The following is a 121,896-nucleotide window of genomic DNA, read 5'->3' as shown; positions in this document are numbered from 1 at the left end:
CGTGTATTGAGAGGACCAAATGTCAACTAATTATGCAAAACTAAACCCTGTGTATCAATTGAGGAACTGTATATGTGAGTCAGATCCTGTGGAACAGTAGCTTTTTTGATTTCAAATGCTTTCAAATGCGCTATCCACATCCTGTGTGTAATACTGACTCACATCAGTAGCGTAAAGGCCTTTGTTGATTTGAAAAGGAAGTATTTTTCAGACCAACCGCAAACAGCTGACCGGTCTATATGATTGTGACTTTTAAATTTTTTTTTAATACTATTTTCCAATTTTTCCCATATGCAAAAATGTTTTTCCACAGAGTCTCAACGTATACATTGTATAAGACCAGAAAGCTTGTCTTAATAGCAAATGAAGTGCAATGCATGAAAAAAAACAACTTACTGAAAGTGAATATTTTTGCAGTTGTCCACAACCTGCTGCTCACCAGGCATGATGGAAATGATGATGATGATGAGAATAGAGCCTGTCAGTCAGCAAGATGCAGTTTCAGCTCTTTGGAAGAAAAAAAACAGCAGTCCTCTCGGGAACGTACAACAACAACAACTACACTTTTCTGGAATGATGTGTGTGTCTGTGTGTGATTCTCAAGAAAATCACGGGCAAAGGTGGGGCGCTTGTCACGAGCCCTGATTTCGAAGTTGGTGGGGGAAGGAGGGGGGCGGGGTGCTGCTGCGGCGGAGGGGTACAAACTGCACATCCGACGCGCTTGCATTGACAGCTCTGAGGAGAGGAACAAATTAATACATCAACGAAACGGGGAGCTTATGAGAAGTCATCACTTACAATAACCAATTTTTCGTTTTTGGAAAAGCCACGTGTAGTTACATGGCTCGTGGAGGAGCTGGTTTGCACGCCAGTAGTAGTAGTTGAAGCGGACTAGTTTTCTGAGCGGAGGTGCGGCGTTTTCAAATCAGGACTGGCGTAATGGGGGCGGAGGGGCAACTGAATGGGAGCAGTCAGTGGATTCGTGTGATTCCAACGCAGGCTACCCACCGCTGCCCATCGGATCCGACTTTTGGGGACACTAACAGAGCAAGATCCCCTCTAATCCTCCTGCTGCTGTCCCCTTCCCCCTTTTCCTTCCTCGCGGACTCTCCGGAGAGAGAAAAACCCTCCAGACATGGCTCAGATACTGCCGATACGATTTCAGGAACATCTGCAGGTAAGCAGAGACGAAAGAGAGAGACGGGGGGAAAAAGCCCTATGAAAATTAATTTCAGCTCATTTCTTTTTTTTTTTTTGCGCAGCATGTGACGCGCGCGCGCGCGCGGCACATGGCACACACGCACACATACACACACACACACACACGTGTCGCATTTAAAGGGAATCTGAAATAGGGCTGCCGGGGGGTTGGTGCTCAATATAGCTAAGGCCTAGTTTTCCTTTGCCCGGCCAGATGATGACTTGTACAAAATAAATAAAAAAGATCCAGTCAGATCGTATACAGCAGCAGCTCCAATGCGGACCGGGGCGTGCGTGTGTGTGTGTGTGTGCGTTGATACGCCGCAGTCCCCCCCCTCCCCCCCGATTCAAGTGGAAAAACGCCGCTGTCTCGTTCAATCCGCTCCGGTGCAAACTGCGGCGTCTTGACAACTGAGCTCAGCTGTTCTCGGTAACATTGTAACCGTGAACCCGGATGGCACTCGCGCTCCCAGCTTCGGTGGCTACCATGTTGTTGTCATGTCCTGCAGCGACCATGTTCACGACTTTGTAACCTTCAACAACGACAAGAAGTGTGAAGAGGCATATTCATTTATTTACAACAGTTGAATAACTTCCGTAATCTGCATCACTCCGCTGTAATGCCAGCCGATAAAAAAACACCTTATTTGATCAAAGTGTCGATGCCGCAATAACCCAAACCCCATATATGAAATTAAAGTGTCATATTACAGCATCTATATCAGAATCAGCCTTATTGGCCATGTATGCGCACACATGCAAGGACTTTCAATGTACATACACAGAAATAGACGAATAAACAAAAACAAAGTAGAACAGAGGTAAGGTATTGAACTACTATGTACACATATAAATATATATATATAAAGTGTATATTTATGAACATAAAACACAACAATGACAATGAAATGGAGATAAAAGTGCAATGATACAGAGTGCAATGGTGCTTGAGTACATATGGAAAGATTGTCACAGGATACGTTATGTACATAGGATAGGTGGAAAATGTATAGATATATAGAATATAGGCACCGATTGTTGCACATGGATTTGTTTCTGACACTATGACTGATGGGTGACGGCCAGTGGAAAGAAGCTGTTCTGGTGTCTGGTGGTTTTGGCTCACAGCTATTGATTTGGATGTGTCTCCCTGCTCCACTTGTTTTGTATATTTTCATGCCAGAGGAGCATATTGTGCAGCTTCAAAATGATCAGCATCAACATGACAGAGCTGTAAAAAAAAACTGCAGTGACAACAAAATAAATAACCACACACAAAATGCCCCCCCTGTTACAGTCTGTGACAGAAAGGGGGAAACAAACAGCCACTTATTTGGGTCTTCTGTGGAGGAACTATTTCCACTATGCCCCCCCCCCCCCCCTTTTCTTTTTAAACCTCTGGTTTGGTCTTTGATAATCGTCCCACAGCAGCAGCCCCCACAGTGCTCGGTGTCTTGCAGCCAGAGGAGAAAAGTTTTGTGACGCACCCCCCCTCGACCTCTTCTCGTCTGTAGCCTGTTGTTATGGTAACAGCAGGCAGTGAAATGGCCTTTCACGAGAAAAAAAAACAAAAAACAGAGCCCACCCCCCCCCACACACACACACACTCTGTGTGCTTCCCTTCCTCTGGCCGGTAGCCCCACTTTCGCCAGCCAAAGGTCCTTTATCCTCCAAAAAAACGGTGTTGGCCAACAGAGCCTGAAGGCCACGGGGCTGCTCTCCTCTCTGACAGGCCTGTTGTTGATTTGCTGATGGAGGAGGGCAGCTCGGAACCTGGCGATGTCTGGGTTATGAGTTCACGTTGCTCTCAACGGCACATACCTTTCCCTTACACATCTCCTAAGAGACCCCCACCCGACCGCCTCGAGACAGTGATAAGCAGCCTTCTGCTTCTACGTTCTACCTTTACCATGAAATCCCAGGTCGGCCCCCTAGTCGTATCCCTCTGTGAATCAAGGTGGCTCCAGCAGAGTCAAAAAAATGCTTGGAATTTGCGAACCCAGGACTTTGGGCCTCAAGTTGTTTAGCTTTCTTTTTTTTCTGTCTCTCTCTCTTGGCCTGGTATTTACAGCTCAGTGTCTGCAGTCTGGGCCGGTTGCTCAGGAGTGTAACACGGACTCAGGTTTTTCAAGATGAGGCACCGGCATGAGATCAAGAGCGAACCCCCGACGTGTCCGAAACATCTCGGCCTCGATACAGTTCTCTAACACGGAAGATGCGATTGATTTTTCTCCCTCCAGTTCAGTAGCTGTGTCATTAACGCCGTGTGAAGTCTCTCATCCACCGTCACTCTTTGTCTCCCTCCCTCGTTTACGTCGCTGTGATTTATGATCCGGGGTCCAGGCCGTGAGTCAAAGTTCACCATCAGCTGACCAAACGGCCCGGGGCCCTATAGTTGAGTGTGTGCGGAGCAGGAACGTAAGCTACATAATTTCGCCGCGGCCTCCAGATGATTGATTATGTCGGTGGCAAGATGTAAGAATAGTCTGTTTGATCATGAAAGTGCCAAAGGGAGAGTCGTTTGCAGCTTATGTGGCTCCGGCCCTATACGTACCAAAACAATGTCCTGCAGCTCTGAAGAGCCTTGAACATTGTCCCGTCTAGTTGAGTCTAGCAGAGTCCAACCTTGCTGCTCTGCGGCCGTTTTGCTGCCGTATCCGTGATGATGAGATGACGCCGCCACGTCAAGCGGATGTGATGGGCAGATATGGTAAGCGGGCTCTATTAAAGTCCGGCAAATCACATCAGGAGGGAAAGCAGGATGACATGAGCGGCCCTAACAGGACACATCTGCAACCGTGGCGGTGGCTGGCGGGGATGAAGAAGCGTCTGTTTTCAGTCACCAAAAGTGACTCACAAAAACAGCAGTCAGTCACGCGAGACAATACGCACATTGTGTCTCTCTCTGCAATGTGAAATTAGTCTCATGCTGTTAAAGCTGCAATAACTGGACTGTACTGGTGGTTTTGCAGATTATTTTCTAGATGATTCAACTTGTTAAAATACGCATTATAATAAATACCGTAGTACCGACAATATTTGGTTATTGTCATGAACAGTGTCCCAAATATGTTTGCATCCAAAGGACATTGTAGCACCAGCTAGCGAATTAAGAAAAACAAAAAACAGTAAATCTCTTACTGACTCGGGAAAAGATGATGAACTTATTAAATATGTCCAAATCTAAACTGAAAGAGAAAAAAGCTGGATTATTGCTTTTCATGTCTCCACCTCTTTCGCCGTTGTGATATTTTTTTACTTTTTTATTTGGACCCAACAGTCTAAAATCCAAAGATTTTCAGTTTACTGATTTCTGTTTTATTTGGGCCTCTTGAAGGCAGCACAAACGAGTTGTAAACACCACCACTGACATATTATCACTAGGGATGGTGTTTTATCGATACTGCTTATCGGTTTCGGTTCCTCATCGATGCTCTTATGGGTTCTTTTTGATTGTTTTGTGAGCAAAAAAGACAATTAATTAAGAAAAAAATCAACATTGCTTTATTCTTCTTGTATGTAAACAAAGTCTTTTTTTTAAGCAGTTCCAACATCTAAAAAATACATTCGCAGCTAAACGATTACCTAAGTGATTAGCTTCCATGTATTAGCCCATTCTTATCATCAAACTCCGTATGGCGCCACTAACATGACCTGCAGTGGACGAGGACGGACGGCTGCTCGCCGACAGAGCAGGGAACTGTGCCTTTCTGCGGATTCATGTTGTGCTTATTCTCCGAATGTTTCAGTAAACGGTACGCTGGCATTCATTTTTTTTAAATGAGCTGAATGCTGCTTTGAAACGCTGCATAGAGCAGAGTGGGAGCTGCAGAGCTGAGCGATAATTACCTGTGGGTTTGTCACTAGGAGCGACTTTCATATAAATATTCATTCGATCCAATGTTAGCAGAGAATATTGATTAGAGCAGCCGTACGGTTTTCATTATCATCTACAGTATATTATAGGCTACACACACACACACACACACACACACACACAACCCTGTACCTACAGCTCGTGTAAGGAAGTGCCAAGTAGCTGCAGGCCTCCCTATTTAATTGCGCTTGCATAATCTCTTTTCCCCGTGAACCCAAAACTCCTTCAGCTGCTGATGCGACGCGTCAGTCCCTCGGCATCGCATCCACCCGGGCTATGACTCACCAAAATACCGTCAGCGCTGTGTCATCAGCTAAGTCCTGCTGCTCTTGTTTACTGGGATGTGTAATTTTTTGTGAATGTTAATCTCAGCTGTTGAGGGAAGAGGACTTCTAGGAGTGTGTGTGTGTGTTTTCCTAGAGGCACCTTGTGTAGCTGAAGTGTGATTTTTAGTCTGGAATGTTCTACTGAGAAGGAGTACGGGGGAGGGGGGGGTGTTCTTCCGGTGAGTCAGTTGCCCCACCCTGAGCTGAAGATTGCCTAAGGCCTGTGTTACTGGAACCGCGCTGTACAGACATCCCGCCCTCCTTCATATCTCATAAGAGCTACATTCATCACTCCGGCTTCTCTCCTCACACCAAGCCTCCCTTTCGTTTTAGGCAGCGATGCTGGACTGTGTCTCGAGCTCCCCCTTTCACTCCCGTGCTTATCTCCCCCCCCCCCCCCTCCCCACTATATCTATTGTGGTTTCCCTCCCCTCCCCTCCCCTTCCTCGCCCAGAGATAGTTCTGGCAGTCTCCAGGAGATGCAGCATATGGCTCCAGTCCTCCCTCAGGTCTTCTCTGTGGCCTTTTTAAGAAGCCTTAATCTCGTACGTCCCCCAAAACACCCACAAAACCAACTACACATTGAGTTGCAGCTAAGTGGTTGGTTTATGTATAATAATAATAATTTTATTTAGGATGCACTTTCAAAAAACTCAGACACTTTACAAAGGGGATAAAATAGAGAGAAATAATAAAAAAATATATATACACATTACAGAAATAGGCAATTGGTTCGAGGTTAAAAGCAGACTTGAAAGGTGTGTTTTAAGTCAAATCATGTAAAACGACCCAAATGGAACTATTATTCTCATCATTGATTGATCTGCCAAATACTTATGTAAGAATAAGTGAAAAACACCCATCAGTTTCACAGAAAGCAAGACGAAGTCTTTAAATAGTTAATTGTGTTAGTCCAATGGTTCAAAATCCAAATGTATTTAATTTAGATTAGAAGCAGCAATTCTTCACATTTCAGAAGCCGAAAGCTTCTAAGATAGGGTTTTTGCTTGAGGAACAACTTAAGCAATCAACAAAAATTTACATATATTGCTTTAGTTTTCTGTCAATCAACTAATCTTTTTCAGCTTTAAACTGATTTTTGAAGAAACAAATTGTGTTATGCAGTACATGCATACAGCAGAAGTTTGCAGAACAATACAATGATGGTATCATTCCATTGCAGCGTGCTTCAGTTAAACGTTTAGACATGATAATAACAATTAAGTTGCATCGGCGGCTGCTGAACACAGGGTTGGATGAGAGTTTGTGTGGGTCATAAAAACAGAAAACAATGAGTTAAAAGAGGATAAAAAATGCAACCAGTGTAATTTAAAAAAATGTAATTTCTCGGACATGAATAATGTAGAAAAGAGCTTCTTTCATCGCGACCCCTCTGTCGACCCCCTCCGACTGATGATGATGACATCCTTCCTGCTGCATCCTTCCTGTTATGTAGATGCTTTAAATGGCTCAGCGGTCGGGATCCGTCCTGCTCCAACCTGCCAACTGAGAGATAGTACAGTCCTTGTGATGAGCGTAAGGATTCCTTTCCGCTTGCCTCAGACTGCATAATGCAGTCAGTTCAGTCGTTCAGAGTGGGAGAGAGAGGGAGAGAGAGAGAGAGAGCATGTTTTCGGTCTGGTCAGTTTGACACAAATGTGCACAATGATTCCTCTGTTCAGCGTCCGTTTACCATGGTGGAGCCTTTTTTTTACGTCCGTTAGTTCTGCTGAGATTTGACGCAGCAGAAAAACTGACGTCAGCGTCTGAGGCGTTGTTGTTACACCTGGGGACTTCTTCTCTTTAGAAAAGTAAATATGCTGAATAGCATACTGGGATCTGTTGACGGTGCTTTATTTAAAAACGGATTCAAATGTGTCCATTGGTTTTTGGTGGATCTCTATTCCTGATTTTCTTTCATGTAGTTCCAGACTGCTTTCGGCTGAATGATGATCTAGCGTATAATTAAACTTCCTCGCAGCTGGCTGGCTCACATAATGACGAGTAACTGCAGCGTCAGGCTTTGCTGAAATAAAGTGACGCCCCACTTTTGAATTGGGATGTGATGATGGTTACGATAGGAAGAAAAAACAAACATCCGTCATCAGACATAGTTCCCAAAATACTTCAGTAAATTCAGGAGATTATTAGCGGCTATAATAAGAGTGAGAGTTAACGTCCCGTGTGGCCACGCTTGTTCCCACCGCTCCAGCATTTAAGAATCTCCCTGGAAAAGCTGGAGCAGACCTGCTGCTATTTTAAATCCAAACACAGTTTGGCTCCGTGCAGTCTTTTCTTTGACTTTGCAAGGCAAATGTCAGCTGCTGCTATTTATGTTTCCCCACTGCTCTTCTTTTCTTTCTTTTTTGTTGTCGTGATGAAGGCGGGACTCCTTCAGTGGTCTTAAAGCTCTGTTAAGTTGGAATATTCCACTATTAGCTGAGTTTTTACTTTTAGTCCAAATAAAGGGAAACTAATGGCACACTGTAATGGAGAAGTCTTGTATGCTTTTATTCATTTAACATGTTTTGGTTCAAGCACCAATAAAACTATGAGTCAAATACCAGCTCATCCTTTTCTAATGACGATCAGGTAACACTCTCCCTATTTAGAATCGAATGTATAATGTCGCTGTAAGCGGATACATGCATGTATTTGTCAGTCATTAAGGTGCAATTGTCGACAAAAACATGAATAAACTCTCAGAATGTACATTTATCCTGCTGACAACTACATTCTAGTGTGTTACGTCACCCTATCTGGGTAAAGATTCTCATTACTGTTTTTGTTGTTGTACATTTCCAGTTGCAGAACATGGGCGTGAACCCAGCCAACATCGGGTTCAGCTATCTGACCATGGAGTCGGACAAGTTCATCTGCATCAGGGAGAAGGTGGGTGAGCAGAACCAGGTGGTGATCGTGGACATGTCCGACCCCACCAACCCGATCAGGAGACCCATCTCTGCCGACAGTGCCATCATGAACCCGGCCAGCAAGGTCATCGCCCTGAAAGGTGAGCGGGAGATAGACGCGTGGCGGCACAACCGTTTAAAAAAAAAAATAATCAGTTGGCTGGTAATATTAGTGGCTTCGTGCCAAGCGACGAGGTCATTATTGCCGTTCAAAATCCCAGGGTGAAGTCTACGTGGCGTTGGCACTGTCCATCTCTCCCTAGTTCTAACAGATTTACTGGCATTGCTGTGCAACGACTGATGCTCTGTCGATGCTGTAAATATGTAGCGCGCACTCCCTTTTATTGCCCGGATGTACTAAATTTGGCGTGCCAAACCGATTTTCTGCCACAGATTCTTGCCCTTGGAGCACAAACACAAGCGCTGATCAGGATGATTTGCCTATAATGCTTCTCTGACCCCCCCCCCCCCCCCCCCCCCCCCCCCCCCCACACACACTTGCCCTTTCCCCTCTGGACTGTCTCGTTCTTAACTGATTGACACTTTGCTTTTCTCTCCCTTGCTTTCTGTCCTCACTCAGACGGTGAGTTGCTTTTCCGTCTGTCTGCTCTGTCGTGATGATACAGTGGCCATGTGTCTCTCATAACCCCCCCCCCCCCCCCCCCCCCCCCGCATGTGATACCGTCAGTGTGCTCATGGCGTTCACCTCAATCACTTATTTCCTCCCGTTTCTTTTTCGTTCCTCGTGTGTTTGTTAGTCAATGGAGGTCGTGGCTGGTCCTGTGACGGCATTCTAGAGCACAGAATCATTATTACGGCAATCATTATCTCTCCAAGTTTAGTCAGTTTAGCATGAGGACCTTCTTGGAGCTAGTGCAGGGCAATATGAAGGAAATCAAATAACGCAATATATATTTTTTTAGGGCAATTTCTTTTTTTTGTAAGCTTGACTATTGGTGCTTTCACAAAACATTTACACAATTAGATTTTTAATGGATAATAATCAGTAATGTAGATATAATGACTAAGTGGGTAAAAGCAAATGATTAGCACAGCTAGAACAGTTTGGTAAATTCCGAAAATTACCTCATTTTTCTGTAAAGCAGCCTTCAAAACCAGGAAAAACAAATTATTTTACGGTATTACGATATCTCAAACGATATCTAGTCTCGCATAATGTCGATATAACGCCCAGCCCTTCTTGAAGATGCTGTCAACTTCCTGTAGTCAGAGGTCAGTTGCAACCAGGAAGTGTCAGCCATATTTCCTCGGTTATATGGTTATAGTTATAAAACACCCATAACCAGAAAAACAAAAATTTGACTTTCTCTGTTCTCTCGTGGTGTCCAGCTATGCAGAGTTTTTTTTTTTTATCAGCCCAGTTTGTGAGATATTTGTGTATGACAATTCCTATGTATGTAGATAAAACAAACCATCTCAAACCTTCACAAATTCATGTACACGCCTGTTGAAATGTTTATTAAAAGGCTTTCATTTACATTATTTCATTATTCATGCAAACCATTGTTCTAATAAATGAAGATAAAAAAGGTTGAATGCCGTTTTTCCCGCTGCCGGTTGGTCTCATGTCTGCTCTCCGTCTCCTTACCTCCCCTCAGCCGCCAAGACGCTGCAGATCTTCAACATTGAGATGAAGAGCAAGGTGAAGGCGCACACCATGACAGAGGAGGTCATGTTCTGGAAGTGGATCTCGATAAACACCGTCGCCTTGGTGACGGACACGGCCGTCTTTCACTGGAGCATGGAGGGGGATTCCCAGCCCGCCAAAGTATTCGATCGGCACGCCAGTCTGGTGGGGTGTCAGATCATCAACTACAGAACTGACGAGCAACAGAAGTGGCTGCTACTGATAGGGATTTCTGCACAGGTATGAAAACATGTTTACTCATGCCTCACGCTGTAGAGGTGCTCATGACAGAAGCATATCTTTGAAAGGAATTAGCATGATTTATCACTGTCCCTCTGATCCCTTATTTACAGCGTCATAGGACATAAAAAGTCCACTCTAAGATCTATTTCTGTTTTGTCTCTCTGTCCACAATAATCCTGCATTTTTACACCCAAAAACATAGTTCTAAAAAAGACTTTCCAGTGTGGATACATGCAGAAATACCAGCCTGGAGAAAACGGAGCTTTTTGAAAAAAGGGAGAATCAAGTGGGTTGGCGGCGGTGTGATGTTAAGTGTGAGCTAGCCTAGACTGAAAAGCAGAAAGGGACTGAACAAATGTTTAGCAGTGACATTAATGACATGATGGTGTCAAGAGTGATTTTATTGGTTGCACTCTGAAAAAGGAGGAGGAAGAAGAAGACATTCACCCATTGTTTTCATCTGAAAGAAATAGTTTTGGAACTTCTGGATCCAGAAGGTAAAGCCTAGCTTAGCATTAAGAATGGAAATGTGGGATGAATGGCTAGCCTGGCTCAGTTCAAGGCATAGACCGTATATAGAGTGAACCACGTCACCCATTGCTTTGTCGACTGCCGTTTTGAAGCCTTGAGTTCGTCTTTTTGTCCAATCTTGGTTTTTGGCCGTCGCCATCTTGGCTTTTTGCAACCAGAAGTGACACGAGAGGGCGGTGCTAAGTAGAACCGAACATGGACAAAGGCAACCAGAAATGTTACAATAAACTTTCCTGAACTGAAAACGCACTGAAAGGGTTAAAGTTCAAAAACAAAAACATGGACAACTCCAAGACCGGACAACTCGCGGTAGTAACCTGTCAATCACAAGGTAGCCCCGCCCTAAAGCATACTCTGCTGTATGGTCTATCTGACTCTAAATGGACCATCATTTACTAGATGAACATCATGCTGTATTGAAGAAGACTTGAAACTAGAGATTGAGACCATAAACTCATGTTTACAATGTTTACTGAGGGAATAACTCAAGAGAGAAGTAGAGTCATTTTCTCATAGACTTCTATACAATCGCTTTTCTTTTTTCAATCACCTGCTGGTCATTAGGAAGAATGCAAATTTAAGGCACTTCCCCTTTGTCTTCACATTTCAGAACCGGAGGTTGCCGCCTGGGTTCAAGGGTACGAAAAAAGGCCCACAGGCACCTCTAAAGCTGACTAATTGAGTTAGCCAGATTTCAGGCTAGAAAATCGATCTTGTCTAACTCTTGGCAAGCAAGCGAATAAGCGTATTTCCCAAAATATAAAACTTTTCCTCTGTAGTGTTATCAATGCATCAATGATTTCTCCCCCTCTTTGTTTTCGTCTCTTTTTGCGCCTGCAGCAAAACCGCGTGGTCGGGGCCATGCAGCTGTATTCCGTTGACAGGAAAGTGTCCCAGCCCATCGAGGGCCACGCCGCTGCCTTCGGGGAGTTCAAAGTGGAGGGAAATGCCAAACCCTCCACCCTCTTCTGTTTTGCCGTGCGCTCACAGGCCGGGGGAAAGGTGAGGGCCCCTGGATTGAAGACAAAGATCTCATGATGCTATCGCAGTGTATTTAGTCTCTGAACAAAGAGCGTGTGATGTGCAAAATAGTTAAGATCATAGGTAAAACAACCTTTGTGCTACATGCCTCTCGGTCTCCAAAATAGCTCAACAAAGAGTTTATTAGTGTGCATTGTCTACCCTCTTCGTGTTTACATTTGCTTTACTGTGAGTAGGCTGCCCACCTACTGGGGTCAGTTCTTTATGTGGGCTTTCTTCTTCCAGTTGCACATCATTGAAGTTGGTCAGCCAGCTGCAGGAAACCAGCCATTTGCTAAGAAAGCAGTGGATGTGTTCTTCCCCCCAGAGGCCCAGACAGACTTTCCTGTAGCTATGCAGGTGAGGAAGGACTCCCCCCGTGCTACTTCATGGTTTTTGTGGGAAACTAAGGGGTGACAGCTGATAACATCTCTGATCATTCTCCCCAGATTGGCAATAAGCACGGCGTCATATATTTGATCACAAAGTACGGTTACATTCACCTGTACGACCTGGAGTCTGGAGTGTGCATCTACATGAACCGAATCAGTGCAGAGACCATCTTTGTAACCGCCCCACATGAAGCCACCTCGGGAATTATCGGGGTCAACAAGAAGGGACAGGTGAGAAATGGGCCATAAGTAATTATTTTTATTTACATATTTTATACAACATAAGTAATAGCTCTGCTTATGATGTATTTTATGAAAACCGATCCGAGGTATTGATATATATATTCTTTCCAGGTATTGTCGGTGTGTGTTGAGGAGGAAAACATTGTCAACTATGCGACCAACGTCCTGCAGAACCCCGATCTGGCCTTGAGGATGGCTGTGAGGTCCAACCTGGCTGGGGCTGAGGAGATTTTTGCCAGGAAGTTCAACACTCTGTTTTCCCAGGGGAGTTACTCAGAGGCCGCAAAGGTCGCTGCATCGGCACCCAAGGTACGCCCGTGTTTACCGCTGCGTCGTACCGATTACGCATCCAAATATGTACTAGAAGCACTGGCAAAAAGGCATTCTTACAGTTGTACACCAGTTCTTACCCAATGATTCTTAAGCTTTGTTTATACTCGCCGCGGTGGAGCCGGCGCGAGGCGATCATGTCACAATTAGTTCACTTTAGAAACAGGAGGTCTTAAAAATCTATATTTGAGTAAATATTTTGCAGCCAAATCCAATTATTTACTTTTATAATGCATAAGATACTTCACTTGTTTCTTTACAGGGCTTGTATAAAGCGATAAAGTAGTCCATGAATATGAGATATGAGTTTACAGATAATCACAATCCCTCCTCTGCATTGTGGAGAATAATGCAACGGATAGAGCATAAACGCCTCCGTTCATGCTCGGAGCTCGCACGCCGTCTGCGGAGGCGAGTATAAACAAAGCTTTAGTTTTAGGTGATTATACACTCGTGAAAACATAGTTATGAATACTGCATTTCTGCCAATAGATCGTCCATAAATGCTACACACCGGCCCTTTTAATGTGGATCAAGTTGTCGAGTATCTATCCGGTGATGATTTAGAAACTATACCAGTTACGCCCGCTGGGATTCAGTGTTAAATGATCCTGGCCGTCATTCCTCCGCTCAGGGTATCCTGCGGACAGCAGAGACCATCCGTAAATTCCAGAGCGTCCCGGCCCAGCCGGGCCAGGCCTCGCCGCTGTTGCAGTACTTCGGTATTCTGCTGGACCAGGGCCAGCTCAACAAGTTTGAGTCTCTGGAGCTGTGCCGGCCCGTCCTGCAGCAGGGGCGCAAGCAGCTGCTGGAGAAATGGCTGAAGGAGGACAAGGTAGGACCAGGGGGAGAGGGGATTAGAGCAACGTAACCTATAAATGCTGCTCACCAAATGTAATCTCAACTACTAACTATTAGTTACCGTGATTGTGTGTGTGTGTGTGTTGCAGCTGGAGTGCTCGGAGGAGCTGGGGGACCTGGTGAAGGCCTCGGACCCCACCCTGGCTCTTAGCGTGTACCTCAGAGCTAACATCCCCAGCAAGGTCATCCAGTGCTTCGCCGAGACCGGCCAGTTCCAGAAGATAGTGCTGTACGCTAAAAAGGTCAAAGCAGCTCAAAGGCCTTCACTTCTCCACTTCCTCACGCAAGGAAACCATATTTATTCGATGCACGTTTAACTCGTAACACATGTGGAGACACACTAGGATTAAGTGGAAACATATTGTGGTAAAACGTTTACTGTAAAGTTTGTATGTCGAGTGCAGAACATCATACGAGGTTTCTTTGAGTGAATTTGTTGTTCCTGAGTTGCGTTTACATCCGCGTTTACGGTGCTTTTGTAGGTGGACTTTGCCCCAGACTGGGTGTTTCTGCTGAGGAATGTGATGCGCGTCAACCCAGACCAGGGACTGCAGTTCGCCCAGATGCTGGTCCAGGATGAGGAGCCGCTGGCCAACATCAACCAGGTAACGCGCGCACGGACACGAACGCCTCGCTCCCTTCGAGATATGCGATGATGTCTGTGCATTCACTCCCCTCACGCCTGCACGCAAACACACACATAAAGTGCCCAGTGTGGGAGCCTCCGTCTGTGTTATTCCAGATGTGCCAGCAATGCCAGGAATCCACTGAGTCAGTGAATCCCCCCCCCCCCCACCCCCACCCCCAACCTTTTTTTAAAAGCCACATCATTGCTCTGCTCAGTCCACATCTCCAACCGGAGGACTTGATGCTCCTTAAAGTCACCGCCCATTTTTCACACGTCGTCAAATAAGAAAAGCTGAAACATCTGGCCACCGGGGCCTGTGGTCCTTAATGGCGTGCGACTCTAATCTCTCCGTGCGTGCTAACTCTATATCATGGTTCACAGATGGTAGGAATTTAAAAAAATCTTAGCCTTTCCACTTGTTTTTTCCTTACTTTTCATCCCTCTTTTTCCCCCCTCTTGCCCTTTGGTAGATCGTCGATGTGTTCATGGAGGGCAACCTGATCCAGCAGTGCACCTCCTTCCTCTTGGATGCTCTGAAGAACAACCGCCCAGCCGAGGGACACCTGCAGACCCGTCTGCTTGAGATGAACCTCATGCAAGCGCCCCAGGTGAACACTCAGACTTCCCTGTTTAGATTAAAGCAGCTTCACCTTTGGCTCAGACTTAAATGGGTGTTTCTTTTTCTTTTTTCAGGTTGCAGATGCGATCCTGGGCAACCAGATGTTCACCCACTATGACCGCGCCCATGTTGCCCAGCTATGCGAGAAGGCGGGGCTGCTGCAGAGAGCTCTGGAGCACTACACCGACCAGTACGACATCAAGCGGGCCGTGGTGCACACACACCTGCTCAACCCAGAGGTACGCCCTGTGGACGTCGCTCTGTCGGGAGCAGCCACCTTTTGCTCCTTTTTTATTTTTTTTAATTTTTTTGACAATATATGGAAATACCTTTTGAGCCCCTCCTCCCTTCTTACCCCGCTGTCTCACTTTTTTCTTCTTTACTTTTCCTTTTTCTGACTCCTCCTCCTTTTAGTGGCTGGTGAACTTCTTCGGCTCTTTATCGGTGGAGGACTCCCTGGAGTGTCTGAGGGCCATGTTGTCGGCCAACATCAGGCAGAACCTGCAGCTGTGTGTCCAGGTAGCGTCCAAGTATCACGAGCAGCTGGGGACTCAGTCGTTAGTGGAGCTCTTTGAGTCCTTCAAGAGCTACGAGGGTAGGTGTCACCCGTAGGGGTTGTGGGGGATGCAGCTCTGGATCAAAGGAAAGAGAGAGTGTTAAATTTAGGCTTTACCTTAGCATAGATTGAGCTGACTTTTTGTGCTGTTTTTTCCCCCTCCCCTCCCCCCTCCCCCCTCCACCCCCACCATCTCTATTCAAGGCTTGTTTTACTTCCTTGGGTCGATTGTGAATTTCAGCCAGGAGCCCGACGTCCACTTCAAGTACATCCAGGCCGCCTGCAAAACCGGCCAGATCAAGGAAGTGGAGCGGATCTGCAGGGAGAGCAACTGTTACGACCCAGAGAGGGTGAAAAACTTCCTCAAGGTAAAAAAAAATAAGGATCCCCAGTGTGAACTATTTTGATCACTCAGCAGCATTTTTTGTGAGCTGTTAGCCATTCGAGCTGTTAGCCATTTGATACGGTTCAATCTTGCCTTCCTTCCTTCCCTTCGTAGGAGGCCAAGCTAACGGACCAGCTTCCTCTCATCATTGTGTGTGATCGCTTTGACTTCGTCCACGACCTGGTGCTCTACCTCTACCGCAACAACCTACAGAAATACATTGAAATCTACGTACAGAAAGTAGGAATCGAGACTTTATACATATCTGGTTACCGCTTAATAATCCAAGCCTCATATGGGCTGCGTGCTGAAATCTTCATTTTCGATTCGTTGCGCACGCATTCAGGTGAACCCCAGTCGTCTGCCGGTGGTGATAGGCGGTCTGTTGGACGTGGACTGTGCTGAGGACGTCATCAAGAACCTGATCATGGTGGTCCGAGGGCAGTTCTCCACCGACGAGCTGGTGGAGGAGGTGGAGAAGAGGAACAGGTGAGGCCAAGAGATAAACAACTTGCACTGCTATTTCTTTGTCACCTTGCATAGTTGCTCCTGTGTGTCTCATTAGATGCTGGTTGATAATTGTGCGTCACGGTGACATGGTACCTATTGTAAAAGCAGTCTTTACCCAGTGGGTGTTTAATTAAACCTCTTTAAAGAGATGTAGTGGCTATACTGACTGCGTTTACACTGCAAGACACAACAAAGTTTGTGGTGTGTTTTGAAGCGCTCCACGCCGTTCGTTTTTTCCAGAATGCACCAGCTGAAAGAAAACCAGTGAGTCCAAAAAATAAACGTCTCTTTAGCAATAACGCTCGAGGCGATCAACAGAAATAAAGTTAGAAGCAGAACTCTAGATATTTATTACGGCACCTGATGCCCGTAAACGACCGAACGCAGCGTCACGCAGAGCGGAGGACAAACCAAGGGGACTGAAATACGCAGATAAGCAAATCTGGAAAAATATTGTCATTTCTAGCACACGAATGTTGATTCTCTCTCTGGGCTTCTGGGCTTCCCGATTCCTCAATCACGCTCAGCAAATGTGCTCTTCCATATGGAGTGAAGCTGCTGTCACTGAAAAACCCCATTGTTCCAACTCTGTATGAAAGAGAGAGAACGTGAGCATGAGTACTTCCAGCATAGCATGACACTGCCGAACGCGCTACACTGCCACCTAATGTTGTGTGCGTTGCACTACAGTAAGAGTAAGAGTGAGATGACTGTACTCAGCATTCGAGAGCTTTCGTCATCGAACGTTGACGCGCGCGAGTTGAAAGATTCTTCTTAAATGCTGCATTTTCTGTGTGATTTTTAGCTGAGATGATGTTTCTCCATCATCCCCTCAGGTTAAAACTTCTGCTGTCGTGGCTGGAGTCCCGTATCCACGATGGATGCGAGGAGCCGGCCACCCACAACGCCCTAGCCAAGATCTACATCGACAGCAACAACACGCCCGAGCGCTTCCTGAAGGAGAACACGTTCTACGACAGCGCCGTGGTCGGGAAGTACTGCGAGAAGAGGGACCCCCACCTGGCCTGCGTGGCCTACGAGAGAGGACAGTGTGACCTGGATCTCATCAAAGTGCGTATATTGATCGCGTTATGATCATTTGCGTCGTTCGAAACGCGGAGGAGGATCTGATCTCGTTCTTTCTTTCTGTTTTTTCTTCTCAGGTGTGCAACGATAACTCTTTATTCAAGAGCGAGGCTCGCTATCTGGTGCGACGGAAAGATGCAGAGCTCTGGGCGAACGTGTTAGAAGAAAACAACCCCTTCAGAAGACAACTCATCGACCAGGTTAGGTGTCCTGAAGTGATGCACTCATCTCAGAAGTAACATGCTAAAAATGGACTCCTACTGTACCCCGTTTCTGACAGTGCAGGCTGTGAATGAGCGCTATTTTTTCTTTCACAATCTTTACTTTTTGTATTCCATCTCACCTCAGGTGGTGCAGACGGCGCTGTCAGAGACCCAGGATCCAGAGGAGGTGTCCGTCACAGTCAAGGCCTTCATGACCGCGGACCTGCCCAACGAGCTGATCGAACTGCTGGAGAAGATTGTACTCGACAGCTCTGTCTTCAGTGAACACAGGTGCAGCACGACTTGCGGTGCCGCGTTAGGCACCACGGTGATTTAACCACAATTACTCTCCATCTTTTTTTCTTTAAATGATTCCTTCTGTTGCGGGTATTTTTCCACAGAAACCTCCAGAATCTGCTCATTTTGACCGCCATCAAGGCCGACCGCACTCGCGTGATGGAGTACATCAACAGGCTGGACAACTATGACGCTCCGGACATTGCTAACATCGCGATCAGCAACGAGCTCTTTGAGGAAGCCTTTGCCATTTTCAAGAAGTTTGACGTCAACACCTCGGCCATACAGGTGAGATTTAAAAAAACTGTGACCCTGATACAATCATTCAAGTTTCTGCTCAAGCTGAGTACTAATCAGAGTACTTCTTTTATTTGACATTCAATATTATAACATGAATATAAAAAGTTGCATTAATATGTGCATCAGTTATTTTTATGGTGACCCCACTCTAGCACAAGTTGCATTTTGAATTTGTTATCATCTCTTTCTTATTTTAAGGAATCTTTTCACCGATACAGTTTTAGTAAAGGATTTATAATTGTCCTCAAAGTTCAGTGCGTGCCGTATTGATCGATATATCAACTGATTTCCTCCTGCTGCGGAGCCTTGCCAGCTGTGCCTACATGTACCAGGATGCATTGCACGTGATGGATAAACAAAATAAACTCGGGAAATGCAGATGAAGGAAATATTCTTACACCTAAACAGAAAAAAATCCACCATCTGAATTCAAGTTTCTCTTTTACACCGAACTAAGTGAGTTAGGGGCACCGCCATTCGGTGTTTGCGCAGCAGCTCAGGTTCTGGAGGTGAGAAGGACGTTTTTGAGCAGCATTGCGCCCCACAGCTACCAAAGCTGAAGTAGCACTCTGTAGTCCTGCCGTATACCAAGTACATCACCATCACCGTTACTGGTATACGGAAGAACAACACAGAATAGGCACAGAAACTGTCGGCAATTGATGCCGCAGGTTCCATCGGTGCATCTCTCTTCAAAACTTTTGTTAAACTTACTTTTATTTCCTGGTGTTGTGTCTCATTGTGAGGGCCCTATTCTGTCCCGCTCTCTCCATTCCCCAGGTACTGATAGAGCACATAGGGAACTTGGACCGCGCCTACGAGTTCGCGGAGCGCTGCAACGAGCCCGCGGTGTGGAGCCAGCTGGCCCGAGCTCAGCTGCAGAGGGACCTGGTCAAGGAGGCCATCGACTCGTACATCAAAGCCGTCGACCCCTCGGCGTACATGGAGGTGGTCAATGCGGCCAGCAAGAACGGTAAGCCTCTTGCTCCATTTTAGCAATGGCCAGCAAGATGGCTGGTTATCTGTCTTGCGCGGTTGATCCGGGGTGATTTTAAAGGTGTCGCCTTTTTTTTTTTTTCAGATAACTGGGAAGACTTGGTCAAGTTCCTCCAGATGGCTCGAAAGAAAGCGAGAGAGTCGTACGTGGAGACGGAGCTGATCTTTGCTTTGGCTAAAACGAACCGTCTGGCCGAGCTGGAGGAGTTTGTCAACGGGCCCAACAATGCTCACATACAACAGGTAAAGGAAACTGTGTGTGTGTGTGTGTGTGTGTGTGTGTGTGTGTGTGTGTGTGTGTGTGTGTGTGTGTGTGTGTGTGTGTGTGTGTGTGTGTGTGTGTGTGTGTGTGTGTGTGTGTGTGTGTGTGTGTGTGTGTGTGTGTGTGTGTGTGTGCGCGCGCGCGTGCGAGAAGAGGGCTGTGTTGCCGTAGCGGAGGGTGTCATTTCTTTCCTGTCCCTCTCCAGGTGGGCGATAGGTGTTATGACGAGGGGATGCACGAGGCAGCCAAGCTCTTGTACAACAACGTGTCCAACTTTGCGCGCCTCGCGTCAACACTGGTCCACCTCGGGGAGTACCAGGCGGCCGTGGACAGCGCCCGGAAAGCCAACAGCACGCGGACGTGGAAGGAGGTAACGGGCACATAAAACACCTTCTAGTATATTCTAAGATGAATTAGTATGGTACTGTATGGGCTTGTCTAATTTGAGCACCTCACCATTACGAATTACACAATTATTTTGGGGAGCATGACACGAGCCTTGTTTCTGTACTTACTCTGTTACCAGTTTGTGTACGTAATTACTGCCGGGAAAACTGACATATCTGACTTGGCCTTCAATAATACAACAACACCTGGAAAAGTAAACAAACATGTATACCTCATATACAGACTGTATATAAGAAGCCGACGTAGTCGTCGTGACGTCATCCATTGGTTTGTGGACTGACATTTGAAGCCTTGAATTCGACCATTTTGCCGTCACCATCTTGGAATACGGCCGTCTAAATGAACATCATACTGTATTGAAGAAGACTTCAAACTAGAGATTGAGACCATAAACTCATGTTATGAAACTGTTCGGAACAGGGTCTGTATCTCTAAAACTAGGCAACTTGCACTAAAACAATCTAGATTGATAAATAACTCCACAGGTAAGGGAAAACATGATTTTGGGGTGAACTGTCCCTTTAAGGGGATGAAATGCAGTTAGGTGGTATAATGCCATATTGACTACCATAGTATATTTTTCACTCTCAAATGACCAACTCTGCACACATAAAACTGAGTTTTCCTATCAAGTTGTAAACATCCCGCATCATGTGAACAAGCCACAGTAGCTCTGTGGCTCATGGGAGATGCAGTTTTTGAATGCTAGCAAACTAAGCAGCTTTTATATTTGATTGGTGTTTTTTTTTTTTTACAATCTAGCATAATTGTAGTTTGTCATTTATACAAATCTGGACAGAAGATTTCAGGAGTGTCCTCTCTCGCCCCAATCATCAGGTGTGTTTCGCGTGCGTGGACGGCAAGGAGTTTCGGCTGGCACAAATCTGCGGCCTCCACATAGTGATCCACGCCGACGAGCTGGAGGACCTGATCAGCTACTATCAGGACCGCGGGTACTTCGAGGAGCTCATCGCCCTGCTGGAGGCCGCGCTGGGTCTGGAGCGGGCCCACATGGGCATGTTCACCGAGCTCGCCATCCTATACTCAAAGTTCAAACCTCAGAAGATGAGGGAGCACCTGGAGCTCTTCTGGTCCAGAGTCAACATCCCAAAGGTAGAAACTGTCGGTGTATGTGTGTTTCAAAACAATGCCGTCTTTTGTTATTAATCAAATTCGTTTTTTGGCTTGAAGCAGTTCTCAAAAGTGCCTCCCTAGACCATCGGGATTGGTTTAAAGAAGTACAAACAAAGTACAATGTCACGTTTTACCCCAAGAACTAAATCTGAGTCCAGGAACTTAACCAAACAAAACGTGACTGGCGGTCACGAATGAGGGCCTCAGTGTGACATTGTTCTTGGTTCTCTGTGTTCACCAGGTCCTTCGGGCAGCAGAGCAGTCTCATTTATGGGCAGAGCTGGTTTTCCTCTATGATAAATACGAGGAGTTTGACAACGCCGCCATCACAATGATGTCTCACGCGACGGATGCGTGGAAAGAAGGGCCGTTCAAGGACATTATTGCGAAGGTGAACAAGTGTTCGTGACTGATCATTTTTTACACATCTTTTGCGTTTTGTGATCTTTTATATGTATCATTATTTCTCCTCAGGTTGCCAATGTGGAGTTGTACTACAAATCTCTTTCCTTCTACCTGGAATACAAACCCCTGTTACTGAACGACCTGCTGACCATCCTGTCCCCGCGGCTGGACCACAGCCGAGCTGTCACCTTCTTCAGCAAGGTAACGGGCGGCGAGGTCAAACCACTGTCGACCAAACCCTCTGAGTTTCTCTTTACATTCAGTATGCAGTGGCACACGGGGTTGACGCGATCGGCGGTTGTTTTTGCTCAACCAGATGAACCAGCTGAAGGTGGTGAAGCCTTACCTGAGGTCCGTCCAGAATCACAACAACATGTCGGTCAACGAAGCCCTCAACAACCTGCTGACGGAGGAGGAAGACTACCAGGTCTCTCAGCCATGTCACTGATGTTGATAATTATCTTGCCTATTTCCCCCCCCCCCCCCCCCCCCCCCGCGTAGTGTAGATTTGAGGGGCACTTTTGAAATGGTAAATTGATATAGCAATAATTATACCAGGCGGAAACCTCCGGTTCTGCCGAGTGAAGCCAACGGGGAAGTACCTTAAACTAGCATTATATCTACTGACCAGCAGGGGGCGACTCCTAAAAGAAGTCTGATTGTATAGAAGTCTATGAGAAAATGACTCTACTTCTCACTTGATTTATTCCCTCAGTCAACATCAACATTGTAAACATGAGTTTATGGTCTCAATCTCTAGTTTCAAGTCTTCTTCAATACAGCATGATGTTCATTTTGTAGTTTATGGTTCATTTAGGGTCAAATAGACCATAAAGCAACGTATGCTTTAAGGCGGGGCTACCTTGTGATTGACAGGTCCTTTCAATCTTCTAGACTTCTATACAATCTATTCTCACACCAGAGGAGTCGCCCCCCCCCCCCTGCTGGCCATTAGAAAGAATGTATGTTTAAGTCACTTCCGCATTGGCTTCACTCGCCAGAGCCGGAGGTTGCCGCCTGGTGACGTCACAGTGACCACGTCCACTTCTAATACACGTCTATGAAATATACCCAGCTTCTGCCGCCACTAGGTGGCACTGCTGAGGTCCAGTTCCAAGAAACTTAACTGTTTCAGCCATTCCTCTTCTCACCTTTTTTTTGGTCCGTGATGTGACGCTGCGTGTGTTATCCACAGGGCCTGAGAGCATCCATCGATGCCTATGACAACTTCGACACCATCGGCCTGGCGCAGAGGTTGGAGAAACACGAGCTTATTGAGTTCAGACGCATCGCCGCTTACCTTTACAAGGGCAACAACCGCTGGAGACAGAGCGTGGAGCTCTGCAAGAAGGACAAGCTCTACAAGGTAGGACAAGAAAAACCCTCTTAAGTGACAATATTTGAGCCAAGCTCTCACATTTACCTCCATGTTCCTGTAGATGGCGCTGTTTGTTTGTTTGTATACAGTTAATGGAGATCCTCTAGATGCAAGGAGAGAAGCCGCCTCTGCACAGAAATGATTGTTTAGACGGGCTCTAATGATGAATTAAATACGCTTTCCACCTTTTCCCAGGATGCCATGCTCTACGCCGCAGAGTCCAAGGATGCCGAGCTGGCAGAGACTCTGCTTCAGTGGTTCCTGGAGGAAGGCAGGAAGGAGTGCTTCGCCGCCTGCCTGTTCGCCTCCTACGACCTGCTGCACCCCGACGTGGTGCTGGAGCTGGCCTGGAGGCACAACATCATGGACTTCGCCATGCCGTACTTCATCCAGGTCATGAGAGAGTACCTGACGAAGGTGAGCACTCCACTGGAGACCAATGCGAAGACTCAGTTTAGTTTCTGTTTAAACGTTAAAAAGTTGTTTTTAATAATTTGATATTATTTTAGGGGGGGGAAATTGAGAATTTTTACTGTGTTCTGAAGCTGGTTTATTTTTCTTAGATTGTTAAATTTCCTGTAGCGACCTGTCCCGACAGGTGAGAGGTAGACAATAGTCTCCTGGAGGTATTTAAAAAGAACTGGTCATACAGGGAGTTTTAGTTTAGGCTCTCTTAAGTAACGCTAGTTAAGCATTTTCTTTCGCAGTGTACTCCCTCTGGTCTAAATAGTGCTGACCTGCAGACATGTGAGGTCACTTGAGGTCATCTCTTTGGCTTCTCTTCCAGGTTGATGAGTTTGCAGCGAAGGTGACGGTCTCTGGCCCTCTTTTTTTATATGTGTCTCTTAAGTGTCCTGTCTGTGTTGTTTTTCTGTCATTGTAACTCATCCCTGAGGTTTCTGACGCGGGAACCTTAAAGCATGGACCGTAGGGCTGAGAGCGCGGCCCCCGACTCGCTCCGGCCTCGGAGAGCTGCGGTGGTCCGTGCAGGCTTTTGCTCCGCTTCAGCAGCAACACGTGTTTTTTAAACTCATTTTAAAGTTTGTCGGCCCGGAGGAGGTTTTTCTAAACTATCTACCTGGGGAGCCTCGTAGTGTCGTTGGCACAGGCAAAACCTACATTTTCTCATCTTTTGGAGAGAAAAAAAAGCTTTCCAGCAGCGAAACAAACAAATTCATGAAAATACAAAGAAAGTTTGCAAAAATACAGTAAGAGGAAATATCTTATTGTCTTCTTTCGAGCTAATTAGAGATGTGAAGTTCATGACTATTAAAGATTTAAAGCTGCTGGTGCGAGATTAAAATCATTCGACATCTGCACTAGTTTGGTTAAGAAGTGTTTTTTTTTTTCTATAGACTTTCTGGCATCGCATGACTGGTGATTTTCACTGTGTCCAGGAGGTAGTCTCAGCCCGGTCGACCGCTGTTGTTGACGGCTGGAGCCAAAGCCTGCACTCCATACCGGTCCTTCAGGATTAGTCTGTCCTGACCTAACAGATCCCTCTCACCCTCTAACTCCTCTCTCCTGGGGCTGCATCGAGTGTCAAGTGGCATTTTTAAGAATTCTGACTATTTCAGTTTTGGTACAATGTAGTATAATATAAGAATCACAGTGAGCGAGCCACTCTAAAACTTGTTAGATGCATCCCCATGTTTCCATCTCCTGGTTAACACGTTTTAGTTTCAGACATTTTAACTGTTAGATCAGCGCAGGGCTAGAAACACTAAGTGACGGTCACAGAGTCTCCTTTCCTCAGTCTCTGGGTCGGTGCATTAAAATCACATCTATTTCTATTAGATGATGACTGTTTATTTACACATATACAGAAAAAAGTGCTTTACAGGTGCTGTTTAACCATTTCACTCCTCTGTCCAAATTTTTCTTTTCTTCATTTCTCGAAAATAGGACTCAACCGAAATTCTACATTAAAATTTTTTTTTTATTCCACATTGATTTAGCAGAACCATTGTTTTAATTCACCTCCACTTACATCCGAAACCTTTTTTTTAATTTTTTTATTACATCTGCACATTGAAGCACAATGCCCCGATGATTTCTTTGCACTTAGTGTCTTGGGAAAAAAATTGGCACTCCGACCGACTCACTGCGCAAACACTGTGCGCCTGGAGAAGATGAGCTTCACCTGTGAGCTTCTGATGAGAATGAAAAATACGCTCAGCAAAAGTCTGTCAGGAGGGGCCGCTGCTGCTGACGGGATGCATGTGGAAGCGGTGACTGTCATAGTTCTAGATATGAGACTGTTGACTGTGAATGGCTGGAAACGTAGCATCGGCATCTATATAGGCATGAATAACTTCTCCTTCACTTAATACACAATTTAATATTCCTTTAACCTGCAATCCTGCTGTAGTTTTACTCTGAAAGGGTCAGTTCACCACCCCCCCCAGAAAAACCCTAAAAAAAACTAAAACAACCCCCCCACCCCAGTGGTATCTAACCATGATGTAGTTGTAGTTTTTTTTTAGCTCATTGGTGTGAATCAGCTATTAATTCTAATGCTCAAAGCATTTAAAAAGTGAACTTTTAGAAACTCAAAAAGCAGTGATGATCTTGTTATGTTTGATAATCCACAGAGCTTGTTGTCAACAGTTTTCATTGGAACCTATTCTGTCGACAATGAGGTCTGTGAATTATTCGAAGGTGATGTTATTCTCTGTTTCTGACCCAGAGACTACAGATATATATTAGCATAAATAAAATAAATAAAATAGATAAAATAAATTAAATTAAATGGCATCGTATCTGGAAAGAGACATTGCTTTGGGGTTTTTGTTAAATGTAATTTTCCAGCATAAATGAAATTTGATTCTACTTTATTGAATTGGGGTGACAGTAGGAGTAGTAGTCTCAGCATGGTTAGATACCACTAGGGGATGAGGGGCTGCTTAGTTATTCTTTGTGATGGGTGTAAACGGGCCCTTTGATTGTTGACTTAACATTTATTTGTACTGGAAGCTGCATTAGAAATTAGACTCCGCTGCACTGCGGAGTGCTGTGTGTAGTTCTGTCTCTCAGGAGTGGGTATCTATAAATCTACAGAGTTAACCAGTCACATTGTTTGGTAGTCTAATGCTTTGCATCAAATATATTATAATGTAAAAAAAATTGGCAACACCATGATTACTGCATTGTAGGTGTCCAGCAAAAAATATTTTATTTAGAATAAAATATATATATATATATGATTTTTTTGGACAGCTGGCATTGTTTTATATCAAGTTACTAATGGGACTTTAAATTTTTTTTTAATTAATATTTAAAATCTTGGATTTAAATTTTTTTAACCGTCTGCAAAGTCGAGCACATGGGAGTTACGAGCTTTCCGCAGGATGCCTACAATGATTGTGTGCAAGCGACCCCCGTCTGATGCGTTCCCTTGTCTCTGTTGCCCTCAGGTGGACAAACTGGACGAGGCAGACAGCCAAAGGAAAACCGAAGAGGACGAAGTGACGGAGCCTCCGCCGATAGTGTTTGGTAAGTTTTCAGGCAGCACGTCACCCTGAGAGACGGGTGGTTGTGGTTTCGGCCTCCAGCTGTGTTGAGAGCTGTGTGGAAAATGGCTGTTGGTATTTAAATTCAACATTAACTAACAATGTACAGATTGGATGAAGGCAAAGAGCAGCTTCAACTTCAGTGTTGACAGATCAGATTCCAGTTTCCAGCCCACTCACGACTACTAACACCCGCCCAATTTAATAAAAGCCTAAGTCATAACTTTGCCAAAGACCTGTGGAAAACACATAGGTACACAAAGCTTCATATCTGCATCAAATACTACAATAAAATAATTAAGATAATTAGGCTAACACAACCCACAAAGAGTGCAGCCAGATCAAAACATACACTAATTCCCAATGGTGATGACGTCAGGGTTAATGATTGAATACAACTCATGTCAATCAAATATTTCTCAAAATTTAATGAGATAATTATAATGATAATGTGTAAGGGACAATAACTAAGTTATTTTGCATCTGTGTTTTTGATTATTAAATGAAAGCTTGTTTGATTATGTTGTATTTTTATAATATTTTACCAGCCCAACTTGATTGAAAGTAGCGCCAATTGGGGGGGAAACCAGTCCAATCTGGCAACCACTGGTCTACTTGTTGTAGTCGGACTTAAAGAAATTTTGGCCACACTCAGTTAGTATTTGGAAAAAAATAATATTGCTATTCAAAAGCAGAGAGAGAAAATGTGTAATTTACCAAAACAATGTTATGTTCATTTTTTTTGTACGCCCCAAAAAGAAAACACTCAATTTCCCTTTTTGCTTTCATTCATTTTATTTTATTTTTCAAATCTATTTTTACAGTTTACAATATTACTATTTGTGATGAAACCAGCAGCAACTGTGTTATTCAGTAGGGGCGTTTCTACTATGATCATTTCCAAAATCAGGACACACCTCTGCTGCCTGAAAGAGATTGGTTTTACATCACTATTAACGGTATTAACGGTCTCTTTGAGCAGCACGAACAAGAGTTAAGTTTTTGGTGAAAGACTGACATTAATGTAAATGTTCACCATTAGCATGTAACCTTGTGTGTTTGTGTGATCAGGCCAGCAGCTGATGTTGCCCCCCTCTCCTGCTCCGGTGGCTCCCCAGCCGGCGTACCCCGGCTACGGCTACCCCGCCGCCCCTGCCGGCTTCCCGGCTCAGCCCGCTTACGGCTTCAACATGTAAGAGGCCCCGGCCCCCTCCCTGCCTCGCCCACCCCCTCTCTCCCTCCTAGCACAGACACACACACACAACACACCTTGGACCTGAACCACACTGGACCGTGGTGCTCCGGGTCGACGCCTGAAACTCAACCGGGCCGTCATTCCCAATAGGACGCCACTGAAACTGCAATAGAAACCCTTCGCCTCTACTGTCTCCACGCGCACTTCGGAAGGGCTGGAAGGCTGTTGGACCCCCCCCTCCCTTTCCACTTTCCCTCTTTTCCACTTGGATGTTACAGCTGCATTACTGATCTACACAGCATGAAGTCACCGCTCAGCTCCTAGAGAATTTAATAAAAACCCAAGGACAACCTTAGTGACGCCAAACCTCTCTGTCCTGCTGTTCCATGTAGACTTTATTAATCATAGAGCAGCTTTTTGGTATTTTTATTTTTTCCCAGAGATTCAGCACTGATGAGGAAGAGACTTTGTTACCGAGGAGTTGTAAAAGCACTGCTACGGCCTTACACACTTTTGAGGAGGGGGCAAAAAACAACAACAAAAAGGACTCTGTTTAATTCCACAACTGTCTCATGATCTGATTGGAAAGACGGTTACTGTGCAATAGTTTTTGTTTGTCCTCTCACAACAGGTACAAAGTGTTTGCTGTACCAATTAAGAACACTTGTTTATGAGGTTACGGTACTGTCTGTGTATGTGTGTGCATGTGCGTGCGTGTGTAGCCTCTAAAAAGGCTTTGAAAGGACACATCACCAAAACCAAGAGACACTCAATGAAATGTCCGTCCCCTCGCAGCCGCAAAAAAACTCTTTTCCGCTGAGTCGGAGCGGTCGATCTCATCGGTCGACTTATTTGGATCTGGAGTTTCAGGATGCTTGTGACAGAAAGAAAGAAAGTGGTGAAATAATAACTATTATAATAATAAAAAATGCTGTAGTCTGTGCATGTGCTGCCGAACTATACTGCTGCAACCAGGAGCACAATTTTCATGTTACACAAGTATATCAAGTATTACTAACGTTGAAACGCTCATAACAGGAAGCAGCGATGAAGCTCAGACAGACTTGAGGAGATGGAGGGGCATTAGCTCACATCCTGGTGCCAGTTGGTAAAAAAAAAATCATATTGTACTGAAAACTGTATAATTTAAGATATATTGAAACACCTAACTAATCAAAGGAGTCAAATAGTATGGGATGTACTGTCTATAGTGTGTGTATGTGCGCGTGCGTGTGGTAGTCTTAAAAAGCATAATGATTTTGTAAGAAAATGAAAAAACACAAAAAAAAAAAAAAACAGCTGGTTAATAAATGGCAAAGTGTTGAGGCGAGGCTGCTCCAACCGGTGACAGTTAATTTGTTTACTTCCCGTCGATCCGCGCGTGATGCACTGATGATGAGCCCTGTCCCACCGCGTGCGTGGTCGGTGTCCAAGCGGAAAGCGAAAGCGCGGCACTTACTTTTTCTGCACGAGTCAAGAGAGTAACATACAGTTAACACGCAGTGTATTTTTCTACTTCATTCACGTCAGGGGAGATATGTGTGCACGCTCTCTGGGGCCTCTGTTGTGTCTGTGTTTCTGGAGGTAGGTGAGCGTGGTTTCTCCCTGTTGCACCCTTTTTTTCCCCATTTCCTTGTTAAATCCCAGACTGCCACGATTGTAACCGAGCTGCCAAGGCCTGATTGATGGTTTGTGTTTGTGTTAGGAGCCGCTGCCTGTTTGTTTGGAGAGGGCGTGGCTGGCATGTTTGGACCAATTACCGCCAGCTGCTGGGGGTGGGGGTGCGGAAGGTTTTGGTCGTAAAACGATTTAATAACGGGAACAGGACTTTATTCTCCCCCGCTGGGCTGCATTCAGATGGTAATACAGACAGGCTGCAGCCCCGCCCTTCTTCTTCTTCATCTCCGTCTTCTTCTACTGTGGAATAAAAGTAGCCGCTCTACTCTCGCGCAAGCACCCAGAGAGTGTCACCAACCATCGACCCATTGTCGCACAACAGGCTCTGCAGTTTATTAAAACAAATAAATTCCAATCGCTTCCTGGAGAAAAGCCGCCAAGTTCCACGCGGCAGCCAGACGCGGAGACGACTCCTCGTGTGCCGCCCCTCCTCGCTTCCGGTTCGCTCTACTTACGCACTACCGTCGTGATACGGCGTTGCCATGGTTACAACTAACAGCCATTGCCTATAGAACATCCCAACTTCCTCGACGGTCCCAGTGTACGCCCACTGTCAACAGAGAGAGAGCTCCGCTGGAGTCTCAACCCAGGTCACCTGCATCCTCCAGGAGAGCGCACCAGACGGCAGCTGTGCATGTGTCGCGCGCTCCGCTCCACTTCAAGCCACTTACGCTACTTGAATATATAGATAATTAGAGTAGAAGCTTTTTTTGGTGGTATATTTTAGTGTGCATTTCCTGGCAATTATGCAGGATAGAGGCACATTTATCAGCCCTTTCTTCAGACCGCGGTGTCTGGCGGCGGCGGCGCCGGCGGGCAAAACGAAACTAACTCACCCGGGAAAGGCGATTCTGGCAGGTAAGTCCATCTTCACTGGTCACGCGGAAAGTTGTACGAAATGTTACTGGTTTGCAAAGAAGTTACAGTTGAATAAACTGTTTTTTAATTTGATTAAATAGGCTACTTTGTGTGAGCTTGTTTCCGATGCAACCCTAATAAATACTTTAAAAAAACATTAAAAGAGCAAAACCATTAAAACAGCGTGGAGTTAATGGAAACTTGTAGTCACACCTTTAGAGGGAAGAGCGTCAAGTACGGTCAATAACTCAACAGATATTATGTGGAAGGAGGTATTTTAACAGACATTTTGTTAACTAACTTCTGTCACTTGACCTCAAACCTCGTGACCCCACTTGAAGCTGAGAAGTGAACCGGTCCTGAGAGGACACTGTTCTTACCGAACAATGCTGTCTTTTCACGATCGGGTCTCAGCTGCTGCGTCGACGTGAGTCTATAAAGATCGTCTCTCGAGCACTTGACATAATGATGTTAGAGTGGATTGATGCGCGCGGCGGTTGAGGTGACTCGATGCGTGGAGGATGCAACGCCCTTTAATGTTGGTTTTTTTTACTCATGGTTGATCATATCAGTTCAAGTCAGTCATGTTCAAGTTTCTATTTGTCTTTTTCTTCCCCGAGCACTTTAAAGACTGGTCCATCGACCGATGAAGATCATGTGATGTGGTTGAAAGAGTCCCTGAGCAGCGACTAAAGGGACCTTGTGTCAAGGTTGACAGTCTGACAGTGCCGGAAAATATGAATCCATTATATCATCTCAATGCTACATTCTGCAGCTGAAACTAAATAGTATAGCTGTTGATCAATTTGTTGGGTTAAAAATATCTAACAATCTAAATAATAAACATCTCAAATTGAATTTAAAGTCCGTCGTGCATTTAATGCAAATTTTTGTTTGCACTGTGAGCTGCAGAGGTTCGGTAGGGACATATTAATAGATCAATTGGTTGATTTATTGGTTAAGCGCTACTTCAGTCATGCTTGTTGTGGGCCATTCCTGTGATTCATCAGTTTATCCCAGCTGGGGTTCAGAAACCCCACTCTTTCTCTCCTGCTGCTCTTTCTCCCCCCCTTCCTCCCCCCTCCTGTGTTGATGATCAGGGTGCAGCAGCTCCAGCTGATGAAGAGCCTCTCAGAGGTGCCCAAGGCTTCATGCTGCTATTTGGCAGCACTCTGTTGATTTCAGCCTTGTTCTCTGGCATCGGCTCCGTGCTGAATATTTCATCATTCTCAATGAATTCCTTTTGATTGGAGATTGAAAAAGTCACTTTCGGGGCTGCCGCTTAGGAATAAGGACTTATTGTGCTGATTTACATTTTTTGTTTGATCAATCGATGAATCATTTTGGCTATAAAACGTCTTAAAATAGTGAAAATTTCCCATAATGAGTTACCAGAGCCCACGGCAACGACTTCAACCTGCTTGTTTTACTGGGTCAGGGGTTAAAAGAAACCCCTAAATATTTAGTTTACTATCGTATATAACACAAAGATAGGCATCGAAACCTCACATTCGAGAAGTGAAAACCAGCCAATGTTTGAAAAATGATTAACCCTGTTAATCCGAGTGTCAAACGTTACATGTGCGTGCTGTGGTGTTTCTACATTTCTATACATTCACACTGCCCCTTCCAATTCAGATTTAGATTCATTCATTCATTCAATCACATGGTTTGGAAGACACAAACAAACAAACTACCTGTGTGAGGAGATTTTGCTTGTTTCTAACCCTGAAGGCCCAAATGGCTTTAATGTAATTCATGTTTTCTTATGATAGGGTCATTCACTCCTGTTTAAAGTCAGCATAAAGATCCCTCTCTGGCATGCTCTGGAGCTCGTTAGCCGCTTCTTCTCTGACTCAGCACAGCGTATCGGTAACGATTACAGCAGCATCAAAACAACGGTTCAAGTGAATGATTTCTGTGGAGCGAGGAGATAAAGAAACAAAACAAAACAATAAATCTCCTGACTGTGTCGTCTTGTCAGCCAGAGAGAAATGTAAATGCAGCGGCGGTGAGACCTTTCCCCTCCCCCCTCCTCCCCCCTTCATTCCCGTGCAGCCTGATTGACTGGATATGGCCCCGCGCGTCGCTCCCTGTGTCGTTTAGCTCGTCTCGATCCTGTCAGTCCAGTTTCTTTTCTGCAGCGGCTGCAGCACGGTTTCGTCCACCCCGTCTCACAACTCTGTTCGCTCTCTGACTCCTCCCGGCCTCGCCGTCAGCAAGCCGTGTGTGTGTGTGTGTGTGTGTGTGTGTGTGTGTGTGTGTGTGTGTGTGTGTGTGTGTGTGTGTGTGTGTGTGTGTGTGTGTGTGTGTGTGTGTGTGTGTGTGTGTGTGTGTGTGTGTGTGTGTGTGTGTGTGTGTGCGATGTTCAAAACATGACTCAGCGACTGTCTTTTTTTCTAGTCGTCCATCAAAAGCCACAGCCGATAACTCACATCGTCAAGATACGAATTCCTCTCGCCCGGCTGTGGCGGTTTCATAAATCCAGTTGACACCCCTCTCAGTGCTCCGACATGCTGATGCTACTCCAGGGTTCATCTGTTACGGTTTAGCAGCACGTCTTGTGTGGAGAAAGAGAGTGTGAGCCACGCGTACTTGCCCGAAGGCTCAGGGTAGACAAAGCAAGAAGTAGAAGGTCAAAGCGTAATGGGTTACGAGGCCGGCATAGACAGAGAGAGTGGTTAGGGGGGGGGGGGGGCGTTGCACACATTTCCAAAGCTTTTAGAGATCTGTGAGCTCTTTCTGCTCCCATTGGCTGGTTTTCAAGTCCTCTCTTGGCAGCCACTGCGTTGAGACACGGAAGGAGGGTTAGGGTTTTGTCTGCCTGAGGCCTGAGGGAGCGAGAGAGCGGTCTAAATGGAGTCTCTGGTCCTGATTCGTGGGACGCTGTGCAATTCGCGTTCACTTGTAACACTTCTGAGCAGAGCCCGGGAAGCAGAGGGATGGACAGAGAGAGAAAAGTCCATTGCTTTTATTTTTTATCTTGATTTCATGATGGATTGAATTTTCCACTGAGACAGGCTTGTTTTTATGTCACGTTTCCCGCTCCGCCTCTCTCTCTCTGGCCTCGGGGCAGCCGGTTAGGTTTTCTGAGTGGTTGTCTCCTCTCGGGCTCAGAGGGCTCGTCAAACGATGCGCTTACTGGTCCCTCGCGTCACAGGTGACGCAGGCGGGTCAGAGATACCTTTGGAAATTACATTTCTGTATTTGTGATGGAAAGACTTGAACTTAATATTTCTTAACACAAACCTCATTCTGAGCTTCGTGTTAAGATGCAGTTACTCCATGGGGCTTTTATTTTGAAAGGATGGGACTGGGTGGGTGAGAGAGGGGGAGAGGAGACATAATCATAATGTTTGACACATTACATTACAGTCATTTAGCAGACGCTTTTATCCAAAGCGACTTACAATTCAGATTCTATCACAGTTCTACACCGTAGAAACAGCTACGATTTCGGGAATTTTGGGGTTAAGTGTCTTGCTCAAGGACACATCGACATGCGACTAGCAGAGCCGGAGCCGGGGTTCGAACCGCCGACCCTCCTTAGCCACAGTCGCCCCCGACACACATACAGGTTATTAAATGACAGGCTTCATCACAAGCATTCCAGTTAGAAGTCACTCTGTGGGGCTTTTATTTTGAAAGGGTGGGGCTGGGTGGGTGAGAGAGGGGGAGAGGAGACAGAATTATAATGTGACTGAATATTTCCAAGTCATGTGTGTGTGTGTGTGTCTGGGTACATCCCAAGTCTCTTAATTGCATCCCCGTTTCCTTCACTTGCAACCTTTCCTTGCCTCAGTCCCTCCCACCAGGGATGCATGGAGAGATGCAAGGAAACCATGCGAGGGGAGAGGAAACTAGTACATATTCTTTAAGAGAAGTAAGACCTTTTCTCAGTTGCGTCACGTGAAGCGACGTCTGTTTCTGATGACTGCAGCCGCTGATCACAGCTGATCACAGAGTCCAATCAACAACATATTGGTACCATGAGAGAGATAAGACTCTGCCGAACGTGCTGATGTGGTTTTTCTGTTTGTGGTGTTAAAAATATGAGCTACAGAGCAAAATACAAAACTGTTACTGTCTGCTTTCTTTGAGAAATTAGTGGTCAGATTTAACATGGAGTCTAATGGAGCAGTTGGTTGGAGTTCATGTCGCTCTGCGGCTCTTTGAGCCAAATGTGTAAGTCCGTTGGATTCCATAGACGCATGCGTGCGACCAGCACATTTCCAAGCTTTTTGACCAAAACTGGTGTATAAAGAGTAAAAATTGTGGGACTCGAAGCAATTTATTTGGAAAAATCACAGAATACTTTTCATGCTCCGCTCCACTCTGACCGTGATGTCATCACTCTAGCTCTTAACGAGCCGTGCAATACACACCCATTATAAAATCTGAAACAGACCCAAAATTTTCCTGAAACTTAATCTGGGACTTCATGAATACTGTGCTAGCTATCAAAATGCCCATTTGGCTCATTAAAGTCCAGCGTTTTGTCTACGTTTTAAACTTTGAATCATTTTTCTACGTTAATGTATGGCTAGTCAATATGGGCCCAAAGTTAAGTGTTTTTGCTCTCTTCACGCCCGAAACCCCATTCAAGTGAATGCGGTGGCACAACCAAATAGACATTAGTGCAGAAAGGCCCACATGACGGTCGGCTTTCTTCATTGCGTTTGTGAATGTCTTTGAGATTCTTTACAGCACCGCAGGTTTTGCATGTTTTATCCAGGCGGAAACCTCCGGGTCTTAAAAGTGAAGCCAATGCAGAAGTACGTTGAACTTGTATTCTTTCTACTGGCGATCAGGGGGCGACTCCTGTGGTTGCAAAAAGAAGTCTGGTTGTATAGAAGTCTATGAGAAAATGACTCTACTTCTCTTTTGATTTATTACCTCAGTAAACATTGTAAACATGAGTTTATGGTCTCAATCTCTAGTTTCAAGTCTTCTTCAACACAGCATGATGTTCATTTGGTAAATTATGGTCCATTTAGAGTAAATTGACCATAAAGCAGGGTATGCTTTAGGGCGGGGCTACCTTGTGATTGACATGTTGCCACGGCGTTGTCCGGTCTGGGAGTTGTTTGTGTTTTTCGTCTTAGAACTTTCTGTGTTTTCAGATCATGAAAGTTAATTGTAACAATTCCGCCTAAAATGCCTTATCCAGTGTTCGGATGTAGTAAGCTCCACCCTCTGTCACTTCTGATAACAAAAACCAAGATGGCGACATGCCAAAACCAAGATATCGATGGCCAAAAACCACAATGTCCACAGTCAAAGCAAAGATGGCGACCACCAAAAAGCCAAATTCGATGAAAACGGCAGTCCACAAACCAATGGATGACGTCTCTGTGACTACGTCCACTTCTTATTTATCTCACTAGTTACAAATAACCATTTTCTCATAAATTGTTAGATTTTCTGTCTTTCAGTCAGCAGCTGGTTTTAATTCATTAAACAGTGAGGTGGAAACTAACTTTAAACGTGTTTAAGAGCATCGATCAGCGTGAACATGTATTTGTTATGTCACAGCAGGGTAATTCTTTTTCTAGTAATTAACTGTCAGGTTGGAAAAAAACAACATTCTGACGTCTACTTCCAGATGGTCGCCCAACAGCAATCTTTTAAAGGTTTTGAAAAGCAATTTTCCCAATCTGCTTCTTACTATGAGTGATGGGGTTGTTGTGTAGTCCTGAGGGAAATATACTTAGCTGCTACAAGTTAGCTATATTTCACCAGCTAGTTGCTAAACCTTTGCCCGCCTGCTGTTTGGAATTGGGGCTTTTCACTGCCTTTTGCATCTGGAAACCACGCTGAAGAGAGGTAAGACTGAATCAAAACAGTAAAGTTGTAAAAAAGGAAATTTCAAAAGTCAGAGCTTCTTTGAATGCACCAAAATTAAGTTTTCAGATGCTCATAATTGCATCCAAAATCTGATTTATTAGCAGACTGAATATACAGGCTGTTGGGCAAACCTCTAGATGTAATTCATCTAAATGTAAAACATGGAAACCCATTCCACTGCAAAGAGCCCGGCAGCGCTGCCTACAGCTGTACACGCTGTCAAAACAAACCCGTGCACATTTGTGTTTTAACATGCTGCAGTTGAAACTGCGCCCATGCAATATGAATCGGCATCCGTCCCGTAATTAAGCATCAGCGTAGCATTAGGGAGTGTTGCTGGGGACAGAGGAAGCCTACAAGGCCGGACGTCGGATGAATAATTCTTTTCATGTTTTTTTGCGCGAGGCAAACGGGCATATTACAGACCATGTTAATAGGACACCTCATGTTTGAAGTACATCAGTCCTCTGGCTATGTTCTCCTGTTGGACTAGAGACATGGATTTAATAACATCTCTCTTCACCCCCCCCCCCCCCCCCCCCCCGGACTCCAGAGAATTTAAAGTGATAATAATCTAAATAAAGGGACATTTGGATGAATAATAGATAGATTCCGCTGGAAAACTGCTTATTAATTGAGTTTTCCTGCCTCTGAAAGAATCTTAATCTCAATCTTAATTCTCTAGAAAAGGTTTATTTTGAAGGAAATGGGGCTTCACATACGTTTAGGAGCTGCAACATTCAGAGACCGTGCTGGATTGTCGGCTCCTCCAGAGAGAAGGGAAGTTTCTTAGTGGACCAGATGTGTTGGATGCTCATTAGAGTCACTGAAGCAGACAGGACAGGGTTCCAGAGACAGTTCCTCCCTGTCAGCTGCACACCTGGCTCCCTCTGCGCCTGTCTGTGCTGCAAAAAAATTAATTAAAAAAGTGTGTTCAAAAGTATGTGGAGCTGAAATGATCAGTCGATTTTTGGCTTGATTTTGGGTTTGCTTTTTGAGGGTGTTTATAGCAATGACACCATTTTAATATATTATTGGTTTTTTCTTTTAACATGTGTGTATTTCTGTTGGAGGGCCTCCCTTCAACTCATCATCATACAACTGTTGTATGATGTCCTACGAACAGTTTCTCCTCCATTTTTCGTGCGTTTTCTTACAAAAACCTGCAGCACCTGTCACAATTTACACTGGTTACATGCATACGGTCTTTTCAAAATAAACTTCCATCTTCACAGGAAACTCGGTTAGGTTTCTGCCTGCATGATAAACCTTAATGAGTTTGTTGATGGGAGGCTGTTATAGCAGCACATTAATGCCTCTGGGATGATACGTCCAACAATCACACATCGGTGTGATTTTTCACATGTCTGAAGCATCGATTGATTGTCCGAACACAGTGTTTTACCTTTTAAAACCGAACACAAAGTCATGCAGTCTGTGTCTGATTTATTCAACTGCTGCTCAGCTCGTCGAAGTTTCACGAGAAGCAGATTTGTTTCTGTTTTCCACCGCCTCTGGGTTGTGAATATCACTCCCCGACGCTGTTTCCATTTTCTTCTCGTGTAATAGCAAGTGTCAAGGATCTATGTGGATGGATTGATTTTATGACACGGTGTGGAGAAGTGCTGCTGGGGGGGGGACGAGGAGGAGAGGGGGAGGGGGGTGGGGGGGGGGGGGGGGTGGACGCTGGGAGAAGAACGGGAGAGGGGAGCGAGCTCGCGGAGATAAAGATTAATGGTCGTTTTGCTCGCGTCGCCCACGTCTGGCAGCTGCGCGGGAGTCGTTTAGGGTGTCATCTGTAAGTTTGCGGGTGTGAAATATGTGTGCGTGTGTTTTTTTGCGGGCTGCGAAATGGACGGATAGACAAACAAAGCGCTTCTCCTCCTGATGAGGATTGATCGTGTGCACGTGAGTTGCCGAGAGACTGCTGGTTGGTTTTTCATGTTCAGGCCGTCGTCTCGGCTGGAAACAGATGAATGAGGTTTATTGTTTTCTTCTTCTACAAGACAACACTGACCCACTGGTCCCGGATCAGCGGTGTGACTCCTGTTACGGCTCGGCCAACATTTACTTACAGCTCACTGGCTGGGTGGTTAAAGTGTGTGCGTGTGTGTGAGAAATCACATGATTCAGCTTCGTGGCGCTCAGTTTTTATGAATTGGTCTGAATCCAGCTATAATCAGTGATAAGCAAGTTTATTATTGTGCCATTAATCAGCGTTCTCCCAATACTGAAATAGTCAAAATCACATGTGGCAAAATCACTTTCATGACACTGAATAAAATAAATGTGTAATGTTTGGGTATAGATCAAAATATATACACTATCATTTTCAGAAAATAGCTATACTCAGGTATTTCAAATCTCATGGCGTGACACATTTAGATGTAAACGCTAACGTGTCATTCATCTACATGTCGAAAATGTGAATCACATGATTTTAATATTTCAATTTTGCCATAATACAATCATATGGAGATAAATGACCGCATTAGATGATTGTTCACCCTTAAGTAAACGTCATTTTCCCTTATTGATTTCCCTTATTAAATAGACCACTCTCAGGAGAGAAGACGCAGATAAAGAGAAGCCGATGAGTCAGAGGCTTTTTTAAGGCTTCAGGACGATGTAGCAATGATTATAATCTCACATCAGGAAGAAATTCCCGATATTATGTATCTTATGTCCAGGGTTAAATATATGCTTTTATCCTAAAGTGGAGGCTCTGCTTCATGGGTGTCCCATGAAAGGTCGTGTTGGCAGCATGTGAGGAGTGCAAAACTGCAGAGCTAAATGACACGTGCACGTTAAGTGAAACATTGCTTCGCTGCGGCAGCATGTGAAGCCAGAATACACAAAAAGTAAAATAAATGAAAATAAAAGACGCCAGCACGAACACATTCTGCCTTCAAGACTCATTTTTTTGCCATGTGAATAGTTTGAAGGATGCTTTAATCTCATACATATTCTACATAAAGGAAAATAAAAGCTTCTGAGCAACTGCAAGTTTTTCTTTAAAAAAGCAAACATGTGATTCCCAGAAACACGACCACTTCCTGTTGAAAGCACTTCTCTGAGAGACAGATTTAGACTTTTTTTATATGCAACGTTTCGGACTTCCCATTCATCGGGTTCGGTGTGTTCTCGTGTCGAGTCACTTTCCTGACTTGGAGCAAATACGCATAATATAATAATTCCTCATGATCAACATGGAAGAATATAGTTTCAGATCATACATTTATTTTCGTCCGTCTGCGTGTTTCTGTGTAACCTCACGATGTGCTTATCTCACCATGCGCAGCTCCACTCGTGTGTGTGTGACTCAGTGTCATTGAGTTAATGGAGGGTCTTGGTCTGGGTAATGGAGCCCCTCCCTGCAGGCTGAGCGGATAATTTAATTAATGTCAGCCCTGTTCCCCCCCCCCCCCCCCCCCCTGTGACTCGTCTGTGCTCTGCGTCGGCCTGGCTTGAGGACACTTGTCCTCATCTATTCGACTCATCGACGCGGCGCGTCTCAGGCTTGAACTCTCCAGCGGTCTCACTCACACCTTCGTTTATTTGCTCCATTCTTTCTTTTGTTTCTGCATACGTTTTACAATCGCACGCCTAAAAACAGTACAGGATATATGAAAAGCGGTAACGTTTTCTCACACAACGCCTCTCTTCTTCTCTCAAACAGCACAGTCGCCCATGTAGTTTAGCCGCGGTTGAGTTATCTCCGCTCAGCTCGTTACTCTTCCTCCCTCGGCCGCGGTGCTTTTAATGTTTATGGAGGGAGAGGCCATTTGTGGAGTTGCTGTAATGATCCGTGACGTGATGGCACCTCCGTGCAAATTCATGAGGGCGACGGGGCTCTGGATCAGGCTCGGTTTGAGGCCGCAGCCGGTGCGTTAAGTTTAGGCAATATGTCAGCGAAGCCACCTTCTTCTTCCTCAGCTCCAGGTTAATTTACACCTTTTCTTTATATCCGTTAACATCTGCTCTGACTGTCTGTGTTTTCCAGGTGGCATTGCAGGTGGCATAGAGATCTGCATCACGTTCCCCACAGAGTACGTCAAGACCCAGCTACAACTGGATGAGAAGGCCAATCCACCCAAATACAGAGGAGTAGGTGAGCGGGATGTGAATGAGCCAATACACAGAGAGCTGAATGTGGGATTGATTTTATTACATTCATTAAGCAAAATCTTCCACATAAGTTGTTTCAACAGACATGGATATAAGCAGCAATAATGGAAACAAAAACATCTTTGCAGCTAGACTGCATTAAAAACAAAATAAAATCCCAATAAAACAACAGGACAATTGAAGATTTGAAAGGAGCAGTTTAACATTGTGGGAAATACACTTCCAGCACAAAGACTGGAAACAAGCAAGGAAGTAAGGTATGTAGGTAGGTAACCTACATACCTTACTTACTTCCCACCTACATACCAACCTTCCTACTGTCCTTAACACCTACCTACCTACCTACATTCCTTTCTACCAACCTTCCATCCTATATATACTTACCTACCTCCCTATCTACCCAACCTACCACGCTACCTACCTACCTACCCACCTATCTACCTACCTTCAAACCTATTTACCTACCTACCTACCCAACCGCCCACGCTAGTAGCTACCCACCCACCTACCTACCGTCCTTCTACCAGCCTTCCTACCTACCTTCCAACCTATTTACCTACCTAGCTGCCTTTCCACCTACCTACCTTCCTAAAGTATATTCTGTTCTTCATCCTCTCTCTGTGCCTCCCTCAGGAGCTCATTATCTAATTACCCATCATCTCTAGGTACATAAGGGATTCTGGCAGGCTGTCACTGTGCTTGTTTATATGACTTAGAACAGACCAATGCACACTCACAATCCATGCGTACCAGGGTAAACATACACACACACAGAGACACACTCTCTCAGCCAGGATGTGTGACTGTAATGTTGGCTGGAGTTCTGAGGACCACAGACCCTGCTAATGAGCGCTCAAGACAGCTGTTGCTTTTTCTGCTCAGTTGTGCATTTGGCTCGATAGCAGAACCTCGACTGATGACTCTAGACCGATATCTCCAGATGCAAGTTCAAAGAAAAGCAGCACGTTTTGGGGAAAACAGCCTGTTGATGAACCACAGTTGGAGGACAGATGTTGGTGTAATCTTTATCAGAGTCATTCCATACTGATGGCACAGAGCGAAGAGATTAATGAATGAAGACCACTGTAGCACTGCATTGATCATGCTATAGGGAAAACTTACCAATTGCTGTGGTGGCTGGGATCAGTGCACTACATTCATAAAAAAACACATTTCTTTAAAAAGTATGTTTAACATTGAATGTCATTTTGAGCATTTTGTAATATGTGTCTGTGTGTGTGTGTGTGTCTTCCTCCAGGTGACTGTGTGAGACAGACGGTTCAGGGTCACGGTGTTAAAGGACTGTACAGAGGACTCAGCTCACTAGTGTATGGATCCATACCCAAATCTGCAGTCAGGTGAGTCAAATTACTAAAAAGGATTAATCGACAAAGACATGCACTCGAGATCAGGTCAAATTTATGACGTATTATCCTACCTAATGCAAGATAAAATAAAAAAAGAAGTAGTAAATCTCAAATGTACTTAGAGACAAATTGGTTGAATAATGAATAGCTTCCGGGTAGCTCTCCAGTATTTCTCTGTAACGGATGAAGTCTTATATCTATCCACGTCTACTTTATTGACTTTTGTCACTTAATATTTTGTGATATTTTTTATATCTAATATTGTTTTTTGTTAAAATATTTCTTTGGGTTATTTTTGCCTTTATTCGATAGAAACAGGGAGAAAGAGAGAGAGGTATGACAACCCGGGACGTTGTGGTTATATGACACTCGCTGTAAGGCGCTCCATATTTATATTCTAATGATCTCAAAAGGTAGAGTGTATATGTGTGCAGTAAAGTTCTGTCTGAGCCGTTGTGATCTTCTACCTGAAACCACGAACTCACGCGTTCCAATTATTCTAGTCCATTACCCACAATTCAAGGCATAAATGCCACACTAGCCCTCGGTATAATTACATTATTCTTTCACAGCGGTGACATTTATCTCCAAGACAAGTGTGCACAATTGCAGTGCACGTGTGCAACACGCACGCGAGCACGCACGTGTTGCACAAAGAAAAATGAAACTGTCACAGTTTTTTGTTCTCCGTTTCTTTCAGTCACTTCTTTACCTTTCTTTCTTTCTCTGTGTGCGTTTGTTTGTTTGTGTGTGTGTGTGTGTGTGTGTGTGTGTGTGCGTGTGTGTGTGTGTGTGTGTGTGTGTGTGTGTGTGTGTGTGTGTGTGTGTGCGCGAGTGTGTGCGTACGCGTGTGTGTGTGACGCGGGAGGGCAGAGCCTGTCTGTTTGATGGAGAGACAGGTCCAGCCAGGCGGAGCAAAGATGCCACTCAAACTCAGGCGTTGGTCTCAATAGGAGTACAGAGAGGAAGAAGTGTGTGTGTGTGTGTGTGTGTGTGTGTGTGTGTGTGTGTGTGTGTGTGTGTGTGTGTGTGTGTGTGTGTGTGTGTGTGTGTGTGTGTGTGTGTGTGTGTGTGTGTGTGTGTGTGTGTGTGTGTGTGTGTGTGTGTGTGTGTGTGTGCGTGCGAGAAGAGGGCTGTGTTGCCGTAGCGGAGGGTGTCATTTCTTTCCTGTCCCTCTCCAGGTGGGCGATAGGTGTTATGACGAGGGGATGCACGACACACATATGAGTGTGTCAGTCAGCCTTTTCCTGAGGGAGTCTGACTGGTTTTGTTTTCTGCTCTCTGTTGCCGCGTATAAACATTGAACCTGCTGTGTGTAAGTTATGTACATTTATTTTGTCTTCCCTCAGCTTGGGAACAAGTGATTAAGGAAACAAAGCAAAGCATTTAAAAAATAAAGATAAATAAAAGAAATGAAACATGACGGAGAGACTGAAAGTCGTTAGATTTGATTTACAGAGAATATTTTCTGCTGACCGCCGCCTCCCCCTCCTGAGTCGTTTGTTCGATCCATTCTCTTCTTACTCCCCCTCCCCTCCCTATCGCTCCTCTGCCTCCTCATCCCATTAGCTGATTGCCTGTGCACCATCATGTGCCAAACAGCCTGCTGGAGGCATGAGAGGGACGGACGAGAGCTTTTGACCTCTCGGTCCTCTTGACCCTTAATCCGTGTCTACATCCCTCTCTCACGTCGGCCCAGCCTCCTTTCTTTCTCTTCTTCTTAAGTATCCAGCTGACTCTTTTCTCTCTCCATACTTCACCTCCTCTTCTCATCGGCTCGACTGACCTTGTAGAAAGACCCACTAATGAAGATTGGGAATGACTCATCTCCGAACTGCGGATGTCGGCCAAAACATGTCACATCCGAGCGGAGAAGTTCAGTCCACTTGTCAAATGGGTTTGGGAGAGAGAATTCGGAGAGGGAGCGAGAGAGTAAATTGGCACAGGAGCAGGCCTGACAGCGGCACTTTTCTCTCCAGCGGCTTTTAACGAATAGCCGTTGTTTCACAGGGTTAGTTATTAAGTGCACCGCCGTCTAAGTCTAAAGAAAGCTGCAGGGAGGAACGCTTTTTAAAAAAAGAATTCTCTCCAAAGCAGTTTTATGGTCGGTGAGTGGCGTGCATCAAGAGAGAGAACGGAAAAAGGGATTTATTTTGATGTGTTTGTTAACCGCTCGACAGCGGGAGCCAGGTAAATGTGCGGAGAATTTCAAACCTAAACCTGAGCGAGGAGCGAGGAAGAGACTTAATGAGCGGAGGAAGAAACGATACGATAGTGATTTTAAAAAAAACATCAACTAAATAAACAGGAGCCGAGCGGAAGAGACCAAGCCCGTTAGAGCCGTGAGGACGGCGGGTAGATGGTTGGGGCAGACTGAAGAAGAGACGGGGAGGAAAACAAGGCATTCATCAAGACCCGAGTGTCTGTCCTCCCCCGCCCCTGTTTGCTAAATGTACCGGGCAGCGTCCTCCCTTCAGCGCAATTCAATTCCATCTATAAATAACCTTTCTTGTAAAGGACTCACTGGCACAACATTTTCTGATTGAAGAGATACATAAACCACACCTCTCTCTCTCCCTCTCTCTGTCTCTCTCTCTTTGTCTCACTCTCTGTCTCTCTGGGCTGGCTTCCATGGCAGCTGTTGCTGGTCACTTGTTTGTTGCTGAGACACTACGGTTTATTGGTGCATCCTTAATGAGGACGCAGGAAGGAAGGATAATAAAGTAAAAGCACTGCCAGCAGTCTGAAAATCCTTGTTTTTTACGAGGGAGAATCTCATCATATTAGACTGCAATATTTTCACTTTGTTGTTATTTCATGTGTTTTACTGTAGCCTTTCACTTGATCGTCTTTACGGTAACTGTGAGATGATCTTGGCCGATTTAAAGCCACGTCGATCAGATTGCAGAATGGTTTAATATGTTGGCCTCAAAGGAGTGAAGAGCTCTGACAAACTGAGACTTGCTGTCACCCGACTGGCAGTGCGGGGAAACGTTGGCCCGGTCCTGATCTCCACGGGTTTAGTGCTGTCCCGCTGTCGGATTGTCGAGAGCTCTCTCGCAGACATGTTTGAGTCCTTCATGCACACTCGCAGTAAGTCTGGATTTCTTCACACTTTGCCCGAGTGGATTCGCCCACAATTCATAGCTCTGTGACGTCGAAACGTGGGGTCAAAGGGGAAGACCGGTGGCAGTAAACAAAGAGCACATTGGTGTTCAGCCTAGCATATTAATTCTACACGGAAACATTAACAGTAGGGATTTAAGATGGTACATAACAAACACACATATATTAATATTAATCACCCGGGGGAATTGACAATTTGACATTATTACCTCTTGTCTACTCTGTAAAGTAAGAGCCTGGAAAACGTTGAAATCAGGCAGCAGTAAGTTTTTTTTCGTCGTCAAGGTAACGTGATATGTCGCAGCAAAGTGCCGTCCCATTCAGATTTATACCATTTCAAGCCCTTGCTGCCTCACACACACATTTACCAGGTGACGTCAGCCTAGTCCCCGAGGGTTTGGGGCTTCGGGGGGGGGGGGGGGCGGCAGCAGGAGTTCAGTGATTCATTTTCAAAAGCTTTCAGTGATAAAGAGTCAGGCAGGCAGAATGTCAGAGATGTACTGTGTAATTACAAAGGCCATCCACTTTTAACTGACACAAGAATCTACAATAATGTCTTTTCTCTGTTCCTCAGGTTCGGGGTGTTTGAGTTCCTCAGCAACCATGCAAGGGACGAGTCCGGTCGCCTGGACAGCACCAGAGGCCTGCTGTGTGGGCTCGGAGCCGGGATCCTGGAGGCCGTTTTGGTGGTCTGTCCCATGGAAACTGTCAAGGTATGTTACCAACTGATCTGTGGTCAGATTTCTGATTTAATTTATTTTTTATAGTGTCACTAAATGCCCAGCGAAGACGAATGTACCTGAAACACCTGTCATTTTTTTTTGTATAGTAAGCATACTGCTGCATTTCAAGGACTCAAAACAAATCTCCTTTGTTCATGAACTCATGAACAAAGGAGATTAGCAGCAGAAACATTCTTGACATATATTCCCAGAGGAATTGTTTGACAACGTGTCCCCTGCACACTGTGTCACTGTTTCATTTGAAAGAAGGCCAGACTAAACTTTTGTGCAGTTTTCAGTATTCAGTGAGTCTCCCTTCTTTGTAATCGCAAAGCAAACATTTCCCGTTTTAAGTGATCACCCTGTTCCTTTTTTAATCTCCCAAGGTTAAATTCATTCATGACCAGACTTCAGCCAACCCCAAATACAAAGGCTTCTACCACGGAGTCCGAGAGATCGTCAAGGCACAAGGTAAGGACGGGCTGCAGTGCATGTCCTTCACCTGACATCTACTGGTCAGACAGGGTAATGCAGCTGGAAACACAGTGTTAGTAACAAAAGTGTAACGCCCAGACATGATGTTGTCTCCTAAATGTATTCTTATGTCCTTCCTATCGTGTCTTACCAGGAATAAGAGGGACATATCAGGGTCTCACCGCCACGGTCCTCAAACAAGGCTCCAACCAAGCTATTCGTTTCTATGTGATGACCTCTCTCAAGAACTGGTACAAAGGTCGGTGTGCATGAGGCTGCATGCATGTGTTTTAGATGAAACCCCTGTAGTATAGAACGGTTCTCGGTAGAACCCCATGGGTGGGTTCTAGTTGATAACCCTTGGAATATAAAAGTGTCCTGGGTAGAACCCCCCCCCCCTGGATGGGTTCTTGTTAGCACCCTTAGAAGGTGGAAAGGTTCTAGATAGAACCTCCGGAGAGGGTTCTTCGTAGGACCTTGTGAAGGGGGCTCTGGGTGGAACCTTTTCACAGATGGTTCTAGGTATAACCGTTCGTGTTGAGCTCTGGGTAGAACGCTCTGAAAGGGTCCCAGGTGGAACCTTTACAAAAGGTTCTACCGGGGACCACAAAGGGTTCTCCTATAAGGGCAAGCCGAAGAACCCCACGTGGTTCTAGTTAGCGCCGTTATTTCTTAGAGTATATCATTTTGACTCATGAACCCTTGTGGAAGCAGAAGTCCTGCTGCATAAATGCAAGAATGTAGACTAACATGGGTATTTGTACATCGTGTGGACTTGGGACACGGTACACGATGAAGATTAATATTGTTTATGGGTTTTACAAGCTAGACTTGCTCAGAGATGGGCAAAAATACATCAAGATGTATTTTAATACAAAATACCCCTCAAATAAATGTATCAAAATAAAATAGAAAATACTGGTGCCAGAAAATGTAACAAAATACAATACATGTATTTTGTATTTAAAATATAGGAAATACTTTTTTCTGGATTTTCCGTTTTCTCACAATTTGGTATAGCAGAGCATTCAGGTTTGGGCTATATAATATAATAATAATAATATAATATAATTCTATATAATGTACACAAACCTCTGGTGAAGCCCACAAAAAGAACAGTCACAGACATGTTGTCCACCTGGCCAACCGTAGAATGTATGAAATAATAAAACTAAGAATACTTTCATAATGTGCCTTTTAAATAAAATATATTGGATATTTAATGTTTTTTTAGTTTTTTTTAAACAAATGGAAATCTACTGTCATAGCCTGGCTAACTGTGAACTATATTATCTGCCAGTAATTGATATGGCATTATGACATTCACATTGAGAAGATACAGCATAACTTGTAACACAGTGCAAGATTAGATGGTCAGACGTCTCTTGATAAGGTTATCATGAACATACAAGCTCCCAATCTCCCTCTTCCTATAGCTAGCTACTCGACTGATAAGTTAACTTGCTAAACACTGGCCATGCACTAGCCTAGACAGCATGCTAGCGTCATTAGCATGTTAGCATCGATCGCTAGCTTGATATTATAACCATCACCATGTATATACAATAGGCTATGTAGCCAGACATAAATTACACATCAAGCTAGTTGTCATCTGTCACACTCCGATAAAATATTTACCTTGACAGACAATCGTTGAACTTGAAGATCTGAAGACTGAACTCATGAACTGTTTTTTGATTCGTGGAGAAAGTATTTTGAGTATTTTAAATACAAAATTACTCCACTCTAAAGTATTTTGTTACAAATTACGTTTGATTTTTATTGGCCCTATCAAATACAAATTACAAAATACTCAAAAGTAATTAAAATACATATTTCAAATACAAGTAATAGAAATACTGCCCATCTCTGGACACGCTGTTGTTCACTGCTACTGACTCCTCTGTGACGTCCTCTCACCAGGCGATGACCCCAACAAAGCCATGAATCCCCTGTTGACTGGAGCGTTTGGAGCCGTAGCCGGAGCAGCCAGTGTCTTTGGAAACACCCCTCTAGATGTCGTCAAGACAAGGATGCAGGTATAGTGTAATATGGTCGCTATTATCAAGCACCTTGCTGGTGTTGTAATTTAAACTCGTCAAGTTGGTGCCTCCTGCTGACATTGATTAGAAATGACTATTTCTTTATTTTCTTGTTTTGTTTTTTACTGATGTCTCTTGTTGCACCGTCCACTTTGCTGCTGTAATCCTGTGGGACTAATAAAGGATTATTCTATCTTTCTTTTCATTCCGAAGGGTCTGGAAGCACATAAATATAAAAGCACATTGGACTGTGCTTCAAAGATCCTGAGACACGAGGGCTTGGCAGCGTGAGTACAACTCCACCTTGCTTCAGTCCCCCCCCCCCCCCCCAGAAACCAAGGGACACTGATGTTTCATATGCTCTCTCTTTCTCTTTGTGTCCACCGGTAGTTTCTATAAAGGGACGGTTCCCCGGCTGGGCCGCGTGTGTCTGGACGTGGCCATAGTTTTCATCATCTACGAGGAGGTGGTGAAGGTCCTGAATGTGGTCTGGAAGACGGACTGAGCTGCCAGACTCCCTGCCTCCCATCGGATTGGATCAGTGTCGTTTGCTAACCAGGGAGTGAAAGAGCTCACCGGCTCGGGACAGCGGAGAAGAAAAAAAAAACTTGAAAATAGGCCCAGTGTTGCGCACATCTGACATCTGGAGTGTGTGCAGAGCTTTGCTGCCACCAAGTCGATTTCACAAGTGGGATTATAAAGTTAGCCAAATAACTGTGACAAAAAGATGCTTCACCCTACGTATACATCATTTCTAAATGTGAATCTAGGCTCTCCAACATGATTCCTTTAAAACAAAATTTTTGCAGAAATTATGTGGCTCACTTTCTTAAACCTGCTTTCTAAAAAAAGCCCTCAGTCAGTGAAGAACATCTTTTCTAGTCACCAACAGCTGTTCTACTGATGAGTATGCACGTGTCAAACTGGATTTTTCTCGATTTAGCTGGTATTGCTCTCTGCTTTTTCTTGTGCCTAATATGGTTTTAAATCCAGAGGATCCACTGGTTGCAGTTTACAGTCACATGAACTGCAGCAACGTCCATAAATAACTAAGCCTTTAATAGAAAGATTTTACGTTTATAACACACCGATTATTTTTATACAGTGTAGATTACCAGCATATTCTATAGTCTATAGTTTTATTGTAAACTGACATATTTCATTCCTGTGCCAAATTATGAACGTGTGTTCAGAGTAGCCTAATGATGTTAACAAGAGAATATATGACTTGTATTGTGACATACGTAATAAATATATTTGTTGAATGTTAAATATGGACTCGGTTGAGGGATTCTTTTCGGTCAACTTGTGCCACTTGTGTCGAGTTTTGTGTCTCTCCTGTGATCGGGTCGGGGTGTAAAGGTGTTTTTAAGATGTTAGGTCAAATATTTAATTGCTGTATTTCACTGTGAGTCTAAATGACCCAAATACACTTGAGTCAGAGAGACCAAGTAACCTCAGATCTCCTTAACCCCTTAATAGAAGCAGTCATATCCTGACAAAGTTCCCAAGAAGAGAAATATTCTTCTACTGTACACATTTATTTACTTTTTATTTTCCCAGTAAATCACTCTCAGGTGGAACTTCCCACAATTCATTGATATGATATTTAACCTGTCGCTGCTTCTTTTACTGTAAAGGTCTTCTCAAAAGTGCCTTTTGCTGAGAAATATCCCCAATCTGTTCTCCACTGCAATTTGAGATTTCTGTGGTCCGGTCATAAACAAATGTTTATGAAAACAGTCACAGCTGTGTCTATTACTGCAATAATTGTATCAAAATACTGATGTATTATGTTTCTCTATTTTCATCTTTTCTGTTTGACCAAACAAAATGTTCCAAATAGCCAAGAGAAAGTGTGTGTGTACGTGTACGCACGCACTCACTTTCTTTATGATGAAGCTTGTACAATAAACGGGGGGGGGGGGGGTTAAAACTCATTAAAACAAGCATCTGAAAACTGGAGAGCATGCAGACTGGTTGTTTTCTTGTTACCCTCCCTCTCTGGTTCCTCTGTTCTGCTCTTTGGGTTGCAGCAGATCACGTTGGGAGACGCCATGGGGGGCAAGTAGGGGAGGAATCGAACAGGGGACTCATTGTTCCACTTTTGGCTGATGCTCATGTAGTCTAGCTATCCATCTCTCACTCTTTCTCGTGCTCACACACACACACACACACAAACACGTCAAATCCACGGTGCCCCAGTGTTTGTTGTGAGAAGGAATGCGAAGCTCTCTGCAGAAGAAGGGAAGTGAGGACAGCATGTAGTGGATGTTTTGTCCCCAATGAGGAAGTGAGGAATCTGTGCTGAAATATTGTGTGTGAGTCGGTGGTGGGAGAAGTATCTTATCGTCTACTTAAGTAAAAGTAAAGCATTCCAAATTTTCTTAGGTGAAAATAAAGAAGTATTGGCATCAAATATACTTTAAGTACCAAAAGTAAAAGCGCTCATTGTGCAGAATGGTCCATTTCAGAGTGATATTGGATTATTGACCTGTTAAATGTGCTAAACACGAGATTGGGAGCGCTTTGATTGCATCTCGGCAGTATACAACGACTCGCCATGATGACTGTTGAGTCGGCAGCTCGCAGCTGTATGTTGCACCTTTAATGTAAGTATCACTTTAATGTTGCAGCTGGTAACGGTGGGACTAATTTGAATTACTTCATACTGCTGGGTGCTTAAATCTATAATAATACATAATTTGTTTGTTGACATTATTTTGTATTTAACAACTGAATCTGCAAAGTAACTAAAGCTTTAAAGTAAATGTAGTGGAGAACAACGTGCAGTGTGTGCCTCCAAAATGTAGAGTAGAAGTATAAAAACACCACCAATACCTTTGGAAAGCACAGTGCTGATTTACTTTCCACCACTGGTGTGTGCATGCCAAACAGTTCTTTAAACAGTAGGTGGAGCTGTTGTCAGAGCCTCAAACACATCTGTGAAGCCCCCTCCTGCTCAGACACACACACACACACACACACGCACACACACACACACACACACACACAGTGATCAGTGATGAGAGAGGCCTCCTCTCGCTTTGTATCTGTACAATAGGGCTTTATGGGATGGGTCAAAGAATCTACCCACCTCCCTTCATCCTAACATCATCACTCCCTCCTCCTCTCTGCTGCTGGAGAGAGGATTGGGCCAAAGATTGCTGAAGAATCTCTCATCATCTTCACAGACATCAGCCACACAGCTCAGGCCTTCAGATCATCATCAAAACTCCAGAGATGAAAAAGTTAAGCCTCCCTGTTGATCTGAGAGCAGCAGCTTTAAAGCTCCGCTTCTTTATTTTGCCCAACATGTGCAAATACTTAGAGGTGGACATAAACCAAGTACATTGGATTTTATTTGAATTTTTTTTTCTAAATACCCACCTTTATAGATATGTACCCTGTCATGTGTTTTTGTTTTTGTTTGGTTTGTCTCTCATTGTTTTTAAGACATTTTTTGGTCTGTCTCTTTTGGCTTGTGACCCCTTGTAACATCACATCACAGGTTATGGCCTTAATAAGGACCTGAGTTCAAAGATAAGCAATTTACCCTCTCCTCATTTGAAGCATTTTGTCCTGAGGTAGTCAAAATGTCCATATTTCACAAGTAAAAAAGCCAAATCATAAGATAAATGTACATTTGTAATTGACAGTTTTCTAATACCCTTTAACCTTTGCATGACCCCTTCGATTTAGTTTGGGACCCAACTGGTGTGTGTGTGACACCTCGTTATCTTGTTGCTATTGTGACTTCAGAGACTCGGTGAGCTCATTTGTTTAAGTTTAAGATAACCAACAGGCCTGGTTATCTTAAAGTTAATCCTCTACCTGAGGATGCTTCTTACAGATGAATGCATCAAGCACAATGTGGACATTTAGCAGCAGCACATTCACAGCTCTTTCAATGTAATATTTTCCCATTGACCTGTGATATGTCTCCTTTAACAGTGAGGGATTTGAAGCACTGCCCTGTGTCTGTCTTGTCCTGATGCACTTTTGCCCCCCTCCCTCTCTCCCTCCCACCCTCCCATTGCTCAGTTGGGTGAGTAATGGTATTGCTCTCCAGTCTTCCTCTCCAAAGGGTGGATGCTCTTCGTCCTGCGGGATGAGTGGATGATCTTTTTTTCTTTTTGCTGCAGCTCAAAAAGGGAGCTCGTGACAGCTGATTGACTCTTACTTTGATGTAAACTTGTCTCTTCTATTTACCGATTTCGACATAAAGTGACAGCGCCGCTGTCCGTGGTCCTGAACGGGATTTTCTGATTGGAAGCTAAACTGACGTAGGCAACTTTCCGCAGATATCTGTCCACTCGCGTGTAGCTTTTTATTTTTATTTTTTATTTTTTTTGTGGTTTTTAATTTGTGATTCCATGTAAAGATTTTGACCCCAGTTTTAGTGCAAGGCTGTAAGGCACTGTGAATGCCTCTATTGGGGTATATTTGGAGAGGTTTTCCCCAAAACTGAACGTCTTCTTCATTTGCATATCACTTGTGTCTCAGGAGGGGAAAACACTCCGAGAGAAGACATTCTGCAATCACTCACTCGTTTGCTGAGCAACAGATTGAGCAACTAGTCAGAGAGAGGAGAGGAGAGGGGGGGGGGAGACTGTACGCCAACAGTAGCTGTAAGGGGCGGTGTCCAACACACGGATAGAGGAGAGCTGGTGCGCACACTGGCTCCACTTTTACGCATCAGTTGTTCGCGTCAAGGTGTCAATGCAGAACTTACCTGGGATTTGGATTTATATTTAGAAAACAGCACCAGTGTCTTTATAACATAACTCAGCTCAAAGCGGACTGTGTGTGTGTGTGTGTGTGTGCGTGTGTGTGCGTGCGTGTGCGTGTGAGCAAGTGGTGGACCCCCGGGGCAAGTTATTTCGTCATGGGAGCGCTTGGATGGAGCCCGGCGCGTCTTGGTTGGTTTGTCGTTTGCGGATACCTCGCGTTTTTCTGCGGGGGAATCGTCCCGCGGGCCGAGGCGGGCTGCGGGGAGAGGGAGAGCCCCAACTGCTGCACCGGCCGGAACAACGAATGCCTCGAGTACAGCAAGAGGAAGACGGCGTGCTACTGCGATACCTACTGTCAGAAAACCGGAGACTGCTGCGAGGACTACCAGCGCGTGTGTCAAATATCTGGTGAGTTGCCGTCCCGTATCTGTTGATGCGCTTTTTTGAGAGGCCTGCATGGCAGCTCAAAGTTTGGGTGGGGGGGGGGGGGGGGGGGATAACCACTGCGCAGATCTGTGACGCCTTTGTTGACCATATTTGAGCCACGAGACGGCTGACGTTGAGGTGACATGGAGACAGTGAGACATACTACACATAGCTGTCTGTCTCCAGTGCGCCGATTATGGCTGTTTGTTTCAAGTGATGTTTGCTCTTTGTGGTGTTTTTTTTTCCACAGCAGGTTGCGTGTGTGTGTTTTTAAATGTGTGGGGTTGACCCCCTTGGCCCCATAAAGCCGTCAATTTGGGGAAGTGGCGTGAGTGATCGCAGCAAAGTCACAAATCAGCGCGATTCAGAGGGAATCAGCCGCAATTGAAGTCGCGAGAGCGAGGCTGATCATTCACAGAATCCTCTTTCCTCTCATCACCCCCTGCTATATATAGACAAATTAAGGGAATGGGCACTTTTGGAACAGACTGCCCAAGATGGTCAGGATCACAGCAGAGCGAGTGTCTGAGATGTGACAGAGAGGAAACGCTCTTACAGCTCTCACAGTATATGTTGGAACAGCTCGAGTTTACGAGGAGCGGGATACGAGCACCTGAGTTCGGTGCTGCGACTGAAAGATCCCTCAGATTTAGGCACGCGCAGTGTAAACATAGTGGGGCCCTTTTGTTTGAGTGCTGTACCTGTGCTGTGATGTGAATGCCTCATCCAGTCGCTTAAGAAAGTGGGCGCAAAAGTGCTGTGACGCACTTATTATATTAGACCCCGCTGTCTACTGCAAAGACGACAGCCACCTGCTGGATCCCCGTCGAACAGCAGCAAAGTATACTGCGATCATTTTCAAAGAGAAAATACATTTTATTAAGACTTATTAAATACTTGTGTACTTTACAATACAACTGGCCTTCTAGAGCTTTACCTAATTGGTGTTCCAATGTTTTTTTTTGACAATTTGAGGATTCCTTAATTTCGGTTAATAAAAAGCCCTTTTATGTGATATGAGTTACTTGAGACAAGCAGCAATTTAAACAGAATAAGCGTAGGAAAAAAGCACCTCAGGTTGGTGTTGAGGTGTAAAACAGTTAAACAGCAGCGTCTCCGAGGTCAGCTAACGGCCGCCATGAGCATCGGTTCACTCACGGCGAGGACCTTTTTTTATATTATCCCCGTGGACTTCGTGTGTCCCTCTGACAGGTCAATCCTGACGTGACAGTGTGGTGTGTGGTGTTACAGGTTGGACGACGTTTCCCGGATGAATGTGGTCCCTGAACGGGACATCTGTAATTCAAGACGTAAATTGTGTGTTAATACTGTTGCAGCCTTCCATCTGTTCGAATCTGAACATGAAATCTTTGTCAACTTGGCCATGACATAAGTGCGTGGATCAGTGAGCACTAGGTGATGCTGCGAAAAGCACCATGACTTCCTCCCCCTCTGCAACTCGAGAGCATCCCACCAGCATAAACACTACACGCAATCATGTGGCTTGGCTCCGTTCCATCTCGAATCGCCCTCACCCCCTAGATACGCTCCGGACTTTATCTGATCCTGATCCACGCAGCCCTGCAACGCATCAAGGAGTCTGTCTGTGTACTGTCTGTCACAGTCTGTAATTGAGCTGTGTCAGCTGTAGCTGTGCAAAGAGCGTGGAGTGGGTGACTTAAGAGGAGAGACAGGGCAAAAGCTGGCGGACTGTTTGCAGCACTTGGACACAAACACTTACAGCTCTTAAGAGTTGATAGGGTTCTCTGCAGAGGTGTCATTCAGATGAAGTATCTGGCAGGAATTTGTGCTGGTTGTAAACAGTGTGGAGAATGTTCCCGTGAACTTAAGAGGTCGGTTGTGGAATGTTTTAAGGAAAAACAAAATCCTCCCTCCACATTGCACTTGTGGTCTGGCAAGTACGACGTGTTTCTGCACCAGACTGGCAGAACGGGACAAGTACGGGGGTGTTCTCATGGGTTTCATCAGGTTTTAAAACTGGAAAACTATGGTGGCATTTCTGCAAACGAAAATATTTAAGCAGGACAACGCACCAGAAAGATAGTAGTTTTAGATCTACAAGTTAGTTTAAAGGAGACATATCATAACAAACTGACTTTTACAGTCCTCGTTACACATACATTAGGGTATCTGGAGTGGATTGCCTACAAACCAGGCGGCAACCTCCGGTTCTGAGAGTGAAGCCATTGCGGAAGAGTCTTAAAACTTGCATTTTTCCTAAAGCCCAGCAGGGGGCGACTCGTCGGGTTGCAAAAAGAAGTCAGATTGTATAGAAGCCCATGAGAAAATGACTCTACTTCTCACTTGATTTATTTCCTCAGTAAACATTGTAAACATTAATTTATGGTCTCAATCTCTAGTTTCAAGTCTTCTTCAATACAGCATGATGTTCATTTAGTAAATTATGGTCCATTTAGAGTCAAATAGACCATAAAGCAGGGTATGCTTTAGGGCGGGCTTACTGTGATTGACCAGAGACGTACACGGCGTCTCTACGTCACTCCTCCGCATTCCATATATGGTCACTTCCGTTCACTGGTTGCAAAAAGCCAAGATGGCGTCGGCCATAATCCAAGATGGCGACGGCAGAATTGTCGAACTCGAGGCTTCAAAACAGCAGTCCACAAACCAGTGGGTGACGTCACGACGATTACGTCCATTTCTTATATACAGTCTATGCTACCAACCCACAAACTGTGCTCACTCACGTGCCAATCAGAGCAGACTAGGCTGTTTTTCGGGAGGAGGGCTTAAAGAGACAGGCACAAAAAACGGAGCGTTTCACACAGAGAGTGAATACAGGTACATTCAGATGGACAGTATGAGAAAAAAATGTGCTTTCTGAACATGAAAGCATGTAAACATGTTCTAGTAGAAACCTAAAATATAAATATAAACCTAAAAATTAGCATGATATGTCCCCTTTAATTTCCTATTGAGGGTGAGGAGGTGAATCACTCCGCATAATTTGGTCGTTAGTTCTTCGCAGCACTACGCTCACAAGTAATCTTGGGCTGACTCTGCGAAGCTATACGTTTGTGCACTTTTCTCACTCCTGCAAATAAATTGACAAAAGCAGAAATTGAAACGTCTCATAAGCAATGAGGAGCATCCATCTTTGGTTTCGTTAGTTGACAAATATAGGGAGGAATGCATCAATGGAGAGCCGGAGAAGATGCGGAGAAGATGTGTATTTCTGCGCTGATGGAGGATTCAGTACAGCAGAGTTCAATGTTGCCTCTTCAGTAAGGCATATGAGACTTTCTTCACCTTTCTATTTGATTATTATAGGGAGCTACGGGTTGTTTACAGAAACTTGAAATCCAAGGTGGGAGTTGTCTACTGTTGTAGGAGTACATTATTTCTGTGTCAGCCCTACGGTGAGTCTCTAATTGCTCATTCCTCGTATACTCGGGAGAGGAAACTGGAAACGGGAGGATGGAAGGGGCAGCTCCTCTCCTCTCCTTCTGTGGCGCCTGGTAGTTCTCACTTCAGCAGGAAGACGTATTGTAGCCTCTGCCTCACATACACCAGAGGTCTGCTCATCCTTCATCTCTCTCTTTCCTTCAGGTAGCTCTGCTTCTCTTCCTGTCCATGGTGCGCTGTCGTGCCACGATGTTTGCATCTCCCCAATGCCGTTCACTCCCTATTTTTACTTCCTTTGCTTCCCCCCTCCCGTTCTTTCTGTAACCTCTAGAGTGGTGGATGATTTCCCCCAGCTTGGCTGAAACGGGCCAGCTGTTGGCCGCCCAGTTTCTCCTGCTGCACGCACCATGCTAGATTCTCCAGGTTGTTATTTTGACGCTCTTCATCTGGTGTCAACCTTGACTAGAAAACACAAATAATGTATTCCATTTCAAACTTGGGTGTTAACAGTTTTCATACAGGAACTATTACTTCAGTAGTAAGTAGTTGCAAAGAAAACTTATCACAAGGACATTTGAATGTAATTGCAATTTGTGGTACAATTTGTACAATTTGTGGTCCCCAGAGGATGAATCCACTGACTTTGGTGATCCCCCCTGACATTGTCCTCTAAAGCCACCGTGAGGTTGACGTTTCTGGTTTAGGAATGAAATTGGTTTGTCAGCAACTATCAGAAGGATTAACATGAAAGTTGGTACACACATTCATGTTCCTCGCATCATGAATTGCGATAACGTTGGTGATCTTTTCCTCTAGTGTCATCAGGACAACCCCGTGTATCTTAATTGGCAAATGTTAGCACGCTAACATGGCAAACTAAATATGCGAACATGCTACATTAGCATCAGTGGGTTAGTATTGTTACGGTGAGCTAATAGCATGCTAGCGTTAGCACATTTTCTGTCTCATTTTTTATTTTTTTTTGGTTTCTTTTGTTTCATAGTTGTTAAGAAGTGGAGTCGGCATTGTGAATTGTGAATTCTTCTGTCTGTGTATGCAGGCCTTTAGTTCTTATCATTACGGTATAACAAAGTGTTGGGAGGCCATGCTTGGCGAATACTTCTTCAGGTTGTGCAATTCTCAAACAGAAAATCTGTCTCAGCTGTGTTTGTAATGACTCCTTTAAATTAGTTGCTTTGCTTGGCTGCTCTTTTCAAGGTGTCTACAGGAAACATTTATGTGCTAACCCGTTATTAGGGCTCAGTCCCGTGTCCCTCTCCCCTATTAACAGGCTTCTCCCTTGTTTTGCCGAACATTGTAAGGCTTGTCTGATGGGACCGAGGCCCAGCTCTGTATACGTGCGGAGGGAGCTTTGGTGGGCGTTGTGGTCCTCTGGAGTAGCTGGACATCTGGGTCCCATCAGAGAGGAGTTTGAGGAAGAGGACAAGGGGTGGGAGGGTGAAAATAAAAAGGGACCAAAAAATAAAGGAGGCAGATGGGGGAGAAAGAACAAGGGGCGAGCGCGGGACAAAGTGGTCAAGGGAGGTGAAGATAAAGCAAATTGGGGCGGGTGTGTCTGATAAGTCTTTTGTTATTGAAACCCTTAAAATGGAAGCAGACTTAAGGGAGAGTGAAAGAGAAAGCGAAGGAATGCCGATAGGACATTATCTCACTGTCACAAGTGTGACTGGAGATTGGCTGACAAGTGAGGAGATAAAAGTGCTGATGTTGGCTACACATTGAGTGGTTTGGTTCGTTTAATTGGCATTTGTCTGAAGCTATGCTAACCGCCAGATGGGGAAAAAGCCATACTGCCATTAACCCATATTTATCTCATCATATTTTAATATAGCTGTGTTAAACCATCCTATTTAAAGCTTTAATGTCTAAAAGTTTAAAGACCTGTAAACAGACTTTGTTGTTTAAAATCAGTAAAGATGCCCTTTTAATTAGCATTTATTAAGAGTTTTACACTCAAGAAGCTTCATCAGAACGTCAATGTGGTTTGATCAGATTTGATTAAATTGTTGCTAAAACCTAATTTATGAACCTAATCCTATTTTTCAAACTCAGCCTAAATCAATAAGAATTTAAAAAGCTATTTTTTGGCATTAAAGTTTAGTAGATTCTGTAGCTAGTATCAGTTTTTTAGTGTGTCAAAGGTCACTGTATAAAATGGACCTTGTGCTCCAGAAGATGAAAGAATACAGATCTAGTGTCAGTGGCGGATAAAACACGCCTCCTTTGAGGGGAAACTTACTTTAGAGTACTTGAAAACACTTTGTAAAAACTTACCAGCCGATCAAAAAGACAAAAGCCAAACATGCTGACAATGAGTGCCATTTGTTTCCTTTACTGGGAGGTCAGAGGTCAGAAGGTGGTGGCGTGCTTTCTGAGAGGGGACTTTCTCATCAACAATGGGGGACAGGGGGGGGGGGGGGCAACAGTGGCTGTGAGCTCTGTGGGTCAGGCTGTGGCAGGCTGTCAGCAGGGTTAGCGTGTGGGTGGTGGGACTGTCGCACTGGTGGTACCAGAAACAGAGCCGGGGGACCACCACGGTTTGGTAATTGCCTTCTGACCTCTGGTGGCTCGAGGCCAACAGGTCTGAGACTTTCAGACAGGGCCTCAGTCCTGTTGGTGTGTGTGGTGTGTCGATCAAAGGTGGTAATAGTTTCCCCCTCGGGTGCGGGAACTTGCTGAACCTACAGGTTTCATTGCACCCCACCCCCTGACCTGCTTGCTCGTGTATTTTTTTCCCACTATAAGAAAGACAAAATAGCATCATCGAAACTACCCCCGTGTGAACGTCACAGGATGCGGAAGAGGGAAGGAAAGGCGAGGAGTGGGGATGAGAAGAGGCGGAGGAGGCAACAGAAGCCGATACGTGTGTGTCTGTGTGTGATGACTGAGGGTGGAATGAGCCCAAGTGGGTGGGTTTTTTTCTGCCAGAAATTGTTTTCGATGTGTGTGTGTGTTTGTGTGTGTGTGTGTGTGTGTGATGATCTGGGAAAGGCGAGTGTCAGGTGGGCAGCACTAATGTGCAGGAATGCAGAGATTCCTCAGTGGCTTTGTGGATCGGCTGTGTCACTGAAACAGCCCCCCCCCCCAAAACTCCAACGGGACCATGGGAATGAATCGAACAGGCGGCACTTTGAAAGCTCTCTCTCTCTCTTTCTTTTTCTCTATTTCTCTTGTTCACACACAAACACATACTTATTCACTTGCAGCATTGTGCTGCATGGTGTGTGTATGTGTGTGTGAACAGGAGAAAGAGAGGGATGCTATAAAGAAAGAGTAAACTAGATTAAATGGCGAGGGAGGATTAGATTCAGTTATGGTATATTTATCAACTCCCTCCGTATAATAGCACCATGAACATCTAAGAGCTCCAAGCTGTGTGCACCTGCTCTCATTGTATTTGTACTGTCTACAATTAAGAAAATATAAGAATCAAAAGCTCTGCTCCAACATCAGGCTTTTTGAATAAAGAGTTCTATCTTCATATTCATTTGTGCGTTGTTTTTTTTGTGTTTATGGAGTGGGCACTTCCTCCCCTAAAAACAAGGCTGTTAAATGTCTGCCGCTATTAAATGTCTGCGCTGGACGAAGCTTGATTACCGCTGGAGACTCTGGGCTTTGATCAGTGCAGCCATCTAACTAATACAGCTTCCTCTTAGCCCGATGTAATTGGCTAAATCGGCCTACAGAACGGGAAGCCTGATTGTGGCTTCTGCTGTGTTTATGTGGTGTGCTGCATTTGAGTGTGTGTGTGTGTGTGTGTGTTTAAATGTGTGGCAGAGGGAAACCAGAGAGAGGACAGGATACAAAATTAGCCCCTTATTTAAACGGCCCCACACATGTGACCCCAGGTCACAGACTTCCTGAGTCTGGGGCAGACGTTAATGACCCGGTCACTCGTTTTCCTGCCCACCAAATGCCTTGCTGCAATATTATGCAACTCCAACGTTTGCAACTATACCTCTGGGGTAAAGATCAGTTCATATTTTTTCAGAATTAGACCATTTTGTTGACAGCTGGAGAGATATTTTTCTTTATTTTCTACCCTGATGCTCTTAAATCTTCCTGAAGTGAAACAAACTCACCTTCCCAAAATGCACTTGAGCTTTTCTGTATGTAACTCCATTGTATTTTTCTCGTTAATTAATGAATAATAAATGTTATTGAGATACAACGATACAGATATCGGTCCGGAACTGAATCCAATAGCTTGATTGATATCGGTGACAATAGGCCGATCTGGTTTGGAATACAATTATTCTAATAAATAACAATACATTTGTATATGTAGTTATTTGTTACATTTTGTTTTACAAATTTAGGAAAGCAGTGTTTAAGTCAAGCCTGGTGTTGGCTCACACATGAAAGAATCGTCCCGGTCCATTCCACACAGGGAGGCTTACAGCTTATTGATTGAACACTGGTAACAGAACAGCCGATACCCGAAACCTAGGTATCGCTATTGGTATCGAAACATGAAAAGTCAGATTGGTGCACCCCTTATTTGTCTGCCCCCCAGTGCATTTTTCTTCTGACGTGTCCGTAAAACCCTCAGCTGATCTCTCTCTGTCTCCCTGCTTCCCCCAGCAGCCATTGACTGCGTGGTGGGATCGTGGGGCCCCTGGTCGTCGTGCACGTCCCCGTGCGGAGTTGGCAGCACGGAGAGGAGTCGCCAAGTGTCCGTCCCCCCTAGGAATGGAGGCACGCCCTGTCCGGACCTCAAACAGCGCCGGGGATGCTTCGGGAACAACGCCATATGCAGCACCGCGAAAGGTCAGACCCTGACCTTTTCCACTCCCTGCGTGCGTTCGTTTACGCTTGCACCTACGCAGGCACTCCCGCTCTGAACTCTGTTACATATACATTTGGTGTCTCAGTGTTCTCTGCGGTACCATCTTGTTAACAATAACATCTCCAGCTGCATCATCTCTGTTAAGCTCCTTGCTGTTGAATCACCCAGTTCCCAGTAATAAAACACCAGCAACACCAACACTTTGAGTCATTTGATACAACCAGTCATTTCCATTCACGGGATGAGAAATGCGGGATGTGTTTATACTTCCACTGACCTTTCTGTCATCTATTTTATGGTGTCCACCCTAACCTGCAGAGGTGGCAAAGATCCTGCCGGATTCTTTTAAGAGGAACTTCAAAGACCCTTGGAGGCGACCACACATGCTGATGAAGGAGGAGAAGGCCAGGTAAGGCCTTCATTATCAGACTGCAAGCGAACACACACAGACTGCTATACTGACTGAGGGAGGGGGTAATTATAGCTGAAATGGGTGGAACTTAGATTGAACCTGTGCAGAGATTAAGATTTACAGCAACCGAAGAGCTCCTTTTCCAAAATGCTATCAATATTTCAAAAGCATATATATCTTTGAAAGCACAACTCCTACTCATGACTATAAGTACAACCAGCAATATGCTGCTTTTCTGCCAGCAATCATTTTATTGGCATTAAATCTCTTCTGTTCCAGCTTCAAGACCGCTTTTTAACTTCAGGTTCATATCATGTTCTGTTACCTCTGTTTTGACTGAGTTTTAAAGGTCACTTGAGGATCAACTTTGTGCTCAGAAAGATTGGAGAACGCAGACCAAGTCCAAGGTTGCCTTAGCCCGCGGAGCCTTGAAATTGCTTTGACTGTGAATATGTGAATAGTCACATCACAAGCTGACCTTTCGCTGACAAGGCCGGCGTGATCCATGTGAGAGACCCCCCCACGTGGATGCAGTCTTTGATCAGAGCTGAATGCAGATGTAGTTTTTTTTTTTTTTTGTAGCTGGAACAATCAAGAGACCGTGTAGGGAATAAAATCACTGCTGCTTTTCCAGCCTTTCACACTGATTAAAATAGACATCGGATACCTTTGTTTTGACTGAAATACAAAGCATCGGGGGGGGGGGGGGGGATTGGAAGCGCATTACTCATAAACGTTGCTGTGCGTGACACAGAATTAGAGGGGATTTCACACAGACATCTGGTGCCCGCTGATAGGCCCCCGGGTGACCCAGGGACCGAGGGGTTAAGATGACACGACATGAAGATCGGTAGTTGTCTTTGGATCTTATTATCTGGGAAGTTAGCCGATGATGTGTAAGTTTCAAAAAGGCGGTTACGTAGTTCTGACTTTAAATCCTCTGAACACCCATGCAGGTGTTTTCCATTTCACCTGGATGACTAGACCTCTTCTCAGAACTGTGTGGGGGGGCGTGTGCAGGCTGACATCTTCCCATGTCCCCATGTGAGCTTTCTTGCACCTGTTAGGGGGCGGGACATATCACACCTCTGTCACTCTCATTGGTAGATTTGTGAATAACTTCTCAACCTGAGCCAAGGTTTAATCAGCCAGAATAACTGAAAACACCTGCGCCGGTGTTCAGACACTTTAACGCGCCCTGTTCAAATCGTTCAGGGGTTAAGACATAAAGGTGTTGTGTTTTTTTTTTTAGGAGAGTATTTTACTGGTATGAGGTTCTGCAGCTCGAACAAGTTGAAGCCGGGAGGGAAAAATCCCCTCATACGTGTCAATTCAGCCTAATTTTAAAATAATCCCAAAGGTATATACTAATGAAAATTGCTGATGGAATCTATCAAGCATTTATTGTTAATTTTCTTACTTTTCTATCAATGTATTTCTGCTCTGGTTGTGTTTGCCTAGTTGCAAAGTATCAAATTGCACCTAAATAATATTGTTGCAAGAGCTTTAAAAATGAAAGAAGACACTTTCCAGTGTTTCCAGTGTTACTGTTGGACAAAGTCAAGACTCACTCTGAGAAATAATTTTTAAAAAACACATTTTCTTTTAACAAACCACCCCACTGGAGATGGTTGTTTTGCCACAGCTGACTGAATCGGAGACGAAATAAATAGTGCCCTATAGTTCAAAGTGACGAGCAGAGATCCCAGTAAGCTATGTTGACACCGCAGGGTCACCTTCAAAATGTTACACATCTCTTATTGTGAAGTTTAGATTTTATCTTTGGTCTGGCTGCCGTTGTGATCGAGCACAGCTTTCTGGGTCGGGGTCACCGCTTGGCTTTCAGCAATCGAGATGCCTTTGGGTTGTTTGTTTTTTTACTCTTGAACTATACTTCAAGGGTTGGGAAGTTTAAAAAGTTTTCAAACCTGGCCGGTGTCTTCATCTGGATGTTTCCCATTGTCCTATTTTGTTTTGTGAAGTCCTAAAGTGAAGTCCCTAAAACTCAATCCAAAGAACAACATATCAAATATTTAGCTTCTTGGCTACAGAGCTCTGCTAGCAGCACCTGCTCTGTTCTCCGTTTCTGAGCCCAGAAATGTGTGATTTGACCCTATGACCCCAATATTTTTTATTTTTTATTTTTACCAGATATGAGAATCAAATGTAAATCGGCTGCAAATTATTTGTGACACTTTTCCTGTCCCCTCCCTCTCTCTCTCCGCTCTGCTTGCAGCTACTGTGTGTACCTGCGGGTGAAACAGGCTAGCGCGGTGTGCAAACTCAAACTGTGGAGCGCTCAGCTGGTGAGAGAGAGGCTGGTCTGTGCCGAGTGTCAGAGCGACGCCATGTCAAAGTCCGACCGCTGTGGAGGCGACGGCCTGGAGAGCACCAGGTAAACCCAACGACCCCACGGAACAACTAAAGACGGGTTCACCCATCACGCATCTCAGCAGTTTTTCACTTTAGTGCAGGGTATAGCTTTTAATGGAGCGCAGCCATCTGCAGACTGGCTGGAGAAAACCAGGAGGGGAACATGCCCATGAGCAAGGCACCAAAAGGGAACGAACGAATGTATGTCTTTGCATGCAGTTAAAGGTTCAGCATGTTGAATGATGAGCTCACAGACACACATCTATGGGATCTGAAAGAAGGGAAACTTCCTCAACACAGATGGTGTGACACTTTGTACTCTTTAGCCGAACATATGAATATGGACTTAGTTAATGTGGACTAAAATATGATAAAAAAATCGTATTCCTTTGTTAGTTGTGCAGTTAGCAACAGCGTAAGTATTAGTTCGACAGGGCATCAATCTGTGAAGGATTGTCAAACCGGAGTAGCTGGTCATTAAAACCTCTTGCACACGACGCCCCCAAATGTGGGGGCTCTCGGGGTTAGGGGGGCTCGCAAATATCGTCCAGAAAATGCTCATTTTGATAGCCAGAATTGTACATGTGTACATTTTATATACCGGATTAAACAGCAACGTATGGGCAACACTATCATATAAGTCACTTTTTACACACTCCAAACACAACTATAGACTACTAATATAAGCAACTAGAAAATGTGGCATAAAACCATGAATTCCTGGCCAAAAATCTGCATCATATTTACTGCACATCGATATTGCACCTCGAAGCTAACCGCTATACGGCTAATCCGCACATCGCTTAGCATTAGCATTTGACACTGAACGCATAAATACCTTCGGTTTTTCTCTCCGTGAAACCAGTAGAAAGCTGTGAGTGACCAACGGTACCATAACAGTGCCCTTCGCCGAAAAAAATCGTTGGTTTTTGGTCACGTTTTATGAAAAATGATGACAATAACATCGAAAATGATCCGGTTCAAAGCTAGTCTGCATCCGATCAGTTTCCTGTAGAAGGGGGTCAATCCACCATGGGCGAGTGGTCAGACTTTCGGCGAATGGGATTTTACGCTCGGGGATGCGCGCACTCTTTGCATATTTACTCGCTGAAAAATCTGTCAATCAACACCCGGCTTCGACGCCTGCCTTCCTGAGACTCTGACGCGTCGAAGGCATCGACCGATGATAGGTTGAACTAGAGCCCCATACACACACAGCAACTGAGAAAATCCTATGCATGAGAGCCAGAGACAGGCTCTGAGAGGAACCTTGCTCTCAAAATGATTCCAAACGGCTGTATTTGGATGTATTGAATAATATGAGTGATAAAAAAAGTGAAATATATAGTTATATAGTGTATAAAAGTACAATGTAAGAGCTGCAACAGCTGGTTCCAAAATGACGACCTCGCGTGACCTCTCTGTACTAAAGCCTCTTATTCTTCACTTTATCCCAGCCAACCTTTCTTCTACGACTACTGATCGGTTGTGCTATGATTTGGGAGAGTTTTTAGGCTCTCAGTTGCATTATTTCAAAAACATAATATCAATAAAAGTGCTTTTTTTTCAGGCGAACCTGAATATTTTCAATTTGAGCTGTGTAATATCTTCATGTACTATATTAACCAGCAACATACACATAATATTACCCATCTGAACAATCTCACAAGTGTTATCTGATTATAGCATCAAAAATTATTAAAATAGACCTTGTAGTTACAGAATTGTGGTCTCTTTAGTATGGGTATGCCATTTTCGAGCAGAGGCCTACAAATAGGGCTAGAGTTTAAAAGGTTTTAATAAAGTAATCATTGCCTTCAACATACATTAGAAAAGTGTGCAGTCATAAAAAGCATCCATTAGTCATAATAATGGAAAAAGAAATCATCTAAATGGTCTCTCTCTCTCTTCCCAGAACGTTCTGGGCGGCGGCGTCGGTGCCGGGCTGTCACGGCTCCTGGGTGCGAGAGTCGTCCTCCGAGGGCTGCCGGTGTCCCCCCTACTCTATGCTCTTCGTGTGAGCCGACACGCACAACCACCGGACATCCACGCGCACGCAGGGGACGACCAAGCCAGACCCCCCCCCCCCCCCCCAACCCCAACCCCTTCCGATCCAGATTAACGGACGGGTAAACTCAAGGAGATCAGCAGCATCCTACCACTTTAGTTTCACCTCTCACCTCATACTCTGTACTGTACACATTATTAACTAAGCACACCGCAAAATTCTCTCATTTAACTTTTACGGCCACGTTGTGTACTTATCCTCCTCCAAAGCACAACAGCATCTATGTACCTTTTTTTTTTTTTTACCTCTGAATCTCTGCTATCTACCTCCATCAATGCAAGTGCATTTGTTAATGCATAATGTATAAATATATGAATATATTATTTTGCTTTATACATTTTCTACTTTTGAGCGTTTATGTCTTATGTATATGTACCTACTATATAGTCACACTTATTTGTATTAAACAGTCAAAAAACACCAAATGGCAGTTGAGGCCCTCGGCCAGGGGTCCCTTAAATGGCTCCGAGGGCTGGAGACACTGAGACTGGTTCATCCAAATGCTACCCAATCACTTGAGTCAATATATCTGTGTTTTTACAGTGTTGTCCCCATTGTTGCGTCTTTTTCCGTCATCAAAACATTTCTACCAGCAAGTGAAGTTGAATATCAGGTATTGATTCTCAGGCGCTTGTCTCCCCCATCGAACGTCTTCTACTCCCTCGCGCGAGCCTCCTCTTTTAGTTGCTTAAAGGGACTCATGGCGTCTGTCGAGACCTGATATTATTGGAGAGTGTGTGGGGGGTTGATAGGAGAAGGAGCCATTTAGGAGGATTTCACCGTGTGTCTCTCTGTCCTCTGCGTCCAAAACTGAAAAGAAGTTTTCTCTCCCTCTTGCTCCCTGCTCAGAAATCCTATCACCGTCACACAAGAGCCATCCGATACTATACCTGCATACATCCATGCTACTCCCACTGTGTTCGTTAACATGATCTGCACTTCTTTTTTTTTTCCTTCTCTGCCCTCTATGGACTCTGTGTTTTCTTTAACAAAAAAAACCAGGAGTCAGTCAACAGGCACTTTCTGGTTTAAGAAGAGGACATGTGTGGTCCCAGTAAAAAGGGCTTCTCTCTCTCTCTCTCTCTCTCTTTCTTTCGCTCTCTCTCTATGTCTCTGTGTTTGTGTGTTTATTTATTATAATAACAGGTGATGATGTTATTAGTGCAGCACAGCATACTCTGTACACTGTCCATAAGTGAAAAAATAAACTACTATACTGTCATTTCTTCTCCTCCCCCCCCACCAACCTTGTCATATTTTCTAACGTGCACATATATTATTGCATCCCCCGCATTCAGATGTCACACAGACCACCATTAGCATTTCTGACCCCTCTCCTCTGCAATTACTACCAGGGGCCCAGCCCTGCTTAAGTATATCCCTCGGTTTGACTAAATGTTTACGCGCAGCACTTCAGTCAGAAGAAGAAGTGCCATGAAGATATGCAACGCGTACCCATCCAGATACTTTCCTGCTGCATTCTTCACGTTTTTTCGCCCCCTGTGGTGTAAACGGGATGACGACAGGCAAAATCACAACTAATGTGTATAATTACGTTTGAAGTTTTTTTTTTTTTTGCCACACTCTCCTACAATTTGGGGGTTTGCTTATGTGATGTGTAAATGCCGAACATTCTAAACACGAGACACAGGACAACTTACATAATGTGGAAATACATCTGTTTTTCGCAGCAGCTTCGGACAGAAAAGAAGATGCCCAATTTGAGGCTAGTTAACTAAACATGGAGGGAGAGGTGGTGTCTAAACCTTGACTCTGACCCTGAGAGATGTTCATAAGGCCCTTCCTCCACAATATTAGAACCTTTTATTTTTTTTTCTATATCCCAGCCTTGTGCAAAACACACTAATGCATCCCTTTTATGGCTTATTGGTCAGGCTATTCACTGCACAGTAGGTCATAGCTGGAGACTCAGCCGAGGAACAGTGAAGTGAAGCACAATGGACACATTTGAGGATGTAAATGTTACATGTTTCACATCTTTTTTTTTACAAATGCGCAGCTTCTTTGATTGAAACACGAGCATAAAAAAGAGCCAACAAATCAACACTTCCAGAGTTACTCCTTTGAGAAAGACTCCTGCTACTTTGATTCATCTCCGAGGGACTTGAACCTTGATTAAACTCCCCCTCCTCACCCTTCCTCTGCACTCCTCCCTCCCTCCTCCCCCTTCCCAGATCCCCTCAGTCAGCACAACTCTTTCTTTTCTTTTACTACAACAGTGGCAATAGAGTGCCGTCAGCCTGACCAGTACGCCTCCCCCCCTCCCTCCGCCCTAGCTGCCCTGCCTCTGGCTGCTAACTGCGCTTTCCAAAGGGCAGGAAGGCCCCGTCTCTGGCCCGGGTGCCTGATGGCCTCCGACAGCAGTGTGTTCTGGGATTACGCCCGTTGAAAAGGGGGGCATTCCAGCACCGACGGGCCTTTGTCACAGCGCGGCCACTGTTTGCTTTTGACAAGACAGCTGTTTAAAGCCCTCCCGCCCAGCACCACCACCCTCTCAACGGATGGCAGTCGAGGGAAAGAACCCAGGGGTGACTTCCGCTTATTAGCGGTGTCGTCGGATGCACCTCCACCTGAGGTCGCCTCAGTGGTGCGTTTATCTGGAGCCCTGCAGATAGAACTTTCTATCATGCAGCTATAAGATAGTCCCTCCGGCTTGGTGCATTTTTCCGTGACCCCAAACGAAAATGGCAACTGCTCAAGCAAGGCGGGATTGATTTATCTGTGCAACTGCCTCGTCTACTGGAACATCCTTGACTCCTTCCCTCCTATCCTAATGTGCTGTCATAACCTTACATCACCACACTTTGGGTTGTAGCTATAGGAATGATGTGCCCCTATACACACCCACTTCGCCGCCATCACCATCCGCGTCCACCCATCCACAACTCGAACATAACCCAACGCTCCTGCAGCTTGGGGCCCTTGGTCGTTGGTACCCCAATCTTACCCCCTCTGTGTGTGTGTGTGTGTGTATGTGTTTTTGGGAAGTGTGTACTGTAATTAGCAAGTCATCCTAATAAGGGCTTGTCGCCACTGTGGGAGCAGCTGGTCCGACACAGAGGAATGATAATGAATAGATGCCTCAACACGAGGACATGAGCTACACACAGCAACACAGCTGGTACACCAGCAACCATAGAAAACACACACACACACACTATGATGGTCATCGTCCGTGTCTTGTTTTTAAGGATTATGACAGAATACTTCAAGGACTTTTGGTTTATTGTAACTGCAGTAAAATGAGCTCTCTCTGCTTTGCCAAAAAAAACTAAATTATCTGAATAATTTTGGTCCATTTTGATCTTAAGTTTACTTTGAGAAGTTTTGATGTTTATGTTTTTCGACTGTTAGAAGTGCACTCGGGATTCAAATATGGCCTCTATTCCACTTCCGTCTTACAAATATCACAGAGTTGCTAAATCACAACATGTTCAAACTATCAGATACCGTGTCAATATTCACCATCAAACGATTGATGATTGATGGCATCTTTCGGCAGGAGCTCGTGCAGAGTTCCACCCTGGAAATGTGGCGCCACCTCGTGGTGCTTTTGACTTCCTGCTCCACTTTAACAGGAACACAATTGGCAAGACTCCCCTTCTAAACGTTTTTTTATTGGGTATGTGGCTTCCGTTAGAATACATGTGACCATGGTTCCGCATTTGTTCTCAAATTTTGTGTTTTCATTTCTAGAAAACAACTTTAAAGTGGTTCATCTACTCAGAAATGTTTCCCAGAGAAGCTATACTAATAATGGGGGGGAAGTATTTACATTCACATCTAGCTTGTTCACATTCTGCAGAATTCAATACAATGTTCATCACTGTAAAACAATTTGTATAAAGCTAGGGGGGAGGAACATGAATGGACTACATACAATTTCAATGAATAAAACAAAGTGAAGCATCTCGTGGTGAGATGAAGACAAAGGCTGGTCTACTGGACATACAAATGATGTGTAAGGCAACAAGTGACGTGCAAAGTGTTTTTAGTAGGTATGTGGAGGCTTGTCCAGGAAGTTAGCACTGGCATAATGAACCACACACACCAACAACATTCCAGTTTTAGACACATGCCATGTTTTTTTCCCAAAAAAAAGCTCTACTTCATTTGTCAAAACACTCATCCGATTTGCCGACAGTTGTAGCCAATTGTACGTCTTTGGTGATCGAGATAAACTGATCAAATCGCCGAAACCAACAACTCAGTGGAGCTTGACGGAGAATACAAACTATTTTTTACCTGGCAAAAACAGCACATTGAATAGAATCACACAAGTTAACAAATCAGTTACTTTGAGGTGGAAGGATTCGTCAAATCAACATGTCAGCATACAACTGAGTAAAAGGAGGACGTTATGGACAGATGTGACATGGAAATGAATGAGTAAATCCCCAAGAGGAAAATAAAAATGGGATAGAAATGTCTAAAAGCAGCAGGAAAAGAACACACTGCTTATTCAACAGAATATAGGATGGAGAGCCAAGATGAGAGGACAACCTTTTGCCATTTTCTGTCGACGTGAGTCCAAACGTTTGTTTTATTTGAGGTTTTGAATCTGTTGGTTCGTGTTGTGGATCTTAACATCCATCTTGTCCACTTTGTTCATCAGAGAATCAATGGAGTCGTCCTGGTCTTCGATCTCGGACTGCAGACCGAGGCTGAGGTTCTTCAGTCTGCTCAAGCCGCCGCACATCTCATCTAGGTCATACAGGGGGGGGGGGGGAAACACACCGGACGTTAGTTAAATTGGGGACTGGCGGACAATACTTAAAAGGGGAGTGGATGGCAAATTGCGGCAAAATAAATGTACATATCAATACATAGCTAATTTAAAAGAATAAGCACTTAAAACAGTACTAAAAGCTTTCATCTCCTTGAGCCTTCCCTGTGAATGCATTTTATAAAACCGTATAATAAAATCAAGGAGAAATAACAAGAGAATTAATATGGTGAAAATGGTTTTTACCTAAATTATTGTCGAGGGTCTGGTGAGCCTCCCTGAGGTGTCTGTTCTGAGGGTATCCATTCTTGCCGGCTGAGTCGTCATCTCTTGAGGTGGACGCTCCGAATCCTGGAAGACAGAAAACGGTAACGATGGCAGCCGGGTCGTGTTAACGGTTATGCCCCGCTGAGGGTTCTCGCGACAATCTCTTACCTCCCGTCTCCAGCTTTCTTAGATTGGGGTGGCTGGCTTGGTACTCATCTTCATGTCCTCTGCTGCCGGACAAGGCAGTCTGCAATCTGAGAAAGTCAGATAAGCACGGTTCAGCCGTTTTAGTGAAGGACAGTCAATGATGAGAAGCTGTTGAATTACATTACTCAAAATACGAGTGATTGCTACGGAGGGCTTTGTTGTACAAATATGACCTACAACTCAGCGCCAAATCTCTCAAACTCATGCAAGTGAAGACATTATATTGTTATATATCGTAATATCATGGCCATAAATGAAATTATTTTCATTCAGTGTTTATAGAGACATAAAGGTGTCTTAGTTTTGTTGCATACCTGCCTGAAAATGTTAGCAATTGACCCGTGTTGTTGGTAAGATGGATTTTATTATTGTGTAAACAAAATGTGTGGCTGTGATGATTAAACAGGTGAAGCAGTATTTTATTCAGTTAGAGCAAAGGTGGTCAAATAAGTTTCAGAAATACATTTCAGGCGCTCCAAAAAAGAAATTGTGGAGATACATCGTCTTTGTGGTTTTAACAACTCATAATATAATCAAAATGAATACAGAAGATGTACAGAGATTGATACATAACAAACTAATACAAGTACATCAACGTTAACATTTTTTGCCAGCTTGGAATTTGTATCATATTATTGAAAATTGAATAAATAACAATTTCTGAGACGATAGTGCTGAATCTTACCTGTCGTTGGCCTGGTAGGCCTTTGGCTCCTCAGGTGGTGGCTTTGTCTCTGGCTGGCCCTTGAAGTAGTTGACGAGGCCGCCCCACATGCTCTTGATGCCGTTGATGTGCTTCTGGCTGGTCTTCAGGTCCTGATCCATGTTGTCCATCACCTTGTCGGCCCTCTTCAGAACCTCACCCTGTCTAACCAGCTCCTACAGAGACAAAGAAAGAGATTTAAATAGATAGATAGCATTTTTTTGTTCACTGTCACCCTCTCAGGGACAATATAATCTTCTGCGTGGCAGGGTAAAGCCGATTACTAGTTTGACGCACCTCTGCAGTATCCACACCAATCTTCTCAGATTCATAGATGAGTCCGAGGGAACGGTGACTGCTGTCCACAGCAGACTTAGCCGTGTGCATCACTTGCTGCTGGAGGTACCGCTGTCTCCTCTCCGGTTCGCTGAGCCCACTGTCGTCGTCGTCGTCATCGAACTCCCTTCTTTTGGGCTTGAAATCGTCCTCATCGTCGTTGTCCGCAAACGGGTTGTGGGATTTAGGGTAGGCCATCTGTGGGGCGGGCAGACAGACACACACACACACACAGACACACAGACACACACACACACACACACACACACACACACACACACAGTGTTTTGACAAAATAATCTCAACTCAAGGTCTAGTAGCCATTTCCAGAGCTCTCCACCGCATCTCATTGTCTTCATCAACTATTTCTGAGCTCAAGAATGAACTGTCACGCCCAGCCAGACAGTGGGGACTAATATGTTTGAAATGGGAACAAAATTGTACTTTTAATTGACCAACCGGAAGTTAAACAATCGATTTTAGTTTTAATAATCAATTAACTTTACTGATCTATTGAAAAAAACATTCTGAATACAGACTCACACAAGTCAAGAGTTGCTTATCTTCAATTTCATATCACAACAATGCAAATATACTATTTACTGGATTTTGTTGTAACTTGGATTTATTATCTTTTGACATTATCAGAATCTGAATCTGAATCAGAACAGTTTATTGCCATGGAAGTTTGCACCTACAAGGAATTTGTCATGGCGGGTGGTGCATAACATTTAACAATAAACAATATGAAACAATAACATTAAACAATCAATAACAATCAACACAGTTATAAAGTTATACAACTATCTGGGTAGCTACTAATAGATAGATGAAGCATACATGTATCACTTCTGATAATAATGCCAGGCCTGCTTAGTTGAAACCTTACAGTTGAAACAGTAAACATTCTTAGGAAGGACCAACTGACATGTTGATTTGACAAATGGCATCCCAATTTTGAGAGGAATTAGTGAACGCTTCCTTAGATTGTCAGCTTCAGCTGTCAACGTGTTTCACGCGATCAATAAGCTAAAACACCTACTGGGTCATAGTGACAAATGTAAACGACACTATTGCTCCGGTAGCTAACGTTAACTATGTTACAAGTGTTAGCTACGGGGTGTTGGCTGGTTCCTCACGTTAATCAACGAGGATTGCAAGCTAACTAGTTAAATAACCACACCTATGAAAACATTATGCTGCTGTGCCAACATTGACGTTTCTCTCCTCTAAAGTAAAACTGTAATGAGCATAGGTATGATCAATTTAACAAACAAACCTTTGACCGTTGGATCTGTAGACGATGTTGTTGCTCTATCAACTGATTGTGAGCAGCACTTCCTGTCACGTTCGGTGACGTCGCCGCGTGCTGTCCCACCGGCTAATCCTGCGCAACAAAAACGCACACCGTGATACTGAAGTCACTTGTTTAGGAAAAATAAATAGTTTAAACATGGCACTAGGTGAGAGAGTGCCTTGTTTACTTGTCACCTTTATTACAATATTTTTTTATGGTTAAACGCCATAGACTGTATGTCAAATCCAAATCGGCTAATTAACCTGCAGACCATCGTTAGGATTGTCCGTGCTGAGTTGCCGTACTGCGGCTCCGCCAGCGCCAGCGCCAGTTGCAGTTGCTCGTCCGTTTCCACTCCCGAATCTTCGCAGAGTGTCGCTCGTCAGATGTTGGGGGAAACATGTCTGTGTCGGGAGGCGGTACGAGAGGGTTTTACTTCAACACAGTCCTGTCGCTGGCCCGCTCTTTAGCTGCCCACCGTCCAGCGCCGGTCGAAAAGGTGAGGAGAAAACGGAGCGAGCTTCAAGATGAATTTGTTTTAACGCTAATTAGCTGGGTAGTCCGGGGTGTCGCTCCACTTCCGCGCACAGTCGATGGCTTATTTTTGATCAATGACAGCCATGCTAACATTTGACATTTGACATTTGACACCCGAGTGCGTCTGTAGACAACACCCACTTTATTTTGTTATTGTTCCTGCAATAGAAGAAGAAAAGCAATGCCGAATAAAGTGGCGTTGCGGCTTGTGCGGTTCAGCACTGCAGTCAAACAGGTTGATTGTGAAAGGCTCGCGGTGCGTCCTTCTTTTAGCATGATAGACCATTTAATAGCAAACTGTTACGGGGACGGTCAGGTCTGACGTTACATTGATCGTGTTTATCTGGCCAATAAAGCAAGATTTAAAAAAAACAGATGTGTTGAGCAAAGTTTGAATTTGATTCTATCAAAGTAAATATGAGGGGACATATGGAGGCAATCATCAATACACTGACTACTTGCTGTTTGATGGAGCACATGGGTTTGATACAACGCCCAGTTTAGATGTTTTTTGGGAATGAGGCATAGTGACGTCATGCCCTATGCCAAATATGTATCCTTGTTATCGTGATACCATTTACAGGCGACTGCAACATAATAGCTTATGGTTCCCACCTTGATAGTAACATACAGATAACTTTATTGAACCCCAGGAGGGAAATAGACAGATGAGGTAGAACAAATATGTACAAATAATGTAAAATATATGTATTTACCGCATGAAACCCAAGACCAGTGTGCATAAATGTAATGTACGTGCAAAACGTAGTACAGTTTCCTGATATTTCCAGTAAACTCAGTAATAGAACATGCAGTCACACTGCAGCACAAGACAATTTAATCCAAATGTGCCTGATCTCTGTCACAAGTTTATTCCGAGACCACGGTTTCATGATCTCTTTGCGCTCTTTCAGGTCCAGAAGCTACAATGCATGTGTCCAGTGGAAGTCCGCGGTGTGTTCACCCTGGACGTGCGTCGCAGAGATGCTGTTATTGCGTTGGCTGTGTTTCTGGTGGAATCTGGCTTACAGGTGGGTGGTGTTCAGTAAAAAAAAAAAAGTCAGACCGCTGAGCCGGTGTGTGGGTTTCACTATCGCTTCAAACATTTGATTTTTAGGTAATGCATAATAACCATAATAATATGGTTGATTCAAACATTGCACAAGTTACATAGTTTAGAGATTCTTTTTCTGATTAAAAATCTGATTAAACCGGCGCTTAGACACCCAGCTGATCATGTAAAGCCTCTAACCTCATCACACTAAGACGCAGCGTGGAAAGCTTCCCCTCCATCTGACCATGTAGAGATGGTGTCTTCACTTTTCATTGCGGAACTCAAGTTGGATATATTTTCTTGTATTTATTTATTTTCCTTTTACAGTCCTTATCTTCGATTTATCAGCGCTTGTGAGGTAAACAAAAGTGCTGCTCTGTGCCAACGAGTGCGGTAGCTTTTGGTGTGTAATGATTTGCTTCCCTCTGGCAGCACAAAGACACACTTGTTCCCTACTTGCTGAGCCTGTTGAGAGGGCTGCCACGGGTCCAATGGATCGAAGAGAGGTCGGGAAAGAAAGGAAAGGGTGAGAGCAATCCTCTTACAGTGGGGCCTTTTGTTTTACAATGGCCTCCATTTACTCGCTGTAACGGTGCTCCCAGTAATATTTGTAGACTAAGATATATTGAGATCCATAAAATGCCACTTCTTGCTGCACACATGAGTAAGATTGAACTGTAGGTCTTTGTCATTTTCTGCTCTTCAGAATTTCTCCCGGTTGCGGAAAACTTCAGCTACTGTCTAGTGACTCTTTTGTCAGATGTGGCTCAGAGGGACCCAGACTCCCGACAAGAGGTCGGCTTTAAACGTGTTGACATCATCTAGTTCTTAGGTTAGGCTGTATTGCAGCGTAGTGCTAAGTTATTGTTTTCCCTGCAGATCATGAACACTTTAATGGAGGTCATGCAGTCACTGCAGGACATGTGCCAAACACCTGATAATCATGATAAAGGTATAGTATACACACACACACACACACACACACACACACACAAAGGCAAAAAACTGCACACTGTAACATCAGTCCTTCAAAACAAAAAGCTTCATGGATGCTCTCTTGCCTTCAGTCTACTTGTGCAGGTACATCGTCCCCAGCCTGCTCGGCATGACTCGAGCATTCGGCCGCTACAGTTACACAGACGAAGCGCTGCTGTCCAAGCTTTTCCCCAAAGACTCGCCACAGGTCACCCGCTGCGTCGCAGAGGAAACCGAGGGAGTGCGGCGCAGGTCCTTCAACGACTTTCGCTCCATCATGCCGTCCGCGCTGCTCACGGTGTGCCAGAGCGACAGTCTGCGCAGACGCACCGGGACCAACCGGGACCCCTCTGCACAGGTGTTTGTGTGTGTGTGTGTGTGTGTGTGTGTGTGTGTGTGTGTGTTCGTATGGTGTGATGGAGCCGTTTGGATTCAACACACGTTTAGTGTGCTTATCAGAGGTGACTGTAGAGTTATCATATTCTCACATGCTTTGTGATTTTATTATGCCTACGGCCGGCGTTATGATTTTCGGGTTGTCCCTCAGACAAATTTGACACAGACGTTCACTTGCACTCAAGGTTGAACAGATTATAATTTGGTGGTCAAAGGTCACTGTGACGTCACAAAACACTCAATAATTCATATGCTAATTATGGCAATTTCACACAAATGTCTATTAGAGAGAGAGAGATTTTCAATGACTAGGTTGTGTTTAGTTGGTGGTTAAAGAAGTGCTTTGTAATGTGCTGTCTCATAGGTCTTTTCAGATGCAGGGGGCCACTCACCGTGCTCTCCTACAGCCGCTGGACAACATTACTTTGAAGGTAAAACACAAGAAACACAAGCTGCTTCGATTAGATGTATGTCTGTCAACTCGTCCTAGCTCAGACATGTCAAACTCAAGGCCTGCGGGCCAAATCCGACCCGCCACATCATTTTATGTGGCCCGCGAATCCGCCAGCAAAAAAAAAAAAAATGTAAAAGTTAGACTTGAAAATAAAAACATTAAAACAGGTGGATAGGAGAGGCAACGGCTCGTAAAGCGGTTTTCCAACAAGTGATTGAGTTGAAAAAGATCGACAAATAAACCCAAAATGTCCAAGAAGAGAAAAATGTATGCAGAGGGAAATGCTTCTAGGAGGAAAACCTGTCTGTCTTCTGTGTTATGAGGCAGTGTCGGTGATAAAGGAATACAATTTACGTTGACATTTTGACACCAAACACAGAGATTTATATAACTGCATGTACACTATTTTTACACTTGAATAAACAATAATCAAATGCAGAGACAGTTATTTAACAATATGTTGGGGAGTAGTTACAGTCTTACAGTTACAACCGGCCCTTTGAGGGAAACCATGTTGCTGATGTGGCCCAGAGTGAAAATGAGTTTGACATCCCTGTCCTGGCTCATCATTGAGTCGTCACATTATATTATGGAACAACTACGTACTTACGTATTGCTTATCTGCACGTATGCTGAATGAATAACATTAACTTGGGGTACACTGCAGACCTGTCTCACATGCTGTAGTAATCCATGTCATACATCCAGTAAAGGTGTTTTCATTTGGTAACCCATACTCTGCATTCAGTGTTTCTTGTCGTCCCTTTTTATTTTAGGTCCCTACCTCCCGGACAGCAGCACAGCAGACCCCGACTACTATTTCTCAACAGTCAGCTCCAGCTCCTCGGTGTCTCCTCTCTTCATGGGAGCTGAAAACGAGGTGGAGGTTCCCATCGATCTGCTACGACAGCTCCTGGCCATGGTAGAGTAGCCCACTACCTGTTTACCGAGAACCGCCGTGTCCCATCCTATCAACGTGTATTGCATCTTTACCGGTGGTTGTGCGTGTTGTCGATTCGCAGGTGAAGAAGTTCGTTTCCGACTCGTTTTTGCAAGCTCTGGACGCCGCCATGACAGAGGTTACAGAGGTAACTATGCACCCACTGTCTGTACAAAACGTTATAGTTGGTCAATTAAAAGCTTGTTCCATGATCTGTTAATTAATATTCTCTGTCATTGTCTCTTCTGTTTGTTGTTAAGTCTAATCCTGGAATCAACCTCTATTACAAAACCTTCAGTGACACTCTCCATGTGTGCGTGTTCAAAATGCTGCGGGACACACTGTACTACATGAAAGGTAAAGCATCACGAATAGCTCATTCATTATGCATTACACACAGCCCTGCTTATTGTTGTATGGTGGTCTATTAAATAGACTTCTTCATCCGAGCTCTCTGATCCAAAACTGTTAAATTTGTGTTTATTTTTCCTAACATGTAGCTCCTTTGCTCGATGTTTTTAAAATTTGAATGTATTGAAAATGTTTTTTCATCTTTGTTTGTCTGCCATTTCTCTCTTGTAAAGCACTTCGTAACCTTTGTTTTGAAAAGTGCTTTATAAATAAAGATTGTTATTATTACTTTGACAAATACTCTCTTCGTGTTTCTCAGCCTTGCAGCCAACATTTGTACGGCAAGTGCACGACTTTGTGCTGGAGCAGTTCAGCAGCAGCCAGTCGGAGCTGCAGCGGGTACTTAATGACACGGGGGGGTTGCCGGTGGAGCAGAGCCCCCTCAAGCTCCGTTGCCAAGCCAACGCCGCCTGCGTGGACCTCTTGGTGTGGGCAGTCAAAGATGAGCAAGGTAATCGATTGTAGCAGAACACCGTGTTCAGATGTCGTAATCACATACTGGATGTGTTTGTTTGCTCTGATTGCATCACTTCTCTTTTGTTCCAGGAGCTGAGAATTTGTGCACCAAACTGTCAGAGAAGCTGCAGTCCAAAACCTCCAGTAAAATCATCATCGCTCACATGCCCCTGCTCATCTGTTGCCTACAGGTAGAATGCTGCTCGGCAGACACGGCACTAAGATATTTGCTCAAAGAGAAGTGAAATGTTACACAAGGCACCACATCACGAGGTTTTGTCTCGAAAATGACTTCATTGAAAGGAAGCGAGTATCCCGGTGATCGCCTGGTTTCAGAGCTGACCCAGACCCGTGTTGCGTGGCCTTAATTTCTGATATTTTTTTCGGCTGTTGTTGTATCTGACGGCCTCCCTCTCGGTTTCAGGGCCTGGGTCGTCTGTGTGAGAAGTTTCCAGTCGTCGCTCACTCTGCCTCGACCTCTCTCAAGGACTTCCTGGTGGTTCCTTCCCCTGTCCTTGTAAAACTCTATAAGTATCACTGCCAGTACACCACAGGTATTGATATTTATTTATTAATTTATTATTTACTGCAGTTTCTGAGGAATGCCTGTACCTCCTGATTAAAACTCATAGGAGTTAGAATGTAATAGTTAACCAATCAACAATGTAAATGTCACAATTGAAACAAAAGCAAAAAAAAATTGTAATGTGTCCACGATACCTCTAGCAGGAAGTATTTTGATCTCAACTGTAGCACAAATGACCAGAGATAAAAGTGAATGGGACAAAAGTGCTGTAGCTGGTGATACAGTGCCGAATATAAGTCAATAACAGTTGTCACATTCGACTCTCATCCACTATTGATCTGGACAGAGCTGCTGCAAATACAGACAATTAGAAATGCAGTTCAGGCTAATGTTCTCAATGTACTGCTTTTTTTTTTAGCTGCTAATTTGTTGTATTCTAAAAGATAACATGCTCTTTACATTTGGCACCACAATCTGCCCTTTTCTGCTCTCTGCAGGATAGTATTTTCTCCGATGTTTTAAATTGTAACACATTTAAAACCGCTTGTTTTGAATTGCTCTTCTTCGTCGGTGTTTCTGTCTTTGCGCTGTCGTCCTTTTTTTTTTATTTTTTATTTTTTATTTTTTATTTATTTTTTTTTTTTTTTTAAGGCACCGGAGAAATAAGGATAAACGTGACCAATGAGCACTCTCAGTCCACCTTCAACCTGCTGTCAAACAGGAAAGATCAGCCGTCCATGTACGAGCAGCTCCGAGACATTTCCATTGACAACATATGCAGGTCAGACTCAAAACACCCGACACAGCTGTAGTTGGAAGATATGATTTTGATGTGCTTTTTTTTTAAACTTTCATCTCTGTGTGTATTTCTCAGATGTCTGATAGCTGGTCTGACCATGGACAATGACATAGTGGCAGCCTTTCTGGCCAGTCTGTCCAACCGGCTGTACATTTCACAGGAGAATGACAAGTGAGCAACATTTCTGGTGGGGGGGGGGGGGGGGCTTCATTGATATTTTCAAATCCATGATACTGTCGAACAGCTACTTTAAAAATACAAGTTGCCTCTCCGCCAGGGACGCCCATTTGATCCTCGACCACACCATCCGAGCACTGGGCCACATTGCAGTGGCCCTGAGAGACACTCCCAAAGTCATGGAGCACATCCTACAAATCCTTCAGCAGAAGTTCTGCCAGCCTCCATCCCAGCTGGATGTGCTCATCATCGACCAGCTTGGCTGCATGGTCATTACGGGAAACGTGAGTTCAAAGATGCACGTGGTAACATTGCCTCCATTATTTGACGCAATTATGGTTGAAAAGGGTTATTAGGCCGGTACATAACCACCGGGAGATCATTCAAATGGGTGAACCGTTGATATAGTAACGGTGTTATGTTAGACAGTTGCTTCAATAGAAGCAATGCAAACCCTTTTTTCTTAACCCGGTGGGGCTGACACACTGTAATTTATTTCCGGAAACCTGCTGGCTGCTTGCTCATTACAGTGTGCATTGAGAATAGGTTCCAGTATTCTAATTGACTCCCCCTTTGTGTGTAACGGGGTGTTTTAGACAGCCAGCGTACCCAGAGTGTGACAGACTACAATTAGGACTGGAAAAGGATCTGACCTTAAACAGCGGATACAGATTACTTACCAAATGCCTTCCTCTGTAATCATGAGGTTTTTGAATTTAAGGGAAATTGTAAATGTTAAATTCAATTTTAATAGAATTTTATTTGTGCAGCCCAATTTCACAAATCCCAATTTTGCCTCGAGGGCTTTACAACCTGTACAACATACGGCATCCACTGTTCTTGGACTCTGACATCGGATAAGAAAAAGTCCCCCCAAGAAAGACCTTTAACAGGTTTTGTTATAAGTAGTAAGAGAAGATTAGCTAACAGGGCATTTGTAACCTATTGGTGGCTTCGTAGTCTTATTCCTGTCTGTTTGTCTTGTAGCAATACATCTACCAGGAGGGGTGGAACCTGTTCCAGCAGATCAGTGTGAAGGCCAGCTCAGTGGTCTACTCGGCTACCAAAGACTACAGAGACCAGGGCTACAGGTCAGCATCTGCTCTCTGAGCGTTAACAATTGTTGCTCACTGCGACTAAGTAGTCAGCTGTAGTCTCCTGATTTGAGTGTCATCGTGTTTTGTCATATTTGATAAATAATTGAGACGATAAATACGTCTTGTTGGTGTTTAACTGATCCCTCCATCTATGCCGTCTCCCCCCCCAAGGCACTGCTCTCTGGCAGTGATAAATGCTCTGGCCAACATTGCAGCCAACCTCCAGGGGGAGCAACTCGTGGATGAACTGATGGTGAACCTTTTAGAGCTGTTTGTCCAGCTGGGCCTGGAAGGAAAGAGAGCCAGTGAGAGGGCCTCAGACAAAGGACCAGCGCTGAAGGTAAAAGCTTAAATGCATCTAAACACTACAAGAACATGAACAGCAGCAAAGTTGGTGAATTGGCTCTTTTTCTCCCCGTAGGCATCAAGTAGCGCTGGAAATCTTGGAGTCCTCATTCCAGTGATTGCTGTGGTGAGTATGTGATGTCTGTACGAAGAGCTTTGAGGACTATGAACATTCATTTTGACAAGAATTTGTGTTGAAATACAACGATCTACAGTATTTGAGTGCTTCAGATGATTGTAGAGGTTAGTTAGCATTTAACTCTGTCGACAAATATTTACCCTGTTTACAGCTGCAGAACAAACGTCTGTGTCACAAGTTCACTGCTGAATTTTAATTCATGCTGTTAAATTGTGGTTATTAATATTAAAGCCACCACAGGAAACGCCTCATTTTGTGTTGATTTTGGCAGTTCACCGTGGACCAAAGCGGTCGTGTGTCCGAAGCACCAGAGTCCCTTCAGAAAACACCTCATTTTTACTGCCAGATTGCTTGTTGATGGTCTCGTTTACTTATGTAGGTCATATAGAGGCATCTGGATTGACTGTTTCAGAACATATACATACATTTCTATGTATATATAGTTTTGTATTTATATAATTACAATTAAAAATAAGATACGAAAAAACACGTTTTCTTTCCGTTAAATCCTTGCCTAGTAGTTTTATATATTTTATTTTCCCCTCTCGGGTATTATTTATGTTTTTATTGTCTTTTTGGAATTATTACAGTACGACATTCAGGTAATGACCGTTACATAATGTCCTTGTTTTTGAGCACATTTATGCACTTTCCTCATTGCACAAAATAAAACATTAACAGACAGATAGCAAACATTTGTAGAGTCTCTCCCGCAGACTCGCAACACTTTGAGGAACATGAAGGGGAAGTTTAAATGAAAATTAAGAGACTACATACATATAAAGACTCATTACTTCATGTTTTATTGTACATAGTGTACAGAACAGAAGTAATTTATTGTTAACAAAACAACACCCCAGGTATTTCAAACGGTAATGTTTCAAACCAAATATTGAATTTGTAGGGAATATATTAGCTGCTTAAAAGGCTTTTTTTGGTCGAGTTTAGTTCTGTGAAGGATTGACCACCCGGCCCATGAACACAAGGCAGTCTGTGCGGTGCTCGTAGATCAGGAAGAGGAAGGGGCGGTCCACAGTGAAGTGGATCTGAGAGGAGAGGGGCATGAAGCCCACCTGGGTCAGAGCAGCAGCCTCGGTCCCCTCCTCGTTCACTGTGATGGTTCCCTGGTGCTTCAGCTGGGGAAGGAGATGAGAGGGCTTCCATTAGTTTGAAATAGTCTGTACTGTTATTGATTGCAGATGAGCAGGTGTCCTTTTTGTTTTGGATGTTTGCCTCATGACTGATTTGGTCTTTACTCACCCAGTTCATGAAGACCTTTTCGGAGGTCATTCCAGAGAAATCTCCACTCTCCTGGAACAAGTCAGTGAGGCCCATCTCCTTCAGATTTGCAATCAAGTCATAGTTCTGCTCCAGTTTAAACCGAGGTAACACCACCTCTCGAGTCCTGAAGGGAGGCACAGAAAAAGCTATTAAATCTCCAAGAGGTCTAAACATTTCCAGCTTTTTCACCCAAGCCATTAACTTAAAAAATGTATTGCACATTAATATTTAAAGTGCGCTGCTCTGCATTACTTTCCTGTGAGAACGCTGCTTACCTGTTTGTCATGTTTTTGAGCCACTTGTTGACAACAGTGGGAGAGATCTCCTGCTCCAAGGTCCTCATGCCGGTGATCTTCCTCGGCAAGGCAATGAGCATGCTGATGTGTCCCGTGTAAGGGAGCTGAAAATAAGAACATCTTGTTTATAGACCGGTATGCTGTTTGTCTTCAGGGACCGTGTTGAAATTTCAAGTCGTTGAGCGTCCACCCACCTGCAGGATGTCACACTCTAGTTCGTGGTCGGCAGCAGCCAGATAGTTCCCCTTGTTGGACATCATTGGCACGCGCACGTTTGTCTTTTCGTTAACTCTGAAGTTGCGATAGTAAGTCATTTCCTTGGGGAATTTCTGTTCCCATGTACCTGTTTATATAGACATGTAAGAGTCATATGTTTACTTTGTGACTCAAATCAACAAAGCGGACAGATGTGACACTGTGTGCTGATGTTTTCTCTCACCTTTGAAGTACAGGTAGTTGAGCAGCATCAGCACCATATTTGGGTCCACGCTCTTGAGCGGTTCCTTGATCAGCCCTTTGGTCAGCTTTAGGATGCGACGATTGGCCTTGTTCAGGAAGGCAGGGTCCCCGAAGTCCACCGACTGCGGCTCGGCATAATAATAAGCCTTTGTCTCCGCACGGAAGGCGTCGTTCACCGTGACGTCCCTCTTCACGTAGACGTCGTTCACAGAGCGCAGCGTGTAACCAAAGTTCCTCCTGAAGAGCCTGTGCGTCAGCTTCCTGAAGAGCTTGTGCACTGTGGTGTTGTCGTAGTGATGGCTTGCGTTGACAAAGTCGGCGAATCCCAGCGCTCCGTAGATCTGATCCCGGGTTCCAGGTCCCGCCCCTAAAGACATCATCCCCATGGCGACCGAGATCCCAGCGGGCGCCAGCAGGATGTTGTCGCTCTGGTTGACGTCGTTGCGGAGACTCCGATAGAGGTTGAAGCCGAAATGGGCGTTGACGATGTTGAGGCGCTGGAGGCGAGACCGACCGTGGAACAGCCGCAGGAGTCTGGCGCGGCGGATCTTGGGGTCGGAGGGTTCGGCAAAGATGTCGATGTCTGGGGCCGGTGTGGCGATCTCGTCGATCTCATCCCCTTCTCTGATGAAGCGCATCATAAACTCATCATCCGGACATTCAAAAGTAGAATCGCTTTAGGTTAGTTTTTGTATTTTGTGCCAAAAGACTAAAAGCACTACGAGTAACTTCCCAACATTCCAAGAGATGAATAGAGAGAATCTCATTTGTTTTTTACCTTATTACTTTACACCTCAACTTTTTTCCTCAATAATTTTATTTTTGGTCTAATATCAACAGTCGGTACTCACGTGTAGTCGTCGCTGCCCGCAGCCAAGATCTTATCAAAATCAATATAATCTTCATCCTCAAAGCCGTCAAAAACCAGGTCGTTCGTAACGGTCTCCATATCCACCGCCCCCCCAAGTTCAAAGCCTCGGGGTTCCGGTTCAGGGTCAGTGAAGTGAGAGCTGAGTTCTTTGATCCCAGCCAGGGATGGACCGACCAGCAGACAGGCCACAGAGATGACGGTGATGAGCCGCATGCTGAAGGCTGAGGCAGAGAGAACGGACATTTAGCACGGCCGTGTTAATAATCTGATCAACATTTCGAAGATTCCATGACGTTACAGTTTAGTGATTCTGTAGGAATAAAATCACTCCGTCACTGAGTAAAAAAATACAAAAGGTTTTACGTAAAATTCCCTTAATAGCAGCCTGACTCTGTGAAATGTCTTACCTTTGCTGTGTTGCTTCTGTTTGTGGGACTAAGAGCAAAGAATTGAATACAAAACTGAACTTTGATGTCGGCTCCTCCTGAACAAATAGACCAGATCAAACAGACCAAAAAGTGCTGTGACTGACTAAAATCTTTAACTCTTCACAATTCAGCTAATCTCCTAGAATAATTGATTAGATAGATATTGAAGGGCTAGTAGTTAGGCAGGAGATATTCTGCAGTTGTTTATTAATATTATTTCTTTATCTTTATTGTATTCAGTATATAGCCTATTGAAAAACATGTAATTGTATTTGATGGAATTCCCATTTTACAACTTCAGAGTGTGATAATCTGAGTAATGCAACATTAATCGCTCCACATTTTTCACGATTTTCCTGTGTTCATTTTTCTAATTTACAGTTGACCAGACGGCTTCCGCCAATCAAGGAGCCCAAGCCCCGCCTCCAGAAGCTGTTCAGGGACTTCTGGTTGTACTCTGTGGTCATGGGCTTTGCTGTGGAAGGATCAGGTGAGCGACTCATTTCAGCATGCTACAAATTCTGCACTGCTGCACTCTTATCGCATATACATACATGACATAAAATGATTGGGAGCGGTTGAGTGACATTTTCCTGATTTAGCCCCGTTGAACCTGTTAGGGCTGAATAAACCTTTATCATTCTTGTTGGCAGATGAAAATTTGTGACCTAATAAACTCTCATCAAAGCTCCGGCCCTCTAACAACCTGAGCAGAGGTCTTATCAGCCAGAATGACTGAAGGCTTTAAGCAATTCTTGAGATTTATTTCACACCAGATGGGGAAATATTTGAATTGTGTGATGAAATGGTTCATTAAATACGATAAACACAGATGTTTGGCTTCTTTAATCATCAGTATCAACCCAAATAGAACCTAAAAACATACTGAGGGGTGTTATTTCACAGCTCTTACTAATGAAATCAAATCCGAGATATTAGCATACCAACACACCAACATCCCTGCTGTTCTGGATACATGTGTTCTTTCAGGGCTTTGGCCAGAGGAGTGGTATGAAGGTGTGTGTGAGATTGCCACCACGTCTCCTCTTCTCACCTTTCCCAGTGGAGAACCTCTTCGCTCCGAACTGCAGTACAACTCTGCCCTGAAAAATGATACAGTCACGCCGGTAACAGTGCTTTTCTTCTTCTTCCAGTAAAGTACGGTAGTTCAAAATGGCCGTTGAACAGCAACGACAGTCCGAGCGATCTTTAATTCATCCAATTCTGTCCCCCAGGCCGAGTTGAGCGATCTGCGGGCAACCATCAGCAATCTCCTCGACCCCCCTCCTGAAGGATCTGCCCTCATCAACAAGCTAGACTTCGCCATGTGCACGTACCTGCTCTCAGTCTACAGACTAGAATACATGAGGTCAGCTCCTCTACACCAATGTGTCCAGTTCACATTGTTTTGTATATTGTCAATCAATCAGCACTTTATTATACACTCAGGGTCCAGATAAAAGACAATAAATGACATACAAAAGCACAATAGATAATGATAATAGACAATAAATAAGTGTCCTACAAAGAGACAACTATACCAATGTCTCTACAGCTGGTATTGGTAGCCACAGACACATTTCATTGGTACTACTCCATAAAGGTCTCTTAAGTAATATTCTCATATTGTCATTATAAGCTACTTGAAGTCACTAGAAGCTTGCTTTTCTGTAGTTTGACCACACGTGGGCAGTGTAGAGTAGTGTACAATGTGCTTTGAACAGAGACATCTTCACTCCATTTGTACACCGCACTAAACTTGCATAAGAGAGCGTTTGCTTGTGCACACAGCATTAACTATAAACATCTTCATCATGTGTCACTTTGTTCGGTGATGAAAATGTTCACGATATTTTACCTTGTCACAGATGCTAAGATTATTTTCAGACAGTCTTAAGTCAGGAAATTTGAGCCATTTTAGAATTATATATTTCAGAGACATGAGAGAATGAAACTTTGTGATATCTTCATCCTCCTGCTCTTTTCAGGATGCTGCGGTCCAACGATCCCGACAGGTTCCAGGTCATGTTTCGATACTTAGAAGACAAAGCCATCCAGAAAGACAAATCTGGTGAGGGCTTTGCACTCGTTCACATCTGCTCATCCTATTCTGCATGCTGTGTAAGGCATTCTCTCAGGTTCACCTTTTCTTTTTTTAAATGTTTGTCTTCGAAGGCATGATGCAGTGCATCATTTGTGTCGGGGATAAGGTGTTTGACGTCTTCCTCCAGATGATGGCTGAGAAGGTAGGGAGCATGGTTCAAATTTAGGGTGATGCCGAACAATTACCAAAAGGCTTGGAGGGCCTGTTGACAGTATGTTTGATTCTTCCGTATCACTGAATAACAATCAGAGCTTATTTCTAATGCTTTTAGCCAAAGACCAAAGAGCACGAGGAGGAATTGGAGCGACATGCCCAATTCTTATTGGTCAACTTTAACCACACCCACAAGAGGATCCGCAGAGTGGCGGACAAGTACCTTTCTGGTTTGGCTGAGACGTGAGTGCATTTATTTATTTTCCCATCATGTTATATACAGTTTGAATCCTATTTCTCATCTGTTTTACTTCTACCAGATTCCCGCATCTGCTTTGGAGCGGCCGGGTGTTGAAGACCATGCTGGACATCTTGCAGACGCTCTCTCTGTCACTAAGTGCTGTGAGTATCTCTGAACATTGTCAGTGTGAACTGTTCTACGCTGGTGCAGCTCTGAGTCAACATTCATAGTTCAAATAAGGTGTTCTGGGGTGGAACTAAAGCAGAGTTTGAATTATTTTAGCTTGAAGTGTTTAGGAAGTGTTGACATAGATGCAACTATCAGCTTCAGTTGCAACAAATGTCTTCTCTGTTTACTCAGGACATCCACAAGGATCCGCCATATTACGACATTCCAGACACCCCCTACAGGATCACTGTTCCCGACACGTACGAGGCCCGAGAGGTGAGTTTAGACTGTTGTTGACACTGAAGACCACTAGAGGGCAGCGCAGTACTGGTTTAAAGACAGTAGTGGCAGTCGTTTGAGATTGGTTTAGTTGGTTCATCAGCTACATTATCCTGTGTACAAACAAACGTGTACTAACTAACTAAGCCCCTTACATTCAATTTGCAGCCATAGAAATCTTTGAGAAAGACTCTCATAACAACACATGTACACATTGTGTAGGGATATGTATTATTAAAATTGTTTGTCTCACAGTCCTTTATTTATTAATAATCATATCCTGGTTTCTTTTCCTCCTTCTAGAGCATAGTGAAGGACTTTGCCGCTCGCTGTGGGGAGATCCTGAAAGAGGCAATGAAATGGGCCCCTTCAGTCACAAAGTCCCACCTACAGGTCAGCACCTTTACCTTTGTGTCCTCAGAGTGGAGACCAGAAAGATCAACAGAGCTATAAGAGGGGGTCAACACAACTCAATTGAACAAACAAAACAAAATTGACTATACTGGAAGTACCATGAGATACTAAAAGTCTGAACTTCACAGCTGACTTTGGTTGTGTCTGTAAAGTTTAAGCAACACTTCGGCTCCAATACTTGTAGAAATAGTAACTTATTATCCTGAATTACTTAAATTAGTTTTTTTTTAAGGTTAACAATTTTCTATTTTGATTTTAGAGGATATTTGTCATAGTTGTTCCATTACTGGTTCTCTTTTCCCCCTTTCCTCTCTTTCTGTCCGTTCCGGTATGTTGTGTCTTGTACAGGAATACTTGAACAAGCATCAGAACTGGGTGTCAGGACTGTCCCAGCACACTGGCCTGGCCATGGCCACAGAGAGCATACTGCACTTCGCCGGCTACAACAGACAGAGTACTACACTCGGCGTGAGTCTCTCACACACACACACACACACACGCACACACACACACACACACACACACACTACATGTGGGCATCCCTGCATGTTACAAGATAGAGGACGGGCTGAATTTAGACAAAATTACACATCTAAATTAATGGTGAGGTCTTAATCTGAGCTGCCTGTCACATTTCGGCATATTTAAAGCTGCACACTCAGGAAGTGAGAAATGTCCCATCCTGAGGCATCAAGAAGGATGCAGGGATTTTATAGAACCTACTGAACACTTTGAAAGAAAATCTTGCCTTACAGGCTTGTTGATTTGAAGCTTATTAACATTCGTCCAACATGGCTTTTCCATGTAACAAATGTGCCATCTACTTGTTTTGTCAGAGACTTTGCAGTGTTGTTAACACTGAGCAGAATTATCTTGTATCCTTTGTGCACACGTATTTTATTATATTCTATATCTAGTTGTCTAGTTATTTACACCATTGTATGTCCATGTGTGCATGCTTACTGGTTCGTGTGACATCGTTTTGCTTGCTACGCATTGCCTTTGAGTTCTCTGGCTCGAATTCTGCTACATCTGTTTTTTCATTTGCTTCATTTGTTGTATTTTGTCTTTATTAAACTGCACCGAACTACCTGCCTGGTTGCTTGGCTGGTTTGCGGATTTGCTGGTTGCCTGGTTACTTACCTGCAATGGACGGGTGGGTTGGTTGGCTGGTTGTCCATTTGGCTAACTGGGTTATGCTGGTGCTGTCTCCCCCCCCCCCCCCCCAACCATGTGGCCAACCATAGGCTGCTTTCCCTCAGGTTGGTCTGAACTCTAAATACAGAGAGACAGGGCTCAGGCATGACACCTTCAGTATAGCCAGACGTGTTTCAGCTCAGCTACGTATCTACTTTCTTAGCTTCGGGACCGTGTGGCCCCTAAATGGCCCCTAAACTGTGTGCTTTCATTAGACCACCCAGCTGACAGAGAGACCAGCATGCGTGAAGAAGGACTACTCCAACTTCATGGCATCGCTCAACCTGCGCAACCGCTACACAGGAGAGGTGAAGTCTTGATATTGTAAATATTCAGACGATGTGACTTTCCTAGACTTCCTGTCACACAGTATGATTCACACCTGCTTATGTGCTGTCTAGGTGGCTGGTATGATGCAGTTCTCGGAGGCGACTCACAGCCATTCAGATCTTAGCAAGCTGATGATCCTTCAGATGACCAGCGCTCTGGACAAAAAAGACCCAGAGGCCTTCACCCAGGCCATGTTCAAGATGGCCGCCCTGCTTATAACTACCAAAAGTGAGCCTCGTTTCATTTTGAAGAAGTCTTTCAACAATAGTGCCAGTTGTTGTTTCTTTCTTACAATTCAGTTCTGGTAAGTTTCTATATATTCTGTCTCTCAGACTGCAATCCTCAGCTCCTGCACCACCTGTGCTGGTCTCCTCTGAAGATGTTTACGGAACATGGCATGGAAAGCGCTATCGCCTGCTGGGAATGGCTCCTGGCTGCACACAACGGGGTGGAAGTGCCAGTACGTGTATTTATCGCGCCTCATAAAAATTATTTTTGGATGGCGGTTTGAGATGTGTTGTAGAATAGATCTTCTCTTCTTCCATCTGCCTAGTTCATGCGTGAGATGGCAGGAGCCTGGCAGATGACAGTGGAGCTGAAGATGGGCTTGTTTTCGGAGGCTAAGGTGGAGGCGGGCCCTATGGCTGTGTCAGAGGAGAGTCAGCCTGCCCCCTGCGCACCTGACGTCGTCCCCCACTTCCTCTGGATAGAGGTCAGTGACAGGCTTTGTATTTTTTTATAAAATGGAGTTAAGCTGATTATACAACAAATCACTACTTTATTCCTTCTTTCTGTTCTACCTCCAGTTTCTGGTGCAGAGGTTTGAGATAGCCAAGTACAGCAGCGCTGACCAGGTGGAGATTTTCACCGCCATTTTGCAGAGATCTCTGTCCCTGAGCGTCGGAGGACCCAAAAGCAGCATGAACCGACATGTTGGTGCCATCGGACCAAGATTGAGGTACCACGTGTCATTGTTGCGACTGCAGATTAGTTTATTCTTAAATGCTGTAATAGTCGGCTGCGAGAAGATAGATGCTGTATCCTGAACTTGATAAGACTATTGTGTCATCACTTGGCTTTATTTCAGACTGCTGACTCTGGGTCTGACTCTGCTGCATGCCGACGTTGTGACAAATGCAACCATCAGAAATGTTCTTCGAGAGAAGATCTATTCCACCGCTTTTGACTACTTCAGGTTAAAAAAAAAAAAAAAATCAATCAAATCTGTGTTTTTCAGTCTTGTATTTTTGTGTGGTTCTGTCCAATAACTGCCATCTCTCTTTGTGCAGTGTCGCTCCTAAATTTCCCACTCAGACAGATAAGCGGCTGAGAGAAGACATCAGCATAATGATCAAGTTCTATGCCAGCCTGCAGTCTGACAAGAAGTATCTGGCAGCCAACCAGCTGGTTCCACCAGGTACGACACTGAGAGAACCAGGGCGTAATCTTTTAGTCATAACCCAGAATTCACACTTTATAAGTAGATTTGATTTTGATTCTGTGTAGATCCCCAAGACATGTCTGTGAATAGCCTTTCCGTCATGGCAGGGACGGATAGCAGGAACAGTCTGGATGCAGCTGTGGGCCAGAGGCAGCAGGTGGCTCAGGGTTGGATCAACACCTACCCTCTGTCCTCCGGGATGTCCACCATATCCAAGAAATCAGGTAAAACACATACACACACACACACACACACACACAGGATGCAAGCTTTAATAAGTTGTGCTGTAAAAGATGGTCACAGTGAAACTAAACCTCCTTCTGCTTCTCATGCACAGATGAAATAGGTCTTCAGTAATCTAATATTTCCTCTGTCACGATGTTTCAGGACTGTCTAAAAAAAGCAACAGAGGCATTCAGCTGCACAAGTACTACATGAAACGTCGGACTCTTTTACTGGCTTTGCTGGTATTTACATTTTCTCAACCACTTTAAATTATTCACAAATATATAAAGGGAGAGAATGTCCATCAAATGATTACATTTCTACACATAGTTCTGTGAATGTCACCTCATTGGGCTATTATGATAATGTGTCTCTTCAGGCCAGCGAGATTGAGCGGCTGACGATATGGTACAACCCGTTATCCACCCAAGAGCTCGCTATCGCCACGGAGCAGACGGTGGAGGCCAGCATTGCTAACTGGAGGTCCAAATACATCAGTCTGACGGAGAAACAGTGGAAGGACAACATCAACCTGGCCTGGAGCATAGCGCCTTACCTCGCCCTGCAGCTGCCTGCCAGGTACTCGCAGAAGCAAAATGCATTGCATCCTCAAGTTTCATCAGTGTTGAACCGCAAGTGTACTAGATTTTGTCGTCACAAATTTGAAAAACTTCAATAATAAGTCTCTAAACAAGCCAGTAACTTAAGATATTAAAAGCCGAAATATACAAATGTCTGCACATTGTTGCCTTCAAAGTACTTGAATGATGAACTACAACAAAACAAAGGAGAATTCAGAGTCACACTTGTGACATCGTCTCACACCATTACTGCATGTGAACAGCTACAATTTCTTTAGCTGAATGAAAATATCCAAAACAGACCAGCTTATTTCACTATATTACCCCTTTACTCTACAGCGAGTAGGATTTGTCGGTTGGGGTTTCAAAGTTGGCCCCTCCTCCACGGCCTAGCGGAGGTGAAAGCCAACCCCCAGATTCACTCTCGCCACACACTTCTATTAGTTCATTAATTATGATTTAGAATAATTATTTCTGTATATTTTTTATAAAGGAATATCCTACTCATTGTACCTTTTTTAATATGCATAATATATGCACCAACAAATGACTCAAAATGAAGAATATGTATATGACTATATATAGATAGAACATGGCATAGTTAGGAACACATGATTGTTCACTTTATCTGAACAGTTGAACATGTACCGATACCGTTTTCTTTGTTGTTTTACAGATTTAAAAACACAGAGGCGATCGTCTCTGAGGTGACCCGTCTGGTGCGAATGGATCCGGCTGCTGTGTGCGATGTTCCAGAAGCAGTCAAGGTGAGGTCGTCCTGCCGGCCACTGCAAACCAACGGGACGGCGGTTTTGTGTGCCGTTCTTTTGGCGCAATGAAGCCGACATATTTCGTGGCCAAATTCTACTCTTGCACGTGTGATACAGCAGACTTTATGAGAATAGACAGAAGAGCTTCCGACGTGTATCTGATATTCCATGGCTACATGGTGTGAGTCACTATACCATGAAAAGTTCCTCATCTGCACTTATCGGACGCTTTCTCAATCTTCCTTTTTTTACTTGTCTGTGTAAGATAAAGATCTGAACCCTTTCTGGACCTCATTTTGCATTTGATTACACAATATATTGAGCCATTCAGTCTGTAAATTCAGTCATGAACTTTCTTCTTAATAGGCAGGAAGATAACAATACTGTTGACTCTTTTTTTCACATTGGGGATTTTACATTTTCTCACGTGACTTTCTAAGTTATTTGTTAGTTGCCTCAAATCCATTCTGTTAAGTTTCAGCAAAAGTTAAGACGGAAAAAGTTAATTTTTGCTGCTCAGTCTTTTGCTTTCAAGTAAGCGTCCCACTTGAGAAATATTGTGTGTTGATAGTGATCTCCTTCCCCGCAGCTTCCTCTAGTCCTCTTCATTTAGTTCTGGCTGACTGAACTCCTAATGAGCCTCGCACCCCGTCTGAGGAAGAGGCTGGGGAGGCAGAGCACGGTCTTCCCCAAAGGCCGTCATGATTTCAGCGGATGATCCTCCTTGACATCACGTACTTGTTTATTCCAGTCACTGAAGTAACGAATAAACACAGTTTCCTCTGGAGGCTATTTAGCACACCGTCAGTCTTGGGGTCGTGACCTTGCATCAGATTGCTGTCATGTTTGATGCGGGAATATGGATCCAGTGATGCGTGCTGCGCATGATAGTGGAACCGGTCCAAGTATCGATCTACTTGTTGGCTTCAACTGGAATCATTTTTGACACATTTCTCAATTCACTTTTGTTTTTTTTTCTCTTTTTTGTGTGTTTTTCTTCAGTTCCTGGTGACGTGGCACACAATTGATGCCGACTCTCCAGAGCTGAGTCATATCCTGTGCTGGGCCCCAGCAGATCCCCCAACCGGACTGTCCTACTTCTCCTCCATGTACCCTCCTCACCCCCTCACAGCCCAGTACGGGGTCAAAGTACTCCGCTCCTTTCCCCCTGTACGTTCATACACACACGCACGCACGCACGCACACACGCACAGACACACACGCACAGCTGGCTGTTGCCATTCCTGGATTTGTTTGTGTTCCCTGTGCGAAGGAAGTACCAGGACTTTCTCAAGTAGCATAAACTAGGAAACACCATCAGAACTGCTTTTGCTAAAAGTTTCAGTTCAGGGGTCTATAATTCACATCTTATGGCTATAATGGCAGTGGTGGAAAGTACATTTATTCAAGTACTATTTTGAGGTATTTACTTGAGTATTTTCTGCTACTTCATACTTCTACTGAGGGAAATGTACTTTTTACTCCTACATTTATTTGATAATCTTAGTTACTTGTTCAAAATTGTAAATACAATTAACTAGTAAAGTATGATGTATTATTATAGATTAAGCTACCCAGCAGTATACAAAGTGATATAAATTAGCTCCACCTTCACCAGCTGTAACATTAAAGTTATAATCCAACAATATAATGTTTATTATTCTGAAAAGTACTTTTATTTTTGGTACTTTAAGTACATTTAGATGCTGATACTTCTACGTAAAATTAGGAATGCATGACTTTTACTTGTAACTGAGTATTTGTACACTGTGGTGTTGCTACATTCTAATTGTTCCCCCCCCCCCCCCCCCCCACACCTTTTTCTAGGATGCCATTTTGTTTTACATTCCTCAAATTGTCCAAGCGCTTCGTTACGACAAGGTAAATATCACATCTCATGAGCCGCACATCTCTGCAGATTATTAAATCCTCACAACCGTCCGTTTCTGTCTTTCCTGCTGCACCTCGGCGTAGATGGGTTATGTGAGGGAGTACATCATCTGGGCCGCTCAGAAGTCTCAGCTTCTGGCTCACCAGTTCATCTGGAACATGAAGACAAACATATACCTGGACGAGGAAGCAAACCAGAAAGACCGTGAGACAGTCACTCATACACGTGCAAACCCCACACCACAAAACGTGAACACAGAAATGTCAAACAGCTACCATCCCGTCTCTCCCTGCAGCCGACATAGGTGAGCTGCTGGAGCAGATGGTGGAGGAGATCACCGGCTCTCTGTCCGGTCCGGCTCAAGGCTTCTACCAGAGAGAGTTTGACTTCTTCAACAAGATCATCAATGTGTCGGCCCTTATCAAGTATGAACACGCTGTAGTTTTCTTTCTGTCTTTTTAAATTGGACTCCAGTAACAACACTGTGAGCCGTTAATGACAGTAACATATTCTTTACATTACTGCTGCACTTTTCCTTAAGTCAGCGTAACATTTTTGATTGATATCCCACAGGTTTCAGTTTTGAGAGATCTGAAATTTGGCTCCATCACAGTTAACATTTACTTAAATGTATTCTAATGGTCAGTTTTAATAGCGCAGGTGAGACCCGGCACTGTTTGGGGGGGACTGCTTTTAAAACCATTCCACAAATTAAGGGCTGTGTCTTCTGCAAGTAAATGTCCTTTTAGTTAAAAGGCTGCAACAAGTCCTGCACAGCCCTACAATCCATTTACCATAAGACATAACCTTGATTTATTTCTTCTGCTTTGCTTATCTCAACATTCTCATCATCATCATCATGTGTTTTAGTTTCATCCTTATTGTAGCAGCTAAGTCTAAACTTGAAGCCACTGAGGTGCTGCATAGACAGAGTAATAACTGACGTGCTCGCGGCAGCACCACTCGTTAGTGTCCAACTCCAGCTTCTTTGATGGAATGTTTATTGCTATTTATACAAACCATTACAATAACGTTGTGTTTTAAGTAGCGTAACGTGGCAGTTTAAAGAAACATTTGTGCGCCTCCGTCCAGCAACACCGATATTGTAAATCACCCAAAGCACATGGGAACACCTACCGGACCAATTTGTTGTCCTAGAAACGGCTCCTTCACTGTAATGCTACATTGTAAGACACTCGTGATCTAAAGTGGGGCATTGAAAGAAAAGAGAAACTTTCATGGATCTAAGACACTGGTCTTTGCCAAAGGCCTCAAAGTTGCACTGAAGTTTAACTTTTCTATTAGACGGAAGCCTCTAGGTGATGTTCAAGGTGTTTATGAAGTGTTCCCCCGAGCCACGATGTTTTGTTCCTTTCCCCGCCTTGTACCACCTGTTGTCTAATCTCTAAATCCCTTTGTTGTTCATTTATTTAGCTATTGGTTGCTGCACTGTCTCTCTGATTATGCTCCGGTCTGGAAGTGTTCCGACAGGGCCCCATTATCGCCGGCCCTCACAGTGTGTTGTCGGCCCACTAGAGGAAGACGAATCCCCCTCGGCCCTCATTACAGCACTAATTGCAACTATCCGGGGGGAGAAACTTCTACCGTCCCCTGGCTTCCACTCTCTGTTACTCTGCACCCCAGTGACTCCCCTCTGTGAATAACAGCAGAGCCCGACTGTCACCTGTGGTGTCAAGTCGTTCAGTGAGATACCCATGCATGCTGTTTTTCAGTCAGGGCAGTCGTAGAGGTGTGGAAACTCTTGTGTGTTCAGGTTGTTTTTTTGTTTGTCTTCATCAGACCGTTTCCCAAAGGGGAGGAGAGAAAGAGGGCCTGCCTGGAAGCCATGTCACAGATCAAAGTCCAGCCTGGCTGTTATCTTCCCAGTAACCCAGAGGCCATAGTCTTGGATATAGACTACAAGTCTGGGACCCCCATGCAGAGGTGGGCCTCAAAACCATCTTCCATAATGCTCAAAACACTTCAAAAAGCAATGTGACCGTGTCTCTGTACTTCTATCTAAAGCACTTTGTGTCTGTATTTAGTGCTGCCAAAGCTCCCTACCTGGCCAAGTTCAAAGTCAGGAGGTGTGGAGTCAGTGAGCTGGAGAAAGAAGGTACTTAGATGAACCTAAAGTCGATGCTGTATTTCTCATATTTGCGCAGAGATAAACACTGTGTCATGATTTCAGGTCTGAAGTGTTGCTCAGATTCTGGAGATGAGGCGAAGAGTGAAGAGGAGGCAAAGAGAATCTGCTGGCAGGCGGCCATCTTTAAAGTGGGAGACGACTGCAGACAGGTCTCCTCTCCTCTTACTTACTACAACGCTATCTACCATCTATTTCATGATACACTGTTGACGCGACTTGATTGTTTTTGCTCGACTTCCCTTTCTTCACCATTTCATCCTTTGTGTTCACAGGACATGCTGGCTCTTCAGATCATCAGCCTGTTTAAGAACATCTTCCAGCTGGTGGGCCTGGATCTCTACGTGTTCCCTTACAGGGTGGTGGCCACGGCCCCTGGAGTGAGTTCATGTCAAACCTTTCCCATGTTTCCTCTGTGTTGCTTCCTGACGGGAACTACCGAATAAACGCTAAGTTCTTACGCTTCCTGTTTCTGATGTTCCACCACACAGTGCGGAGTGATCGAGTGCATCCCAGACTGCAAGTCCCGGGACCAGCTGGGCCGACAGACAGACTTCGGCATGTACGACTATTTCAGGAACCAGTATGGAGATGAGTCCACGCTAGCGTTCCAGAAGGTAATTTATTTACACCAGTAAAATCTACCATATTTCTCAAGTGCTCGCAAATTGTATTTACTAAACAGGTTTAACTGATATTCTTCTCAGGCGCGGTACAACTTCATCCGCAGCATGGCGGCTTACAGCTTGCTGCTCTTCCTGCTACAGATAAAAGACAGACACAACGGCAACATCATGCTGGACAGCCAGGGCCACCTCATCCACATCGGTGCGTATTGCGAGCGTCGTGTGGTTCTGATGTGAATTAAATGGACTGTACTTATAGAGCTCCTTTCTAGTCTTCCGACCACTCAAAGCGCTTTAACACTACATGTCATCATTCACCCATTCACACACTGATGGCAGGGGCTTCCATGCAAGGTGCCACCTGCCCATCATGACTCTAACTAATCAGTCATACCTAGTCACAGCCTATGGGAGCAGTTTGGGTTGAAGTGTCCAAGGACACATCCACATGGACGAGCAGAGCCGGGGATCGAACCGCCGATACGAAGGATTGAAAGATCGGACTTAATATTGTCCAAGCCCCACAGATAAACACATGTTTATCCTATCTTCCAACAAGCCTCTTGATACGTTTTCTAGATAACTTTGTCACTGTCGTAGATTACTTATCTTGAGACACACACACGCACGAAAAGAGAGGAGAGTGTCAAAGTGTGAGTCGCCTCTCACCCTTCACTCTGTCAGTCAGTAAGACAGACAGATCTCAGTCAGATATAGAAATGCTAGACAAAGTGCAGGTTATGTCAGAATAACAAGCCTTGCTGCATCTTTACGCGCGGTGCGTTCAGTCAGGAGTAACACATCAAATCAAGCAGGATTTTTTTTCTGTCTGAGCGTTCAAAAACAGAATCCTAAGCTTTCGAGTTTGTCCCTGCGTCGCTTTGTTCCCAGACTTCGGGTTCATTTTTGAAAGCTCTCCCGGTGGGAACCTCGGCTGGGAGCCCGACATCAAGCTAACCGACGAGATGGTGATGATCATGGGCGGCAAGATGGAGGCGACACCCTTCAAGTGGTTCATGGAGATGTGTGTGAGGGGATACCTGGCCGTCAGGTGAGTACACAGACGTGCTAAAGCTAAATTCTTCACTGCGCTATAAAGACTGTAACATTAAGGTGAGTTTCTCCGGTGAATCAGGCCCTACATGGACGGAGTGGTGTCCTTAGTTACGCTCATGCTGGACACCGGCCTCCCCTGCTTCAGGGGACAGACCATCAAATTGCTCAAGTGAGTCAGATGCGTGTGAATGTGAGTAAGCCGTTTGAGTGTTATCCGCTGCTGTTGCTCAGACTCTCTCTGCCCACGTCTAGGCAGCGATTCAACCCCGGTTTGAGTGAGAAAGACGCGGCTTCCTTCATCATCAAAGTCATCCAGAACTGCTTCCTCAGCAACAGGTCGGTACAAAGCCTCAACAGTTTACATCTTCTTCTTCTATTCTTCTTAATATTGATTTCCTGAAAGCATTGTTCACATTTGTCCAATTGCTTTCGTCTTGCAGGAGTAAAACCTACGACATGATCCAGTATTACCAAAACCAGATCCCATACTAAACGTCTGTGCCTGAGCATGTGCGTATTTTAGCTGGTCATAGTGTGCGTTCGTGTCTTTGCATATGTGCCTTTAATGTTCAACATTGAAGATTGTGGCTCATTGTGTCTGCTGAGTGTTGGATGTTTTCCTCTCAAACCATATTTTCTTAGTTGTCTATCTCCTTATTTATTTTGTTATGCTGAAACCAATGTTGTTTTGAACTATTTCTATGTTATTGCACTAGCATCTTGACTTCCGTGAGCTTAGTAATGATCATTTGCACATTCAGTAAATACTTAATCAAGAGTTTGTGCCAATTATAAATCACCTGTGATGTTTGTGAATGTGGATTCTTAAAGCTGTTGGTTTTAGACGGGGTTTGAAATGTAATCGGATACTTGAAGTCAGTTCCGACCGATGTGGCCTATTCTGTCATCTCGTACTTGACTGTACTACTGTGCTTCTCTTTTTAATGGACCCGTCCGAGTTCTTTGATCTGCAGCATGGTACGTGTCTTGTATTTAACAGTGACGACTGACTGTATATACATGAGTTACACTGTCTGTATTTTGGGGGTTCCGTATTTGCAGTTACCACGGGAGAAATGACGCATACAAGTTCTGGGAAACACTGGGGCTGAGTTTTGTATATTTAGCGTTGCCAAAGGGGGAGGGAAGATAGTGCACATACACAAACCTTTCTATTGTTTGTGGATGAAGGTAAGACACAGTTGCATGAAGTGAAGTGTAAACTACCATGTAGCCTGTGTCCAATGTGGCTTTTGGTGGAAGTTTATTTTGTAATCCAAAGTGCTGTGCCCCATGTCCATTTGGATAGCTTAAGCCATCTTGTAATGTTACTGACTGTAAAGATTTAGCCTCTCTTTGTATATTTATATTCATGGCCCATTTTCAGTCTCCTTTTCTATCTTCATGCCTTTTGAATGAGAATGCATGAGATAAAAAAAATCACATAAAGATCTATTAACTTAACAAAATCTGTGTCGCTGGTGGTGTTTCATTAATTATGAAAATAAATCCTTTAAATACATTGTTACACTTGATGGTACCTTAAAGTACCGTTTACGTGCAATCAGCAGTTAGAGACCAAGTGGCTTTTGTGACAATTTTTTGATCTTTTTTTAATGGCTTTTGATACTATTACTTATTTTATAATTATGTATGTATGTATGTACAGTGGGGAAAAAAAGTATTTAGTCAGCCACCAATTGTGCAAGTTCTCCCACTTAAAAAGATGAGAGATGCCTGTAATTTTCATCATAGGGACACTTCAACTATGAGAGACAGAATGGGGGGAAAGAATCCAGGAAATCACATTGTAGGATTTTTAATGAATTAATTGGTAAATTCCTCGGTAAAATAAGTATTTGGTCACCTACGAACAAGCAAGATTTCTGGCTCTCACAGACCTGTAACTTCTTCTTTAAGAGGCTCCTCTGTCCTCCACTCGTTACCTGTATTAATGGCAACTGTTTGAACTCGTTATCAGTATAAAAGACACCTGTCCACAACCTCAAACAGTCACACTCCAAACTCCACTATGGCCAAGACCAAAGAGCTGTCAAAGGACACCAGAAACAAAATTGTAGATCTGCACCAGGCTGGGAAGACTGAATCTGCAATAGGTAAGCAGCTTGGTGTGAAGAAATCAACTGTGGGAGCAATTATTAGAAAATGGAAGACATACAAGACCACTGATAGTCTCCCTCGATCTGGGGCGCCACGCAAGATCTCACCCCGTGGGGTCAAAATGATCACAAGAACGGTGAACAAAAATCCCAGAAGCACACGGGGGGACCTAGTGAATGACCTGCAGAGAGCTGGGACCAAAGTAACAAAGGCTACCATCAGTAACACACTACGCCGCCAGGGACTCAAATCCTGCAGTGCCAGACGTGTCCCCCTGCTTAAGCCAGTACATGTCCAGGCCCGTCTGAAGTTTGCTAGAGAGCATTTGGATGATCCAGAAGAGGATTGGGAGAATGTCATATGGTCAGATGAAACCAAAATAGAACTCAACTCGTCGTGTTTGGAGGAGAAAGAATGCCGAGTTGCATCCAAAGAACACCATACCTACTGTGAAGCATGGGGGTGGAAACATCATGCTTTGGGGCTGTTTTTCTGCAAGGGGACCAGGACGACTGATCCGTGTAAAGGAAAGAATGAATGGGGCCATGTATCGTGAGATTTTGAGTGGAAACCTCCTTCCATCAGCAAGGGCATTGAAGATGAAACGTGGCTGGGTCTTTCAGCATGACAATGATCCCAAACACACCGCCCGGGCAACGAAGGAGTGGCTTCGTAAGAAGCATTTCAAGGTCCTGGAGTGGCCTAGCCAGTCTCAACCCCATAGAAAATCTGTGGAGGGAGTTGAAAGTCCGTGTTGCCCAGCGACAACCCCAAAACATCACTGCTCTAGAGGAGATCTGCATGGAGGAATGGGCCAAAATACCAGCAACAGTGTGTGAAAAGCTTGTGAAGACTTACAGAAAACGTTTGACCTCTGTCATTGCCAACAAAGGGTATATAACAAAGTATTGAGATGAACTTTTGTTATTGACCAAATACTTATTTTCCACCATAATATATATACCAAAACAGTTGGTATATATATGAATATATGTGTGATGATTTCTACAAATTTGGCGAGGGAACTTTTATACTCTGACTTTTGATGACTTTAGTTTTTTTCCCTGAATATATTTTTTTTCAATACTATGATGTTTTTATGACTTTTTAAAAACTTTTTTCGACGTACTATATGATTACTTTTCAATGATTTTTTTTCCAACATACTATCTGACTTTTTGAGACTTACTATACATTTTTACATCTTTTTTCGGCATACTATACATTTTTTTGTATATTTGCCTTGTATATTTGTCATATTTCTCTGGATTCAAACATTATACTATACTGTATGTTATAGGGGCCTGAATCATAAAGCACGGCACTTTGAAGGCATCATCAACCACATTAGTGGAGTTATTAAATATCAATTAATTGGGCAAAAAATATGAACAAAACAGATAAACTTATATAAAAACAAACAATAAGGGAAAGTGAAATGGAACCAAATTAGTAAAAACAGTTTATCATTCATTCATAGCTTTAAAAAAAATGTCCCTCCTTGTAACAAAGGTAAGACTGGAGTGTAATCATCACGAACAAAAGAAGTGAAGGGTTTATTAGAGATACCTTCAGCAAATCACCGATCTGAGACTTCTAATTCACAACCCAAATGATTCCCCCTCCTGTTTTGCTGCACAGATAACACATATCAGCAGCTTCCCCACAATGTGTGATTATGTTTCTGCACCTACATGCTGTATCTTATATTCACATCCACCAGAGGGCAGCACATAATGACACTTGTGGCATGTGTCTCACCATTTTTGTGGGTGCCAGTTAAGATTGATTCAAAGATGAGAGCACTCAGTCAGCTGCTGTGAAACCTAATTAGCTACCACAGCGTAGTGCTGTTCTGAGGATGCTCTCGCCATCGATAAGACATGAAACACTGAAGTGGTATCAGCTCAGCTGTCAAACGGTTTCCCTCCCCGATGATGAGAGCGGCCTTGTGATGCATTCACAGATGCAGCGGCGGACTCTGCTTTCGAGGAAGATCTTGGCCTCTGACAGCAGCGTGACTCTAAACAGGAGGCTGACATGTGTTTGCCTGTTTCTCCTGCTGTAAAACACGGACTTGAAGCACAGAACAGCCCAGTGAAAACATTATCTCCAAAAGGGAGAGATCGGTGAATTAATGGAGACATTCAGCATTAAATGCATACCTCAGGAATATTTGTTTCGGGGGGGAGTGTGTCAGCAGAGGAGAGTGAGAGCCCAGAGGAAAAGAGCCGACGCAGCTCAGGTCAACACGCTTGGGGCCAAACAAGGAGTAAGAGATGCAGAGATCCCATGACAGCACACTGGGCTTTTAATTCTCACAGCTGATGTATACCGGCAGTTGAAATGAAAAGCCAATTGTAGAAAAACATGCCTCGTGGTTGTTTATGGGTAGATTCCCGACACTTTATTTGATTAATATTTCATTGCATGCAGAGGTCCGGAGGGGAAACACCTTGATGTATTTTTGATGAGATCAGATCACTGGCTGTCATGGCTACGCCATGTGGTCCTGCAGGTATACTGATGTAATCCCTGTAGTTGCTTGTGTGTGTGTGTGTGTGTGTGTACAGCAGAATGGACATTCAAGTATCATGGCCAAAGAGTGACACGTGTAGCTTTAAATCTTACGTTGGCTCACAAATCATGAACGATAGCTTATAGGCAAAATGTTGTTGGCATCCATCTTTAATTGTCACTTAAGATCTTGTGTAATATTGTCAGGGTGAGGTATCTATAGGACTTGTTTCATGATATATCTAATAAAATCTTAAATATGTTTGATGTTTTATTCAAGGAATCTTTTTTGGGGTTCATTTCATGTAAAAAATGCAAAAACAAAAGAACAAATAGAGGAGAATATCAACACAAACTCCACAACTGAGAGAAAGAAAACATCCGAGACAAAGAACACACTCCAAGAACATAAACAATGTTGTAAAGAAAAAAACAGCTTGATGTGTATAATGACCAAATGGACACAAAGAATTACAAATAAGTTCTGCATGACTCTGAAATGCCAGTCTATCAAAATCCAACCATGAGAGGATGATGCTGAGAGTTAATGAATGAATGTTTCACACTCTACATACAAACACATATTGATGCTGACAGTGTGTGTTCATGTGGGAGGCGTTTGTGTGTGTGTGTGTCTTTGGATGGTATACGTCGTATGTGGGCGGTGGAGTTGGAGAGATTGATATTTAAATTGTCAGCGTGTGTGAGTGATAATCCACCACGTGCATAATAAGGTATTTCTGTCTCCATTAGTTTATGCCTAAAACCACCTGATCTATTACCTGAAAACTCTCTCTCTCTCTCTCTCTCTCTCTCTCTCCAAACATGCTGCAGCTCCATACATCCTTGTTCATCACATGCGTTGAACTGCCGGGCGTCTTGTGACACATTCGTGCTTCCTATATGGTGCAGCCACTGGCTGTATGCCAGCCATGTGCTTTTGCAATAATTAACTCTTCTCTGAGCCGTTCCAGCCATTAAGGCCGTAAAGAGTGAGGCTGAGCAGAAAGGGCTATTTGTCCAAAGGCCAGTGCAGACAGTCAGGCCTATTGATGAGATGCTGGAGCTAATCAGGAATAGTGGCCGCCGTGCCCTAAATAGCAGGTTTGATGCGTTTTTTTATTTTTTTATTTGGGGAAAAGGGAAACCAGTGCCACACAAAAGTCAGGCTGTCCCCCTCGTCACCGCTGCCATAGTTTTTATTTTCACATCATTGGGGCATCCAATAAAACTCACTTCGTCACTTTTAGACGAAGACGGATGGTCGCTCTAATGAAAGCACATATTGTCATTTGCATATAGAGTAAGTCACTAATTTCCTCGTTAACAAAGATTCCAAGGCACAGCACACAAGGTATGCACACATAGGAAAAATGGCTCCAACTGTTAGTAGTTTGACTGAAACACTCACGTTTCACCCCCGAACCGAACTCTTTCCCTTGGTTACTTTCCTTTTGGTGGCTGTTTGATGCAGTTTGCGTGCGGCTGGATGTGTCTCCACTGTTGTTCAGTTGTGTTATGTGATGACTTAATGGGAGGGGTCGGAGCCACAGGCTTAATCAACGTACACTGTTTTCTTGTGAGCTAAAGGCCACTGGGCAACACTGCACATATAAACACACAAACCCTATACACACACACACACACACGCAAACAGCAGCAGTACGGTCCGTCCCAACAGTACGACTAAATCCTTCACAATAGCATATTTCACTGTATTCAACGCAATCTGCTGTATTAGCATAACAAAATCTATGTTCTATAACGCTCCTCTATTTAAAAGACTTTCACAGAACTCTCAAAGGGATTGTCAAGACACACACTGGGGCCAAAACGCTTTGTTTTTCCTCTCTGTTTCTCTGTGCCCACGTGTTATACGCTTTGGGTCGGGGGCTGCTGAATGGGCCCCAGTGTTTGCCCTCTCCTTATCGCGTGACCTTTCATCTGTTTGGACAGCGTGACCAGAGGCTGCGAGGAGAAGAGACACCCGAGTCAGAGCAGAAGAAAAACCTGGCAAAAATAAAGCATCAGGTGCACATTTATGCTGATAAAATGAAAACATGATTTGTGTAATACTCTTTCAGGGGTTCACTGTGTTAGCCCATGACTCAAATGTTATCCCATGACTCATAAATCTAAGCATGGCTCTGTATTTTCATACATAACAGATATGCCACACCTGAGCTAACTTCTTCTGACTCCCATATAAAAAGAAAACTCAAAAATATTTTGTTCTAAAGCTCAATTTTCTGTGGAACATGACGGTACCACTTTAGAAGGAGTCCCTACCCTTGGAAAGTATAGATTAATAGCACATTCAGCCTTTGTCCTCTTAGGTCTTTGTTGGCCCTCCCTCCTTCCCTGCTGTCCTCTCGCCACCCTTCTACCACTGCTGCCCCGCCTGTCTGACATCCTGCCCCGGTGCTGAGTCTCTCAACTTACTGTAGCGGTTCATACTGTTTGTCACTGCGTTGAATTTGTGCAGTGTACATTTTGTATCCAGTTTCAGACCAGCCATTCTACATCCTAAAAAAAACAGCATTTTATTATTTCCTTTAATACTCTGATGCTCCCCTTTGTGTATGTTTTCTTGATAATACACTATCCTTCCCTTTTCCCCATTTTGCTGGAACATTTCAGTGTGAAATGCACATCTAACATTTCCATCACATCTGTCAACAAGAAACTTATGAACCGAGACCAGCGTAATTAATCAGCATCCAATGCATTTGTCCAGACAGTAAAACGGGTGTTTGATGCATTAAAGTTGCCACCGTGAAACTGTGGGTCGACCACGCAGTTACGTGTTTGCCCAGCAGAGGGCTGGAGCAGCACCAAACTGCAGGAACGTCAGCAACAGAAACAATAAGTCCCAAACAAGATAGAAGAGGTCTGTATGAAACATGCAGTACTTCTTGCACATCTTTTTTTTCTTTCTGTTCTCTCTCAGTTCAATCTGAATTCTCTTTGAAAAGCTCTGATCCAAGCTAACTTGCATGTTACATAAAAACTACAGATTTCTTGTTGCATTATGACCACATTAAACTGACAAAAGCATGATTTTCTTCCTAAATCATACTTCAGTTTTCCCCGTTGGAGCTGAATCGGGTTAATCAAGCACTGCATGGCAACAAGGCGACAACAAAAAAAAGCCTCTGCCACTCTCTCAACTGCCACTGGCCACTGTTGCCACGGAGACCCATTCAGATGCCCGGTGGTGACCTCTGACCCGAGGGGAGGCTGGTGAATGTAGCTGAAAGGGGCGGCTGGGCCGGGGCATCTGGGGTATCATCTGGCGCCTAACAAAAGCCCCTCGCCAGCTGGGGAGGAGGGCAGGAGATAGAGAGAGAGAGAGAGGGAGAGAGGGAGAGAGGGAGAGAGCCGGAGGAAGGGGCACAGAGGAGAGGGGAGTGGAGAGAAAGAGAGAGCGCCCTTTTCTTCTTGCCCTCTTCAGAGAGAGTGGCCATTGACACTGTGCATCTCATTAAAATCTGTGCACCCCCCCCCCCCCCCCCCCCCCCTCCCCTCTCTCTCTCTCTGTCCCTCTCTGGAGCACAGGGCCCAGGCAGCTGCCTGTCCTGCTCTGGCCATTCAAGCTCAAGTGCAAGTGGGGGGGGGGGGGGGTCGAAGAGGCCTTGGACATATGCCACCACCGCTGGGACTGCAGAGGCTGCACAGAGAAAGACATCGCTCTGCTGTTTCATCCTAAAAACTGATTCATTTTTCTTACTTTTAAAAACTTTTATCAAGTTGAGGATGAAACTGAAATGGTGCAGACTAGAGAGGCGATGTGGATGGATAAAATCCCATTTCCACTTTGATTCACCTCTAAAAAAAACGACATGCTGATTCCATTGCCCTACCTCGTCATTAAAATAAAAAAAAAAAAGAATGCCAGGCACAGCATGCATCCTACGTTGGTTCTTTTTTTAAAGACGTAAGTGAGCTCAAGAGTGATGTGATGTCACTGAGGCGCCAGACAAGGCCCCATCCCTGTGTAGCGACACCGGGATAGAACATGCAAACAGCTGCTGGGTGGCAACACGCGTAATCACAGACTGCAAACAATAACACACACACACACCCCGTCCAACCTCCAAGAGCCCCTCTGCTCTCCCTGCGTCCCCGAAGGACATTGTGGATATGCACAGGGCTCTCTGGGGGTCATGGTCGTGCAATGTGTGTGTGTGTGTGTGTGTGTGTGTGTGTGTGTGTGTGTGTGTGTGTGTGTGTGTGTGTGTGTGTGTGTGTGTGTGGGTGGGTGTGTATGAAGCCAAGAGAGCACAGCGGGACTGCTGTCAAAACAGAAAATCTGCCATGGGCGCAAAAGGTGGGGGATCCATAATAAGGGAGGGGAGAAATGACTAATTTGAGGGGCGGGGCTTAAACTGGTAGGTGCTGTGCTAATCAGATGATAATGTTGCAGGTAGTGGGGGGCCGAAGCACAAGCAGAGCCATAATTACTGAGAGGAATATAATACGTTTAAATGTGCAGCATACGGCCATTTGCTCACACAAAAGTCACGTTGGGCATGTGATGGTTTGAGGATTGAGTACAGAGTTGATAGGCTGAAATGCACCACACGTCTGGAGACATCAGCCTCAACTTTCCCTCCACTGTTTTCAACTCTTCACAAGCATAGTTTGGGTTCCAAAATTCAAGGGTACAGCAACAGAGCCCCTCTCTCTCTCTCTCTCTCTCTCTCTGTCATCTCCCCTGATGAATGGGCCTTTGCGTGTGGATTTTAATTACTGCTCTGTCGAGGAGGGAATTGGCCATGCATTAAATTGGAATGAGACACATTTTTTCCCCTCAGCAGGGGCGGGAGGAGAACGGAGGGTAAAAGCAGAGACTGGTTACTGTATATTAATTGAACCGTCCAGTGGCACAAAGTTCTCACACAACTGTGCAAGGCTGACCAAAAAAAAAAAAAAAAGGGTGCGTGGAGGGATGAAGTGCACATTTTTGCCTGCGGGAAAAGTACAGATGAGTGTACTGAGAGATTTTCTATCATGTTTAAAAGGACATGACTTGTTTCACCAGAGAGAGATGCTTTTCTGTCAAACTCACAGCATAAATGTGACTTATTTTTATTAATCAAAGGCCCGGTGGCTTCTTCTTCTTTGGATTGCAGGAATGTATTTAGCCAATTTACTGTAAGTGGCCGTAGTCATATAGAGGCAGAGCACTGCAGGGCTCCGGCACGGTTGGCAAGGGCATAGGCAGTTATGATGAAGGTCTATCTGTGTCAATTACCTCTGATTAAAAAGGACATTACATAGGTCAAATTCCATTTTGCAGTCTGCCACTGCAGCTTAGCAGCATCAAAGAAATGTGAGCTTTGAATCCATTCACACACGCACCCACACACACACACACACACACACACACACACACACACACACACACACACACACACACACACACACACACACACACACACACGGGAGGGCTCATATTGCAAGCGTGGTGTTCAGTGGACCAAGGACAGCACTGTTTCATTTTCTTCATCCAATTTAAGGAAGTAAAAAAAAAAGGTCTCAAAAAGCACCTGAGTTCTGGCAGAAATGGTAGAGATGTTAAAGTTAACAACCAGGACTTCACCCTTAAATGGCTGATAAAATGTAAATACCTTTGGGAACCTCGAGAGCGAGTTCTGATTTACAGCATCACTTGAGATGTTTTACTCAAACACATGTAGGTTAAATATATGCCAACAACTTCTATTCCCCTGCATAGCTCTGTGATAAACAACATATGTAGGCTGCCAACAAGCCAAACAGTTGCTTTTTCATTAGGCAAATCAATGACCAGCTGAGCTGTTTGACACGGCCATGTCATAATTATCAGCCTCATGGGTTGATGGCGATCGCCTGGACGCTCCATTAAACAACTGACTGGTGGTGGGACATTTTATTAGCTGCTCTATGCTACTCCAGAGAGGCGGCTCAATCTGGTAGGTAAGGGGATACATCAGAAGTCTGCTCGTCTTTTTTTGTAGCCGGAGCACATTTGGTAGTCCATGTCGAGAGATATATCTCACTTGCATTCAGCTCAATATCCAGAGGAAGAGACTCTAAATAGTCTCTGCTACACGGTGGATAATGGCATACAGAGGGCTGCTAAAGATTCACCTGTTGTGTGACCTCAGAATCCGGTCATAAGAGGGGCTACATTTTCTATTCCACATTTGTAGCCTTTGAAATGTCAGCCAAGAAGTGTTGACTTTGGATCCAGACACAGCTGAAATTACTGGTTATTGTTCTTGGTGATTTCCTGTGTCGGTCCTCTCTACTGCAAAGCACACATGAAGTGACCAAATTACCCCACAGCGAGTGGTGAGCTCCATTCCCCCTGCAGACCCCACAGCTCTACGCGACAGGTCAGAACCTAATTTACAGGCAACTAATGAAACCTCAGACAGCACACGTATTACTACCAAATGCTGGTTTGCAGTTACTACAACATAACCAACACATCCCTCACCTGTGTGAAGAGATGTCGTCCCAGCTGTAGCTACCTGTGAGGACATTCAGAACGCGTCCTCTGTAATTTTACTGGGAATTCAAGGGCTTCAGTTACCTGGGGAGATTACAAAAAAAGATGTACACACTGTGGGTATTTTATAGTCTGATCCCAGCATTTCTGGACTCAGCATACTTAAACTTAACTACTTTTAGGTCAACAAAATTAGGTACACAACAGATTCAATATATTTCCATTATTATGTTATTCCTTTCTGCATGTGGGAAGACGTAGACTCAAAACCTCTGCTATTCTAAGATACAATCCTGTTTCCACAAGCGTTCATGCAACATTTGCCTTTATTCTTCGGAATTGGGCAGACCTTCACTACACCATCTCAATCGGGGAAGATAGACATTCATCCAATTCCGGATTCAGGTTGTAAAGAAGCTAACAGGAAGTGAGGGTGGGGTGCCCTGAAATGGAGAAAACATGACGAAGTGCCCTCTGGTGTCCTTCCAGTGGAGAAAACATGACAAAGTGTCCTCTTGGATGCACAAGATGTAGTACACTATTTGGTCCCCTTAAATGGACAAAAACACGTATTCAGTGTCATACAGGCTGCCATACATACTAGAAAACTTTCTGCGCATAGGTTCCCTTTATATTTTCTCCGCCCCTGCCCCTCAGAAAGCTTGAGTCCACCACAGATCTCACTGTATGTATCCAAACTGGATTACTCTTTTGAGGGACAGCAAATACAATCCAGCCCAGAACATCAGAGCCAGTAAATCTAGCTTGAAAAGGAACGCTTTCATTAATAGTATTGACATTGTTTAAGTCACATTGATGGAAGACGACTTAAGACTCAAATTGACTCATGTCAATTGGAAATTGCGAGTGTGAAACTTAATAGGATCGCAGTGTAAGGGAAGACTTTGAAGTGCATATCTTATGGCAGCGCTAGCCTTCACAACAATCTATGTGGCCCTGAAGTAGCCGAAAAATGATACAACTGAGTGTAAAACCCCATAACGCTCACATTGTCTGTCAGTTATTTACTGTCTCCTGATAAGACCGTGACCTGAAGCGTCTCCTAGTCAGAGGTCTTATCTGTAGTGCTTTGACGTGGTGCTCAGCTGTTTTTAAGGGGGGGGGTCATACAGATCTCTTGAGCTGGAAGATGTGTCCAGCTGACTGTGGTTCTGGAGCGAATGCGGTCATCACGTGAATTGATTGGATGTTGGAGGTCAACACATGGTCAGCTGAGGTAGTCTCTGATAACAGGCCAGACGGGCAAAGGACAGGAAAAGCATGACTTGGTAAACAGCACGTGACCCCGACAAACATCTTTTCCTATTTGTCAATGTAGCTCCCTGTTATTCTCTCAGACTCTCTCTGGTAGTGTGTTATGATCAGCTCCTTTCACATGCACTTCTCATCCCTCTCAGAATACTGAAGACGAGTGCTCCAGAGATTCTTTTTTTTTTTTCTTAATTATTGATCTGTTGTAGCATTGCTTCCTTGAGAGTGTTGAGTTTCTTAGGCCTGATGACCTTGAAGTAATGAGAAAGGATGTTGAACTTCTTTTTTGTCCTTTTTTTTTAAAATGGACTTTTACCATTCTGTAATGCTCCCTAAAATGTTTGTTGTTCCAGATATTTGATGTCCTGTTTTTTTTGGAACATTTAAAGATTTCATTGGATTTATTTTTCATTCAGTTTTGGTTTACACTGTTTAAACTACAGATTTCATCTACAGAGAAAAATAATGTTTATTTCGGCTAAATCACCATCTAAACATCTTTTGTCCCCCTGGCATGCTTTAAATAAATGTACGTCAGATTAACTTGTAAAAAATAAGTATTGATTATCGGATTACTGTATTGTATAATAACTGTGATTGAGAACACCAGTTTTTAAATTTACTTTAATCTCGTTAAAGTCATTTACTGCATCAACCCTTTTATCCTATATCAACCCGGCTCTAATCCTCAGATTAAAAGGAATACACAGTCACTGGGTAGTTTATTCTACCCATACAAACAACCTTTTCCACTCCCCTTCCTTCCCCTCTGCTACTGATTTTCCCTCCCTTCTTCCTTCCTCTTCCCCTCCTCTTTTTCCCACTCCCTCCTGCTCTCCTTCCCCTCCAACGCTTGTTAATGGCGTGTTGGCAGCGAGCCAGGGGAAGCCTTTCTCTGTAGGTCTTCCCCCCTTGGCAGAGCTCCCAGAGTGTGTGTGTAGTTGTGTGTGTGGGTGTGTGGGTGTGTGTGTGGGTGTGTGTGTGGGGTGCAAGGCTCTCTCATAATCACTGCCATTCAGCACCTCACCGGAGTGTGTCCGTGTTTACACGAGAGGGGTCAGGGAGCAGCCAACAACTCTCTCTCTCTCTCTCTCTCTCTTTAACTTTAATCACATGCACACACACACACACACACACACACACTAACAAAAACAAATGCCCACACAAGCACGTGCACAAACTGAGGTCAAGAGGGAAGCTAAATATTACCAGCATGCTGCACACTCAGAAAGAGGTTCTGTTTTTAGCATCAAAGATGACTTATTGTATCTGTGAATACTAGATCGGTCTGTTGGCTGGTGAGTTTAAATCATATAACGGTAACTACACTCTAAATCAGCAAGGTATTAAACTGATTTAATGGATCATTCTGGGTAATTATTATTGGATTATTAGATCATATTTTCATGGTTTTGCAATCATTTAAAATGGTAAAAATAAAAAAATAATCACCAAGTTAACTGCTGAGATTTGCATCCAGATTCACAAATATATTTGATCTGTGTTGCTAAAGCAGTATTCACTTTGCCCTAGGATTAGTCGCCTGCAAATTAGACAGTGAATAAATCGCTCTATCCTCAAACGCAGTAACCTTAGAAACAGCAGTAACACCTGATATCTAGACTGCTTTTCTCCCACCGACCGTCACTAAGGGACATCAACAATTTCTACGTCTAAACCATCCATCTGACTCTTAGACCCTATACCGACTAGGCTGCTTAAAGAAGTGTTACCGTTAGTTAGCACCTCCTTCCTGGATATCATCAACCTGTCTTTACTAACAGGCCATGTACCACAGTCCTTCAAAGTAGCTGTAATTAAACCTCTTCTTAAGAAGCCCACTCTTGATCCAGAAGTATTGGCTAACTGTAGACCGATCTCTAACCTTCCCTTCCTCTCTAAGATCCTTAAGAAAACAGTTGCATAGTTTATTTGAGGATTTTGAGTCAGGATTTAGAAAGCGTCACAGAGACAGCTCTGGTGAAAATGACTAATGACCTTCTAATTGCATCAGACAAAGGACTTGTCTCTGTTCTTGTCTTGTTAGATCTCAGTGCTGCGTTCGACACCATTGATCATCACATCCTGTTACAGAGACTAGAACATTTGCTTTGCATTAGAGGAACCGCACTAAGGTGGTTTAAGTCCTATTTATCAGATCAATCCCAGTTACATGTAAACAATGAATCTTCCATGCACACAAACGTTTGTCACAGAGCTCCAGGTTCTGTGCTTGGACCAATTTTATTCACCTTATATGTGCTTTGATTAGGCAATATTATCAGAAAACACTATAAACTTTCATTGTTATGCAGATGATACCTAATTATATCTATCGATCAAGCCAGATGAAACCAACCAGCTCGCTGAACTTCAAGCAGCCTTAAGGACATAAAAACCTGCAACTTCCTGATGTTAAACTCAAACAAAACTGAGGTTATTCTACTAGGCCCAGAGCACCTTCCAAATCTATTATCTAATGATAAACTGAAGTTACTCTAGATGGCATTGCGCTGGCATCCAGCAGCACCGTAAAGTAATGCCCTTTAACTCCCACATAAAACAAATCTCAAGGACTGCTTTTTATTAACCTATGTCACAAATCAGGCACATCCTGTCTCAAAGCGATGCAGACAAATTAGTTCATACATTTGTTACTTCTAGACTAGATTACTGCAATTCCTTATTATCAGGCTGCTCTAATAAGTCTCTTAAATCGAGCGATTTTGGAGCCAGCTGATTCAGAATGCTGCAGCTCGTGTACTAACAAAAACTAAGAAAAGACATCATATCACTCCTGTATTAGCTTCTCTGCACTGGCTCCCTGTCGAATCACAAATTGAATTTAAAATCCTTCTCCTCGCCTACAAAGCCCTAATTGATCAGGCACCATCATATCTTAAGGCGCTTATGGTACCATATTACCCCACTCGAGAGCTGCGCTCCCTGAATGCGGGGTTACTTGTGGTTCCTAGAGTCTTCAAAATTAGAACAGGAACCAGAGCCTTCAGTTATCAAGCTCCTCTTCTGTGGAACCAGCTTCCAGTTTCAGTCCGGGGGGCAGACACACTCACCACATTTAAGAGTAGGCTTAAGGCTTTCCTCTTTGATAACGCTTATAGTTAGGCCTGGCTCAGGTTTGCATAGGCCTAGACTGCTGGAGGACTTCCTAGGATACACTGAGCTCCTCTTCTCTTTCTCCTTCTGTATGAATTCATGTCCCATTAATGCACATTACTAACTTTGCTTCTTTCCCGGAGTCTTTGTGCTTTCTCGCCTCGCAGGTTTCCGTGCATCCTGGTTATATCTAGACCGTGGTCTTGCCTCCTGCCATGGCCCTACTGACACCCACTGCCACTATCATTATTAGTAGTAGTCGTATTGCTGTTGCCGTTACTGCTTTTGTTATCATTGTTATTCTACTATATCCACTGCTGCTGTTATTATTAGTAGACTGTAAACTGTCTTTTGCAAACATAAATCACACTTTACAGACTGGCTAAACTGGTGCTATTGGGGACAATAACCAACATATTTGGGGCAATTAACGTTCAGTTTTCTCTCCAAATGAGATGGTTAAGATTTGTTCTAATAAACAAAGAACCTGTTCTTTGTCTGGTCTGAGAAAACACGGACTTGCCTCGTCACCTATTGTTACCAGGACCTCGTTGTGTAACATCACTTGCTGGCATGTCAATCATAACTGCATTTAACGGGGTTGGTATTTATGTTTATGAGCACACTGACATCTGAAATTGAGTTTACGTATGTTGAAGTTAAAAGTTGTCATCATCACCCCGAGCAGTGCCACATATAAAAATAAAACGGAACTTGCTAAGCTGTTGCTGTAATGATACTAGATAAAACAACGATGAACTTGTTGCTGCTGTTGATGAACTACCAGCGGCAAAACTGCTTTAGCTAAAAAAAAACTGCACCCACGAGTTCTATGTGCATGGAAATAATCTTTGGCTGCACTCTACGGCAGAAGCATGTTCATGACAGCTGTCAGCGGGGCGACCTGTACCACTGGTTTGAATGTACAGCTTCGCTGTGCTCACATTGACACCTCCTGTGAGGAAGTAAAAGATTCCCCTGGCATGGAGGAATGTGACTCGTTCTCTCTCTCGCCCCGTCTGTTGTCTTTCTGTAATCTGTTGTTCTTTTTTTGCTGTCACTCTAATGGCTACCCTCTGCACTCCCACCCCCCGAGGGCCCAGGGCCCATTCCCTTTATATTTGCATGTTAGGAGTGGGTGTGTGAGTAGTTCAACTGCCTGTTTGAATCTCAAATAGCCCCAGGGTGCATCACTGGATGGCAATTCCGCTTCATGGGAGAAATGATGAAGTACCTTCAACTGTGACTCTTGACTAGCTTTGGGCTCTGTCCAAACACAATTACCCTTTTACAGTGTTGGAGAGTTAATATTCATGATCCAAGTAACTGACTTTGGTGCGTGTTTTCATCAACTGCTGCAGGACCAGCAGTACCTCTTCTACCGGTTCCTGCCAGTATGTGTGTACAATGTGTTTTACGGGTATATGTATGTGCGTCTGAGCAAACATGTGCCAACATAGGACGTGCATTTACATCATGTGAGTGAGACACATGGGCAGACAGACGGACACGTAGGGAGAAAAAGTAGGAACACAAATAGAAAAACATGCACAGAGCATCTTTGCTCTGTTCTACCAGCATGCCTCACTCCCCTGGAGGTAAATTTGCACATGTAAAACAAGTAACACGGTTGTCGTTAAATGAGAAAATTTATATGAAAATAAACCGGCTGTGAGGATGTTGGTTTTTAATTACTTGTAATGTCATTTAACATAATTTATTCATGACTAATCCCATTTCGTTTGATTTAGTAAGAAACACGAGGGGACAGCTCCCGCTGTGACACAAGTGGCTTACAGGCTGAGTGCATGTGACCCGTAAAGTCAACTCCAGTGTTTTCCCAAACTGCATGCCTTATTATGAGAAACATAAAAGGGTTTTATCGTTGAGACAAACCCTAATCCATACATGGGCACGAATGAGGTTTATTAAAATATGAATTGCTTTTTCAGCAGTTGCCTTTCAGATATATCAATTTACATAGAACATTTGCTGTACTTATAAATCCATAATATATGTATGTTTACAGATATCTGTTGATGGGCTGATGATTAAGGTTATACGGTTCAAACGGTTATAATTATGTGTTGCATGAGCACAATTCAGCCTTTTACATTTTCTTGCAATGAATGTTGAACTGGCAACGTGTCAACGAGGCCCGCGAGAGAGAAAAGCAATAGATTCCCTTCACGGCAGACATTTTGACTCGCCAGGGCAGGAAAAGCACAGGTGGAATTAATAACGTTAATGAGGGCACTGCATCCCGTTTAGGCGAGCCAGTTCCAGGGCCCTGGAGTCGCGCATGCTCACTCACTGACGTGGCTCGCCAGGACACTTAATTGAATGGAGCCATCGTTAGCATGATTATTTACACCTGTGCTTTCCCTGCTTCGACATGGCCAACATGTCGTTTGTGAAACGGGAGAAAGAGCGGCTCATCCGGGCTGTTCTTATACAGCTTTCGTAGCTATACCTACAGAAATGAATACGCTGAAATCCCACAAAATCAAGTCGTATGTCTTTAACCTAATCATCAACCAGGAAGTATAAAGACTGCAAAGACCCACACGGGTGGGGTGGGAGGTGAGGTGGATGGGTCAAACAAACCAATTAAGATGTTTCCTATGAGGGCGGAAGTTTATTTTGAAAATACTCTTTGCGTAAGGAGCAAAAATGGTAAGTAGTAACTTTTTCGTAAGCTATCATACGAACCGTTGTATGAGGATACGTTGACTCGTCACATCGGAGGAGCTGGAACAAGTGAATGTTTGACACTTTTTTTATTTTTTGCTGAGAATTTTTTTATTAAAAACGTACAGAATGCAAAATTTCTGAACAGTGGAACCTTCATCATCGTTGTATTACCTACCTTCTGCCTTCCAGTTATTCTGACCTTCTTCTACACTGGTGGTATTTAGCGCTGAGTGGCCCACTCATCAGCAATATGCTTATACCAACTGGGTCACTTGCACATAATGAGATCAAGGCAGGATGACCCAGCTTGAGATCACACCACCACCACTTTTTATTTCAATGTTTACTGTGTGCACATACAACACAAATCCCCCGCCCGTCTAGTACTTAATCACAGATTGGTTTGTGAAGATAGCTTTAAAAATGTCTTGTATAAATGACTGTAAATGGACAGTGTGACGGTTAACCTGAAGGTTTTTAATAGGGTCCAAAAAACATCCGTCCCTCCTTTTTTCCTTCGCTGTTTTCCAAGAAATAGCAGCATTGAGTTTAGAGCTGGTTCAGTAATTCTCCAAGCAGATTAGGATGCCTACTGCATGCTTGCAGGGGATTGGGCACACAAATCCAACAACAAGACGGATTACCTATCCACAGTGGCTCACCACAGCCACGGGAAAGACGTAGGCCTATTACCGCCGATTTCTTCCTCTTATAGACTTACATTTAAAACTGCGCAGGCATTCGTGCAGCACACAACAGCACACAGGCTGAACCCATATGCCGACATAAAAACACACACGTGTGCGCACACCCAAGCACTTGAGCCTGATCACCCGGTGCTGAGCCCCTCTGTTTGTGCAGAGGTTGTATTACAGTCTTAACAATATGTAGTATATCTACAAAAACGATTTTATGAGCGTTCACATTAGTTTTCACCACAGATATAATCAACTGTGGTGTGTATTGTTCATTTAAAGGAAATGCCAACATTTGTTCCCTACAGTGAATTCAAAAAGTTATTGTATTTCTGTGTTTTTATTAAAAAAATTAAAACGGCTTAAAAAAAACTGCCTTTTTGTAGTTTCCTACATTTTCCTTAAAATGCTTGTCAACAACCCTCAGATAGATGATAGCATATGTAGAGAGCAGGTAAAAGCAGGAAGGAGAGAAAATGTGAGAACCACAGCTGTTATCTAAAACGTCCTGTGGCTGCAATGCATGTTGGGTCTGCTGCACCTGCACTCACTGGAGACATCTGCACAATGTTTCCTCCCTTCACGACTGTTCTATTTATGTGCAAATTGCACACATTGTCTTCAATAGCTGCAGTTGCAACACGAGGCTCTCCTCTAGTTTGTAACATTTATAGCTCTGATGCTTTCTTTGCCAGCTGTTATGGCTGCTCTTCTCACAGAAACATCTTTAAATGAACGCTTACAAACAAAAGCAACATCAGTATGTCATGTGACTTTATTTCCGTAGCCATAAACTATGACCGAAAATTTTTTCGGCTATTTCTTTTGTTTAACATAAAGATCTAGATTTAGATATTATGGTCTGTTAAGTAGTAAACTTCAAATATATTGAGTCTAAACAAAACAGGATTTGTATTTTTTTTCTTAGAATGTAAACTCCCACTATCGCCTTAAATTCCCACAAACAAATACATGGCCTCAGTGGTAGCAATGGCCTTGTCTATATCAAGTATTTATTTGAACTGTGAGGAAAACGTCTCCTGCCATCCATCGCCATCTGCTCTGCTGAGGGGAAAGTCAACACTGAGCTGTTGGCTGTTGTTCCCTTCTATTATTCCCGAGACTGTTGTTTCTACCAGAGCATGAACACTACAGTTTCCTTTAAAAAAAATCTAATTGGAATCTGCTGCGGAATAACACCACATATATATTGCACAATTGCCTATTTATTGACTGCAAAAATGTCCACACACACACACACACACACACACACACACACACAGGGTGCTGTGCTGGCGAAGGCTCTGCAGGTCTGACCCAGTCTAAAGGCCGGGAGTCCCAGAGGGCCAGCGAGGGTCTCTGTGGCCCCTGTTGTTGAGAATAGGTAGGTGATCTATATTCATTGGCCAGCTTTAGAGAGGCCTGCTGTCATGCCCCCCCCCCTCATGGCAGGGACCTGTGTGTGTGTGTGTGTGTCTAATAAAGTCTGACAGAGATGAATGGAGCTGGACCACACGGTTTCCAGCAGCGAGGGGTCCAGAGAGCAGAGAGTGTGCATAAAAAAATGTGTGCATAAAAAAAGGGCAAAAAGAGAGAAGAGACTGAGAACATGTAGGTGAGGTGAGGAGAAAAAAGAGGGAGGGAGGAAAGACTGCAGGAGGAAAAGAAGGAGCGAGGGAAAGCGAGGGATGAAAGGGGGGAGGGTGCAGGTGTTGGACCGGGCCTAAGGATGGAGGAGATCATTAAGGTAAGAAGATGGTAAAGACAACAGAATGAAAGTACTGACAGGATATAAAATAAAGTGAGGGGGAGAAAAGATGCACCTGAACCACGGAGGGAGGAGAGATAGTGCTGAGAGAGGAAAGAGGACGGGTGAGAACGGTTTGAGAAATGGGGGCCGGTCCCATTAATGTTAATCAAACATCCCTGGCAGATCCTAATGAAGGTTTCATAAGAAGGGGGATTCAGGATTTCTCCTCGTGCTCTCAGTGCTATGTCTCCACACCAGAGCCAGGACTGGCAAGAGCCAAAGTGTTTATCTTTGGGATTATCGATATACCTTAACGAAGTTGTTCCCTCAATCATTTTTATTTCTTCCACACAGAACAGATGATATTCCGAAATGAGTACAACAATAAGAAAGGTAAAGTAAGCAAGTAAGTGAGCTCGTAAGTCTGTCACCACGTGACCATACATGTTGCATATGCAAATAAAAGACTTTCTGAGATCTTTGTCTCCCTGATTCGGTCCCATTAGTCATTTGAAATGATACTTACTGGGCTAAGGCTCAAATAAAGATGCACAAGTCCTTTGGGGCCCTAGCCCTATTTTTAGGCCTCTGCTCGAAAATTGCATACCCATACTAAAAAGAGTGTATTTCTGGAACTACAAGGTATATTTGAATCATTTTGATGTTATAATAAAGGTAGGACTTTTGTTCAGATGTGTAAATATCAGTGTATATGTTACTGGTTAAGAGTAAATGAAGATGGCACACAGCTCAAATTGAAAAGTTTCAGGTTCGCCTGGAAAAAAAAGCACTTTTATTGTTATTATTTCTTTGGAATGATGCAGTGGCAAGTCTAAAACCTCTCCCAAATCATAGCACAATATGGGAACAGTGTCTGTGCAAAGTTTGACTTTGATAAAGTGAAGCAGAACAAAATTAGAGAGGCTTTAGTACAGAGAGGTCAGGCGAGGTCAACCAAATTGTCATTTTGGAACCAGCTGTTCCATTGTAATTGTATGTACTATATAACTATATATTTCACTTGTTTTATCACTAATAGTGTTCAATCTATCCAAATACAGCAGTTTGGCTTCATTTTGAGAGCCTGAATCCTCTCTGAGCCCTGGTTGTGTCTGTGATCCATGGAGCTGTCTCGTCTGAATGCAGTTTGTCTGTGTCTATGGAGACCTAACTCAGCAGCCCATTGGTCGATTTCAGTGAATGAACCCTCCTTCGACGTGTCGGAGCCTATATAATTGAGCTGGGACAACGTGGTATTGATTGACAGAATCGCCAGTCAGAATCAAAACCGCGCCGTCCTTCGCGAAGTGTAAAATCCGATACGCCGAAAGTCAAATCCCTTCCCCCAGCTCCCCTAAGTTAGATAGACCCCCCTTTCTTCAGGGAAACAGTTCAATGACAAACAGGATATACGTCGAACACATATTTGAATGGAAATAACCGGGAATTTATCCGTTGTCTTCACGAAATCAGCTCAGGGTGAGAAGCATTTATGATTATTATTGATAAAGCGGTTTGTGGTTCTGGTGCTTGTTTGCTCTGTAATGGTTTCACGGAGAGACATTTTGAAGATATCTCTGGAATCTGTGTCGAATTCTCTTGCTTTCTGATGTATTGGTTGTCCGTGTTAGCTTTTAGCTTTGTGTTGGTAGCTTTGTCCGGAGTGCGTAACTCGCGGACTCATGGTGAAAAATACGTGATATTGTGGTAAATCTTCTAGTTGAAATATTAGTTAAGTAGAACTGTGTTTGTAAAAATGGCTTGCAGGATATTGTTGCCCAGACTCTTTTCTTTAACTGGGTATATAACATGTGTGTAATATTCATTGTATTCGTTCCTGAAAAGTGCATTCTACGACACTCTCTTCACTAAACTTTCTCGCTGGAACCCCAAATGGTCCTCGCTCGATACCGAAAGGTTAAAAACCTACGTCTTGTGGGATTACATTTTTTATTCAGGCTTTTTTTATTTCTAGTGTTTCCATTTGATTTTGTTGTCTGTTAGTAGGATCTCAAAAAACACTCAATGAAACTTGGTGAAAAAGTTAGATCAAGGGCCAACACAGACGCGATTAGGGTTTCGGTTAGTTTTGCGCCACCATTCAGCCATTTTTCGGAGCACTTTATGTCCGCTCATGACGCCTGAATTAAACACCTTTGCAGAGTGTCATGCTCTCCGGGTGCTTGCAAGATCAAATATACAATTCTTGCATTTACTGTTTGTTTTTAAAGATGCATTACTGACTGAATGGCAAGTGACGGTTTAGGTTCTGCACAATAACACACAAAGTCAACGTAATCATACGCGCCCGCGCAAATTCGACCCGGTGAATTGAGGCAAAGATACGTCCGACTGAAGTTTGGCGAGTCCTGGGATCAGCCGTTGTCCGAGCTGATTCACGAACACGCGCAAAGACGTTCTTCACACGGTCGGTAAGTCAACGACAGCTGCTTAAATGCTCAAATTTGTGTGAATGAATTGGAAATTTTGCAGTCTGAACACGC

The 121,896-nt window shown here is 44.1% G+C and overlaps 6 protein-coding genes across 7 annotated transcripts; 4 read left to right on the top strand and 2 right to left on the bottom strand.

Moving 5' to 3' along the window:
* Positions 1-1,135: 1,135 nt before the first annotated feature.
* Positions 1,136-27,458, top strand: cltcl1 (clathrin, heavy chain-like 1). Of its 2 annotated transcripts, XM_076099148.1 has the most exons (32): positions 1,136-1,177; positions 8,209-8,416; positions 9,935-10,203; positions 11,578-11,739; positions 12,004-12,117; positions 12,207-12,380; positions 12,504-12,701; positions 13,357-13,557; positions 13,673-13,825; positions 14,066-14,188; positions 14,682-14,819; positions 14,905-15,069; positions 15,245-15,425; positions 15,591-15,754; positions 15,886-16,011; positions 16,118-16,260; positions 17,118-17,352; positions 17,445-17,567; positions 17,716-17,861; positions 17,972-18,155; positions 18,948-19,140; positions 19,249-19,406; positions 19,631-19,795; positions 20,671-20,946; positions 21,209-21,358; positions 21,442-21,573; positions 21,689-21,799; positions 22,568-22,738; positions 22,946-23,167; positions 26,167-26,249; positions 26,497-26,500; positions 27,339-27,458. In XM_076099148.1, exons 1-32 carry the CDS (start codon positions 1,136-1,138, stop codon positions 27,456-27,458), a joined length of 5,034 nt encoding a protein of 1,677 aa, XP_075955263.1. The 2 variants fall into 2 exon arrangements, with proteins under 2 accessions (XP_075955263.1, XP_075955264.1); XM_076099149.1 differs by lacking the exon at positions 26,497-26,500 and having other exon boundaries at positions 26,167-26,245; positions 27,334-27,458.
* A 2,422-nt stretch (positions 27,459-29,880) lies between these two features.
* LOC142957584 (tricarboxylate transport protein B, mitochondrial) lies at positions 29,881-48,428 on the top strand. The gene is made up of 9 exons (XM_076099504.1): positions 29,881-29,992; positions 39,843-39,950; positions 41,226-41,325; positions 45,035-45,173; positions 45,569-45,653; positions 45,811-45,915; positions 47,580-47,695; positions 47,912-47,985; positions 48,089-48,428. Exons 1-9 carry the CDS (start codon positions 29,881-29,883, stop codon positions 48,201-48,203), a joined length of 954 nt encoding a protein of 317 aa, XP_075955619.1. The 3' UTR covers positions 48,204-48,428.
* A 3,904-nt stretch (positions 48,429-52,332) lies between these two features.
* On the top strand, positions 52,333-68,314 carry LOC142957508 (somatomedin-B and thrombospondin type-1 domain-containing protein). The gene is made up of 5 exons (XM_076099393.1): positions 52,333-52,839; positions 60,850-61,035; positions 61,373-61,463; positions 63,703-63,861; positions 65,755-68,314. Exons 1-5 carry the CDS (start codon positions 52,587-52,589, stop codon positions 65,858-65,860), a joined length of 795 nt encoding a protein of 264 aa, XP_075955508.1. The 5' UTR covers positions 52,333-52,586; the 3' UTR covers positions 65,861-68,314.
* A 1,210-nt stretch (positions 68,315-69,524) lies between these two features.
* snap29 (synaptosome associated protein 29) lies at positions 69,525-73,554 on the bottom strand. Its single transcript, XM_076098797.1, has 6 exons — positions 73,447-73,554; positions 72,129-72,365; positions 71,814-72,007; positions 71,090-71,175; positions 70,901-71,005; positions 69,525-70,632 (listed from the first exon to the last, which is right to left on the bottom strand). The coding sequence occupies exons 2-6, from the start codon at positions 72,363-72,365 to the stop codon at positions 70,472-70,474; spliced, it is 783 nt and encodes a 260-aa protein (XP_075954912.1). The 5' UTR covers positions 73,447-73,554; the 3' UTR covers positions 69,525-70,471.
* A 229-nt stretch (positions 73,555-73,783) lies between these two features.
* On the top strand, positions 73,784-100,196 carry pi4kab (phosphatidylinositol 4-kinase, catalytic, alpha b). The gene is made up of 54 exons (XM_076098794.1): positions 73,784-73,963; positions 74,916-75,032; positions 75,488-75,581; positions 75,762-75,850; positions 75,935-76,007; positions 76,123-76,388; positions 76,791-76,857; positions 77,657-77,802; positions 77,903-77,968; positions 78,081-78,177; positions 78,491-78,682; positions 78,778-78,878; positions 79,112-79,241; positions 79,865-79,994; positions 80,088-80,183; positions 80,290-80,473; positions 81,177-81,280; positions 81,458-81,626; positions 81,708-81,758; positions 85,487-85,595; positions 86,096-86,232; positions 86,341-86,474; positions 87,094-87,176; positions 87,281-87,351; positions 87,481-87,605; positions 87,683-87,764; positions 87,964-88,047; positions 88,354-88,443; positions 88,813-88,932; positions 89,877-89,969; positions 90,063-90,219; positions 90,324-90,451; positions 90,545-90,703; positions 90,798-90,949; positions 91,079-91,186; positions 91,281-91,408; positions 91,498-91,656; positions 91,820-91,899; positions 92,037-92,236; positions 92,915-93,005; positions 94,011-94,178; positions 94,836-94,889; positions 94,983-95,103; positions 95,195-95,324; positions 96,700-96,843; positions 96,945-97,015; positions 97,091-97,197; positions 97,321-97,425; positions 97,537-97,662; positions 97,753-97,873; positions 98,563-98,722; positions 98,807-98,896; positions 98,980-99,063; positions 99,168-100,196. Exons 1-54 carry the CDS (start codon positions 73,865-73,867, stop codon positions 99,217-99,219), a joined length of 6,294 nt encoding a protein of 2,097 aa, XP_075954909.1. The 5' UTR covers positions 73,784-73,864; the 3' UTR covers positions 99,220-100,196.
* Positions 82,715-84,890, bottom strand: serpind1 (serpin peptidase inhibitor, clade D (heparin cofactor), member 1). The gene is made up of 6 exons (XM_076098795.1): positions 84,658-84,890; positions 83,787-84,430; positions 83,542-83,690; positions 83,327-83,451; positions 83,031-83,175; positions 82,715-82,906 (listed from the first exon to the last, which is right to left on the bottom strand). The coding sequence occupies exons 1-6, from the start codon at positions 84,888-84,890 to the stop codon at positions 82,715-82,717; spliced, it is 1,488 nt and encodes a 495-aa protein (XP_075954910.1).
* Positions 100,197-121,896: the final 21,700 nt, after the last annotated feature.

Source organism: Anarhichas minor, unplaced genomic scaffold (genome assembly GCF_050575085.1).
Source record: "Anarhichas minor isolate MPS153535 unplaced genomic scaffold, ASM5057508v1 ptg000025l, whole genome shotgun sequence".
Lineage (NCBI taxonomy): Eukaryota > Metazoa > Chordata > Actinopteri > Perciformes > Anarhichadidae > Anarhichas > Anarhichas minor.
Note: the sequence above shows the minus strand (reverse complement) of the source record. Positions and strands in the feature narration are given on the sequence as shown.

Bases quoted from the DNA above. Each gene is read 5' to 3' on its own strand.
- LOC142957508 (XM_076099393.1), top strand. From the start codon at position 52,587: ATGGGAGCGCTTGGATGGAGCCCGGCGCGTCTTGGTTGGTTTGTCGTT. The intron at 52,840-60,849 runs GTGAGTTGCCGT...TGCTTCCCCCAG, and splicing joins GCGCGTGTGTCAAATATCTG to CAGCCATTGACTGCGTGGTG. The intron at 61,464-63,702 runs GTAAGGCCTTCA...CTCTGCTTGCAG, and splicing joins ATGAAGGAGGAGAAGGCCAG to CTACTGTGTGTACCTGCGGG.
- serpind1 (XM_076098795.1), bottom strand. From the start codon at position 84,890: ATGCGGCTCATCACCGTCATCTCTGTGGCCTGTCTGCTGGTCGGTCCA. The intron at 83,691-83,786 runs GTGAGAGAAAAC...CTATATAAACAG, and splicing joins CAACTACCTGTACTTCAAAG to GTACATGGGAACAGAAATTC. The intron at 83,176-83,326 runs GTAAGCAGCGTT...GCCTCCCTTCAG, and splicing joins CTCAAAAACATGACAAACAG to GACTCGAGAGGTGGTGTTAC.
- LOC142957584 (XM_076099504.1), top strand. From the start codon at position 29,881: ATGCAGGATAGAGGCACATTTATCAGCCCTTTCTTCAGACCGCGGTGT. The intron at 45,916-47,579 runs GTCGGTGTGCAT...TCCTCTCACCAG, and splicing joins TCTCAAGAACTGGTACAAAG to GCGATGACCCCAACAAAGCC. The intron at 47,696-47,911 runs GTATAGTGTAAT...TTCATTCCGAAG, and splicing joins TCGTCAAGACAAGGATGCAG to GGTCTGGAAGCACATAAATA.
- pi4kab (XM_076098794.1), top strand. From the start codon at position 73,865: ATGTCTGTGTCGGGAGGCGGTACGAGAGGGTTTTACTTCAACACAGTC. The intron at 85,596-86,095 runs GTGAGCGACTCA...GTGTTCTTTCAG, and splicing joins CTTTGCTGTGGAAGGATCAG to GGCTTTGGCCAGAGGAGTGG. The intron at 87,352-87,480 runs GTAGGGAGCATG...TAATGCTTTTAG, and splicing joins TCCAGATGATGGCTGAGAAG to CCAAAGACCAAAGAGCACGA.
- cltcl1 (XM_076099148.1), top strand. From the start codon at position 1,136: ATGGCTCAGATACTGCCGATACGATTTCAGGAACATCTGCAG. The intron at 15,070-15,244 runs GTACGCCCTGTG...TCCTCCTTTTAG, and splicing joins CACACCTGCTCAACCCAGAG to TGGCTGGTGAACTTCTTCGG. The intron at 21,359-21,441 runs GTGAACAAGTGT...ATTTCTCCTCAG, and splicing joins TCAAGGACATTATTGCGAAG to GTTGCCAATGTGGAGTTGTA.
- snap29 (XM_076098797.1), bottom strand. From the start codon at position 72,365: ATGGCCTACCCTAAATCCCACAACCCGTTTGCGGACAACGACGATGAG. The intron at 71,176-71,813 runs GTAAGATTCAGC...TGACTTTCTCAG, and splicing joins GCCTACCAGGCCAACGACAG to ATTGCAGACTGCCTTGTCCG. The intron at 70,633-70,900 runs GTAAAAACCATT...TGTATGACCTAG, and splicing joins GACCCTCGACAATAATTTAG to ATGAGATGTGCGGCGGCTTG.